Genomic DNA, 130,748 nt, shown 5'->3' with positions numbered 1-130,748 from the left:
GTAGTTCTGAGTTCTCACCTCCTGGTGTAGTTCTGGGTCTCACCTCCTGTGTAGTTCTGGGTCTCACCTCCTGTGTAGTTCTGAGTTCTCACCTCCTGGTGTAGTTCTGGGTCTCACCTCCTGGTGTAGTTCTGGGTTTCACCTCCTGGTGTAATTCTAGGTCTCACTTCTTGGTGTTGTTCTGTGTCTCACTTCCTGGTATCAAAGGCTTCCTGTCTTCCCAGGGAAAACCCTGCCCTCTTGGGGCGAGGCACTGCTCTCACAGGACTTTGAGCTGCTGTGCCGGGATGGCAGCCGGGCCGATGTCACTGAATGGAGGCGATGCCACTTGGCCCGGGTGCCTGCTCACGCCGTGGTGGTCCGGGCCGACGCAGATGGGGGCCTCATCTTCCGGCTGCTCAACGAAGGCCAGGTGAGTTCAGGGCACCCTGTACAGCTTCCTGGGCTGATGCTCGACCATCTTATCTCTCACTGGGGTGGGAGCTCAGGGCAAGAGCCATCCTAGGGCTGGGCCAGCCAGACCAGGAGGGACAGGACCCAGAGACCTTCCCCTGGGACAGCCCCAGCGGGGGATCCAGGCCTCTGTGGTGTCCAAACTCAGGCCAGGTCAGTGTGAAAGAGGGACCAACCGTGCTGCTGGGGGCTGGCCAGAAAGAGGAGACAAGGGGACTCAAGCACCCCTCAGAGAAAGCTCCTTATACTTGTGGTTCTTAAAACCAAAGCCAGAACATATGAACAAATAAACAAAATGACCAAACCAATAAATGTCAAAGTACATCATTAATTAAAGGTGGTGAATAATGTTTTGCTGAAACCGCTGCTTACAAGAGCAAGTTTCTGACTGCTGGGCACACCAGCTTTAGTTAGTTTTGCCCCATCCGTGCTGCCATGGCTCAGCCTCATTGCTTGTCCGCAGTACCATCCCACACCTGGGCCACGAGTCATGTGTTCAATTGGCTGAGTGTGACAAGATGGAATGCACTGGGGGAGCACAGAGGGAGGAGAGAGGCCGTGCCTCACCTTGTCCTCAGAGTAGGCGCCTGGCCTGGGGGCGCAGAAAGAAGGATGTCGTGGCTGAACAGGGAGGAAAGGATGCAGCCCCCCAGCAGCACCTCACCAGCCCCCACCCCTTGACACACAGCGTCTGTTCAGCCACGAGGGCAGCAGCTTCCAGATGTTCAGCTCTGAGGCCTATGGCCAGAAGAACCTGCTGTTCAAAGACGCCACCTCCGAGCTGGTGCCCATTGCCACACAGACCTACGAGGCATGGCTGGGCCGCGAGTACCTGCATGCCATGAAGGGTCTCCTCTGTGACCCCAACCGTAAGTCCACCTGTCTTTTCCCCTACCAGCTCCTGCCTAACCACAGGCATGGCAGGGCTTTCTGGAGAGGTGCCTGGGGGCGGACACTCACCCCAGAGGTGTGCCCCTCGGCCTCAATGGGAACCTGTCACTTCCATCTCCCTGCCTCCCTCTGGGGGTCTGGGGAGGAAACATCTCTGGAGTTGCATGGTCTGCTGTACCCTAGAAGCCCCGCCTGCTCCAGGGGCTGGGGTCCGGGCCCTCAAGGTCTGTCTTGGGAAGGGCCTCCTTAACCCTTCAGCAGAAGTCATCAGGTCCTGTGGTTCTCCCTCCTACTCCTCCCCGCCCTGTGGCCACCGCCCTGGCTCAGGTTTTGTCTCTCGCCTGGACCATTGCAGTAGTCTGCAAATGGGCTGCTTGCCTGCAGCCCCCACCCCATACATCCTCTGCCTACAGCCAGGGAAACAGCGTGCCACTGAGTTGGATCCACGACAGCCATGATCTGCTACAAACCTCCTCACAGCCCCACCAAAGAGCTACAGCTCTCCACTCTGTGTTGGAGGAAACGGGATCAGATGGTTAAATACTGGAACTTATCCCTTACAGCTAACAAGGGAAAGAGCCAGAATTTTCCTTGGGTCTGACTCCAAGCTCTTCCTACTGAGCAACCGGCCCCCACGGCCCCTGTCCCACAGGCCACGCTCGAGCCCGGCCCCTGAAGCAGGCGAGCGTGGCGGTGACCACATGCTCACACCTATTCAGGGCTGCCCCACTACCTGCGCTGGTGTGTGCTGTCCACTCCCGAGATCCAGAAGTGTGGCGACATGGCTGTGGCCTTCAGCCGGCAGAGGCTCAAGCCAGAGATCCAGTGTGTGTCGGCCGAGTCCCCCCAGCACTGCATGGAACGGATCCAGGTGGGGGCCATGCCTGGAGGGGCAGAGCGGTAGGGGTGGTGGTGACAGTGCGTGGGACAGTCCTTACTGTCCCTCCCCGATGGACGACCCAGCCTGTCCATCCCCCTGGTCTGGGGAGGAGAAGACAGTCTCCTGTGACAACCTCGCAGAGAAAGGGGAGGCGGAAGGACCTGCACGGACCAGCCATCCCCAAGTGGGGGACAGGGCAGAGGGGACTGTTTCCAGGGACTGCCCCTCGCTAAGCAGGTGGCCAGGAGCAGAAGGAGCAGGAGACCGGCCCAGCTTGGCGCTGGCCAACCTGTGGTCTTGGGCAAGCCTCTTCCCCTTTCTGAGTCTCAGTTTCCCCTTGTGCGCAATAGGAGTGGGCTTGATCATTGTTTGTTAAACAGCAACCGGCAGTCAGAAATGCATTTTATGGGGGCAGGCCCTGTGGCCGAGTGGTTAAGTTCACCCGCTCTGCTTCAGTGGCCCAGGGTTTCACCGGTTCAGATCCTGGGTGCGGACATGGCACCGCTTGTCAGGTCATGTTGAGGTGGCGTCCCACATGCCACGTCTAGAAGGACCCACAACTAAAAAACATACAACTATGTACCAGGGGGCTTTGGGAAGCAAAAGGAAAAAAATAGAAATGCATCTTACATCAATCACAGTCTAGTACACAAAAATTTTTCTTTTGGATACAAATATGTAAAAAAAAATAGCCCTTATGTAGAGAGATGTGAAACAAAGCAGCACTTTTCTTACTAAGTACAGCATACGCTGATAGTTGCCGTTGTGCTCTATCCTCTTTTTTAAAACATGTCACAGCCCATTAAATTGACTCGGGGTCCACTCACATGCCGGCCGCCTGCAGTCGGAAGCCCGGCCGTGGTCTCTATGCCCGTTCAGCTCTGTCCTGCTTTGCTTCTCCGACTGGAGACTGTGGCCAGGAATCGGAGGTGGCCCCAAGTCCCTGAGGTCAGGGACAAGGTCCTGTGGTGGTCACAGGGGTCCCAGAGGCCTCTGGGCTCCTGAACGCCTCCCCTCCTGGTTTTTAATAGCCAGTAGGTGGGGCCTGATGGTGAGGATCCCTTTTCAGAGTGGTCCCCAAGCACAGGCCAGGCCACGGCCGCTCAGGAGTGTCCCCCTGCCCTGGCCAGGCAGCCGCATTGACTTGAAAAGAGCAGAGAGGACAGGACTGACTCGGCCAGGACCATGATGGCAACAGGCCCGTAAGCACACGCTTCCTGTGTGCCGTGCACTGTGCTAAGCGCTCGCTGCCTCAGCCAGCCCTCACGACAACGCTGGGGGTGGGTGTGATGACTCAGATGTGGGAGCTGGGGCTGGGAGAGGCTGAGGAAGTAACTTGCCCAACGTCACCCAGCCCGAGGGTTGGGGAGCCCCTCTCCCCAGTGACCCATGGGAGGCCGTTTGGATCTTGTGTGGCGCTGAGGGAGGAGGACCCAGCTAAGATTAAGGAGGGGAGACTGAAGGGTAGGCGTCTTCTCGCTTCCTAATGCTGGGCAGGCCGTCCTGTGGAGGGCGGCGGGTCCCACTGCCCCAGAGCAGGGAGAGATGCAGGAGGGAGGGTTTGGCTCCTCCAGACACGAGCCTCTCTCCATCCGAGCTCACAGAGGGCCAAGGGGCTGCCCGGGGCCTGTGGGGAGAGGTGCGGACTTCGGCGGCTCCTCAGAACCCCAGCAGAGAGCTCCGAGATCCTCAGTTCTGACTTGTAAGGTTCTCAGAAATGGCATCCAGTGTACTCCTGCAGTATACCCATTTCCTACCCAGCCACAGTGACCCAGGCAAGGGAGCATCAGCCACGAAGGGCCCTGGGCCCAGGGTCTGAGTTCCTCCCTGACATCACAGTGGAGAGGAAAGGTCTGGGTGGGGGAAGAAAGGACCCCCAGAGATGCACCCTCAGGCTCAAAATATCAACGCCACTGCCTGTCATTGCACCATCGTACTTCATGCCTCTGGGCCTGGACCATGTGGGGCACCTTCCTGGGGTGCAGGTGTCCCCTCTCTCCCCTGGTTCTACCCCCTTCCCTCGGGGTTTGTCCCACGACTGTGGCTTGATTATCAGTTAACCTCTTTGCAGGTCCAAGGGGCTGAGTGTCCAGAGGCTTCAGAATGGACAAGTGGTGCTGGGGTGTGGGTGACCTAAGGGCTCCAGCAGGGTCCAAGGGAGGAGGGTCTCAGGGAGGAGGGTCCCAGGGAGGGAAGGGCCCGGGCCCCTCCTGCTGCCTCCTGAGGCAAGGCTTTATCCCTGAGCACTGGGGCCTCCTCCCACAGACCCTGAGACCAATGTCTTTTAAGACCTGGCTCATTCATCCATTCTCACATGCATTCAACAAATACGTCTTGCACTCATGCTGTGTGCCAGCCTTGGCCAGGTGCTGGGGATACAGCACAGTGCCCCAGGCCTCTGAGGGCTGGTGATCCGGGGGGAGATCCCGCACCAAGCATGAGGGCAGGGATGGTGCTAGGTTCTGCTCAGAAAACATTTGCTGAAAGAATGAAACAGACGCTCATGAAGGGGAGTGCTGGTGGTGGTTGGTTTTAGGGCTCTGGTCCTCCAGGCACCCCTCTTGCCTGCGCATCTTCACAAGGAGAGGAACGGGCAGATGGGGGAAAATGGGCTTCCCAGGGGAAGGGAGCCTCTGATGGCACTTCCATCAGATCCCAACATCCAGAGCCATCCTGGGCCACCCCAGCCCAGCCCAGCAGCTCTTTCTGTCCCCCTGCAGGCTGGGCAAATCGATGCTGTGACCCTGAGGGGTGAGGACATTTACATGGCGGGGAAGACATACGGCCTGGTGCCAGCAGCCGGGGAGCAGTACGCCTGTGAGTTGTGGGTGGGGGGTGGTTGATATTTTTATATATAGAAAAACTGTCCCCCGGGCTGTTTTCAAAAGCTCCAGCCCCGCTCCGTGCCTCTTCCCCTGGGCTGGTTGCTGTCTGCCACAGGTAAGCCCCTCCTGCCCCAGGCCCCAGTGTTCCCATGCCAGCAGTGCAAGTCCACCAGGCATTGGCGAACTTTCTGTAAAGAGTGTAAACGCTTTTGGCCTTGCAGGCCACGTACAGACTCTGCTGCACAGTCTATTTTTTTTTTTTTAACAACCCTTTAAATATATAAAAACATTGTTAGCTTGCAGCCCAGGCCATACAAAAACAGGCTGAGTAGTTTGCTGAGCCGTGGCCTTGAAGCCTCCTCGGCCTCTTCCAGCCTGACCCTGTGGCTCATGGGAGGTGGCCTAGGGACCCTCCCTCCTGTGGGCTCGTGCACACCCTCGGAGGGGCCCCGGCTGGGGCCTTGGTGCTCAGTCCTCTTAAGTGGTGACCTCAGGTCCCTTCCACTTGGTTGTGAAAACTCTCCCGGCTTAGGGAAAAGGCTTCTGCAGCCTCAGCTGAGCCTCTGCCTTGCTCCCAGGAGTGAGAAAAATACCACCTGGGTGCAAGGAAAGAAAGAAACCCCTCTGGGTGAGGACTGTTTGGGAAGCAAAGAGGACAGAACTCTGCATGGGCTGCTTCTCAGCGATGGGGGACAAGCAGGGGTCCCACTGCCAAACACCCACCCGGCCCAGGGCCTGGGCACACCCAAGCCTGTGCAGCCAGGTCCTGGAGGCTGGGGGGCCTCAGCTCTGGGGTGGAGAGCAACGGGAGGGAATGGGTTTGAGGGATGAAGGGTCCTCATGGGGATTTGCCCCTGGCTCTTGCCGGGCTGAGGCCAGAAAGCACAGATGCGGGCCCTCACTGGTGTCCATGTTCCCCCAGCGGAGGACAGGAGCAACTCATACTTCGTGGTGGCCGTGGTGAAGCGGAACAGCTCCTACGCCTTCACTGTGGACGAGCTGCGGGGCAAGCGCTCCTGCCACCCGGGCTTCGGCAGCCCCGCTGGCTGGGACATCCCCGTGGGCGCCCTCGTGCAGAGGGGCTTCATCCGGCCCAAGGACTGCGACGTCCTCTCAGGTACCACCCTCCGCGGGGACACAGACGTGCAAACTCTCCGTTGGGGTTGGCTGGGGTCAGGGGCCCGCTCTGAGGGTCGGGGGGTCCTCTCCCAGCAGAACCCCACAGAAGGCAGCCCCGGAGAGATTTCCTCTTCCTCCTGGACGAGCCCCTTGCTCCTGGGGAGTTGGGAAAATATTCCTGGCAGCACCCGTGACAGTCAGGGGTGTCTAGGGTTCTGTGGAGGGTGCCATGGTGCCCCTACCCACTTACTCACCAGAGTGGATCTAGCTCCAGTGGGCATGGGGAGTGGGGTGCGTGATGGGCTCTGGGCCTGGCTGTGTCACCGTCCAGTGTTGGGGCTGTCCCCATCCTCCAGCAGCCCCTGGGCATCTGGAGGACCTTGTTGGAAAGTGGCCAGCCATCTGTATAAGTGCTGAAGAAGACACGTTCACCAAGCACCCACCATATGCCATACGCGGGCCCTCCTTGTGTGTTAAATCGTGCACATTCATGGTGAAAGGAAGGCAGTGGGAAGCTGGCGAGATGCTGGAGCTGACTGTGCACACACCTCTGTCCTGCCTGGCACCTCAGGAAAAATAGCACGTTTTTTTTTCTAACCACCACACAAGCGCATAGAAGGTGTTAGGGCTGGCTGCTCCCACTCCCAGACAGCTGGGCAGGTGCTCTGACTGGAACAGAATCGCTTATGAGGTAGTGAGTTCCTCGTCCCTGAGGGAGTCCAAGGGAAGGGTGGGTGACCACTTGCCAGAGGTTGTCTCTGGGGTTCCTGTATCTACACAACCTCCGCATTCCCCCCATCCCTGCAATTCTCAAGGAGGAGACGTGCCACCCTGAGCTGGGTGGGCAGTGGGCAGATGGGTGCCCCTGAGCCATGGCCCAGGCAAGGCGGGCAGATCTGTGGGGGAGCGGCCCAGCCACCTCCTCCCTGGCCACCCTTTCTGCCGCCGGCGCCTCAGTACAGCCCTTCCCCTTCCGCCGCAGCGGTGAGCCAGTTCTTCAGCGCCAGCTGCGTGCCGGTGAACAACCCCAAAAGCTACCCGGCCTCGCTGTGCGCGCTCTGCGTGGGGGACGAGCGCGGCCGCAACAAGTGCGTGGGCAACAGCCAGGAGAGGTACTACGGCTACAGCGGCGCCTTCAGGTACCCTGGTGGGCCCGGCGGGTGGGCCTGGGGCCGGCACAGAGGCAGGGACCCTCCTGCCCACACTCACCATGGCCTCTGTGTGGCAGGTGCCTAGTTGAGGATGCTGGGGACGTCGCCTTCGTGAAGCACACGACCATCTTCGACAACACGAATGGTACACTGTGGGGGGCTGGGGCCAGAGCAGGGCCAGATTCTGGGGGCGCTGTTCCCCATCTCCGACATGATCCCGGCACTGGGCGTTGCTGGCATCCGGGGTCGACAGGTAGCGGGGAAAGACTGAGTCTAGAAGGGGCTGCCCCTTGGGGACCCTGGGGGCCCCACGGGCCTCAGGCTAAGAACAGACTTCAGGCCACGTGTCCAGGGTGCAGGACACGTGGCAGTCTTCACTGGCCTGGGATCTAACTCCTCATTCCATGGCAATGGTCGAAACTCAATCTCAATCAATTTGAAGAGACCCCTTCTGGGGTGTTTTATGTAGTCCTAAGCTATGGGGGTGGGGGTGGCAGGGCCTGTCCCCACAGGGTCATCGGTTCACATCAGCATCTGGTCTTTGGTCCTGACAGGTCACCTTGTGCAGGGAAATCACTGCACAGCCCCTAAGCCGGGGGAGGCAGGGCACATCCCTGTTCACATCACACGGGCAGTTCTTCTCTGGAGTCACCATCCTGGGCTCCACCTGGGAAAAAGAGCCTAGCAACTCTGTGCTCCAGGACCCCCTAAGCCCTCACCTGGGGTCCCAGCAGTGCCCAGGGCCCTTTAGTGGGCGTCCATTCCATCCCCCTCCTGCTCTCCCTGGCCAGGGAATCCGTCCGTTTCAAAGACTGCAGGCTGTCTTCCTCCGGCACCTATAGCTGGTACTTTCTGTATCCCCGGCCTACACCCAGGCTCTGACACCCCAAACGCAGGAGGCTCCGTCTTCTCCCCTCTGTGCTAACACATCTCTTCCCAGAAACTCAGTGCGGAAAGGCCTATTAGAGTGTGTGGCCCAAAGCAGAGGAGGGGATTGACAAAGGGAGAGCAAGACAGGCAGGGGTAAAACATCAGTTGGTGTTTCAGAGTTCAGACCTCACCCTGCCTGTGAAGGTCACCGAGGCTGTAGACCCGTTACGCCAACAGAGCTGGGAAGGGTTCCAGGCCTGTTACCACAACCCATCTCCCCTGCCAACCTCCCACCAACACTCAGGATCATCCCCCAGAAGGAGGGAGCTGTGTTCTCCCGCAGGAGCCCAGGAGCCCTGCCTGGTCCCAGCCCCATGCCCTCGGTGGTCCTGCAATGGGGCTGGGGAAGAGGGCAAGGCCCAGGAGGCCCTTCTGAGATTCATCTGCAGTGAGACATGCACCTCCCACAGCCACTCATTTCCCTTTATTTTTATCTCTACTCCTGGGTCCACCTGGAGTTCCTGCTGGAAATGGGAAGAGAGTGGATACTAAGTGAATACATGAAAACAGAAAAATAATGCGGCTCCCAAGGGCTGTGTTTCTCAGGAAGCCCTTGGACCAACTACCTGCTTCAGAACCACTGGGTTGCTGGTTTAAAATGCAGATTCCTGGGCCCCACTCGCACCTACCAAAGGAGATTCTTTGCAAGCAGGGGCCTTTGAAACTGCCTCTTACAGATCAACACGTGCTGTTATACCCCCTCCAGTCTGAGAACTTCACCCGTTAGGAGAGGAGGTCAACCACCACCTTCAGGAGCCCGTCCCACCCCCAGGCCCAAGACCTGTAACACACAGATGGTGTTCTCTGCCTGGGAGTGATTAAGAGCCTCAGTTTCTTCACCTGTAAAATGGGGTTGATCCGTGGGTTACTTTCGTGAGGACTGAGCACGTAGTAGGTGCCCCCTATTCCCTGCTAATGGGAGCTTCTGCCAGCGTTATTAGCCCGGCTGGGTTCTCTCCCTGGTAATAGAGCAGAGCATTGGAAAATGGAGGGGCTGGGGAGCTGGCCAGATCTCACCACCTCTCCCCAGTCAAGAATTCGGGGATCCAGGAGAGCAGCCTCTATTCCTCCCTTCCTCTCCCTCTGCTCTGTCCTCTCAGGCCACAATTCTGAGCCCTGGGCTGCTGAGCTCAGGTCTGAGGACTATGAGCTCCTGTGTCCCAACGGGGCCCGGGCCGAGGTGTCCCAGTTTGCCGCCTGCAACCTGGCACAGATACCATCCCATGCCGTCATGGTCCGGCCAGACACCAACATTTTCACCGTGTACGGACTACTGGACAAGGCCCAGGTGAGCCAGGGCAGGGCTGCATCACTGGGGGGCGGGCGACAGAGGTGAGCCAAGCCCCCCCACCCAGAGATGCCTCAGTCTACCTGCAGCAGACCTCAGGAGACTCTGAGGAAGCCTGGGGGAAAATTCTGTGATTTTCCCTTAGTAAGGACATCCCTCCAACCACTATCCCCTCTGTGTCCTGCATTGTTAACTTTCCCTTCTCAGCTGGACCATTCTCGCCAGCCTACAAACCTGCTATTCTCTCTATCATCTTTTAAAAACAAATGAACCCTTTCTTAGTATCGCACCGTCTGGTAGCCATAATCCCACTCTCATTTATAGCAAAACTCCTTCAAACAGTCGTCTCTACTCTGGAGTCACCAATTCCTCTCCTTCTGGTCTCTCTTAAGGTTGGTGACTACTCTAGACTGGCCCCCACCAGGGCTCTGAAACTTCCCTGGTCAAGGTCACAGTGACCCTTGTTGCTAACTCCAGTGGCTGTTTCTCAGTCCGCATCTACCTGACCTCTCAGCAGCCCTGGCCTCGGCTCTCTCCTCCTGGAAACACTGTCCTCTTTGGGCCCACACCTGCCTGGCTCTCCTACCTCTCTGGCCACTCCTTCCAGCCTCCTTTGCTGGTTCCTCCTCATTTCCCCAGTCTGTAACGGCTGGAGTTACAGGGTTACCGCTGGGTTACCCCAGGGTTCCATCCTAACCCCTCTTGTCAGTCTGCACCTACACTCCACTGGTCTCATCCAGTCCTGTGTCATTAACTACCACCTATGCACTGATGGCTACTCAGTTTACATCTTCAGCCCTGCTTCCATCCATGCTTCAGTCTCCAACTTGCATCTCTAACAACTGGCCACTTTACATATTGACTGGTATGTCTTTTTTTTTTTTCCTGAGGAAGATTGGCCCTGAGCTAACATCTGTTGTCAATCTTCCTCTTTTTGCTGAGGAAGATTCGCCCTGAGATAACATTGTGCCAATCTTCCTCTATTTTGTATGTGGGTTGCCACCACAGCAGGGCTGCTGATGAGTGGTGTAGGTCTGCACCCAGGAACTGAACCCAGGTTGCCGAAGCAGAGTGCACTGAACTTAACCTCGAGGCCACAGGGTGGGCCTCTGGCCTGGAATTTCTGACAGGCATCTCAAACTGAATGAAGCCAAAGCTGGACTCCTCTTCTTCCTTCAGTCTTCCCTACTTCTGTGAATAGCAACTTCAGCCTTTCTATTTCCTCAGGAGTCATCTCTGACTCCTGTCTTCCTCTCATGTGCTACATCCAATCTATCAGCAAATCCTGTTGGCCATGTTTTCAAAAGACGTCTAGAATTTGAACCCAGTCTGTCTGACAAGAGAGCCCCTGGTTCCTAATCCTCTCCCCTGCCCCCCACAGCCCTACTGATTTAGGCTGAAATTGCCCCCCTCCACCTGTAAGCACCACAGAGTTGCAGAGCCAGTCAGCTCTCCAGGCCGGTTCCTAAACTTTGGTATGCCCTATGCTTTCAGCTCCCCCATGGAGTCCCTCCGACTCAGGAGTTGTTTACTCTGGGTTCCTGGGCTTCCCTGGGAAGTTCCTAAACCTTCAGAGGTGACATGAGGGAAGAACCCTGTGTGGATGTGTCCTTTTCTGGAGAGAAGGCTGATAGCTTTCGTCAGATCCTCGTGAGGATTGTGAGTCCCCCAGAAGGACTGATAGCCACTTTACTCCTTCTCTTCCTCTGGATCAGTATTTAAAGCCTGACACAGGCATTTGTCCACGTTCCCCTCATGTCCTTTATTTGTGTCTGTATTTATAATTTCTTGTACCACTTCTGCTCTTTTTACTGGATCTTTCAGGGCTGTGGCCAAACACACTCGGTCTGAGGATTCCCAGCAGGGAAGAGAGTGGCTCCTGCCAGGATCTCTAGGGCGCTAGGAGGGTGGGCTGGTGACGGATATTCAACTCACCTATTGCTTTCTTAGGACCGGTGACACAATGTTAGGACCGGTGACACAATGAAAGGCCCTCTCTTTGCAACCATTTTGGTTTGTGGGAAAGCACACCCATAAGTCAGAGAGAGTAAGCATTGTAGCAAAGGTTGAGAAATGCTGAGCAGGCCTAGCAAAGCACACAGTGCTCTCATCCGCATCCTCTCTCCTTTCTGGGTCTGTCTTCCTGTAAATCTCACGCTTCCGTTCTATATCCAAGAACTGGTTTGGTGTGAGGTTTCTGAGTGACTTTCTTAGGATGGTGGCTATCGTCATATCTTACCCCAAATCCCCCTTGATGACCGAGGTCCATGAGTTGTCAAGCTTACGATTTCAAATCAGAGTCTTGGCACCCTGAAATTCTCGCTCTTCAGTCCACCGTATGTAAAGCAATTAATAGCAAGCGGCACCTGGCGACCATTTGTGAGCCGGGATGAAAAGCAGGTCCGCTGTGGTGCTTTCAGGACCTGTTTGGAGATGACCACAATAAGAATGGGTTCAAAATGTTCGACTCCTCCAACTACCACGGCCAAGACCTGCTTTTCAAGGATGCCACAATCCGGGCGGTGCCTGTCGGGGAGAAGACCACGTACCTCGACTGGCTGGGCCAGGACTACGTGGCGGCTCTGGAAGGGATGCTCTCTCAGCAGTGCTCAAATGCAGGTAGGGCACGTGAGAAAGCCCTGGACAGGCGGGTCCACACCCCCAGAGGAAGAGCGGGCACATTCCCCGGGCATCATTCTGAGCCTTTCACCCAAAAACCTGGAGTGAACTGAAGAGCGGGCGCTCTGGGTCGTTACAAGCCATCAAGGTGAAGCGTCCCGGGAGGGTCTGAGTGGGAAGGCTGCAGACAATTATAGCGGAAACACTGGCTGTGTGAGCCAGACAGACCTGAATAATGCATATAAATGCCGCAAGTAATCGTCCAGAGAGGATTGAGGCAACTACATGAATATACATGTAGTGTAATTTTGAAAGGAATGAATATGTAAAGAAACCAGGGAAAGACAAATTGTAAAAGGGTAGAAAGAGGGAGCCGAGAGTGAGTTAGGGAGGCAAAAATGCACTCCATCAGGTCCTGCACTGAGTGCCACCGGCCACCATCCGGCTCTCGGCTCTCCCTCGGTGCTGTGGTGTTTGGAGCCTTAACTACCTGTGTTTAATCCCTCAGCGGTCCCTGCCTCGGGGGGCTCCCTGCTCCTGCTGCTGCTCCTGCTGTCCCTCAGCACCGGCCTCCTCCGGCCCTCCCTCTGAAGCCGCTCTGGGCAAGCCTCACCCTCCCTTGGAATGGAAACCTATTCAGAAAGCCCTATAAATAAGGCCGTTCTCCTCGGTAAATGGTAAATCCGGTTATCACTGCTCAGAGGGGAATATGTGATGGGAGAGGAGCTGTGAGAAACCACAGAGCTCCTTGGAGCTGCCTTCCAACCCTGAAGCTGCCGTGATTGCTTCAAAGTGGAATAAAGACGAATGTTAAAGAAAAGTCTCCAGTTGGATGCGAGCAGGTCTCTCCTGCTGGAACCCAGCCTCTGCCTCCCAGGCACCACCTGTCCCTCTGTTACCTGAGGCGGTGTGCTGGCCAGCCTCCCAGTCGCGCCCCACCCACAGGCTGGCACGGCCCGCTTCCCTGCAAATCTGCAGGCTCCCACCACATGGATCCTCACCAGGCTTGACTTTGGAAAAGACCGTTACCAAGGAAACCGGCTGCGCCCGGGCTTCCCACACGGACCTCTCTGCTAGAGTTCGCCCTGCCAAGCCACCCAGGGGGGCCTGGTGAGATGACAGGGCCTGCCGGCCCCTCCCTGGCTGGTTCCCACTTCCCCCTCTGAAGAATAGACACTGCACCCAGCACCTCCCATTGGCCCCCGCTCCGTCTGTCCTCTAGGCTCCACGTTCCAGACTCCCTCCTCAGGACACTGTCTCTGCCACCAAGGCGTCATCAGACGAGGCTACAACCAGGCCCTCCAAGGAGGCCTCCAAGGAGGCGAAGCTGCTGGACACATAGCCCTTTTTCCTTGTCTCCTGTGGCTTGGCATGGCCCAGACCCTTGGAGACCTGATTATGCTGGGCTGGGGATGGCAGGGAACCCAAGGCTGGACCATACACATGAAACCCTCAAGGGGGCCTCAGACAAAGGAAACACTGCTCAGCAAGCATTTTTACTAGGTCGGGGGCTTGATGCGGGGTTGGGGGTCTAAAATCCTGCCTGAACCCCTGTCTGCTGTAAGGAGGCCACAGAACTAGACATTCTCTGTGTGCCCTGCCTTGTGGGGGGTTCGGCCGTGCCAGGCTCTGTCCTGGGGTTGAGCCCCATCAGCAGGAGCCCCCACTCGTGAGTTCCCTCCTCTTGGGCTCCATCTCAGATCCTCCCCTTCTCCTACCCCAGGGTGAGGCCCACCGCCTCAGCTCCGCCTCGACATGCAGCAGCAGCACCTGCCTCCAGACTGAGGGGCTCAGCCTCCGGATTTCCCAGGAGCTCCAGGCCCTGGAGCAGGAGGTGGCCCGGGCCTCTGAGGCAGCAGGAGGCCCTCTGAAGAGCTGGGAGGGGCGCGATGCCGTTCTCTGCGTCAGAGGAGCCACAGGCCTGGCTTAGGGACTGAGGGAGCTCCCTGCACTGACTGGGCCCTCAGGCCACTCGCTCCAGAGGAAGGGTCCCTCCCTCCCATGGCTGCAGGTCAGCGGAAAGTGCCTGGAGAAGGTCTTCTCTCTCCCCCATTATTGCCAGGGTTGTCTGAGGAGCCAGAAAAAGTTTCCAGAACTGCCAGCTCTTCCTCTAAATTTTGCTCCCTGAAAAAAAGTAAAAAAGAAAGGGAAGAAATGGGAGCAAGCCACCCTCGGCAGCAGCCTGGGAGCCGCGTGGGCCTGGAGCTATTTGCATCTCAGTCTGCGGGGGCCTCGGGGACACTGATGACAGGCCGGTGCTCGGTGCTTCGCCCCCACCTGTGGGCGTTGGGACGAATCCCTTCCATCTCTCAGCAGCGAAGGAGACCCCTGGCAGCGTGCTGGCTGCAGTCACACCGTCCTGAAGAGTCCTGGTCACCATGCTGGGGCAAGCCCCCAGCCCACTGTGGGGCCGGAAGGAGCCGGCCTCTGCTACCAGAAATGATTCTTTCTCTGACCTGATGATTGTTTGATTTTCTTTTTTAAGGGAGATTTGTGCAGTGAGAAGTGTATTTCTGGGTGACCCTGAGCCAGTGTGCTGCCCAAGGTGTGACACCTGCACTGTGAGCCTACTGAAGGTGTGACCTGCGTGAATGCTGTGTGACATTTGATTGTCAAGTGACAGCAGGGGGCCACCGCTGTCTTAGTGCTAATAAAAGATGTCGGTTTGTTTTTAAATAAAGCCAAACAACCCTGCGTCTTCTGAGGCTTGGATTCTGAGAGAAACTTTCTGCAGCTGATTGGTTTTTTCTCTTCAGGTGGTCAGAGGCCTCCATGCCCCAGGCCATTCCCCCGCCCACCCAGATGGCAGAGTCCACTCAGAGCCCTGTTCCCTGAGAGCAAGAGTCAGGGACAGTCTGGGCCTCCAGCCAGTGAGGCCCCCAACTCCCCTTTCCAGCCTGGACTGGTTGTCTGGCCCCTGCAGGGCGTCGGCCGTGCCATCACGTCCCAGCTGCCTCCATCCCTTTGGCCTCTTGGGTGTCCATTCCTCTGAGGACCGGGTACAGAGGAGGATGCAAACTTCTCCACTGCCCCCTGCCCTGTGTCTCCAAAATAAGCCACCCCCACATGTTTTTTTTGGCAAGTTGGCTGCTAACTCAACAGAGGAAGTAAGGGGAGGGTCAGATCTCAGACAGCTCTCACAGCGGGCGCTCTCTGGCGGTACTGAAGTGTGATGGACTGCGCTGCTCCAGGTCAGAGTCCTGCTCTCGCTCGGGAGTGGAAGTTCTCCATGCTCCCGTCTCCCAGGGCACCTGCCCTTCACTCTGCCCCCAGGCCACCCTCCCTCCCTCCCTCACTGCGGCCATCTCACAGAGCTGGTCTCGCCACTGCACACAGGCCATCAATCACATCAACCACGCAGCCAGTCTGTGAGCCAAGCAGCCCCCCAAACTTGTTTAGGTGACATTTGTTTTAGATATTTGGCATTCGTTGAGCAAGTATTAATTGATACCTACTGTTAGTACCCCTAGACCTGGGCAAGAGGGACCCTCGTCCTGTGTTGGGTTTAGAACAGTGCTTTTCAAACCTCGATGTGCACATGAATCCTCTGGAGATCTTGTCAGAACGCCGATTCCGATTCGGTGGGTCTGGAGCGAGGCTGAGCATCTGCTGTTCTAACCAGCTCCCAGGGGGTGCCCGTGCTGCTGGTCCAGGGACCACATTTTGAGAAGCAAGCCCTCAGAGGCCTCTACTGGAGCCCTCCTCTGCCCACACCCCACCCACAGCCGGAAGAGTCCTGGGGAAAAGGGATGTGTTCACCCAGAGCCCACACCCACTCTTTTAGAACATGTTCCAGATACCCAGGATCCTGGAATTCTTATCCTAAACAGTCCTGAGCCGGCTTCCAGGGTTGGACAGCCCTCTTCAGGTCCTGCTTCCCAAGTGTGGTCGGAGGTGGCTGTTTGCAGGAGGTGTAGGAGGAGCTTGATGAACAGCCTTCAGGGTCCCTCAAAGTATGGGATGGAGCCTGGATGGGAGGAGAAGGGGGTGCTATGAAGTGGGAACCTGTTCTCTCTGCACCTCATTTTCCAGTCTGCCAAGTCTTCATAAAGGCTTATTTGTCAAAGCAGGAGGACAGGACACATTTTAAGTTTTTGAGCTTGATTTGTAATTTAAATTTGCGGCCACATGGTAGGTGGGCTTCCATTGGTACTCTTGTCCTGGGCCCCACAAATGGTTGTGTTGAGCCAGCTGTGTGCACAGCTGTCCAGCTATGACAATCTTCTTCTCAGGGCTCTGGAAGGCACAAAGAAGTAAGTTTAAGGCCCACTGCCCCTGCCCTTGGTCTCATTTGGAGAGGCCACTGAGCTGGTGTGATGGAAGCAGGGACAGAGAGAGGTGAGCGACACCCCAAAAAGGTCATGCAGGTCATCCTGGCCTACACAGCACATCCCAGACCAGGCATCATCCCCAGCTTCAGACTCTTCCCCAGGGCTTTCTTTACATGAGGATAGATTCCTTAGAACCACATTCTTATAAAAGATTCATGCAATAGATATAAATGCTACAATTTTTTTTAAAAGGTATCTTAATTTGGTAAAAAAACTAGATCCCTCGCCTGGGATTCAGGAAACTTGAATTCTAGTTTCACTTTTGCTATTCACCTCGGGCAAATACTTTTTCCCATTCCAGTCTCAATCCCAAAGCTATGAAGTGGAAACTTGGATGGTCCTCAATGGTTTTTAGCTCCAACAGTTATTCTTAGACTCAGAAATCTCAGTCTTCGTGGGGTTATTGCTGGTCTGTGCTGAGCGCAGAGCGGCCAGCTCTTGTGTTGTTGCTGCCTTTCCCAGCTGCCTTTGGGTTGGCACTCACAGCCTAGAAGGTCTTTCACAGCCTGCGAGTCATTATACATCAGTGGTTCTCCAACTTGAGCATGCACCAGAATCACCTGGAGGGCTGGTTAAAACACACAGGGCTGGGCCCCACTCCCAGATTACCGATTCCACAGGGCTGGGGTCGGGGTGGGGGGGGGGGAAGCGGCCTGAGAATTTGCATTTCTGGCAAATTCCCAAGTGATGCTGATGCTGCTGATCAGGCCGCCTCACTTTGAAGACCACTGTTAAAGACAGTGGGAGCTCCCACTCCATGAGAACATGACAGGTGCCTGCCCCAGCAGGGCCAAGGGCTCAGGTGGGAAGGGTGAGTGGTTAGGAGGTCTCTCATGGAGAAAGCTGGGCCCAGCCTGGAAGAAGGGGCAGGCCTGTGACCACAGCCTCCGTGCTCTCCATGGGGAGAGGTGGGATGTGCAGGACGATGCTGAAGCACCAGCCCAGGTGTCTCAGCAAGGCAGCTGAGGGTCTGGGGCGGCTCCTGCCCGGCACATGGCGGTCTCCTCCCTCTAGTCCTGTGCCCCTACATGCCCCACTGCTCGTTTCAGAGTAGGGTTTTCAGGAAGGAGAGAGCTCAAAGATTAGCATGAGGACAATGTGCAGTCAGAATACCCCTCTTCCTCCTCCTAGCTTCTGATGTCTCCAGAAAGCTCCAACTTGGCAGCAAATCCACTTTATATTGTCTACTGTAGCCAACCTTTGGGACAGTGGGGGACAAAGAGAAGGGCCTGACGGCTTGCTGGGCAGGGCATTCTTAGCCAAAATCCCAAACCAGACTCTGCCTGTGGCCATCCAATATCCTTCTCCCTTTCTGCCCTTCAAGCAGACCCCACTTTGGTTCAGGATGGCAATGTGCCCAGCTAAAAACAGTCACTATGGGGCACCAGGCAACCCAGTCCTGGCCAATGACACCTACATGCAAGTCATGGGGTATAGATTTTTGGAAGGCGTTTTAGAAGGAACACGTTGGGCTGGCACAGCCCTGCACCCTTCAGATGCCCAGAAAGCAGAGGTGACAGCGGGAAAGAGGAGCAGCCATCTTGCTACGTGAGGCAACGAACACACGGGAAAGGACCTGGTGAGCAGAGCAGAGCAAAAGATGGAAGCACCGGGGTTGAGCTTCCGCTGTGCCCAGGCCTGGACTGTTATAGTCTGATGCCCTGACAGCTAACCTGGTTTTCTATTGTTTCGGCTGAAAGTATTCCTAACTGATTCAAGTGGTAACAGTGGAAAGAGCACGAGATGGGCCCTTAGGACTCATCCTGGCTTTGTAACAGGCTGTGTGACTCAGGGAAAGTCATGGCTCCTCTCTGAGCCCGTTTCTTCATCTGTGGGGACGAACCAGCAGATCTCCTTCTGTGGCTCCGAATCAAGAACCAAGCTGGTCCCAACCAAAAGTTCCAGGGCTGGGAATAAGCAGGGGTTTCAGCAATGGGGCAGGAAGTCACCTTGGGCATGTGTGACGTCCTGGGGTTGGAGTCTTAACAGTGTTGAACCGAAGGGAGATCCTGAAGCACACAATTAGAGATGTCAGCAATCCATTTGTCTTCAGTCCCTTTGTCATAAACCTTTGAACATCCCCAAAGGGGTTCACATTTGTCCCTGGAAGAATCCTCGGGTAGCTCTGCAACCTGTGTCCCGGACCACAGCCCAAGTAGTTAGGCGAATGGCCAGTTAGAGGTCTCACTGCTCCTGGGAAGGACAGAGCCTGGCGCCACCTCAGGAGAGAGGCCTGAGACGCTTCTGATTGGTGTCAGCTGGGTCACGAGTCACCCTCTGTGATGTGTGGACTGGATTAGGCCTGGATCACATGTTAGACCCCTGGTTCTGGGCATGCAGAGCCATCCGCCCTAGAAGTACAAGGTTTGAGACTGGGGAAGAAGGGAAAATCAGGGTACTATGATTAAAGATTGGGAAATGGATACAGGCTGCCCAAAACCACACAGTCCTCCACCCGAGCTGGGCCCCAGCCCTGTCCTGGGACGGAGTCCTTAAGGCACCTGCGGTTCTGTGAGCTCTCTGAGGAGGCGCAAGGCTGGGGCACTGCTATCTCAGCAGGAGGAAGAATGCACCAAAAGCACTTTTCAAAAGCCACCTCCTGGGTGGAGGCACTAACTGGTGACTGTGACAGCTGATTTCGAGATCAGGCTGGTGGGAGTCAGCTCAGAAACACTCACCTCCATGGAGACGACCTGGGAGCCTCAGTAAAGAAGGTCACTGGCCAGATCCCACCACTAAGACTCTGGAACTCCCCTGTCCGCTCCCTCCTTCCCTTCCCACCACGCTTGGAAGGCCTCCTCCAACCCCAAGCCCAGCTCTTGATGGAATCACTGTCCCCCAGTAAGCCAACCTGTGACTTCGGAACGCCCCACAGGGGCGGAGAGGAAACCTTGCCTTTGAAAATGGTGAAAGAGTCAGGTTCACCTAGGTCTCTTCCCTTGGCAAAAAGCCACAGCTATGCTGGGGGAAGAGGCAGATGAAAGTTACCCTCACTTTGTTTTATAAAAAATAGGCCTTGCCTGGCTAGGATATAGACTAAAGTCTGATAATGAGTGACTACCCCCGGACAACACCCAAGTCTCCTGCCTTCCCCTCCCCCAAGGGCGTGAGAATTGTCTGTCACCCTCTGGTTATCTGACTGTTGGTAGGTTCCCCCGTACCAGCCGTGAGCCTGTAACTTCTGTGGTTCCACATACCCAGCCCGAGCACAGAGCCCGGCTTCTGAATAAAGAATGAATAAATGAGTGAGTCCATGAAGCTCCAAGTCCAGGCTTCCATCCCCGCAGGGATTCCCTCTGGCCCACCAGCAGGCTTTGGCCCGAGTTTCTTTAGCCTCTGCCTGGCCCACTGGCCTCCCGGAAGGCAAAGCCAAGCCCCTCGCCCAGCTGCAGGCCATCCACAAGCCCCACCAGCCCCCGGCAAGACTGATTCATGGGGCTGAGTCGTCTCTTTGGATTTGAACTTAGAAATTTCACAGCTCGAGGTAGGCAAGGGCTTGTCCCCACCCCTCACCCACAACTGCTGCATCCCTGAGCGTGTGTCTCTGCTGACCGGCCACGGCAGTACTCAGGATGGAGGCCACTGGCCTCTCAGGAAGAGCCCCTGGAAAACAAGAATCTGCGACTGGAATGAGGCAGCAGGGTAAGCGCCACTGCTGTGGGAAGTTTGCTTTAAGATCAGCCTGCTAAAACGTGCCCTGAGACAGGAGGTGGACAGGTGGCCAAGACAGAGGTGTAATAATGTTCCCCCTAGAGTTTTTGTGATAGTCAAATCCTGGAGACGATCTAAATGCCCAGCAGTATTGGGTTGGATAAATGAAAGATGATGTGTTTTCATCTGCAGTGGAATAATGGACGGTCTGCAGCCATTAAATGCAGTCTAGAGCTATATTTACTCATGGGGAAAGATTTCCATGCCATATTGTTGAGTAAAAAGAGCAGGTTATGAAACAGTATATGATCCTATTATATCATAAAATCACACACATACACACACGCACACGCACACAGAGCTGTCTGGAAATCTGTTCGCCAAACTGTTAACAGTAACTATCTCCAGTTGGTGGAATTTAAGGGTAATTTTTACTTTGTTCTTTAAACTCTATATTTTGAATCTTAAAGAATTCTAAATAACTCATCATTTTCATTTTGGAATGAATAAATAAAAAAGCAAACAAAAAGTAAAATAAAACTTCCACTGTCCTGACCACAGTCCTGATGTCTCACGTCCTCTTGTCTCTTGCCAAGAAATTGAGTGGCCTCCACGAGCAGGCTGAGCAGGGCTGCGGAAGGAACCATGCTTGGAGCTGCTCAGTCCTGGATGTGGATGTGGCTCTACCATGAGCTGTGGGACCTTCGAGAAGCCACTTAACCCTTCAGAGCCGCCATTTCTTTCCAGAGTGTCTGCCCCATGTGCTGGTTGGGGGGTGTGAATAAGAGGTAGATCAAGTGCCCACATGGTCTTCTGGAAGGGATGGAGTGAGGCCCTCGCCAGCCCAGGCCAATCCAGGAGCTCAAACTCAAGGCCCCACAGACCAGAAGCCAGTGCCTGTGGTTCTGTCCACTCCAACTTCTGCAACTGCCTGTGATCTTGAGCCCATGACTTCCTGCCAGGCTGTGGGTAGACATGAGAAGAAGCAAGGGAAACCTATGAGGCCAAGGTCTTCCTAAAGGAAGGGACAAAAATCCAAGCTCAGTGAGGTCAGCTACAGGTGTCTAGCATCAGAACCCAGTGGCCAGGGAGCGCTGGGGAGAGGAAGGGAAGGGGGCCTGAGCCCAGGATCAAACAGGCTGCTTCAGGCAGTTGGGGACACCGAAAATCCCCTTCAGGCCCCTCCACTCCTCACCCCTCCCTTATTCACACTCTTGGCTCCAGGGTGCTCCCATCCCACTCAAACCCAGTCACTAGTTCACGGGCTCATGTAGGATGCTAGAGCTAGAAGGGACCTCAGTGAACCCGCCCATCCAGTTGGTTCATCCCACCCATCTTTCAGGAAACCAAGGCCCACAGGGGACAGGACTTTCGGCTGATGGGGACTTAGCTGTAGGCTCAAACTCAGTCTGGTTCCCAGCTCTGGGGTAACAGGACACAGTACGCAGTGCACATCCACCAGTGCATTCCCTTCCGCCAGTCTCCCAACCCAGGTCACGACCTGGGAAAGTTTTAACAATTGGGCCACAACTGTGTGCCTGAGTCCTCATTGCCAGCTGGCCTCCGGGTGATCCGGCACCAAATCCTGTTTTGGAGTCTGTTTCTAGGACCTTTCCTGGCATGACCATCATAGGTTGGGTCCCGCAGAAAACACCCTCTGAGACACAGATTCGTGTGCAAACTTATGGGAAGTGCTCTCAGGAACAGTGCCTGCAAGGGGGGAAGGAATCATGGGGCAGAGAGAGGAGCTGAAATGCAATTCGGTAGCAAGGGAGACCCCGATTGATCCCACAGGGAACTCTGCTGTCCCTTCAGGGATATCCCGCCTGAGGCACGAGGGCCTGGCCTTTATACCCCTACCTCAACCTACTGGCAGATACGTTTGGGGGTGGGGGGAGGGCATGTGTGACCTTGAGCCGGGTGGCTCTCTTCAGCTGAGAGCAAATCCCAGAGAGAATTCCAGCTGGGACCCATCAACTGCCAACCTCCCAGCAGGACGGTAATGAGAGCCTCAGTCCTGAAGAGGGCTCTCCCCGCAGCGGACCACGGCGTCCACAACAGAGAGGGGAAGCAACTTGCCTGAGATCACACAGTCAGTAAGTGATGGAGCTGAATTCCAATCCAGATGGCCAAAGCCCACATCTTAGTCCCAATAATCGTACGACTGTCTAATATGTAAAGGGTGTGCTTACTGTGCTGGGCAAGGTACTAGACACTATCTGTAAATGATGTCATTTACCTCTCAAAACAACCCTCAGAAGTAGATATTAATATTATAGCCACATTTTACAGACGAAGAACCGGAGGTTTGAAAATGATAAGTAACTTGCCAAGGTCACTCAGCTAATAACCCAGGCAGTTTGACCCCAGAGCCACCCCATGATAAAGTCATACAGACAAATTGGACCCTTGTCTAGTACCTTACGGATAACGTGCCTTTTTTAAATGTCTTTTGGAGTAAGAGGCGAGCGTGGTGAACGCTGACCTCTGCCAGCTGCCCACTGGTCCGCAGACTGATTCCACCGAGGAGGCCGAGCCCGCCCGGGTCTGCGCTGCCCTGCACGCTCCCTGCTCTAAGCCCTCAGAACGCCCTGTGCTCAGGGAGCAAGCCCAGCTGGAGGAGTCCAAGGCCGCACCCCTGCTCACAGCCCAAGTCTGCGCAGAGCAGCCGGTGCCAGCACCAACCAGGCAGCCTGGGCTTCCGCCCCACGATATCTGCAGAGCTCTCGTCCCTAGGACTCGGGGAGCCTGGGTTTACAGAGCTGTAAGCAGTGGCTCAGCCCTATTATCTCCATTGTCTTGCTCCACCAGGTCTCTTTGAGAGGGCTGCTGGTGAAAAATGATTGCACTACACATTGCAAAACACTGGTGCCGGTTGTGTTCTGCAGCGTCACCAGCCCCAACAGAAGTTGACCTTTGACAGCCAGCCACCCCACATTCCTCGGATATAGTGTGTTGTCTCCCTCTGGGAAGGGTGGGGCGCCCTCCATCAGTGGCAGTCTGTCCTGGGAACCCAGATCCTCATGCCCCAAAGCGGGCAGCTGCATGGGGAAGGCCGACATAGAGCAACAGACCTGAGGTCCCCTTGCCATGCTCTCGCCAGGCTCTTTTCTGTCCCACTCAATGAAGGATCTCCATCTGGGAAGGGCCTGCCTCCCCCACCAGCTCTCTAAAGGCAGAGACTGAGCCTGCCCTCTGCCCACTGCGTTGCCTGGAACATAGCTGGGACCCAATAAGGTGTTAGCCGAATGAGTGAATGCATGAATGAATGAATGAGATAAGATGTTAGTTTTGCATTCTGAAAGTTGGACTGCTCCTGGGGGAGTTCCAGGAGTGCTGAGTGGCCTGGTCCTCCCTGGCAACTCCCAGACTGTGTTGCTGAGGGAGAAAGGGTTACTGTTGGCGTCAGGGCTGGCCAGTGTCTATCTGGTCCCGAGGCTGACCCTTCCCAACATATGCATTCGCTAGGATGCCGTAACAAAGTGCCACAGCCTGGGGGCTTAAACAGCAGAACTGTGTCCCCCAGTGCTGGAGGCTGGAAGTCGGCAGAGCTGGTTGCTGAGCTTGTAGATCAACCCAGTCTCCGCTGTATCTTCACATGGCCTTCTCCACGTGTGCGTGTCTCTGTGACCAATCTCCCCTTTTTTAAGGACACCAGTCATGCTGGATCAGGGCCCACCCCAATGACCTCATCTTAACTAATTCCGTCTGCAGCAACCCTGTGTCCAAACCAGGTCCCATTCTGAGGCACTGGTTGGGGGGGCGGTTAGGACTTGAACGTACGAATTTGGGGGACGCAGTTCAGCCCCTAGCAATTTGCTCTTGTTCCTTTGGTCAGGGTTGGGCATAGAACACCTCACAGTCTCCCTGCCTCACCCCTGCTGATGCTAACCTACGGAGATGGATGATGTTTGGGTGAGATGCTGACACAGAGAGATGGGACCATCTGGGCTGCACCCCCCTAGCCCACGACGTGCCCTGACCCTCCACTCGCCTCCCCTCGGTGAAGAGGCAAAGGAACAAGTACAGACGGGTCTGACCTGCAGGAAGACTGGCTCAGAGGACTTCTCTCTGGCCCCATGGCTTTGGCACACCTGGGAGAGAGAAGCAGCTGCTCTCATTGCAGGATTCTGTGCACCAGACTTAGTGCCACCGGGGTGGGCTCACTCCCAGTCCCAATTCCGTCACCCTCCTTCCTTTCTCTGCTCCAAATCTTTGTCTCTTTCTCAACTCCAGCCATCCTAGGGTATCAGTTGCTGGTTCCTCGAACCCGGCTTCACCCATGGTGAGCTGGAAAGGGAGCAAATGGACAGTGGCATTTTCCAAGGATGTTGCATTTCATATCAATCACCAACATTCGCTGCTACCTCATCTTCTCCCTCCCAAACCTCCATAGGGGAAATATTAGTATTTCCCCCAGTCTATGGACAGGCAAGTGAGGCTATGAGGATAGAGGGACTTGCCAGGATTTGAACACAGGCACAGCCAGCCCCCGAGCATAGTGGTGGCAAGTCTGCACGGGGCCACAATGGGAAGTGAATGGCTGCCTCAGCGCTGGCTGAGCTGCTTGAACTCAGACTCCAGGACACCCCAACCAAAGTCCACGTGCAATTGCCCTTATCTCCTGGGCTCCAGATCTCCATAATCATCTCAAGGCCCTGGTCAGGCAGGCCCCCTGACCCACAGCAGGAGGCCTGGGTCAGCGTTTGTCAGGGCACGGACTCATCTCTGATAACAGAAGTGCTGGCCCTGCGGATGTTAAGGCAGGCTGGGGACTGAGCTGAGCTTTGAGAGGCAGGCATTCCACAGCAAAGCTTTTCAGCTCACTGGCTGAAAGTCCCTTCCTCCTCTTGCAGAGGGTACTAAGAGCCGAGTCTGCCTGCAGATCCACTCTGCCATCAGCCCTCCTGGCTCAGGGGTCTTGCCCCACAGCAGCGAGTGGGTATGGCTAGGGAGGAGGGACGTGCAGGCTGACAAAGGCCACCTGCCTCAGTTACTAAGGCTCAGGTGATGTTTTAACTTCTTTCTTTCAGTAACAGACACCAGCCCTGTGTGAGTGCATGTGTGTGTAACCATTGTATGTGACAGATGTGTGTACACGAGTGTAAGCATGTACAGCTATTTCCAGACCTTTCTTCTGGCAAAAAGACAGAGGAGCGGGCTCCTGATCAGCAGAGGATGACAGGAAATGTCCTCACCCAGAGGTGTCTTAGGACTCCAAACTGTTGAAGCCCTTACTCTATTCTTCCCATTTCCATTTCCATCAGCAGCTGAAGAACTTTTTAAAAGCCAGGCCTCTTCCTCCCACTTCAACCTCGGGTTTCTTCTGAGGTCAAGAAGCAGCCCTAAGGGTTGAGTAGAGGCTGCATCGAAACACATCTCTTCTTCTTCTCCTCCTGCTCCTTCTCCCCAAAGCCCCCAGTACATGGTGGCATATTCTAGTTGTGAGCGCCTCTGGTTGTGCTATGTGGGACACCGCCTCAGCATGGCCTGATGAGTGGTGCCATGTCCGTGCCCAGGATCCGAACCGGCGAAATCCTGGGCCACCGAAGAGGAGCTCCCATTTTAACCATTTTTAAGTGTACAGTTCTGTGGCAATAAGTACATTCACACTGTTCTGGAGCCCTCACCACCTTGCATCTCCTGAACTTCCCCAGAAACTCAGTACTCAGTAAACATGAACTCCTCGTTTCCCTCCCCCCAACCCCTGGCAACCACCATTTTACTTCCTGTCTCTGTGAATCTGACTCCTCTAGGTACCTCATATAAGTGGGATCATACAATATTTGACCTTTTGTGACAGACTTATTTCTTGGCATATTTACTTGGCATAGTGTCTTCAAGGTTCACTCATACTGTCGTATATTGCAGAATTTGCTTCCATTTTAAGGCTGAATAATATTTCGTGGTATGTGCATACCACATTTTCCCATCCATTCATCTGTCAGAGGACACTTGGGTTGTTTCCATGTTTCAGCTATTGTGAATAATGCTGCTATAAACATGAATGTATGAATATCTCTTTGAGATCCTGCTTCCGATTCCTTTGTGCATATACCCAGAAATGGAATTGCTGGTTCATAGGTAATTCCATGTTTAATTTTTTCAGGAACCTCCATACTTTTTTCCACAATGATCACACCATTTTACATTCCCACCAGCATGGGCCGGCCTGGTGGCGCAGCGGTTAAGTTCGCACGTTCCGCTTCTCGGCGGCCCGGGGTCGCTGGTTCGGATCCCAGGTGCGGACATGGCACCGCTTGGCAGCCATGCTGTGGTAGGCGCCCCACATATAAAGTAGAGGAAGATGGGCACGGATGTTAGCTCAGAGCCAGGCTTCCTCAGCAAAAAGAGGAGGACTGGCAGTAGTTAGCTGAGGGCTAATCTTCCTCAAAAAAAAAACAAAAACAGAAAACAAAAATACATTCCCACCAGCAGTGCAGAAGAGTTCCAAATTGTCCACATCCTCACCAACACTTACGTTCTTTTTCCTTTTTGTAATAACCATCACAATGGGTGTGAACTGGTATCTATCTCATTATGGTTTTGATTTGCATTTCCCTGATGCTCAGTGATGTTGAGCATCTTTTCATAAGCGTACTGGCCATTTGGATATCTTCTCTGGAGAAACGTCTATTTAAGTCCTTAGACAACTTTACATTTTTAAAAAACTCCTTTTATTTATTTTTAAAATTTATTTATGTTTTTATTGCAGTAACATCAGTTTATAACATTATATGGATTTCAGGTGTACATTGTTATATACTAGGATTTCTGTGTAGATTACCTCATGTTCACTACCCAAAGACTGATTGCCATCCATCACCACACACATGTGCCTGATCACCCTTTTTGCCCTCCTCCCTCCCCTCTTCCTCTCTGGTAACCACCAGTCCAATCTGTTTCTATGTGTTTGTTTGTCGTTTTTATCTTCTACTTATGAGCGAGATCATTCAGTATTTGACTTTTTCCCTCTGACTTATTTCACTTATCATAACCCTCAAGGTCCATCCATGTTGTTACAAATGGCCGGATTTCATCGTTTCATATGGCTGAGTGTATTCCATTGTGTATATATACCACATCCTCTTTTTGTTTTTGAGCAAGTTTAGCCCTGAGCTAACTACCGCCAATCCTCCTCTTTTTGCTTAGGAACACTGGCCCTGAGCTAACATCCGTGCCCATCTTCCTCTACTTTTATATGTGGGACGCCTACCACAGCATGGCTTTGGCCAAGTGGTGCCATGTCCGCACCTGGGAACCGAACCACGAACCCCAGGCCGCTGAGAAGAGGAACGTGCGAACTTAACCGCTGCACCACCAGGCCAGCCTCAACCACATTTTCCTTATCCATTCATCCCTTGATGGGCACCTAGGTTGCTTCCAAGTCTTGGCTATTGTGAATAATGCTGTGATGAATATATGGGTGCATGTGTCTTTATGCATTCGTGTTTTCAAGTTCTTTGGAAAAATACCCAGCAGTGGAATAGCTGGATCATATGGTAGATCTATTCTTAATTTTTTGAGGAATCTCCATACTATTTTCCATAGTGGTTGCACCAAAACTCTTCTTCTTGATGCTCTGAAGGTTATCATTTGGGACTACTTCTCTCTGAGATTTCTTGTGGCCCATTCCGGGGCTGGACCTGCTCCCAACCCAGACATTCCTATGGGAATAGGAGGTGAGGGGAGAGAAGGAACCACAAAGAAAAGTCTTGTCCACATTGGAATCTGGCCTAGAGAACATTGTTCTTGGGATTTAGCCTATTGCTTATGAAATCCAGCAGCTCGAGTTGAACTGGAACCAGTTTCTGGACGGTCCAGCTCAGTACATGTGGCTCCCCCAAGACAGAGAGATGCCAGTTTTGAGGGGACTTTCCCTGGGCTGGGAGGGCAGCTGACCCGGAGCCTGATGCTGGGAATGGGCGGTGCCATTCTCTGGAGCTGTCTTCGGGCCCCCAGTCACTTGCAATTTTCCGGGGAGAACTGCTGTCCACAGGCCACATGACAGCCAGAGTAACATAGCATACACACAAACCTTTCTGCTGATAGGAAAGACTGCAATCAGGTTTGTATCTGGAAGGTACAGAGCTGAGTTTATCATCCACCTCCATTCAGAGTTTGTCACCATCAGCCCACAAGTCCCTTCTCCTGTTTTATTTGTTTATTGTCCTTCTTTATCCCTGGGCTCAATTCCTGTCCCACCCTTCCCCTACCCCACTACGGGCATCTGCTCTAATGTGTTTGATGCGTATCCTTGCATTCTCGTAAAGCATGCGTGTTTTCATGTGCCTATGTCTTTAACTAATGTACATTGTCCTGTGCTAATAAATCTCATTCTCCTTCTCACTTTATCTTTCACTTAACGCTAGGTTTTAAAAACCAATCCATATTCCATCATGTGGTTCTCATTCATAGAGGATTCCACCCTGTCTTTCACCTCTGGGAAATGGACAACCAAGTGCCTCCATCTCTTAACACACCTTCATTCTTAAGATTATTAACTGAGTCAATCAAATCATCTATATTTTTGCTTTCTTTTTAAATATCTCTTCCTGAGGAGGTGGCTTCCTTAAAATCTCCAACTACAATTGTTGAGCTGTTTCTTCCTGCAGTTCCATCCATTGCTGCTTTGTATATTTTCAGGCTATTGTTAGAGGCATATGTTTTTACCATTTTACCATATATTATATCCCTCTTTGACAGTATGATGGTTTTTACCTTGTTATATTTTGTTAGATGTTAGTATTGCTACTCTAACTTTCTTTGTTTTACATTTACCTGATATATCTTCTTTTCTGTTTCTTTTCAATTTTTCTCTACCATTTTGTTTTAAGTGTGTCCCTTGCAGTCTAGGTATTGTTGATGAAAATAATCCATAACCAATCTATAAATGAAAATTTGGGTGAGTTTATTCTGAGCTTAAATCTGAGGATTATAACCCGGGAGAGTCTTTCCACAAAGGAACAGAGCACTCCCAAGAAGTGGGGGTATACAGGGTGGTTATATACCCTCAAAGAGTATGTTTCACATATGATTGAAATGTCCCTTTTACAATAGTCACGAGGCTGCTCTGTCAGCACAGTGATTGATGGAAACGGCAGATAGGTCTGCTGTCTCAGTGAACGCCGTGGGGTGGCAGGTGTGTTGCCTCGGGCTGGGCGGTCACAGATGAGCACTGCAATCGGTTCCCAGCCTAAAGAAAGATGCTTAATCTTTAAGGAGATGCCAATGTTGGGAGGGGGAGAGAAGTTGCACCTTTATCTCAAGGGCCTTTTGCTCTTGCCATAGGGAATCTCTAAAGCAGATATAAAATGCATGCTCAACGGCCTCGGTCAAGCCCTTTTGGAAAGACAAGGTCAGGCCGAATTAGGTTTACACAAAATGGCTTCCTCATATACTCCAATATATCCTATTACTTGCCGTTTTTATTTGTCAGTATTGACACTAAGGGTTTCTGTCTAGATATCTACTGCCTTTATGTATATCATAATTAGTGATATTTTATTTATAATTATTGTTCATACTGTTATATTAAGACATATTTCTACCTGATTTTATATATTCTATTTACCACACATTTTATTGCTTTTTTTTTCCTTTCCTGCCTTCAATTAAATAGTCCAATTTTCTGCTAGTTTGAAAGTATTTTTTATAACCACGTAAAATACACATCTGGGGATGACTGAATAAATAAATGGGAGGAAAGGGACAAATCTTCCTTACGGAAGAATTTCATATAATAAATGAAGAAGGAATGAGAAATAAAAAATCATCATTGGACTCCTACAGTAATAATTCCTGCAGATAAGATCCACAAATAAGTGCTAAAATTAGTGAGCAAAACTCTAAGGAGAATCAGGAAATTTGCATAGACTCAAAGTATTTCCTCTACAATGTTGTTCCTGCTGCGCTGGTTTTAACATATGTGCACAAACTCTTTGATACTCTTCCCTTTGGGGTAAGGAGTTTAACTGCTCTTCCGTTGCAGGTGGGCTGGACTTAGGGACTGGCTTCTCACAAACAGAACATGGAAAGGGAAAAATGGTAACTTCACAGTGGAGAGGCCTGGCAGACAGCACCGTAACCAAATGAACAAGAGTAATGCTGCTTGTGATAAATCATGCTGTGATCAATGATCTCATGGTCGGTTGATACCAACGCCATGTGATGAGGAGGACATTGCACCTCTGTGGTACTCTTCCCCCAGATCCATAACCCCATTCATGAGAAGCTGTCAGACAAACCCAAACTGAGAGATATTCTATGAAACACCTGAAGTATCCTTCAAAAGTCAAGGTCATGAAAAACAGAAAAGATTGTGATACACTCATAGATTGTAAGAATCTGAGTCATGATGACGGGATCCTGGAACAGAAAGTGAGCCTTAGAGGAAAAACTGGTGAAATCTGAACAAAGTCTGCAGTTTAGTTAGTGTTAGACCGAGGTTAATTTCTTAGTTTTGGTAAATATACTATGGTTATGTAAGACGTTAACGTGAAGACAAACTGTGATACCTCTACTATCTTTAAATTCTGCAAATCTGAAATTATTTCTGAATAAAAGTTTAAAAATACAGGGGTCAGTCTGGTGGTGTAGAGATTGTTTGAGCTCTCTGCTTCAGCGGCCCAGGGTTCACAGGTTCAGATCCCAGGTGCAGACCTATGCACCACTTATCAAGCCAGGCTTTGGCAGGTGTCCCACATATAAAGTAGAGGAAGATGGGCACAGATGTTAGCTCAGGGCCAATCTTCCTCAGCAAAAAAAAGAGGAGGATTGGCAGTGTATGTTAGCTCAGGGCTAATCTTCCTCCAAAAAAAAAATACAGCTATACATGAAAAGTTTAAAGAAATAATAAAGCAATCACAGAGATGAGAAATAATAAAATAACAAGAGATTATCAGGAATGAACAGACAGATTGTAAAAAATTTTTTAATGAAAAATATAATTCTTAAAACAAAATACCAATTAGTCACAAAGAGAGAATTAGGGAATTGGGAGTTAATAAACTACCAAAGGTGAAACACTGAGAGACAAATAGAGGGAAAACATAAAGGAAGCACAAATTAAGGGATATGAAGGTGTAGGGGTCTGAAATTGGCCACCCCAAGATATGTCTCTTTGGCATCAGGATTATTTGAGGCTGATTGCTTTTGATAAACTGGGACAGGGAAGGAGGCTCTGAGGAATGGAACTTGCCCTTTGTTAGGAGACATTTACATTTGTAAGGGAAATCTCTATCTGTAAAAGGTGCCTCCCTCTGTACCAGGAAGAAGAAAGGAGAGGACCTTCTCTCTAGAAACTCTCAATCAATGCCAAAGGCAAGGACTTAAATCTGCATTTTATTGTGCTAGTCTGGTAACCTCCTGTAACTGACTTCCCTCCCCCTCCCAACGTTGGCATTTCTTTAAGGATTAAGCATCTTTCCTTAGGCTAGGAACTGATTGCTGCGCTCACCTGTGACCGCCCAGCTCCAGACGATAGACTTGATAGACTTGCCTCCTGCTGTGTCCATCAAGCGCTGTGCCGACAGGGCAATCTTGTGACTATTGTGGGAGGGACATTTCAATCACATGTGAAACATCCTGTTTGGGGGTATATAACCAGTCTGTGCACCCCACTTCTTCGGTGCCCTTTCTTTCTTCGGGAAGAAAGGCCCCGGGCCATGGTTCCTCATAAATCTTTGTTTAATTTTCTCATGCTATTCTGTCTCATGTGAATTTAATTCCTTCTCCGGCCAGACAAACCCAGATTTGGGAAGAGGAAATGTCTTCCTCCCCTACAAAGGTTAAAATAAAAAACTCTAACGTAAATCGATGTATGCAATCAGATCCTCAAAAATGGAGAACAGAGAGAATGATGGAAAGAAAGTATTTAAAGAGATAATGGCTGTGAAATTTTTAGAACTAGTGAAAAACATATCAGACGTCTAAGAACAAAAACGTATACTTAGCTGGATAAATAAAAATAAATCCACACCCAGACACTGCTCACCAGAACCGAAGACAGACAAGAGAAAAAGAAGATCTTAAGGACATCCAAAGAGAAAGGAAAGATCACCTACAAAGAATCCACAAGTAGAAAGACAGTGGACTTTCACACAACAACAGAAGTCAGAAGATCATGAATGCAATCTTGCAAATGTTGATAGAACATAACTATCAGCCTAGCATTAGGAACCCTGTGAAACTGTCTTCCAAGATTGAGGATGGTAAAAATTGAGAGTTTACCATCAAGAAAGCTGCACTATAGGAAGGAAACTCATCTCAGAAGAGCAGTCTAAGATTTAAGATAAAAAAGGGAAGACTAAGTGGAAATAATGTATATAAACCAAACAAACGTTGTCTTTAAAAATAATAATACAGTGATGCACCACACAATGATGTTTCAGTCAGTGACCAACCGCCTATATGATGGCGGTCCCATAAGATTAGTACCATACAGCCTAGGTGTGTAGGAGGCTATACGATCTAGATTTGTGTAAGTGCACTCTGTGATGTTCGCACAAGGATGAAGTCGTCTAATGAAGCATTTCTCAGAACGTGTCGTTAAGTGATGCTTGACTGTGGTAATTTTTATAGGTATTATCAAGCTGTGCTCCTCAGAGGCTGTACCAGTTTACTTAGCCACCAGCAACGTAAGAAAATACCCATGTCCCATCTCTCTGATAATCTATTATCAGACTTCATGATTTTTACTAAACGGATAGGTAAAAATGGTGTCTCAGTGAGATTAATTTACGTTTCTCCTGGTATGAGTCTGTTGCTATGTTACAGTTATTCTTTCCTCATTTTTTGTCCTTCCTTTGGTTATAATGTCTTTTGCCTTAGTGAGTTTGTTCACTGCTCTGTAGTACCATTTTCTCCTTCTCTTTGAAGATGTCTGTGTTCTATGCCATACTTAGAAGTACTTTCCCACGTCCAAAATTGTTTTCTGATTCTTCCATTGCTTCTTCAGTATTTCATGGGCTCATTATTTTAACATTTACATATTTGGTCCATTTCAGAATTATTTTACTCTGAAGTATGAGATATTGATATCTCTTCCCCCCCCGGCCCCCCCCCAGAAAATTACCCCATTTGCCTAGCAGCTTTATATTGAATGGTTTTCCTCCACTGATTTGGAAATTCTACTCCATCATTTCCTGAGTTCCCTTGTATTTGAATCTATCCCGGTACTTTCTATTCTGTTCCATTGATCTGTCTATTCCTGTGCCGAGACCACACTGATTTAATTATAATAGTTCTATAAGATAAGGCACTTTAAGCTCTGGTAAGGCTAGTCCTGTCTCATTTGTCCTGTGTATTCTTACTCGTTTGGCTACCAAAAAAAAAAAGAGATCCTATTGGTATTTTTATTAGATTCTTGTTAAATTTATACAACCTAGAATAAAAGGACTTTCTAAAAAGGTGGTATGTCTTTCCATTTGTTCAGATCCTCTTCTGTATCCCTTAGTAGAATGTTAAAGTTTTATTCATAAATATAAATCTCATCAAGTTTATTCCCTAGTTGTTGCACTTTATGGTTGTTGTTTTGTTATTGTAGATAGATTTTCTTTCATTAGTTTTTCTAACTAGCTGCTGTTTGTAAACATGCAATCTACAGTTTCTGAATATTAATTTTAAACCTGACATCTTATTGAATTATTTTACTGTTTGTAGTACTTTCTTTTTAATGAATAGATTTTTTAGAGCAGTTTTAGGTCCACAGCAAAATAGACTGGAAAGTATAAAAAGTCCCCACATACCCCATGCTCCTCCCCTCCCCGTTGCGCGTCCCTCACCATCAATATCCTACATGAGAGTGCTCCATTTATTACAATCAATGAATCGACATTGACATATTATCAACCAAGATCCATGGTTTACGCCAGAGTTCACTCTCTGCGTTGTACATTCTATGGGTGTGGACGTATGTATAATGACACGTATCTATCATTACAGTATCATACAGAATAGTTTCCCTGCCCTAAAAATCCTGTGCTCCGCCTATTCACCCCTCCCTCCCCATGAGCCCCTGGCAACCACTGATCTTTTTACTGTCACTATAGATTTGCCTTTTCCAGAAAGCTATACAGTTGGAATCATACAGCATGTAGCCTTTTCAGATTGGCTTCTTTCACTTAGCAATATGGATTTAAGTTTCCTCCATGTCTTTTTGTGGCTTGATAGCTCATTTCTTTTTAGCACTCAATAATATTCCATTGTCTGGATGTACCACAGTTTGTTTATCCACTCACCTACTGAAGGACATCTTGGTTGCTATCAAGTTTTGGCAATTATGAATGAACCTGCTATAAACATCCATGCACAGGTTTTTGTGTGGACGTGCACTTCAACTCCATTGGGTAAATACCAAGGAGCACAGTTGTTGGAGTGTTTGGTAAGAGTATGCTTGGTTGTGTAAGAAATCACCAAACTGTCTTCCCAAATAGCTATTCTATTTTGCATTCCCACCAACAATGAACAAGAGTCCTTGTTACTCCACTTCCTTGTCAGCATTTGAGATTTAATATGTTTTGAGTCAAATCTTTTGAGTTTTCCAGGCATGAAATTGTGGCATCTAGAAGTAATAATAATTTTTCCTCCTTCTTTCTGATTTCTACACCTCTGTGTTGTAGTCTTGTCAAATCACATTGGCTGTTACATTCAGAAAGTGTTAAATAATAGCTGTGAAAATGAACACATCGCTCTTGTTCCTGACTTCGAGTTCAGGAAAGCTTCTGTGTGTCCCCATTAAGCACGTTGCTGCCTTTGATATTGAGATGAATTTTATCATGTTAAGGAAGTATATGACTATTCCTATTTTATTAAGAGTGTTAACCAAGATTAAACTGTTGAATTTTTCAGCCTTTGGAGGTAATCGTAACGATTTTTCTCTTTTGATCTATTAAAGTGATGAATTATATTGATAGATTTCCTCATATTAAACCATTTTTATATTTCTGGAAGATAGATATTTTTTTAAATCCTCTTGAATTCTTCATGCACACAAAAATTTTCTTATCTGAATCCTGGTCTCTGAAAAAAATGTTGAATATATAAGTATGAAAAAGCTCCTCATCCAGTGCTCCTGCTCCTACAGCAGATCCGAGTCATCTTTTTTTTTTTTTTCCTTTTTCTCCCCAAAGCCCCCCGGTACATAGTTGTATACTCTTCGTTGTGGGTCCTTCTAGTTGTGGCATGTGGGATGCTGCCTCAGTGTGGCTTGATGAGCAGTGCCATGTCTGCGCCCAGGATTCGAACTGACGAAGCACTGGGCCACCTGCAGTGGAGCACGCGAACTTAACCACTCAGCCACGGGGCCAGCCACCGCCCCCCCCCCCCCCCCCCCCCCGAGTTCATCTATATATGGAAAACCCCAGACCCCTTTGGTTGGAGGGACACAGACAAATGGCCCAAAGGAACCCCGCATACCAATATGGAGCTTTGCTTAACTTCAGGTCAGACAAGGTGAGCTCTTTGCCTGAGGACTTGCCCAGGCTGGGTGGGAGGGGGCGGGGGAGGGGTCGGGGCAGGGCGGGGGGTGGGTAGCTATGGGGCCTGGAGCCCCACCTGACCTTCAGGTGAGTCACTCCCAATTCTTAGGGTCACCATTCAATTCTGTTAATGATCTGAGATCTTTCTGTTTCCCAACTTCTTTTACAATGTGGGGGCCCCTAGACAGCACCCTTCGTGAGGGAGTGAGGGAACAGGAAGCAAGGAACAGAGGTCAGGGTCTTCTGGGCATGGTGTGTCCTTTGAGTTTCACAGGAAATGGCTTCTGGGGCTCAGCGAGGAAATTTGTAGTCATGTAAAATGGGCGACTACTGCTTCTACAAATTAAATTCCTGTGATCACCAGCCCGCTGTTTCTCTGTCGCTGGCTCTATCCTTAACTCTGATGCTGCCCTTCTAGCTCTCTGCTCCCAGCTTGGATGGGCCCTTGACCCTAAGTCTCTGGCAGCAAGTCATGGCTGGCTACTGGGTGTGCCATAGCAGGCTCAGGCCCTCAGCGTCATAGACATGGCCCAGGCTTCCTAAAGCCTTCAGTCCCTGAATGAGTCAGGGTTTGCTGAGACTCAGCCAAAAGGCACAGCCCAGGGCAGATGGCACTGCAAAATTTAGGTAGAACCATGTGAAACTGCCGATAATCGGCTAGTTTTGCCCTACAAAAAAATTGCACTATTAAATGGTTCAAACACAAAAGCTGCCTTTGAGACCAAAATAGTCACAGAACCAAATCTGTGGTGCCACCCAGTGGTCAGAGCGAGTACACAGAGCTTGTTTCCTTAATCATGATGGTGACAATAGAATAACATTTCAGGAGCTCCCACCACACGCTCGGCTCAGGAGCTTTACCCAAGAGATTACTTAATGCTGTAGTATTTTATGGTAGTAATTACTTATTTTATACTTATATTATACTTATTTTATTACTTTATACACTATAAACAGGTCTTCTGAGTTAGGCAGGTAGGTTTTATTATCCCCATTTTAGAGGTGAGAAAGATGAGGCTCAGAAGATTTAAGTGGGTGGTGCAAGATCACGCAGCTGAGGGAGGCAGACCCAGGTTTGAACTCAGAGACTGACTCAGAGCCACGCTCTCCACATTCAGCGGTTCCCCCTCCTGCTTTAGGGAGAAGATGAGGCTCCCAAGCTGGAGATCCAGACCCTCGGAGGTCCAGCCAAGGCTGATCCAGGTGCACACACCTGATGTCTGGGCACTTCCTGTCATACGGGAACAGCTGATGTTAGAGGAACCATTAAGGCAGGCCATAAAATTAATAGTTTTTAAAAACTGTTAAAAGAAGTTTATTAAAATAAAAAAGAAAACTGTATGCTGAAAAGAGCATTGATCAAGTAATTGTCAGCTTAGTTGAGTTCACTCTGGAAAATTTTCTATCCAAAAATTAATCAGCATTTATGTAACTCAGATTAAATGTTTTAATTCAGATCTTCCTTGGGGGTAGAAGTGTCCTTTGAATCAAATGGCGAATCCAAATGGCGAGGTCCGAATACGCCCTCTCTCGATGCCTCCTCCCATCCTCTGAGACACCGGGGCCCACAGAAGAAGCTGCTTTGTTAGGCAAGCAGAGGAAATGGCAAAGCAGGCAGGACACCCCCCACTGATGAAGGCTTCCGAGTTGGGCACAACCAGTCAGGAGGGTGCCACATGGCCAGTCTCAGGAGCTGTCCCGTGAGCTGACCATGGGACACTGTCAGAGCCATTCTGGCCTGAGAGGCCCAGGGCTATTTCAAGTGACTGACCTTCAAGACATTAGCTCTGTGTGGCTTTCTAGATATCGCAGTGTCGTTTTACAGATGGAGAAGGTGGAGCACAGAGAGAGGAATTAGTCTGCTCAGGGTGGCACCTGTAGCTGGTGGCAGAGCCAGGTCATTACCTGGGTAGTGACCCCCCATCCCATCTCCCTCCAGCCCCTCGATGAGGTGGGAAACACTGCTGTCACAACTGACCTGGAACTTGTGAGTTAGGAAGACCCAGGAGGACCTGATCCAGGACCTCAGGCGTTCCTGAGCCTGTACGACCTGAGACCTTGTCCCCCTCCATGTGGGCCAAGAGCAGAGAAAGGAGGAAACGAAGATGGTTCCAGCATGGGCTCTGCACCAGTTTTCCAGTTTCCTACAGAGTCTAGTCTCGATTACAGATGGTGACAATGAGGAGGTGGAAGATGAAGCGTCGGGGAGGACAAAGGACAAGGAGAGGACCTTGAGGACGGGAAGGAGGAAGGCTGGGCCCTGACCCAGGGAAGAGCAGACCTCTTGGTTATGTGATTACGTCTTCAGGCTTAGGAAAGGAGCTCATACCAGGGTCCTATTTCTCGTTTAAGCTTTGGGTATCTTTCTGAACTTTTTAAACTGTTCATGTATATTACTTTGATTAAAAATGTCAATTAAGGGGCCGGCTCAGTGGTGCAGCGGTTAAGTGCGCATGTTCTGCTTTGGCAGCCCAGGGTTCGCCAGTTCGGATCCTGGGTGTGGACATGGCACCACATACCAAATCATGCTGCAGTAGGTGTCCCACATATAAAGTAGAGGAAGATGGGCATGGATGTTAGCTCAGGGCCAGTCTTCCTCAGCAAAAAGAGGAGGATTAGCAGTGGATGTTAGCTTAGGGCTAATCTTCCTCAAAAAAAAAAAAGTCAAACCCAGAAAGACTTCAATTAGACACAGAAAACCGAAGGATGACAAGACATTGCCCTGGCAGCTGAAGAGGTGAAGATCCCCAGGGGGCAGGGGGCCTGAGGGAGGAGCAGATGGTACCTGCCAGCCCGGCCAGAGTAGGGAAAATGAGCCCTTATCTTTCCTCGAGGTGTTCCCATGGGTCTACTCTGTCTTCACAGTGGTTCTTAGCCTTTGTAGGGTCATGGGCCTTTTTGAAATTAGAAACCCTCATTCACCCCAGCAGAAACAATATACATATATGCATATGCACAAAATTATCCATAGAGTTTCCCGGGTTCACAAGTCCCATGTTAAGAACTCCTGTTCCATGTGCTGATGGCCAACCAGACCATTTCTCCAGTCCAGATCTTTTTTCTGAGCTTCAAACCTAAACATTCAATTTGTTCTGCAAACTTTCATGGAAATCTCTCAAGTGCCAGGTAACCAAAACCAAACTTAAAATCTGCCTCCTAAATCTGCTCCACCTCCCATATTCCCTATCTAGGGACTGGAACCATCGTTCACTCAGTTGCCCAAGTCCAAGACCTGCCATCAACCTGGGCCACTGGTCCTCGATGCTGGCTGCACATCAGAATCCACGGTGGAGGCTTTTAAAACACAGAGGCCTGGACCTCACCTCTGACCTCCTGAATCGGGGCCTCTGGAAGTGGGGTCCGGCCTGGTGAGTCTGAAGGGTGGCTGAGAACCACTATGCCACACAGAACATCTTTCTCCCAGCCTCGCTCCAGTCACCATGTCCTGTGACTTCTAGCTACTGAATTCATTTACTTTGAACACACAATTCTTTAACATGATACAAAAGTCAAAGGTTAAAAATGGATAATCAGAGGAGAGTTCCCCTCCCACCATCATCTCTCAGTTACACTATTTCGACAGCCTGCTTACAGGTCTGCCTGCCTTCATTCTGACCTGCTCCAGTCCTTCCTCTGCCGCCGGAGTGAGCGTTCTGAAAAGCAATCTGACTACGTCATTCCCGCCTAAAGTGGTCCAGCGGCCGCTCATCACTCCCAAGATAAAGTGCACGCTCCTTAGCAAGACAGACAAGGCCCCACCCCACTCCAGTCTGGCTCCCGCCTACTTCTAGTCCTGGGCCCCCTCACTCCCCGCCACCCACACAACTTAATCCACTAAAACACTGCAATTCACTAAACTACTAACAGGTCCTCTGCCTGGATCCCTTTATCACTCCTCTGGGAAGCCTTCCTGGCCCACCCCTTGTTGGATTAGGTGTCCTTCTCCCGGTGCTTTTCTTTAGCACTGGACTAACCACACTTGATTTTCAACAAAGGTATCAATGTAATTCAAAGTGGAAAAGATAGTCTTCTCAAGAAATGGGGCTGGAAAACTAAGTATCCATATGAGTGAAAAAATTGATCCTTACCTCACACCACACATAAAAATTAATTTGAATGTGTCATAGACCTAAAGAAAAAGCTAAAACTATACAATCCTAAGAGAAAATCTTTGTGACTTCACCTGTGAGGTCAAAGATTTCATGCAAAAAGCATGAACCATCAGGCAAAAATCTTCATAAACTCGACATGGTCACAAATAGAAACTTTGAAAGAAGAAAATGAAAAGACAAACCACAGACTACATGTACTTTCCTGCATTGCTGGTGGTAATGAAAGTCGTATAACCACTTTGACAGCTTCCTATAAAGTTAAAAATACTCACCGTACAACCAAGCCACCCCACCCACTTCTAGGTATTCTGTTCTAGAGAAATGGAAACATATGTCCACACAGACTTTTACGGGAATGTTCAAGGCAGTTTTATTCACAATATGTCAAAACAAGAAACAATTTAAATTCCAACAACAACCCAAATGTCCTCTTTTGGGGTCCTGAGAGGATCCCTCCCCACCAGCCCAACTGGGTCACTCCCCAGGCCCCCCACCAATGTCCAAATGGATAAACAGCTTATGGTATAGGCGTACAACGAAATACTACTCACCAACGATAAGGAGGGAGCTACTGATACACAAACACATGGATGACTCTCAAAAGCATTGTGCTAGGGGCGGGCTTGGTGGCGCAGTGGTTAAGTTCCCACCTTCTGCTTGGACGGCCCAGGTTCACCAATTCGGGTCCAGGTGTGGACATGGCACCGTTTGGCAAGCCGTGCTGTGGGGTAAGATGGGCATGGATGTTAGCTCAGGGCCAGTCTTCCTCAGCAAAAAGAGGAGGATTGGCAGCAGATGTTAGCTCAGGGCTAATCTCCCTCAAAGGAAAAAAAAAAGCATCGTGCCAAGTGAAAGAAGGCAGGCACAAAAGAACACATTCTGTATGGTTCTATTTACGAGAAATTCTAGGAAAGACAAAGCATAGCGATAGAAATCAGACGAGTGGTCGTCTGAGGCCAGGGAGAAGAGGGATGATGGGTTGACTGCAAAGGGGCAGAAGGGAATTGGAGGGGGGGCGGTAATGGAAACGTGCTATATTTTGAACTGGGGCGATGGTTAGCCCGGTTCTTCATTTGTCAAAATTTTGTCTGTCACAGAACTGTATACAGTACTTAAAATTTCTGGTATTCACTGTATGTAAATAATATCTCAAGGTAGTTTTGTAAAATGTGAGGGCTGCTGTGAAACATAGAAAAGAATGCACGCGAAGGGAATCTGCTCAGAACCTTCCAAAAAAACACTTGATTTGGAAGGGAGAGACCTAGGCTCTGTGCGCCAGCTCAGCCTCAGCCGAGAGGCTCAGGGAAACGTTCCCCCGCCAGGGGGCAGTGTCGCAGCGGCCGGCCGGCCCCCTCGCTCGCTCCCCAGCCCCCGGGCCTGGGCAGGGACCCTGCGGGACCCGGCAAGCCGCAGCCACGCCGCGGCGCGCCAGCTCCGCCCTGGAGCCCGTGGGCGGTGGACGCTCATCCGCGGAGGGCCCGGGGGTGGGCCCGGCGCCGCGTCCTGCGCCGTGCAGCCTGCGGGGTGCGGCCGGCCGGGGGCGTGGACACCTGCCCCCGCGCGCGTCGCCCCGCCGCCTCCGAGGGCGGCGCGTCGGAGAGGGGAGCCCGGGCTCCCGGGAGCCCAATGACCTCCCTCCAGGCCAGGCTGTCGGGCGCCCTTGGGCAGTCGCCCGTGCGCCCCCCGCGGAGCGCGGCAGGGAAGCAGTGCCCGCCGCTGGCCTGTTTCCAGCATGACAGGCGCCGCGGCCGGCGGCGGCCCGGAGTGAGCGGTGTCCCGGGTGAAACCAGACCTGCTGCTCCGGCGCGGCGGCTCCAACCGGGCCCGCAGACAGCCGCCGCGGCGCCGTGTCCTCCCTGACCTCTTCCCCTTGAGAAAGCAGCCCGTCGTAGCCGCAGCAAATCCCCACCCGCGTAGAACTCAGAAATTTTCGTTTTGAATGACAAAAGAAGTATAGCCTAGAAATGTTTTGCTTAACCGTCCCTCTTGCTGGAAAGGCGGCTCGCCAGGCGTGGCTTGGCACGGAGAGGGCTGCTGGGGGAATGAGCTGGAATGCAGAGAGGGAAGAGATCAGTCACTGCCCGGCGTGCCAAGGCCCAAGGGACACCAGACCCTCCATAATGACCCCACTATGGCCACTGCCCTCCACGGGCCTGGGGGGACGCACTGCTGCGGCCCGATGCGCCCGCCTGCCGGCGCGCTCTCGTCTCCAGCCTTCTCCGCACACCCCGCCCCGCCCGGCGCACTGCGTGGTTTGCCTAATTCCCTGGACCCGGCAGAGAGGCGACCGCGTTGAGGACACGCCGAGCCCGCTCCCGCCCTCCGCCCCCGGCGGCTCAGGGCCACCCGCAGTGCAGGCGGCGCAGGTGCACCCAGAGGCAGCGCGCGGGTGAGTCGGCCCAGCAGCTCCAGGAGAGTTGACGGGGTCGAGCGGGGGGCGAGGAGGGAAGAGCTGGGAGACAGCAGTTGTTTCCATTCCTACCTTTGCTCGCTGCCGAGAGAGCAACAGGTGCTGGAGATTGGGGAGCAGGCAGGGGAACGATGGACCCCCGCGTTCTCGCAGGCAGCTTTCCCCAAACCGAGGTCTGCCATCTCTGAACATTGACCTGCCCCAGCCTAGGGGAGACAGGAGGCTCGTGCTGACGTTTTCTCGAGAAGAGGAAGGGAGGCCATGGGTATATTCCACTTTAGAGCGCTAGCTTTGGACCCGGACAGAGGCCTAGACTTGAATCTTCTGCTACCAGCTGGTGTTGTTGGGTGGTTCCGTAACTTACTGAGCCTCACTTTCCCCATCTATAAAATGGGAATATAATAATGCGACCTCCCAGGGTCCTTGTGAAGATGAAACCAAAAGATGCTGCAAAGTGCTGAGCACGCAGCCTGTGGGCACAGAAAGATACGCGTTATTTTAGCGGAGAAGAATCTCCACTCCGGCCTTGCGAGGTCCACTTAGGACCAGCTCTGCCCTTCCGCAGGGTGAGAGATGGGCCTCCTTGCCCAGGAATCTCATGGGGGCACGGAAAACGGCAAAAGCCCTGTGGACAAGGATGCTCCAGGCGACCCTGCAGGCCAGCACCTACCGCTCTGGTTGGTGGCTGTCCCAGCCTTTGCATGGGATGCACAATCTGGCAAGGACAGCTGCTGCTTTCCTTAAGGAGGATATCCCTCACCTTTCCTCCTGAAACGTCATTCTTCATCCCCAGACACCTCCGCCTCAGAAAACTGGGAACCACTGTCCAAATTGTTAACACCGGGAAACTCTCGGCTGCAGAGCAGAGCGCCCATTTTGCAGATGGGAAGCGGAAGGTCACGATGGTTAAAGGATGTACGCCAGTTAGTGGAGATACCTTGCTCTCCTCCACTCCAGCTTATGTGTGTTTAATGCTGTATTGTTGCATTCTCTGTTATTCATAGCATAAACATGGGTTGGTTCAGGCAACCAGAGGAAGGAAGCAGCCAGGGTCAGACTTTCTAGTGCTTCCAGGGTGGGGCGCCCTGCATGGTTTACCGTGGCCCCCGGGATGGAGGTGAGGTTGAAATGAGACACCAAACAGAAAAATGGACTCGGGAAAGCCACTCTCACCCTCCGGCCCTGCGAGGGACTCCGGAGTTTGGAACAAGATCTTGTCCTTGATCTTGAGTAGGATGGTCCTTGTGCATTTCCAGCCGGAGAAGACGCTTTTTGGCTGTTGCGCAGAGGCCCTCTTTCTCCTCCAACACTCCCGCCCCGCGCTGTCTTTAAAACCTGTTCCAAATGCCGCATCCCGAGAAGGGACCGAAACTTGGGCCCGCCGCCCTCTCCCGTAAGCAACGACCTAGCAGATTTGTCAGGAAGAAGTTTTAAGTTTGAAGATAGGCACACTCCTTGGAACGAGCCACACGCGATGGCTGACACTCTGGACCATGCTCGTTCACAGATGTATCTCCGGCACACAGTGGGTGCCGGAGAATGGTGGGGCACCAAGAGCTGGCCCGGGCCCTCTGACTCAGCGAGAAAGACCAGCGAGTGTCTCTGCCCACCGGCGGCTGGCCGAGGGGTCTCCTTTCCTGTCCTCTCGCCCCACTGATGTGATCCCTTCCCCAGCTTCCCCCCGCGCCCGGCGCAGTGGTTTTCGCTTCGGTGTACCCCTGCCTCCAAGATGGTCTCTCCCTGCTGCCTGCCCTCACACATCCCCCGCACACCAGGATGCCCGTCTGTGGGTATCAGCAGCCGCTCCCTTCCCTGCCCCACAGTCGAATCTCTGCGGCCCTAGTCGCTCTCTCTTTATTCTGAAGCCTACGGCTGCCCAGCCCTTCCAATACCCAGCCGGCCGCGGAATGCGCAGGATTTGGAGCTGGGCGGGGGGAGGGGGGAGGGGGGCGCGGGGGGTGGTGCGGCTGCAGCCCCGTGTGCTTACATGCGTAGATGAGCAGGCTCGCACCCTGATTGGGTTTGGGTGAGTATTTGCCACGCCCCATGGTCTTGGCTCCGCCACCTAGGACACCCGGTTGGGGGCGACCACAGGGACCACTCCTCCAGCCCCGGCCTCCGCAGGACCAGCAGCGGGAGGGTCTCTTTCTGGAGAGCTCCAGCACTTGTTAAGTTCAATACCCCGCTATGTTACCATATCCTCCGGGGACCTTCGACTCTGTTCTTGACCTTGGCCCCGTCCAAGTGGACTCGAGGGACTGAGATGGATCTAAATGGATCCCAAACCTGGGGGACCTGAGCCAGCCAGGGCAGAGAAGCAATCATGGTGCCAGCGGTCCTTGCAGGGCGCAGTGCAAAGCCTGGCACAGGGTCCTGCGGAAAGGGGATTATGGAGGGCTTCCTGGGGGTCAGGGCAGTTGAAGCAAAATGGATAATGAAAGAAACTACTTCTTAAGTTTTTTTTTTTTCATTTTGTCTTCCCAACAGCCCTGAGGTAGGTACTATTGATATCCTCATTTTACAGATAAGATATAAATTGGGGTTCAGAGACATTAAGTGCTCTTTCGCCGTGAGCAAGTGACAGAGCAAGGATTTGAAACTGGGTCTACTCAGTGCCAAAGCTGCTCTTAACATTCATGTTATAAGCATGTCCGGCGAAGGAAAGAATGTGAGCAAAGACGCCGAGGTGAGAAACAACGCAGAATACAGGAGGGGACTATGGAAAAAAGTAGTGTTTCTGGAGCACCAAGTTCTGTGCACAGAGGTGAGAGTGGAGGCTAGAGAGGACAGTAGGGACCGTGTGGGGCCTTGTAAGCCACAGTCAGGAATGTGGACTTGGTCGTGAGAGGCTGGCCCCCGACCCAGAGGTCTTACACAGGAGAGGAACGCACTGCCTCTGGCTGCAGCTCCCAGGGCGGGTGCAGGTAGGGGAGGGAAAGCAGAGAGTGGGCGCCATCCGCTCTAGTGCTCGCTTCTCCGTATTTTTCTCATCATGCACGCGTAGAAAATGATTCTTTTTGTATGACACACTGGGGTAATAGAGGAGGGCGCTGTTTGCAGCCAGAGGCAACCCATCCAGGAACTCCAGCCCTCCGAAATCCCTGCACAGCCACCCCTGGGGCTGAGGAGTCTCACGCAACATGTGCCCCAGTCACTGCAGACCTGAATTCAGAGAGACAGTGGAGGATGAAGGACAAGAGCTGGATTCAAGGAATGATTAGAAAGCAAAGTTAGTATCACATAGTGAAGGGATGAAGAAGGAAGATGACCCCTGGGTTTCTGGACTGACTAACTGGGTAAATGGCATTTCCCTCCCTGCTGCGGGGATCGTGGGGCAGGGCCAGTTCATGGGAAAATGATGAGTTCTCTGACTTCCACCTTCCAGATATCTCCCATCAAATGACCAACTTCTGTGCTCTTTACTCCTACTGTATTATGTAGTTACGTTCTTTTAGCATATGAATATTCTCATCCGTGAGGGCCTATTGCCTATAGCCACCTCTGATACCCAGTGGTCAGAGTTCAGCGCGGGAAGTAGAAGCCAGCAGCGGGAGAATTTATACAGGGAACTAGGTACTAAAAATCGTTAGGCGCGCTGGAAGAATGGGCTGTAGTTTGGGCCTTTCGGAAGGATTCTCTGAACACCCGGAAGTAACACACCAGAGGAGCTGCCATTTGTGTGGCAATCAGGCAAGTGTCAAGGCCACCTCGGAGCTCGGTCGAATTTAGTAACACAGCACTGTTGCCGAGATCCCGGACGCCACCATAACTGCAGTTGTGTCTCGGTACCCACAAAGTTGGGACTGCGCACGGGAAAGCTGCTGCAGGAAAACCCCACGTGTCATAACCTTATTTGCCAGGAGAAAACAATGTAAGCTGCAGAAATATGGCCTGTTTCACATCTGCTTTCTAAATTCTCAAAACCTATTTTGCCTACCCCAACTTCAAGGGAATCTACGAGATGTAGCTTTTTGTTTCCCAGCCTTCTGTAGTCTACAAAGACATGCTAGAAGGAGATAGGAATCGTGGAAGGGATCCCTGTTGTCAAATGGCATGCAGTGGAAGGGCCTGAAGTGGCCATTGGGTTCGACAATTAGAAAACCAAGGAGGCTCTTGAGAGGGCTGTGTCCGTGCAGGGGTGGAGGGGAAAGGCAGACTATTGGGTAGAACAGTAAACCAGACAGGAGGAATGAATTCAGTGAATGTGGATGGTTTGAGGATTCCTCTGGAGGGAAGAGGAGACAGAGGTAGTAGATAAAGGGCACATGCAGTCTCAAGGAGAGTTTTGGTTCGTTGTTTTTCTAAGAATGGTAGAGAACCAGGGGCCGGCCCCAGGACCAAGTGATTCAGTTCGCGTGCTCTGCTTCGGTGGCCCAGGGTTTCGCAGGTTCGGATCCTGGCCGTGGACATGGCACTGCTCATCAGGCCATGCTGAGGTGGCATCCCACATGCCACAACTAGAAGGACTCACAACTAAAAATACACAAATATGTACCGGGGGGCTTTGGGGAGAAAAAGTAAAAACAAAAAAATCTTTAAAAAAAAAAGAATGGTAGGGAATCAAATGTGTTTATGGGTGGAAGAGAAGGTGCCAACTGAAGATAATCGAGGGGACAAGTGGATGCATGATGGATGCAGAGCTTGCAGCTGACGGGAGGAGATGCTCACGGTGTCTGGAAAGATGCTCATGATATTTTGCTAAGTGACAAAAGCTTATTATAAAGCAAACATTGTATGATCCCTTCCTGTTTTAAAAATATGTTGGATACACTGAAAAAATACTCACTGAATTGTCTGCTCTTGTAGAGACAAAACTCAATCCCACTATTGCAAGCCTGCACCACTGAGATGGAGCAGCGCAGGCCAATGGCAGAGGCTTGGGCAGGGTGTGTAACTAGAGGGGCAGGATAAGACTGGGAGAGGGGCGGGGCCAGCCTGGTGGCGCAGCGGTTAAGTTCACACCTTCCACCCGGTTCTGACCCCAGGTGCCGTGTCTGCACCTGGGATCCGAACTACTTCAGGGGCCGGGGTTCGCCGGTTCAGATCCCAGGTGCGGACATGGCACCGCTTGGCAAGCCATGCTGTGGTAGGCGTCCCACATATAAAGTAGAGGAAGATGGGCATGGATGTTAGCTCAGGGCCAGTTTTGCTCAGCGAAAAGAGGAGGATTGGCAGTAGTTAGCTCAGGGCTAATCTTCCTCAAAAAAAAAAAAAGACTGGGAGACAGTGGGATGGAGGACAACAGATGTACACTCTTGCAGGCCCTATGGCCACAGGCTGACTTGCTCCATAGGTCTCATGCTCAAGTCATGATTCCCAACTCACTCACTTCCCATACACTGAGGAGCAGCCTGCCAATGGTTCTGGAACCAGCTTCAGAGGCCTAGGCATAGCATCTACCCATTCCATCCCCCCTCAAACTGTGGAGACGTCTGGGTTCCCCATAGTAGTCTTCAGCCACATCCTGAAAAAACACTAATGTGATTGCAACACTGGCCCCTTGTATTTCCTGTTCCCCTCCAAATCACTGACTCTTAAGTACATAACTTCCTTGAAAATAACTTGACAAGGCTTAAACTAACTTAGCTTTTCTCAACCCCCGTCTTATCTCTCGACATGGTTATTTCTTATACCAACTTAAAAAATACATATCTTGTATTGTTATTGTACATGCATTACAAGTCTGGGACCATTTTTAATCATATTATTGGCTTCAGGTTTTTGGTTTCTTTTCTTTTCCGGGGATTGTTATCTATACAAGATAGATAATAATAAACATAAGAATATGTGGGCTGAACAAAAGGTAAGGAATACTCAGGCACGAAAGCAGGGGCCTAGAGAGGTATGCAAAGGACTCAAGCCAGCTTTGGACTCAAAGAGATATGCAAAACCAGGTGCACCTGAGCATTGAAGATGCTTGAAGATAGAGCCTGTGCCCACCCAAGAAGGATGTCTAACAGGAGACTCCCTCAAAGCTGAGACTCTAGAGGGATACATTTTCTGCATAACAGTGACCTAGAAATGAACTCTTCCATCCGCAGACAGCTGCAAGGAAAAGTGCCTTTCTTGGATCTTTGATGCTCATCGAATTGGCGTGGGGGCTTGGAATCTCCCCTGAGAACTTGTCTCCATGAGCCTGCCCTCATATAGTTTTTCAGCCTGAATTCACATGCTTAGGCACCAACTCCCCCAAAAGAAAAACAAAACCAACAACCTGGAGCTGATAATAGGAGTACAAGTGGTCCCAGACTTGAAATGCCCCCAGATGCCTGAAGAAGCAAGTGTAAATCCTTTCCAGTGGAACTCAGAAATGTGCCTCATCCCTGGCCTCAAAGAATTCCCACAGGTCATGTTCCAAAGAAAGTAATTCCCCCAAATAAAATAATTCAGTAAGTATGCAAGTAAACAAGGCACTTTGAGTGAGAACCAGTAGAAACAAGACAGTAAATTCAGATCCCAAAAAACTTTAGATGTTGGAATATTCAGATTTAGTATTCCAAATAAGTATGCTTAATATAATATAATAAATAAAAGAGCCTTGAAAAATATGACAAAATCACAAGCGGATGTGTAAAAAAATCAAACAACTCCTGGAAATAAAAAATATAGAATTGAAACTTAAAACTCAATAGATAGGTTTAACAGCTGATCAAATACAGCTGAGAGGTTGATTAGGGATGGGAAGACAGAAGAACTTACTTGAAATATAGCCCAGAGAGACAAAGATATGGAAAATAGAAGTTAAGGGGCCAGCCTGTGATATGGTCGTTAAGTTTGGTGCACTCTGCTTTGGTGGACCAGGTTCACGGGTTCAGATCCCAGGTGCAGACCTACACCACTTGTCAGCCATGCTGTGGTAGTGACCCACATATAAAGTGGAGGAACATTGGCACAGATGTTAGCTCAGGGCTAATCTTCCTCAGCAAAAATAAGTAAATAAACAAACAAACAAATAAATAAAATAGAAGTTAAAATGACATGGAAAATAGACCAAGAAGGTCTATCACACATTTAATCATAATTCTAGAGGGAAAGTAAATAAAGAAGAGGTAAAAGGCAATATTTGAAAAAATAATGGAGGATTACTTTCTATAGATGACAAAGGACTCTAATCCATAGAGTCAAGAAGCCAAAAGCTTCCAACTATGATAAAAAGAAATGCACACCCAGAGTCATCATAGTGAAACCACAGAAAATAGCATATTAAATATTAAAATATTAAATAGGGCTGGCCCCATGGCCGAGTGGTTAAGTTCGCGCACTCCGCTGCTGGTGGCCCGGTGTTTCGTTGATTCGAATCCTGGGCACGGACATGGCACTGCTCGTCAAACCACGCTGGGGCAGCGTCCCACATACCACATCTAGAAGGACCCACAATGAAGAATATACAACTATGTACTGGGGGTCTTTGGGGAGAAAAAGGAAAAAAATAAAATCCTAAAAATAAATAAATAAATAAAATGTTAAATAACATACTGAATTTATAACGTAATGGAAATCGAGTACATAACTTCTAAACCGTTAGAGAAAAAGGAACGAGAAAAAAGTCAATCCAAAAGAAGGCAAGAGAGGAGAAACAGAAGACAGAAAAGGCACGAAAAAAAGAGAACACAAAATAAGATGGAAGAAATAAATATATCAACAATTGCACTAAGTTTAAATATTTCAGGGGCCACCCAGTGACACAGCGGTTAAGTTTGCACATTGGTCTTCATGGCTGGGGGTTCGCCAGTTCGGATCCCAGATGTGGACCTAGGCACTGCTTGGCAAGCCATGCTGTGGCAGGCTTCCCACATATAAAGTAGAGGAAGATGGGCACAGATGTTAGCTCAGGGCCAGTCTTCCTCAACAAAAAGAGGAGGATCGGCAGTGGATGTTAGCTCAAGGCTAATTTTAAAAAAAGCAAGGAAAATTAGACAGTTTATTGTCTCATGAGCTATTTCAACACACATTTCTGTGATTTGTAGAATAAGCAGTGGAAAATCATTAAAGATATAAAAGATTTGAGCAACACAATTAACAAGCTTGATCTAATGAACATTTATGGAACACTACATCCAATAACTATAGAATATACAGTGTTTTCAAGCATTTATGGAATGTCTACAAAAATGGACCATTAAAAATTAAGCTGGCCCCGTGGCCGAGTGGCTAAGTTCGCCAGCTCTGCTGCAGGCAGCCCAGTGTTTCGTTGGTTCAAATCCTGGGCGTGGACATGGCACTGCTCATCAAACCACGCTGAGGCAGTGTCCCACATGCCACAACTAGAAGGACCCACAACGAAGAATATATAGCTATGTACTTTGGGGAGAAAAAGGAAAAAATAAAATCTTTCAAAAAATTAAATGCTGGAGAGGTGGGGGAGGGCTGAATAGGTGGAGCCAGAGGATTTTTAGGGCAACGAGAATACTCTATACGATACTGTAATGGTGGATGCATGTCCTTATACATTTGTCCGGACCTATAGAATGTACCTCACCAAGAGTGAACTGTCATGTAAACTATGGAATTTGGGTGATAATGATGTGTCAATGTATGTTCCTCAGTTGTAACAAATGTGTCGCTTTGGTAGGGGATGTTGATACTAGGGGGAAGCTGTGCATATGTGGGGGAAGGGAGTATATGGGAAATCTCTGAACCTTCCTCTTAATTTTGCAGTGAATCTAAAACTGCTATGAGAAATAAAGCCTTAATCAAAAAATGAAATGCTTCGACCATAAAGCATTAGGCAAAAAAGAAATTACAATGGAATTAGAAAATATTTAGAACCAAAAGGTGATGAAAATATTACAAAGCAAAACTTGTGAAATGCAGTTAATACAGCATTTAGAGAAAAATGTGTAATCTTAAATAATTCTCATAGAAAACAGGCTCAAAATTAATGAGCTCAAAAATTAAAGGCTCAAAATTAATGAGCTAAGAGTCTATATCAGAAGGTTTAAAATAAAACAGCAAAATAACCCCCCAAAAAAGTAAAAGGAAGGAAAAAATTAAAATAAGAAAAAGAAATTAATTAAAAGGAGATGAGCAATTGCGTCGTGATGGATGGGAACTAGATTTTGGTAGTGAGCATGCTAGAGTGTATACGGAAGTTGAATTATAATGTTGGACACATGAAACTTCTCAATAAAATAAAAAAGGAGACAAGCAAAGCCAGAACTTGATTTCTTAAAAAGATTCATAAAATTGACAAAATTCTGGTGAAAATTATCAAGAAACAAAAAGAAGGCACAGGTAACCAATATTAGGAATAAAAATGAGTTAAGAATACAAGCCACAAATTCGAGAAGAATATTCGTCATGCAATAAATTATAAAGAATATATACAGGATTCCTACACATAGTAAGAAAAAGATGGACACACAATAAAAATGTCAAAAGGAATTCTACAGAAGAAGAAACAAAAACGTTCCACAAAGCATTTGAAAAGGTGTGCAATGTCATTAGCAAACAGCGAAACGCATGTATTTAATACCCACAAGATTCACCAAATCAAGATGACAATACAAGCATTAATCAGTTTGGACACTATATGAAACAATGGTCACTGTGATATCGTCTGTCTGGCAGGGACCTTTGGAAAGCAATTTGGCATTGTTTAATGAAATTAAAAGTAGACATACCCTATGACTCAGGAATTCCATTTTTAGGTACATACATCAGAGAACTCTTGTATAAGAATATTTATAGCAGCATTGTTGGAATAGAAAAAATTTGTAAACATCTGGAGATAACCTAGCAGATAAGCAACAGCAAGAAGGATAAATAAGTTTAAGGACATTCATCCGAGGCAAGACCAGAGAGCAACGAAAAGGAGCTACAGCTACAGAGAACGACATGGCGCATATCATTAACAGAACGTTGAGTAGAGAAGCTAGTTATTGGTGAGTTACATAGAGAATTATCCCGTTGCTCTAAAATCCAAACACACTTACAAACACTGAATTATTTAGGATGTGATGGTCAGTTTTCTGTGTCAATTTGGCTAGGCGATAGTCCCCAGTTATTCAATCAAACACTAATCTAAGTGTTGCTGTGAAGGTATTTTGTAGATGCAATGAAAGTCCATGATCAGTTGACCTTAAGTAAGGGAGATGATTCTAGATAATCTCTGTGGACCTGAAACAATTGGTTGAGAGGCCTTCAGAGCTGAACCAAAGCTTTCCTGAAAAAGAAGAAACTCTGGCCAGTGGCATAAGCTCTCCCCAAGAGTTGCAGCCTGCCCTTCCTGACAGTCTGCCCTGCAGATTTCAGGCTTACCTAGGCAGCCCCCGCAAACGCATAAGCCATTCCTTACAGTAAACTTCCTCAATATATATCTCCTACTAGTTCTCTTTCTCTGGTTGAACCCTGACTAATAGATTTTGGTACAGGAAGTGGTTCTAGAGGAACAGAATCTTAAGGATGAGTTTTCTGAATAGGTTCTGGGTTTTCTGGAATTGGTTCTCTAGTGTGGTTCAACTTAAAGGCACTAATAACTCTGTTTCAAGTGGTAAAGAGGGCACTGATAGTCCATGGATGGATGTGGCATTAGAAATATGAAAAATATCGTCTTTCAATACCCCAGGCAAAGTTGTGGGTGACCATGTACATGATACCTTTGGACATTTTAGTCAAAATGAGTATGAGATTGGCTTGTGGCTCCTACTTGTGCTGGATAAAGTGGGAAAAGAAAAGGATGAGCTCGGGGCTTCAAATTCCCAGCTCGAGAGCCTCATAAAATGATGCAAAAGCTTCTATGTTTGCCCTAAAAGAGACCCCTATCTCCTGTTGCCTGCAGGGCTGAAATTGCTGAAAACCAAACCCGGAATCTCTTCCTGTGAGTGGCTAAAATACAATGCAAACTGAATTTGCAGCCTCAGAGGGCATCTACTGTTAAAGTGAGGGCATTGATTGGGAAGGAAGGGGATCCTGAAAGTTGGAATGGGGAGATGTGGGAAGATCCTGACAGAGCTGGGGACATTGTGTCTATACATTCTGATGAGTCTTTTTTTACCAGTAGAAGCAGAGCTTCCACTCCCATCTGAAGAGATTAACCCTGCATTTCCGGAGGAAACTGTAATAACCTCCCCTGAGATGATTGTCTTCAAGACAATGCTGATTCTCCTCAGGACCCACACCCACACACCCCCTCCCCGCCCCATGCTTCTAGACCTACAACTAAACTCAGGTCCCAGCAAGTCCCTAAAGGTGAGGTACAAAGTGTGACCCACAAGGAGGTGTGCTATACACTAAAAGGACTACATGATTTTTCCCAATTTATACAGAGAGAAACCCAGGGGATATGAGATTGGAACGCTAGAGTGGAGTTAGTGTCTAAGACCTGTTGGATGTTAGGGTGGAGTTATTGTGTAAGACTGCTCACACACCCCAGGAGGGTGCAGAGGACACGCTTTTCACCAAAACACATAGGAATACCTACAGAGTGGAAAAAACTGTTAATACTAGCAAAGGAATGATGTCCCACACACCCTTGCATCCTCACCCCACCAAGCCTGGCAGAGAAGAGGAAGGCTGTGACCCACCTTGACCAGTACTCTTCCTAGTTCCTCTAATTGGACCAGCTTGTCATGTGCCCAACCCTGAACCAATGAGTGTGGCTAGTGGGATGGGAAATGTTATTTGGCTTAAACCACTCAGGGTCTATACCTGGGTTTGGGGATGTGATAAAACTCCAAACCACACAGCAGAAAATTGTTGTTAGGGGTGAGGGATGCAGTTCTTGATACCAAACCTCTTACTCTTAAGTTTGAACCTCTTAATCTCAAGTTCGTGTGCCTGATGCACATGAAGCCAAACACTGAGACACTGGTGCTTTAAGATGGAGAAAAGTTTATTCAAATTTGCCAAAACGAGAAGGCAGAGCATGGGTTCTCTCAAATCTGCCTTAACAAGAGAAGAAGGCAGGGGGTTTTACAGACCTAATGGATGTGGCAGGAGGATTTTCAGAGAAACAAAGGGGTAATCCGTGTTTCTTTCCCTCCCGATAAGCCCCTGGGCGATCTGACTTGTAGGGTCAACAGCAGCTGGGGGCTGGTTATCTGGTGACCCTTGAAGGTGTTCTCTTTCTTCTGTAAAACAAGCTCATAAATCCCTGTGACCCTTGAGTTACCCCCTGGGTTAAAACAGCAAATTGACAAGATTAACTTCTTTTCATAACAGAATGTCGAAAGGTAATCTTATTGAATATTTACAGTAACCCTCAGGAATGGCTTCACTCACAAAGTGAACACAATGGTTGGTAATTAATCCTTAGTTTCTGGGAAGAAATGCTTATCCTTAAAGAAATGCTGATATGGGGGAGGCAACATCACTATCTTTTTGTTTGTTTGTTTTGTTTTGTTTTGTTTTGTTTTGTTTTTGAGGAAGATTAGCCCTGAGCTAACTGCTGCCAATCCTCCTCTTTTCGCTGAGGAAGACTGGCCCTGAGCTAACATCCATGCCCATCTTCCTCTACTTTATATGTGGGATGCCTACCACAGCATGGTGTGCCAAGCAGTGCCACGTCCACACCCGGGATCCGAACCGGCAAACCCCAGGCCACCGAGAAGTGGAACATGCGCAGTTAACCACTGCGCCACCGGGCCAGCCCCAGCATCACTATCTTTAAGGGCATCATTCTTGGCTTTGGGACATTGTAAATGTTTAAAGCAGATACACAGTGCATGCTCAATAGGCCACATCAGACCCTTCTGGAAAAACAAGGTCAAGGTTGGTTTAGTTTTAAACCAAATGACTTCTTCATATACTCCAGTATATCTTACTGCTTGTCATTTACTCCTCAAGTGTAATGGATTTGGCATTTTATTCTAATCATGGAATAAAAGTTCTGTACTTAGAGAAAAGTTTCAAACACATGCATAAATGTATCTAGCATTTGGGACTAAACCAAATCCTGTTTATTTTTGTAGCCAGGATAAGTGCTGATTTCGAGGATCTCCTAGAGTGTCTGGAGCAGCCTGGATTTTATTATTTGTGCCTCAGAGTCATAATAGCAACCTCACACTGATCACTTACAAATGCAGGCTCTGTACACTAAGTGCCCCCCATGCGTCAGCTCTTTAAATCTCCCTCAAGTCCTTGAGGTTGATGTTAGCGTCTGACTTCCCTGATGAGGAGCCTGAGGTTTAGGGATATAAGCAACTGGCCCAAGGTAACACAGCTACTAATGGCAGAGTCATTTGAACCAGGCCTGCAGGACCCCAAAGTCCGCGTCTCTATGGTGGATACTGTGCTTCCCCTCCACTTCTGTCTCCACCGCCCTCCCCCAACCCTGCAGTATCATTTGCATCATTTGGGCTGTTGATGAAGAAGAATATTCTGATTCCACCTTTGCATCTCAGCACTAAGAAGTTTGGCCTCATCTTCTATCTGAAAACTCTAAAAGTCAGGATATTCACTGGCTCCGGAAGAAGAGTCCGTACGATTCAGTTGGCAAGTTTGAGCAGACTCAGCAAAACTTATCTTTCAAGCTCTACGTACGAGGTTGTAGTGAGCATCAAGAGGCTCCTTGTCAACATCTGCCGGATTCCTGTTCTGTTGCTTCACTTCATCTGGTCTCCTCTGTTATGATGCGCTATCATACCTGGGAACAATAGCTGTTTAAGTCAGGCTTTAAAATATCAAAGTCGGGAAACAGTTACCATATGTATTTCTGGAGGAATGACAAACGTTGTCAGACTTGCTTTTCGGTTCAGCAGAGATGATACACAGGTGCTGGTATATCGGTCCGTCATGGAAGGGCTCAGATTTCCACTGATCTCCGAGTTGAGGGAGTGAGAATCCCCATCAAGAGGCGTTACATAAGTGTCTTATTCCATTAGGGCTGCTATCGCAAAACGCCACAGACTGGGTGGTGTAGGGGAGGACGACATTTCCTCTATCCAAAGTGGGTTCGTCTGGCCGGAGAAGGAATCAAATTCACATGAGACAGAATAGCAAGAGAAAATTAAACAAAGCTTTATGAGGAACCATGGCCCAGGGGCTCTCTTCCCGAAGGAAGAAAGGGCACCGAAGAAGAGGGGTGCACAGAGTGGTTATATACCCCCAAACAGGGTGTTTCACATGTGATTGAAATGGCCCCCCTCACAATAGTCACAAGATTGACCTGTCGGCACAGTGCTTGATGGACACAGCAGGTAGTGGTCTGCTATCTCGGTGGGCGTAGCAGGAGGCAAGTCTATCGTCTGGAGCTGGGCGGTCACAGGTGAGCTCAGCAATCAGTTCCTAGCCTAAGGAAAGATGCTTAATCCTTAAAGAAATGCCAAGGTTGGGAGGGGGAGGGAAGTCAGTTACAGGAGGTTACCAGACAAACACAATAAAATGCAGATTTAAGTCCTTGCCTTCGGCATTGATTAAGAGTTTCTAGAGGGGCTGGCCCGGTGGTGCAGTGGTTAACAGCGGTTAAATTCACACGTTCTGCTTCTCGGAGGCCCGGGGTTCGCTGGTTCGGATCCCAGGTATGGACATGGCACCATTTGGCACGCCATGCTGTGGTAGGCATCCCACATATAAAGTAGAGGAAGATGGGCACGGATGTTAGCTTAGGGCCAGGCTTCCTTAGCAAAGAAAGGAGGACTGGCAGTAGTTAGCTGAGGGCTAATCTTCCTCAAAAAAAAAAAAAAAGAGTTTCTAGAGAGAAGTTCATCTCCTTTCTTCTTCCTGGTACAAAGAGAGAGGCACCTTTTACAGATAGAGATTTACCTTACAAATGTAAATGTCTCCTAACAAAGGGTAAGTAAATTCTACTTTTCAGTTGCTTTCCTGTCTGCAAAGTAACTAGCCTCAAATAATCATCATGCCAAAGAGACATACCTTGGGGTGGCCATTTCCAGGTCCCCACAGTGGCTTATAAACAACAGAATTGGGGCCAGCCCAGTGGCACAGCGGTTAAGTTTGCATGGTCCACTTTGGCAGCCCAGGTTCGCTGGCCTGGATCCCGGGTGTGGACCTACGCACTGCTTATCAAGCCACGCTGTGGCAGGCGTCCCACATATAAAATAGAGAAAGATGGGCATAGATGTTAGCTCAGGGCCAATCTTCCTCAGCAAAAAGAGGAGGATTGGCAGCAGATGTTAGCTTAGGGCTAATCTTCCTCAAAAAAATAAAAAATAAACAACAGAATTTATTTCTCACATTTCTGGAGGCTGGGAAGTCCAAGATCAAGGTGCCAGCATGGTGAGGGCCCTCTTCCTCATTCATACTTCTCACTGTGTCCCCCACACGGTGGAAGGGCTGAGGGAGCTCTGTGGGGTCTAATAAAAGAACGCTGCTCTCATTCATGAGGGTTTCACCCTCATTACCCAAGCAGCCCCCAAAGGCCCCACCTCCTGATACTGTCCCATTAGGCATTAGGATTTCAACATACGAATTTGGGGGAGGGGAGGACACAGAAACATTGGGACCATAGCAGTAAGTTTCCATCAACTTCCAAAAGGGAGGTTCCGGGGTGTGTGAAAGTTGGAGGGAGTGACTGGAGACAACGGAGTGGAATGTCGTTCATTTTGGCAGGGAAATGGATGAAATTCATTGAGCTTCCCAAGTTTTCGGCAGTGCAGGAGACAGGCCGCCAGGCTTGCCTGTGGATCGGAGCTGGTGAACAGGCTGCAGCTGTGAGACCCAGACTTGGAGGCACCCTAATCCTATTTGCAAATGTCATATTTAGGTACCTAGCAAAATGTCATATTAGCAAATACCATATTTAGCAAATGTCATATTTAGACACTTAGCAAATATGGTTAGCAAATAACCAGGTTACTCAACAGAGGCCTCAGTTTCCCCATCTGTAAAATGGAGATAATAAGACCCACTCTCCCAGAGTGTGTGGGAAGGATTAAATGAGATATGCATGTAAAGTTTCTGGCACTTAGTAAATAGCTTCTATTATTATTAACATTTTCATTGTATGTACACCCATTTTGAGTTTGTTCAGAATTGGACATATTATACTTTACATTATAATAACTAACAAATGTTATCCTCAGCAGATGCAGACCTGTGGAACCAGAATTGCATCTGTAGCAGCTGGGAAGTCATTCTAGGCTCTTGGCCCAGTGTCTTGGCCCCGATCTGATATGAAGATGGCAGCCAGGGTGCTGTGGGGCAGCCTCAGCCTGCTGCGCCTGGTGTGGTGTCTCCTTCCGCAGACAGGCTACGTGCACCCGGACGAGTTCTTCCAGTCACCCGAGGTCATGGCAGGTAAAGCTCCCCAAGTATGGTTAAGATAAGTTGCAGCAAAGTCTGGTTGAGGAGCTGATGGGATATTTAGTGAGGAGGGAGAAAAATGTCCGTGCAGATGAGCAGTAAGTCCACGAGCCTCTCTGGAATGAGAACTTGGGAGTGAGGACTTCATCTCCTTCCTGAGGGGTGACATTGACCTTCTAGATGATAGTAATGAAATGCTCTCTGATGTTCTCCTGCTTGGACCAACAGTTACAGGTCATTCGGAATGAAAACTGTTCTGAGCTTCTCAAGGGAAGAATTTTAGAGTTGGGCTTCCCCAGTGGTTAAGGAAGCTCACACGGTCTGTGGTTGAAATAATGAAACTTTTCTTCTGTAGGTTCATGTAAGGGCTGAGGGAATCCAGATCTAGAATGCTCACTTGTTAGAACTTATCTGCTAGGTGGCGTAAGACACATTATCAGGATGGTTGCCAAAGACCTTGAGGCTTTTCAGATGCTTGGGGCACACTGCTTCCTCCTCATGGTTCAAGATGGCTGCTTCAGCCCCACCCATCAAGTCTAAAACCAAATCTTTTCAGCCACCGGAGAAGAAATGGGCATGCCTGCTCTCTTTAAGCGCATATTTTGAAAGTCACATACTTTTTGCCCATTTCCATCCCACTGGTCAGATGTATCACATGACCACACCTAGCTTCAAAGGAAAAATAGAGTCTTGATACCTGACCAAATGCCCAGCTAAAGAGACTAAAGAAGCAGGAGGGAGTGAATATTGAGGAGACATCCAGCTATCTCTGCACAGAGCTCAACAGGGGAATTTTTTTTTAAGTTGAAAGGTCCAGTCTTCTTTCCCACACTTCTTTTTAAACCTGAGCCAGTAAAAAGCAGCCAGATTGATCTGATCTTAGATTTTCTGTTTCCCTTTCACCTTCTGACATAGAGAAAACATCCAAAAGGCTGGAGGAATAAGAAGGGGAAGCAAAGAGCCCTAAACAACCAGCGAGGTTGTCAAGCATGAGATGTTGTGGGGCTTGGAGCTGAGGTGCAGAAATTAAGAGCTCGTTTCCCTCGCCGCCACCCCTCTGAGCTCTGAGACACTGGGGCACAGGGTCACATACCAGCCCCAGGCAGCAAGTATTTCTTTAATTACATAAGTACTGCTTGAATACTTTCTCCTTATAAAAAATTTAAGTATCACAAACTAAAGTTACTTTTGACTCTAACCACAACTGCTTAGTCCCTTCCCCTCTTCTCACACTGCCTATCCTGGGGACACTCATAATCACAGAGATGGGTTTTTGACTGACTTTGGAGACTTAAGGACTCCAAGGAGGGGCCGGCCCGGTGGTGCAGTGGTTAAGTGTGCATGTTCTGCTTCAGCAGCCCGGGGGTCACTGGTTCGGATCCCGGGTGCAGACATGGCACCACTTGTCAAGCCATGCTGTGGTAGGCATCCCACATACAAAGTGGAGGAAGATGGGCACAGATGTTAGCTCAGGGCCAGTCTTCCTCAGCAAAAAGAGGAGGATTGGCAGCAGATGTTAGCTCAGGGCTAATCTTCCTCAAAAAAAAAAAAAAAACCAACTCCAAGGAGAGGAATGGAGCCTCCACCTGCTCCTCCCCTTACACCCTGTCCAGGGCATATTGTCACCTCACTTCCCAGGCCTGGTTCTTCCTGCTCCCTTGACAGGTGGGGCCTCGGACGGGCTGAGCTCCCCTATCATTTCTGTTGCTGCAGGACGATCGTCACAAACCTGGCAGCTTAAAACTGTTGGTCCACAGTTCTTTCAGTCAGAAGTCCGGCACAGGTCCTCTGCTCAGGGTATCACAGGGCTGAAATCAAGATATCGGCAGGGCTGAGTTCTTGTCTGGAAGCCCTGGGGAAAAATCTGCTGCCCAGCTCATTCTTGTTGTTGGACACATTTAGTTTATTGCAACTATGGAACTAAAGTCCCCGTTTCCTTGCTGGCTGTCAGCCAGGGGCTGCTCTCAGCTCCCAGAGGCCACCCACATTCCTTGCCAATGGCCCCCTCCATCTTTAAGCCAGCGATGGTGCATCAAAGCCTCATGGTTTGACTTTCTGACGTCCTCTTCTGCCACCAGCTGGAGAAAACTCTGCTTTTCAAGGGCTCGCGTGATTATGTCAGGCCCACCCGAGTTATCTCCCTGTCTTATAGTCAGCTGTCCCCTGCAACATAACCTAATCCCGCGAGAAAAATCCTTGGTCTTCACAGTCGCAGGGATTCTGCGGGGCTGAAAACTCTTGGGGGCGATCCTAGAATTTGGTCTACCATATTCTCTGAGCGTGGAACTGGCTCCCGTCTGCTTCTCTCTCTGCAGAGGACATCCTGGGCATAGAGGCCTCACGGCCCTGGGAGTTCCACCCCAGCAGCTCCTGCCGCACAGTGGTCTTCCCACTGCTGACCTCTGGCTCTGCCTTCTGGCTGCTCAAGCTCTGGGAAGAGTGGGGGCCGTGGCCTGGCCCAGTGAGTGGCTACGTGCTGCTGGTGGGGCCCCGACTCCTCCTCACTGCCCTCTCCTTTGCCCTGGACGTGGCTGTGTACCACCTGTCCCCACTGTGGGGGGCGGAGCGCTGGAACGCCCTGGTCCTGCTGTCTGGTTCCTATGTCACCCTGGTCTTCTACACAAGGACCTTCTCCAATGCCATCGAAGGACTGCTCTTTGCCTGGCTGCTGGTGCTGGTATCACCCCGTGTAGCTTGGAGCCCTACTTCCAAGAAGCCTGCTCCAGGCCTGTGGTGGCGCCACTGGCTCCTCGGAGGCACCGTGGCTGCTGGCTTCTTCAATCGGCCCACCTTTCTGGCCTTTGCTCTGGTCCCCCTCTTCCTCTGGGGCATTTGTGGAGCCTCGAACCCTGGCTTCAAGTCGCTGACCCAGGAAGCCCTCGTGTTGCTCCCAGGGGCGACCCTCACAGCAGCGGTGTTTGTGGCTGTGGACAGCTGGTATTTCTCCAGTCCATCTAGACCCAGTACCCTTGTCCTTACACCTGCTAACTTCTTGGGCTACAACCTGGATCCTCAAAACCTGGCGAGGCATGGAACACACATGCGGCTCACTCACCTGGCGGTCAATGGCTTCCTGCTCTTCGGCGTGCTGCATGCCCAGGCCCTGCAGGCTGCGTGGCAACAGCTGCAAGCCTGCCTCCGGACCTTTGCCCAAAGGGGCTTCCTGAGGGCGCTGGCTGCCCGGAGCCTGCCTTCCAGGCCCAGGGCTCACCTCCTGCTCATCTACTTCATGCCCATGGCCCTGCTGTCGGCCTTTAGCCACCAGGAAGCTCGCTTCCTGATCCCCCTTCTTGTCCCCCTAGTCCTGCTTTGTAGTTCACAGACCCAACCCGTGCCCTGCAAGGGCACCCTGGTCCTCTTCAATGCCCTGGGTGCCCTCTTCTTCGGCTGCCTGCACCAGGGGGGCCTAGTGCCTGGCCTGGAGCACCTGGAGCGGGTGGTTCATGCACCGGTGCTCCCGAGCGCACCTACCCACTACACGCTGCTCTTCACCCACACCTACATGCCCCCCCGGCACCTCCTACGCCTCCCAGGCCTGGGGTCGCCCGTGGAGGTGGTGGACATGGGTGGGACAAAGGACCAGGTCCTGTGCCAAGCGCTGAACAACTTCACCAGACAAGCAGCCTGCCAGGTGGCCGGTGGGCCGTGGCTCTGCCGCCTTTTTGTGGTGACCCCTGGCACCACCAGGCCTGCCGTGGAGAAGTGCAGCTTCCCCGTCAAGAGTGAGACGCTCCTGTTTCCCCACTTGACCCTGGAGGACCCCCCAGCCCTGTCCTCCCTGCTGAGTGGGGCTTGGAGGGACCACCTCAGCCTTCACGTCTTGGAGCTGGGGGAGAGGCCTGACAATATAACAGAAGAGCCACTGCCCAAGATTCAGCCATAGGTGAAGGTGCCACTCCACCTTCTATGTGGGAAGCTGGGCTGGGACAGAACCCTCATTCTCTTCCTTTCCTGTCCCTTCCAGAACCCCATCACTGCCTCTCCTGTGCACAGCCTCTGGCTGCTCTACCTTGGGGTAAGCTGGCACCCTCTCTCCCGCAAAGACCAAAGATCTGACCGGTCATGGTCCTGATGCCAAGGTCCCCAAAGAACCTGGTGTAACCAATGGCGCCTAATGTCTGTTTCTGCCATATTCCTTCTAGCCACTGTGATGTTTTAAATATACAACAGCACCTGGTTGTGAAGAGACAACGATCTGCTAGTGACATTCCCGAATGACTTCTCCCAAAACTTCCAGGAGGCCTTACCTCTGGCTGTCTTGACAACCCTTTGGCTTCCTAGATCCCTGGGAGAGGCAGGGTGGTGATGTGGAGAGAGTAGGTAGCTCAGATTCAGGGGACCCAAGTTCCAGTCCCTGGTCTGCCACTTACTGGCTGTGTATTCTTAAGAAATCCCCTTCCCCCCACCCAGCCTCAGTTTCCTAATCTGTACGATGGATCAGAGGATCTCTGTGGTGTCTGCAGCACATGGTCCCTGGCTAGACAGGCATGCCTCTCCCCGAGCTCTCTGAGCAGAGAAGCAGGTGTGGTGTGGTATTTAATGGCATGTTGGTGCCTGCTGTCTCAGTGTTCAGTAATTACCAAAACAAGTAATTCTGGAACTTTTCTCCCCACTCTCTTCTACTCCTGTCCCTGGAGAGGTGGTGGGACATTTCTGCATCTCACCCTTTACGGATCATTCTCCAAGATTTCGGAGCTCAGATGTTCTCCCTCCTCAGCCTGCCCCAGAGGGAATGGAGAACACATGATGCTCAGTTAGTATCCAGCGGCACTTGAGGACAACCTGGCGCTCCCACAGGCCTTGTTTCTTAACTGTGGTCTGGTCACTCTCCAAGTTCAAAGCACCTGTCTGGAGCTTCTCTTCACAGGACAGAGAGCAAACCCCATGCCAAACTAACCCCTGCTACTCTGGTGGAAGCCACTACACCCCTGGGCATGTTGCTCCCACAACATAGCGTACCCCTACCCAGCCCACTGGGAACGTGAGGAGCTGTGGCACTCAACTTGTTCTCACTCTCCCTCTTCACACCCCTACCATTTCATGAGAACAAGAGGCACCCAGGGGGCCAGCCCGGTGGCGCAGCGGTTAAGTTCGCACGTTCTGCTTTGGCAGCCAGTGTTCATCAGTTCAGATGCTGGGTGCGGACATGGCACCACTTGTCAAGCCATGCTGTGGCAGGCGTCCCACATAAAATAGAGGAAGATGGGCATGGATGTTAGCTCAGAGCCAGTCTTCCTCAGCGAAAAAGAGGAGGATTGGCGGCAGAGGTTAGCTCAGGGCAAATCTTCCTCAAAAAAAAAAAACAGGAGGCACCCAGGCCACAGAGATCAGTGAGCTGGAGGTCAGTGCAGAGCAGGAGACCAAACCTGTACAAATGACCAAACTGAGTATTTTTCTAGTTCTTCCTTCTGCGGGCTAATGCCTTGGGTCATCTCAAAGCTACACCCTTCACAGGCATGCTGCTTGGTGGCTGCTGCTAGGGTCTTAGTGCCACGTCTTCCTCATGACTCCGACCCAGGGGAAGAGGAAAGTCAGTAGTAAGTTGGTAAATGTTTAGCAACCCATTCTCTGGGGCAAAAAAGTCCCAATTTGTAGCATTTGCCAATTTCTATGGTGTAAGTACTCCCACCGTAGCTGATTTCAAACTACTAAAATGATGTTACTGAACTCCGAGCTGGGAGATGCCAAGGATCTGCTCTCGTGAGCCAGTATAAGCTGCCTCTAGCACACTTCTGGACATTTCCCTCCTGTAAACTCTATATACCCACTCATGACAATTCATTGTTCCTGTGGTCTATGTTTCTGCTACGAACCTGATTGGTCTTCCTACTCTTACTGCTTAGCATCATCTCTGGCACATGATAAGCATGTTATCTGTTTACTTTGCAGCCAAAGACGGCTTTTCTGCCCAACAGATAAAAACCAAGTGCCGCCTTGGAGACATCCCAGACTCTAGGGTCCCAAACTCCTCTGGGCCTCTTGGGATTTCTGTCTCTTCCCTCCCTCAGTTGAGTCCATGACCTCAGAATTCCCTGGAGGAACCGTGGGTATAGCAGTCCACGTGGATTGTGATGATCTGAACTTTAATAAATTTGTCCATAAAGTGTTGGTGTCTAGATCTGTGTGGCATCAAGGTGTAAGTCGGAATTGCCCCGCAGGATAAAGGGGTGAGTTGCTTCCATGCTTCACTTTCTGGCGGAGCTTAGAAGAGTTTGAAAGGCATGCTGGGAGACTGTTGCCGCTGGGGGTGGTGGGAAGAATTTAGTCTGTTTCTTGACTCATAGGGTAGCTGGTGGGATGGCAAGCCACTGACTACAAAGACTGGAAACTTCTCCAGCGAAGGGGCAAGCATCCAAACCAGCTCTAGCTGAAGCAGAAAGGACCCAGTTCTCTCTCTCTGCTCCCAGATTCCTACAAAATGGAGAGAACTTAGTTCTTAAACACTTCTTCCACAAGAAATAAGCAACTGCCCCCTTCTCTAGCTTTCCTTCCTTTCTTACAAAACGGTCAATTTATTGAGAAGCTTCATTGCTTCCTCTACTGCTTCCCTTTCTGTCTCTGGTCTGGAAAAAGACCCAACAGTGAGTGTGCTTGTTTATGCTGAGGGTAGGGGGTTGGGCTGGGACTGCTAACATTCTGCTGCTCTGATATCCAGAGTCATGAGTGGGATTGAGACCAATGAGGCAGACAAGGCAGTAGAATGAACAGACTCCTCAGGCTCCTCACTGCCAGGCTCAAAGGGGAAGCCAGTGAATTGCCTCTGCTCTGGGAGATGGAGGATTTGTCCTCTGATGGGAAGACAGGAAGATAGGACGCAGGCCAAATCAGAACATTGGCCATTAGGAGACTGGGACTCCTGGCTTCAGAGAATATTAACATAGCAGCACCTGTGATGGGAAGCCTGGAGGGTGGGATGTCAAACCAGAAGTCTGACCATTAGGAAAGTGGAGGACAAGCTACTTTAGCTCTCCATCCCCAGGGTAGGTCTACGGCTCTATCTAGCTCCCTCTCTGTGACTAGCAGAAAATCCAGAGTATAAATTCTGCTTGGTCACCAGCCTAAAAGCTTCTCCTGTGGTTTCGAGGTTGCATGATTAACTGTGCAGTCTAATTAGAGGCTATCACAAATTCAGTCAAAAGCCTCAAATGACAGGGCACTTCTGCGTACAATGGATTTCCTAATCATGGGCCCATTAGCTAAAGACCATAGTCTTTAGATTGTAACCCAGACCCTCTACAATGGGGAACAGGAATCTAGGTACTTTGTTCCATATAGGCAGGAGTCCTAATGCCTAGTGGTGACTCTGTAAAGTCATGGGCAACTTAAGAAACGGCCTACACTTCCTCACAAGAAAGTGGTTGTAAAGAGTAAATGAGATAACCACATAGAGTGCATGAGCAAGTGCCAGCACTGATTAAGCACTCGATACGTGTTAGGTAGCGTTACACGGGCCTACGGTCCCCAGGAACCTTAATCCATCTTGCCGGAGAAATACCACGCTCATACCCATTACTCATCACACATTTAATCAGAGGATTTTGGCAGCTGCAGGGTTGTCTTCCATCCACGATCTCCCCTGGAAGTAATGGCCTGCTACATCGGTACAGAGGCAGCGTCAGCCATCGTGAGTTGCAGTCCTGTTTGCAGAGGGCAGACTCTCTTTCGCGCTGAGCTTTGGTCCATGGCTCTCTGTACGCGGTGCATCCGGGCCCAGCCCATCTTCCTTTCCGTCGGGCTTCGGGGGCTTTCTTCGCACACGGCGCCCTGTCGATCACAGGGCTCCCCAGGGCTCTCCGAACGGGACCTCTGCAGGCCGACGGTCTGAGTCAGAACTCGGAGCCGTGCGCAGTGCCCGGGGTGACTCCTAGCGCCGAGGCCTGTGTCGAGCCCAGAAGGGAAAGCAGGCGGCCGAGGCCCGGCGCGGCCCGGGTTTAGGGGTTTGCGCCCGGGCCCCTCTGGCTACCCGGCGGTGGCCCCGGGCGTTCCCGGAGGCCGCGGCGTAGCTCCTGAGTGAAGGTGTCTTTGAAGCGGGCAGCGCGGCGGCCCAGGGAGCCCGCGGGCCCAGCCGCTAGGCGTCGTAGGCGCCGGGCCGCGTCCTGGCCGCGCAGCTGGGCCTGCAGCAGTGCGAAGGCCGTGAGCTGCGCCGCGCGCCGGATGGGCCGCGACTCGGACAGACGCTCCACCAGCTGCGGGCTGTGCAGCAGGGCGGCCAGCAGCCGCCGAAGAACCATCCTCGGAGCGACCCGGAACCCGTAGCACGCCGCTCTTGCTTCTGATCGGCGAGGCCCGACAACGGACCACGTCCGCGCCCGCGCCGCCCGGTGACGACACTGCCACGCGGGGATTGGTGCGCGCGATTCCCACTGTCAGCAGCCGCCTCCGCGCGTTTCCGGTTCCGCCAGCGCCCCGGCGGCCTCGTTGTTCCCGGAGTGGCGGCGCCCCAAACCACCTCTCTGCGCTATGTCCGGCGGCCTCCTGAAGGCGCTGCGCAGCGACTCCTACGTGGAGCTGAGCCAGTACCGGGACCAGCACTTCCGGGTGAGGGAGGCCGGGCCGCGAGAAGGGAAGGCCCTGGGTCGGAACGCTGAGATGGGAATCTGCTCGTGTCTCGTTGTGTCGTCTGCCATTCTCTGGTTTCTCGAAACGCGAAGTGAGGCCCCGGTGCCTGCTGGCGAATGGATGCTGAAAGGGCATTTGGATATCACCGAATCCCCGTCTCTCATAGACAGGGAATTTGCGGCTCGCTTTCCCATTCTCTTGACTTCGCTCCCTGTTCCCGGGCCAATGCCTGGGGGCTCGAGCGGCGGTAGTAGTGGTGGCTCATGTTTTCATGGGCCGTGCCTCGGAAAGGTGACTTTGTGATGAGGGGTACAGGTGTCATTTTGACACTTGGAGTATGTGGAGGTGTCTTCCTGTCCCAGATACCGGGACTTTTTAATTACTTAAAATTTAAATTAGATCAGCCAAACTGCCCTTTGGCGCTTCGAGGCCTTTCCTTGGTCTGGTAGAACGGCCCTACAGAGTTCTACGGAGTGGGTAGGAGACACCAAGTAGAGCCCTGTCTCCACCCTTAGGAAGCCGTTGGAGTGGACACCAGCCAAGCTAGGCACGTTAAGTGTCTGGATGTCAGGATCAGAGAGCTGCTGGGTTTCAGAAGAGGGAAATTATAGTTTGGCCTCTGTTATAGCAGATCATGTGGGAAAAGGGAAGGCTGCAGATATTCAGGGTGGCTCTTCAGTATCAGCAAAGGCGGGAGTTGGGTGGACGACACATTAACCACTGGCTTTTCAGTAAACATTTGAGTGTTGTTGCTGAAGCCTTCTGCCAAACTTTAGAGGGAGAGAAAAGACAGTTTCCGCAGAGTTCATAATCCTCTAGTAGGGATTGTAAATGGAGGCGAGTAACCATAATCCAGAGCAGAAATGATGAGTGGGAAGGGAGGGGCTGTGAGGCTTGGGAAAAGGGAGAACCCTCCTGACTGGGAAAGGAGGGGGGCATATAAAAGAGGGTAGGCTTTGAGAATGTAAAACGTGTTGGTAGGGTAAGGAAAAGGAAATTTTGTTTGAGGGGAAATTGGGGAAGATCTTAAATTCATTCACTCTATCAGCAGCTTATTTATTTATTTTTTGATTTTATTTTTTTCCTTTTTCTCCCCAAAGCCCCCCGGTACCTAGTTGTATATTCTTTGTTGTGGGTCCTTCTAGTTGTGGCACGTGGGACGCTGCCTCAGCGTGGCTTGATGAGCAGTGCCATGTCCGCACCCAGGATTCCAACCAACGAAACACTGGGCCACCTGCAGCGGAGTGCGTGAACTTAACCACTCGGCCACGGGGCCAGCCCCTATCAGTGGTTTTTAAATGCTTACTAGATGCCAGGCATGATTTTCACTTCTATCACTTTTACGGTTCTCATCACTTTAGAAAGTTCCACATCATAACCATCTTGAATTTCAAGCATCCTGCAAGATTAAAACAGTGAAAGGATTCAACTTTTGCTATTCATCTCTGCAGTCTGAAGCCTATAGCTTTATTTAGGTAGTAGGAAGATATTGTCATGCAGAATTTCTGGTGTTCCCTGAATGGAATCCACATTAATATCAGGTACTTATACCACAGTTGTCTTAAGCCATAGGCTGTTTGTTTGGACATTGCTTACATGAGTGAGAAAAGTAGAAAGACAAGAAAATGCCTCCTCACCATAATTTTAACAGCTCAGTAACAGCAGTAATATAAAGTGAATCTATTTTATCTAATGTCTCATTCCAAAGTTTTGAAAACCTGTTTTAATGTAGAATGACTCTTGTCCTATGAACTTTTCAGGGTCGTATGGGATACGTATGGGATAAGACGGTTTGGATACCAGCTACGACTACTGAGTAGCTGTGTGACCTGGAACAGGTTACTTAACTGTTTCCTCAGGTGTAAAACGGGGTAATACATTAGGACCTGCCTCATTCAGTTCTGAGAATGAAATGAGACATCATACATGGAAATTCCTGACCTGCAGTTCCTTGATTCTCCCTAGAGGCAGACATACTTATCTGTTTCTTGTGTATGATATCTATGTGTATTTATACTTTCAAAAAATATGGGGCCGGCCCCGTGGCCGAGTGGTTAAGTTCGCGCGCTCCGCTTCAGCGGCCCGGGGTTTCGCTGGTTTGGATCCTGGGCATGGAGATGGCACCAGTCGTCAGGCCATGTTGAGGCGGTGTCCCACATGCCACAACTAGGACCCACAACTAAAAATATATATACAACTATATACTGGGGGGATTTGGGGATAAAAAGCAGAAAAAAAAAAAAGATTGGCAACAGTTGTTAGCTCAGGTGCCAGTCTTTAAAAAAAAAATAACTTGGAGCATAACCTTCACGTTCTGTACCTTTTTTTTCACTTTGCTCTGTCTGGAGATCCTCCATATCACTGCACGTGGATGCACATTTTCTTGGGGCTGCATAGCTTTATATGTATTGATGTACCATAGTTTATTTCATCATTTTCCTTTTGATTTGAGTTTAGATGGTTTCTCTATTCTACAGCTGAATGTGACCCCATGAGACCTATTACTCAGAGCACTGTGCTGCAAAGCATTCAGAGACGAGTAATGGAAAGTCTTATTCTCTGAGGGAAGGAAACTGAACCAGCATTCTATATGGAATAGTAAATGAAGAAGGGAGGCCTGTTGGCAAATGCTCTGGGGGCCTGAGTATGGATCTACTCAGCTACTTTCCAAGCTGGAATACCACCTTATGGTTGATCTTAGAGCCCTAACCTGGGTCAGAAGGGCCTGCAAGCAGGTCAGTTGGTAGGTCTTCTCTTTAATTAGCATTACTCCTCCCCAGTGTGGAGGCTAGAAGAGAAAGTCCAGGGACGGCCACACAGGTTTCTGTAAAGGCATCTAAATACCATGTCTACCCCATGATGAGCCATCTTGTCCCCAGGGATTGTCAGGTGTTTTGGCTGAAGCCCAGTTGTATTCCTGTCTCTGGCTTCATCCTGTCTTCCAAATTAGGAAGCCCATCAACAAAGTGAGATCTCATTTTTAATGACCACTATATTTTCTTCTAAACTCAGAGAAAAATAGATGAGGCTGTAAACCAGCTAGGCAGTTGTTGCTTTGAATATTCTCTATGGAAGTCTTGTAAGAGGTACCCTATCTCTGAAAATCCATTTCTTTTTCACTACAAAGGATAAAAGGGTCCCTTCTGATATATTGGTTCAAGGTCCAGAAATTAAAGTTGGGCCGTTAGAGAAGGATCCAGTGCTGAGGATATGGAGTGTTCAGGGAAAAGTCATGCCACTCGTGTGGCGGCATGGTGCTGGAGGAGGGTGGCTACGTGCAACGTACTTTCAAGCCGTGACCCTCTACTAAAAGCAGTCTGGGCCTTGCATAGTGCTTCATGGACTGTTTTTCTTTTGGCAAAGGATTTGTGGTGGATTGAGATGATGACAGAAGCTGATTCCCAAATCAGAATTAATGAAAGTTTTTTCTCATACTTAAGAATACTATTTAAGCAAGGCTCTTCTTAGATTGTGTTGCTTAACTTTTTCTGTTTGAAATTCTAGGGTGACAATGAAGAACAGGAAAAATTACTGAAGAAAAGCTGTACATTATATGTTGGAAATCTTTCCTTTTACACAACTGAGGAACAAATCTATGAACTCTTCAGCAAAAGTGGTGACATAAAGAAAATCATTATGGGCCTGGATAAAATGAAAAAAACAGCATGTGGATTCTGCTTTGTGGAGTATCCTTCCTGGGTGTTTTATGACCCTCTTGGATGAGGGTGGGGCCGAGAGTGGCTAGTCACCTGTCTAAAAAATGAGTGAGGATATTTACTAATTAGCAGCCCTGCACTTATCTCTACCTCTCTTTCCTTCATCTACCTTCTGCCTTCTGTCCAGTGTGTCTACACTCTTACGTTATGAAAGCTGGTAACATTTACATTCTGTTCCGAAATCCATGCTTTGTTTATAGTTGATTCTTTATGAAAAACAATCTTTCGAGAATATATGCTCATGGTGTTTTAAAAAGTCCAAAGGGTGTAGTGGAAATAAAATCCCAGTACCATTCTAAACCCAGAATCAATCAATTATCAGTCTCTTGGGTGTCTTTCCAGAGGTATTCCTTTGGATGTGTGGCAGTCTACTGCATGCACTCTTCTTTTTTTGCCTTAGAGATTGTTCCATGTTAGCACATGTAGGTCTGCATGTTTAAAATGGCTGCATAGTTTTTCATTATGTAGATATCTAGAGCTTGATTTTATAGGTATTTACTTATGAACATTTCTCCTCTCCCTGGAAACTCTAAATATTGGAGCTTCTGGTATCCTGTAGTGTTTTTTTTCTTAGTTAATATTTTCTTTTTTGGTCATTTTATTATTCTGAGAAATTTCCCAGAGCTGATCTAACATGTCTTGAATTTTTTTTCTGTGCCCTGAATTAGCTGTTTCTTTTGGTTGTATTTATGCTGTAAATTTTCCTTCTAGTGATCCCTGGGTTACCCACCATATTAGGGAAAAGAAGGCTGACTTTGTGGACGCAGGCAGAGCTTCTCTCTCAAGCCCTTCTTTGGGATATGTGGGTTTCCCAAATGCCAGAATGAAAAGGGGTTTTATTTTGGCCTGCTCACATCAAAGACACTGCCCTCGTTCCTCCAGACAGTTCGTTCAGAACCCTGTCATTTTATTTTTATTTGCTTGGGATTAAACGCCTTCCTGCTAGCAGGTCTTCCCACATAGAGACCTTTAATTAAATTTTATTTGCAGCCTCACTTCTTATTCAGCTGTGAATTAAGAGCCTTCTGGGTTTGCTGTCCCCTTTAAGCCCCTTCAAGAATATTTCACACTGTGACTTTGTTTCATCCCTTAAGCACTCTTCCATCAGCTTTTGTTGAATCTCTTATCTGCTGATGGCCTCTTCTGTTCTGTAGGTGTATGTTTCTTTTCTCTCATTTTAAGGGGGGTCTTGAGAAGGAAAAGAGAAATGTACTCTATCAGCTTGAACCTATTCCCCACTTTTGAGTTTGGAATCTGATTCTGGGCTCTACAAGCTTCTTCCCTTCTCCCTTCAGACGCTAGGGGCCGGAGTGCCCGGGTTTTGCTTTTGCCTTTGGTGGTAACAGCATAAAATAGTTCATGGGCAGGGAGAACAAATGGAAACACGAAAGGCAAAGAAAATCCACCTCGTCGATGATAATCGGTCTCTGAGAACGGGAGAGTTTTTGCATTTGCTTTGTAGGTCAAAGATCAACAATCATAATGGCAAATACTCGAAAGAGAGGCTGCCATTGCCAGTGTTTTTTTTCTCTGCCCTTTTAGCATTCATTTCATTCATTCAACAAAAAATTTCTGAACGCCCACTGTGTGCTGGGTACTGGACACTAGAATTTCAGCAGGGTTTCCCTACCTGTGTAATTAAAGACAAGGAAAAAAGTCTAGATCAGCATTTTCTAAACCCAGCTAATAATCAAAATTGCTTGTAGAGTTTTTTTTTTAATACTCTCCCAAAGATAGATTTAATAGATCCAATTAAATAGGTTTGGGAACTACTAACCTGAGTGATACTGTGAGTCTTTCCTTCTAATGAAATACAGTGACGATTCCATATGCCCTGTGACCTCTTTTTATTAAGGTTGTTCTAGAATATACAGCTCCAAATTTGGATGCTCTTGTTTCCTTGGTTAAGAATTGTGCAGTTTGTGGTCTAAGCCTGCACTGAACATACATTTTGCACACCAAAATGTGGAGACAATGGGACCAAGTGATTATTAATAGGATTATCCAGGAAATCATGATCAATGTAGCCATGGATAAGTGTCCTGTTTGACTCTCTGAGTGCTTCTGGACCAACCTCAAACAGGCCTGTGCAAGCCAGATTATTGCCTTTTAACTCCATTTGGTTGGATTAGTATTTGTACTTTTTCTTAACTCAGCTTCATTTAGATGTTGCTTCCTGTATTTCCAGAAATGTTTGGTGAAATGCTATACAGCGTTCCTTAATACTTATACTTAAGATACTATTCAAGAGCAGATGCAGAAAATGCTATGCGGTACATAAACGGAACTCGTCTGGATGACCGGATCATTCGCACAGACTGGGACGCAGGCTTTAAGGAGGGCAGGCAGTACGGCCGTGGGCGATCTGGGGGCCAGGTATGCAGGAAGGTTCTCTGGGCTCCGCCTTTGCCTAGGATTCTAGTCCTAATAACAAGTGTCTTGTCAATTTGTATTTGCTCTTTTGAAAATTAACTTTGTGTCTATGACCTTGGTTTGAAATGAATCTGAAAACCGCCCACTGGAATTGGTAAATTATTTTTTAAACCATGAGATAGTATATTCCATACATTTCTATAAGCAGCCATTATTGGATATCTGCCAGATATTTTCCACTTGCCAGAGTGTCTAGAACAAAAGTAAAATGCACTGAAATGAGTTTTAAGTTTTTACTTTAAAATAGCATAGTTAAGTACTTGCTGTTTGCAATGTGCTATTTTTGAACGCTGATGAATGATTATGACTGATGTTTGGCAAAAAAACATTGGGTAGTCTTAATTTTGCAAGGCAGTTGAGCTTTATATCAGTTGCTCAAAAAAAGTTATGTCCTGCTTGAATGTTCACATTATGACACTGGAAAAGGCTTAGTTGTTTGTCTGACATATTTGTTACACCAATCTTCTCTATGCTGTAACTTGTGTTCTTTTCAACTAAGGTACGAGATGAGTATCGGCAGGACTATGATGCTGGGAGAGGAGGCTATGGAAAACTGGCCCAAAACCAGTGAGTGGTGAGCGCCCCATCACGAAAAACTCCCTCCTTTGGCCTGCTGCATTTGACATACATTACCCAAGGTCTGCAAACCTGCCCATTTTACCAAGCTTTGATCAATGTCTCTAGTGAGCTGGAAGCCTCTTCATGGTTTTCCTCTGAAAATTATTAAAGGACAGAATCCAAAAGAATGCCTTTAATTCTGTAGTCTTAGAATGCTGGCCATGTGTCAGGTTACCAGAATGATTTTCTGTTACCAGGTCAAAAATCGTGTTCCTTGGCAACACATTTGATCTGTTATGTTGATCTATCTGTCCCAAACACCACACTTCTTTCAGGAAGACTGGAAAAATTAAAAAATTTGTTTACCATGTTTGCATCTAAGAAGGTTCATGGTCTACACTGGGTCCTGGAATTATTTTTTAAATTCTAAGTTTGCATGAGATAAAGTTTAATAAATGGAGTTTTGCTCTGTTGTATAGCTTTGCTCTAAATTAGGAACAGATGTTTGACAACTGAATTTGCTTTCTGTGTTGAATTCTAATCTCTAAAGGCAAACTTAGGAGTCAAGGGAAGTTCCCAAATGGTGCAAAAGTAAGCCTTAGACCCAGGGGAAACCACCTGCTTCCATGCTTTATATATCAGGACATTAGGGACAGGGCTTGAAGGGTATTTACTCAACACATTTTTCAAAAGATGTGTTTTACCTAAAGCTAAAAAAAAGCAAGAGTTGGTATTATGGAGAACCTGAAATGCTTGTAAGGCCGGGGGGGGGGGGGGGGGGTGGCGGGGGTGCAGTACACACTGTCAGTAGGAAATGGGATAAACTATCAGGGGACGTGAGTTAACCGCTTTGACAAGATGAAGGTTGCTGTGAGGGCCATCAGATTTATTCTTTTCATTTTCAGAGTGATCTTGGGAATGGAGTGGGTTTAAAAAAAGAGCTTGAAGATTGAGAGAATGCTTAACAAAAACAATCCGAAATGCCTCCCTCAGGAAATGTGTTTCGGCCAATTCTCATACTGAAGTCTGTCTTGTTTTTTCCCTGATATGCTTACTGAGTTTCAGAGCCTTGATAGTGAGCTGATGGTCTCTACAGAGAAGGGAGTCTAGAGAATTTATTTTGCATTTGTAAGGCAAGAGGTGATTTCTCTCTAATATTCTATGTGAACTACTGCTCATTTAAAACCGCTAGTCTAATTTTCCTTGACATAAGTCAGATTTTTTCATGTAGCAACAGAGTATCCCCCAGGTTCCAGTAGTTTGTGAAAGTTGGGGTTTAAGTATCTCAATGTGAACATCTTTCATGTTACAGTAAGTGTAGGTTTTCTCTTTAAATTCAAACTGCTTATTTGAATTTTTAAAAGAGCTGTTTTGCAAATATTTAATTTAATGAGGACACGCTATTCATTTCTAAAATTTCCTTTTACATTGTGGTTCGAATTAATGTATTTTATATTCTTTTATAGTAAAACATAACTGATTTCTACAGGCCTTAAAACCAGACAGTGGCTCCTATTTGAATTGTCTTCTGTAATAGATTTCAATAAAGTTGGACCAACTTATCATTGTCTATGCCCATTTCCTCACCTATGACGAGGGACATTGGAACTCTCTTACTCTGGAATATATATGAATGTGTTTTGGGGAGAATCTGTGACTAATGTACAGAATTTGCATGTCCATTTTGACTTGACAGTTACCTATTATGGTAGCCACTAGCCACATGTAGCTAATTAAAAAAACATTCAGTTCCTCAGTCGCACTAGCCACATTCACATGCTCAATAGCCACATCTGGCTAGTGGCTGCTGTAGTGGATGCAAATATAGAACATTTCCGTCATTGCAGAAAATTCTACTGGACAGTGCTATGTAAGGGTAGACTGCTTAGAGCCTATACTGGTCACTGTTCATTAATGAACCTTGTCGTGAGTGGAATGTCATTGGTAAAAATGACTACTCACTAAACAGTACACAGTATTCAACACAAGAGAACACACGTTTATAAAGGCATTTAGTTTATTTTTCAAAAAAATATTTTTGCTAGAAGGTTTGAGTAATTTTACATCATCACAATCTTTAAATAAATTCTTTTTCTGACCAAAAGGTACCATTTAAGTGAACAGCTTGTCCAGGTCTGCTTTTGTAACACCCAAATACAGTTAGCAATTCTCTGATGGTATTCCCTGGGTCGTCTTAATTATCTACAGGCCAGGAGGCACAGCCTTGCACATAACAAAGTATGTGCTTTATAGCTGCTGATTAGTTCAGTTTCTTAACAGATTAAACAGAGCAGGCAGTCAGCTTATCTAATTCACACTATTAATACAGTTTCTCGCCTGAAGGATCTGATCCATTCAGAGCTCCCAGTTCTCTCTTCTAACCCAGGGAAGCAGTGAACCACAACCATAGAGAAAAAGGGCAGCTCAACTTAGGCTAGTGCTGGCTGTGTCCCAGTTAGGTCTGTTATTGTTTTGTTCCAACTATGAATTCAAGATGACCAGTGTTACCAGTATTCAGTGATAAGTAGAAAATACAATGCAAAGCCAAAAAAGTGATTTGGGGATTACTGGCAGCAACTGCTTCTTTTCCCTTCCTTATGAGAAGGCTTGTTCTCTACGATTCTTCAGAGACCTTAACTAAAAGTTGAATTAAATCTAGATTCATTGCTACAGATTTAACAAAAGGAAAAGGAAAAGTCACTGGAAAGAAGCAACTACAGACTGGTAAGTTTGCTGATGGAGAGGACTGGGCAGCTTGTTGAAGGCACATCATAAGTAGCTTTTAGTTTGTACAAGGCCTGCACTCAACCCTAAAAAGCATAAGGTCTGCCCATCTTGTGGGCATCAAAACAACTCAGTGCCAAGCTAGTGACAGTGAAACAATGCCTGTCTCTTCTACCAACAGCCTAGAGTATATTTCAAAAATGTCTTCGTTGCAAGGAAGCAATTATTGCAAACATCAGGACAAAGGCCATTCTAACGGAGGACTTGGGCTGAATAGAGGTTTACACCTAATCACAAGAGGAGGGGGAAAATGACCGTGTTAAAACCAAGTGTCATGAGCGACATTTTAACCAAACTTAAAAGTACTTAACATTTAGGGTAAAGCATGCTGGACAGTGCACCTCAAGGTGCCCTGTAATAAAAGAGAAACTAGACTTGGACAGCGCATTTTAGGTTCTCTATGTTCATCCATGCATGCCTCAGTGCTCAGAGGATGACCATTTCTCACATTGGAGGAAATGGCAACTCAAACTTTGGGCATTGAGATTCTTGCCAGAACACGGTTCTTTCAGTCTCGTCCGCATGCCTGGTTCTGTCAGTGAGGAAGTGAGATACGGAGCTCTAAAGTGTAAGACATTTTGAATTGATAGCCTAGTTACTGGCTACTTCATATAGCTACAAAAAAAAAAAAAAAGTTAGGCAAATGTCTCACATACAGATTTGAAAAATCTCATGTTTGCAGAATTATGTCTGAAAACCTCAAGAAGACATCCTCCCCACTTTAAATTGTCATCTTTCCTAATGCTGACACAACCCTACCTGTAGCAGCATAAAGTGCCTCTAATCTCAGTCTTTTTAATAACCTGAAGCACACCAAGAAATACTGACCTGGTTTTATACCAAGGAGTCTGCGTCTGGGGGACTGAGGAAAGTGCTGGGACTGTTTACAACGTAAACACTGGTGTTGGTGCTTGGAATGTCTGGGGATGGGAACCCTGCATGTAAACACATCCTGACTCCACTCTCAACTGCTGGCAGCCAGCCTCACCTTATGGCCAAGTTAAACTGCATACTTTAGCTTTTTATTTCCAACACCCCACACCTAACTAGGCATAAATCCAAATATCTTTTGCCATTTACTTGATATTTTTCTGTACAAGCTTCTGAGTTTCTCATATACACATTTATTGTTTTTCCTGCCCCAGTTCAGAAAAGGTAATTTGGGAGTTTAACATGCATCTTTCCTTATTTCCTTTCCTTTCAAATATCACAAAAAGCTAGATTAAAGATGCAAAATCCATTCTTTTAGTCCTAATGCAGCTAAGTGTAAGGACAGGGCTACTTCTGCCTTTCCCTACAAGATGAGGTCCACAGAAGCAAAAGAAGGACTCCCTGTGCTGGAGTCTCAGGGTTGGTCAAGCAGAAGCCAAATCAGGAGCCCTGTATGTTCCTAGATCACGAAAGAGACAAGAGGAAGCATCTGCTGTACTCACGCAGAATCAACTTTTCTTTATTAACCTTTCCTCTTCTCTCCTCCCCACCCATCTGCAAAAGACCTAAAGTCAGTCTTCAGTTTTGAATGTTTGTATTTTAAATACCCTTGAAATAGAAAGGTATTTGGCAAGTCTTAAATTTCTTCCATATGGAAGACAACACACAGGAAGTGACAACTTGTATATTACTCTTAGAAAGGCCGAATTCTCATTTGTTTGACCACTAGTTTGATGGATATTAATTTTTTAATGGATCAAAAACAGAAAAATCTAGGGAATTCAATGTTCCAGCAATAGCATTTATAAGATTTAGGCATTTATTATAATTATTCTTAAAACCAAGATTGAAATCTCTCGTGTTAAGATAACAAGACCCTCAAGATCATTGTCTTGTTCTCAACCTTAGTCAACTCTTCCCAAAGCAGGCACTGTGCCTACAAGTGTGCCTCCATAAACAGAACACACCAGTCAGTTTATGGCCACTTCCTTCTCAGCCTTCAAAAGGAATGCAGCTCACTCTCCAAGACTCACTTGGAGAGGGAAGTCAGTGAAAGGTGCTGCTGGTAGAAGTAAAACAGGACTGGCTTTGTCAGAACCACCCCAAGCTACCCTTTATGCCCCAGGGAACATCTACTATTCTCAGAGTTATGTTGTATCAAAAACATCTTGTATTTTTAGGTTCTGGGATTAAATTTTAAACCTGCATTCAGTTCACGTCTAACTAAGTTTCAAAAGCTGCACCAAATCTACTAGGCATTTTTTTTAATACTCTGCATTGCATGCTCTGTCTATATGCATGCGTTTGGATAATAAATATTAAATATGGGGGGGGAACACGCGGAATCCATAAAAATAAAAATGAAACCAAAGTGAACATTAAAAAATAGTACATGGTAGCTAGAGAAATGAATAAGGGCAAAAAATAAATTTGAGGTAACAATAGTGGCCCAACACCACTGATGTGAAATATCTGTAAAAATTCAAATAAGTGTTTGGAGATTCAAGTAACAAACCATCTGCTCCAACTTGGTCAGACATCCCAGAGTCCCTGCTGAGTTTCAGTCCATGAGCCGGCACTCACATAGCTCCTTGTAAATCCTCTTCCGCACTCGGGGCATGTCTTCTTGGGAAAACTGGAAAGGCTGCTCTAAGGCGAGGCACTTGCAGTACTGCAAAGGTCCCAGAAACATGTAAGTGGCATGTGGAGTTACATACCAGCCCGATGTATTTTACCAGATGCAGACCTAATAGAATAGGGGCTAAGGCAGCATTTTAAAGTTTTTAAAAACTTGTTGTAAAACATTTACCTCCAAATTACAGTCAACTTTCCAGGCAAGTATATGGCTTGGGATCTCCCCTCCCTCCCCACTCAATACTGTGAAAAGCAGATTAATGAAGAGGCGCCAATTCTTCTCAAGGTGCAACCTGCTGAGAATGCAGCTAGACCTAACATGGCCTTTAAGAGAACTCGAATTTGTTTACAAACCTCAGACGTTCATGAGTCATATGAATGAGCCCATCTTCTAAGATCTTTGCAAATCTCTAAATTTATGAATTATATACTATAATATCCTTCATAAATATAATGTAGAACACATTTTTCAATAGCCCTTTTAGACCACTGAGAGAACCTACAGCATGAGAAAGCACAGTTTTTGAATGTGGCCCTTATTTAAAATCTAATTAGTTTTTACTTAGTGGTTAAGGATCATTTGCCAATGGTAAAAAAAATATACAGTTAACTGCAAATGCCAAGGGTCTATGATATGGACAAATTCAAGAGAGTCTACAGTGTGGCTTACTAATAACCTCTGATAAGACATGGATGATACCAGTTATTCATTCTTGGCCTTAGAAGGTGGTGGTTCCTTATGATAACATCTGAAAATGCAGAAACTACTGCTTCTCAAGAACAAAGGAAGGGAAGGAGGAAAAGTACTCTGTTACCTGTATCTAGTGTGTACACATCACAGGGACTCCCACCTCTCCTCTCTAAACCCAACAAATTTAATTCACACGTCGTAAATTCTGAAAAAACTATTTCTTTACCTGGAGCACAAAGACTCCACAGTCACTGTCATTTTTCTGTTGCGGAATACACTAAGGGGAAAAACAAAATGATCATTAAAACAAGACCAAGTACTCCTCTTCAGATAAGAAAAACTGTCTGTATGGAAAAACGAGCAAGAGACAGGAAACTGGTCTCTATCCAGGACAGCTGATGTATACCTCTGGTATTTGAAGTGTTTGATTTTATGCAGGCATCTGACCACATGGAAAGAGCCACCAATCAACCACAATCTACAGAACATTTTGCCTAAATATGAGAAATAGGAAATCAAACAAAATCCTATATAAAACTTCCATTTGGATAATTAGTTTTGCTATCAATTCAGACAATGGAATCAAAATGGAATTGTGGCTCAGAGAATACATGCCTGGACTATGAATACTTTGACAGTAAGCATCCTGCTTAGTAGTCTTCACTTTTCATCTCCTATTACACAACTCTGTCCTGTTCTTTGAAAGAAATCATAAAGGTAAGCAGTACGTTTCCAAAAGAACTGGTTACTATATTTGGCCTAAAGTGGGAATATGAAAGATCCTTACTAAATTTAGGAGAATACCTGGATATTGTAGTAGGGTAAATTCAGAAAATTTACAAGTTCAATTCTGGTTTGAACTAGTATACCAGGTTATTAAAAACACAAAACTTAAGCTTAAGTTAAAAATTTAGCATTTGGTTGAGTTCAGGGACAAACAAATCAATCTTGTCCCTTTGGGGTTGGGTTAAAGGTTTGTTTCAAGACCCTGCCTCTTTAACATTGTCAATGATCCAGACAGACCTGAGTTCAAGGACCTGATCTATGGATAGTTTTGATGACTTTTGAGCAAGGTCACACCTATGCTTCAGTTTTCTCATCTACAGAATAAAAATGATGCTTATCCCTAAATGACCTGCCTACCTTACAGGCTGTAATGCTCAAATGAGATCATACATGCAAAAACACTTTGGAAACAATGAAGAAGTGACCATGAAACGTAAGACACTGGTATTTGTGACAAGACTGAGAGGCTATGCCTGGGCACTCTGCTCCACATACAGCTTTAATGTCTATGGACCAACCTAGTGCTGCTTCCAGATTGTGTTCAGACTGAAGCACTCAGCCCACTGTCTTCCCCAAATGCCTGGAAAGGAGCTCAATGCACTTGCTCCCTTAGTGAATCCAAATAGTCATTTCAGTAATTTTTTGGATCTATATGGGTCATCCAGAAATAAGAGCCGTGAGGCAAAAGGCAGGGACCACCAAAAATAAAATAAAAATCAATTATATATATACTTTTTTCTTTTTTTCAATAGAGCAACCATTATCATTAGCAGCTGCCCCAGGGATGAAATGACTGAATTTATTTGTTCCCAGCAAGCGCTGGGAGATTGAGCAGCCAGATGATGAATACTAAACTGAGGTTTATTCTGAGCTGCCTTCCTGCAGCCTCCAGGTTCTCCATTGGTACCTTCATCACCAGTCTTCAAATGCTTTTAAACACACCCACCCCTTAGATAATTCCATCCCCTTGACATGCCTGGGTTTTCATCATCATCACATACTTACCTTTGTAACAGCAGTCTGCCAACCCTGAAGAAACTCAGGTCTATTTTTTTCTCTGGCTTCAGTCAGCAAATACTTTCTTATATTCTGGTTAAAAAGAAACCACAACACAGATGCTGTGTTCCATCAGTTGGTGAAAAATGCAACCTGCCCATAGCAGACAGAGCAAAAGAGGGGCTGTGGCCCCACCACTGGGCAAGAGTATGTATTAAAGAGTTTAAAGCTGGAACTTTATTTCAGACCTTTCACTTCATAGTGTTAAGAAGGACTCAGACCTTCTGTACTCAGGTATACGCTTAGAACTCACTGTGGACACTGGTTTATGTTTTAATTTAAACTTTTTATGAGATAGCCTATTCCAGCAGTAAGTCAACTTGCTGAATTTGAAACTTAAAAACTAGCAAGACAAAAAGAAAGTCTTAATTACTGCTTGTGCTCAACAGAGGGAAGGAACCCGTGGCAGAAACCATCAATAACTGAAACTAAGTGAAAAACATTCCGGCCTTAGCTATACTCCTCATTTTTGAGGGCTGCAAGTAAAGGTAGCATTCTGTTTCTAGAAAGTCAACTTAAAACCATTCTGAATATTAAATATAATCAAGTCCACTGCTGAAATCTCTACCAAGATAAAGCCTACTGGAGTTTCAAATTTTCCCTTATGCCCTCAACCTCTTTGTGCATATCTCTTCTAAGGGTAAAGTCAGAGGTTACATGAATTAATCCCCTTGAAGACAAAAGTAGAAGTATGAGTACAAGAAAGTATGTATGTGTATATATACAAGTGTGTGTTTGTATATACATATCTATATATACATATACATGTAAGCATATATGTATTTTCTTTCCATAAACATACTATACCCATTCTGCAACTTGCTCTTTTAAACTCAAAATGTCTTGGAGATCTTTCCGTGTTAGGACACGAAGATCTACTGTACTCTTTTTAACTGCTGTGGTCAATTAATAGTATGAATATACTATAGTATATGTATTTAGCTATTCTGTTGGTAGAGCTAAATTTAGGTTGTTTTGATTTTTCACTATTATCAATAATGCTGCAATGAACATCCTGCTGCATGCCTCATCCTTGTGTGCATATACAAGCTTTTTATGTTTTTTGAGGAAGATTAGCCCTGAGCTAACATCTGCCACGAATCCTCCTCTTTTTGCTGAGGAAGACTGGCCCTGAGCTAACATCCGTGCCCATCTTCCTCTACTTTATATGGTGGGACGCCTACCACAGCATCGCTTACCAAGCGGTGCCATGTTCACACCCGGGATCCGAACCGGCAAACCCCAAGCCGCCGAAGCAGAATGTGCGCACTTAACCGCTGCGCCACCGGGCTAGCCCCTATACAAGCATTTTTATGGAGTAGATAGCAAGAAGTAGAACTGGTATGCAATAGGTACTTAAATTTATAAGGTACTTAGAACTGATTAGAAGTGCAATTGTCCCCTAAGTGACTATATCAATTTATACACTCCACCAGAAAATACGAGAATGCCTGTTTCCTTACACCCATGTAAACACTTAAATAACATCAAACTTTTCCTAATATAATAGGCAAAAAAGGGAACACTGACATAGTTTTAATTTGCATTTTCCTTATTTCTGGTGAGGCTGAGCATCTCTCCAGGTGTATTTGCATTTTTCCTAAAAATTACTTTTTATCCTTTGTCCATTTCTATTAGATCCTTCTTTTTCTTATTCATTTATAGGAGGTTCTTTATATATTCTGGAAGTGACTATTACATATGTCACAAACATTTTCTCTAAGTCTATTTCTTGTCTTTTAAATTTATGGCATACAGAAATTTTAAATTACGATATGGTCCAATGGTTCCTTTATGTCTTTTCCTTTTTTGGTTCTCTGTAAGCAGGGCTTCCCTACTCTGAGAACATACCTTCTATATCTTATTCTAACTTACACAGTTTTCTGTTTTATATTTAGGTCATTATTCCATCTGGAATTTGTTTTATAAATAGTATGAAGTAAGGATCTATATTTTACTTTCCAAATAGACAGCAAACTTTCCCAACAGCATATTCTGAATAGCCTGTCCTTTCCCAACTTTATCTTATACTGAGTTTCCACATACATGAGTTATTTCTAGATTCTCTATGCTGTTCCACCAATCTACTTATCTATCCCTGAGCCAATATAAATATAGTTTTAATTATTAAAACTTTGTGATATGGTTTGACATCTAGTAGGCAGAGTATTCCTTCCTTCACTGTTCTACTTCAAAACTTTTAGCAGTTCATGCACATAAATTCTGCAAGATGAATTCTAGGATGAGCTTATCAGGTTTCACTCAAAATCCTCTTGGGAAATTGGTTAGGACAGAAATTGGCATATGTTAGTTTGGGGAGAATTGATCTCTCTGCCTATCTTTCCATCCATTCAAATTGCCTTTAAATACTTTAGGGTTTTCATCTTAAAGAACTTGCACATTTTCGCTAGGGTATATTCCAGAGTAATTTACGTCTTTGTTGGTTTTGAAAGTGGAAGCTTTTTGTTTTCAGTTACATTTCCTAACTGGTTCTGGCTAGTGCAGGAAAATCAGGAAACCTACTGATTTTTCTTGTTTTTATTTTTTATCTTGTTGTACTCTTGTTAGTTGAACTCTAATATTTTGCCAGTTTATTCTCTTGGTTATAATTCATCTTACAGAAGTTACTTTGAAGATACAAGCCAATCTTAACTGTAAGAGAAACCAAGGAAAATAATTTCTATCCATATTCAAAATGTAGTTTTACGGAAAAGGCAGAAAAAAATCTGACAAAATCCAAATAGAACATGTGTCTCAGAGAGGGATCCAGACCACAGACAGCTACCTCTCCCCATATGGAGATTCCTCTTGCATACCTTTTCTCTGCCAACATTTTAGATGGTTTTCATGGCAGAAACTGACTCTCTATGGTACTGACTTCTGCTGTTTTATCTAAAGCTAAGATACTATCTGGTCAATCACAAGATAAATGAAAAAACAGGCAAGATATTAACTTACCTCTACACAAAACTTAAAATGAATGCCTTGGGAATCATAAAATGAAATAATTCGATTAGAGAGTGTCACAGTAATGAGAGACCAGTGGACTTCCAGGTGAATAGGAATCAACAGAAGACTCTTTTTAAACAAATCCACCTGATTAAGAAAAGAAACAAAATGCAGCCATCACCACAGGCTATCCACATCAATAACAACAAACAGCAGCTTCCATTTACTGACCTGTGACCTGCCCAAGGTCATAAAACTAAGATGTGGTGAAGCCAGAATTTGAACCCAGGTCTTCTCTGAAGCCCATGCTTATAACTACTAAGCTATAGTGTACAACAATAATAAAACTGAAGATACAGAAAGCACTACTTTCCATTTAACCTGCTACACCTGTGCTTACCAACTGCCTAATATAACTTGGTCCCTTATTTTTATGCTTAACCAATTTTCTTGTGCACATCTTTGACCTAGACTCAATTATTTAGGAAGGAATCATGCTATTAGGAAACTGCACAGGATATAAGCCTTCTCTCTTTCTAAAGATTCAGTATAGTAGTTAAGATCACGGGCTCTGAAATAAGTCTGGTCAAGTTCAAATTGTGGCTCTTCCACTTACTGGCCAGATGACTTTAGCAATTTTGGTAGCTTCTTTGTGCCTTGATTTCCTCAACTATAAAATACAGATAACAATAGTATCCACCTTATGACATTGTTGAGAGTGATAATACATATAAAATGTGTAAAACTGTGCTTAGCACATTATATGGAGCCAATAAATCTTAGCTATTAACCTTATTACCACCTCAGGTCTCCCAGATGTCAAAATTCAGGAAAATATCCTTGATAATTCTTTACACATCACTTACAACCTAATTCATCCTTTATAGCGTGATACATATCCTTTACAGTTGAGAAATATTTGCTATTCCATTCAAAATCCCAGTAGTGGGGGCCAGCCCGGTGGCATAGTGGTTAAGTTCTCACACTCCACTTTGGCAGCCCAGGGTTCACCAATTTGGATCCCAGGTGCAGACCTACACATCGCTTATCAAGCCATGCTGTGACAGGCATCCCACATATAAAACATAGGAAGATGGACATAAATGTTAACTGAGGGCCAATCTTCCTCAGCAAAAAGAGGAGGATTGGCAGTGGATGTTAGCTCAGGGCTAATCTTCCTCAAAAAAACAACTCAAAATCCCAGTTGTGGATCTGATGATAAAGTAGTAGGTGCTCCATAAACATATGTGAAAGAGTGAATGAGTTTCTTTCTTCAGGTATTTTTTTGAGAGTATTTTAATGATTCCTTGGGTTAAAACACTTACGAGGCTATCTTAAACTACATCAGATTTTAAGAAACTATTTCTCAAGCTCTTCTTGCTTTCTGATATTCAGATAAAATACTGCTCTAGATGAACCTTCTACTCGTTTACATGACCCTGAAGCAAAGCACTTTAGCACCTCTGCTCCTCAGCGTCTACATCCATAAACCTGGGAGGTGAGGGAGATAGAAGGAAATACTAGACAGGATAGACAACTGATCCTTTCCAGCTCAAAAACTCTGAGTATCTAAAACAAGGATACTTAACATATAGTATTAAATGAGACCAAATTTACATTCTTCTCAGAAAGAAATTTTTCTTAATTATAAAAACAATTTTTAAATAAAAATTAGAAAATACAGATAAAAAGATACCCTTCAGTGTGTATCTGTCCAGATCTTTTTCCTCTTCTTTTTAATATACTAATGTTCACACACACACAACTTTATACATACAATTAAGAATGATGTGTGTGGTGGATTGTATTACTGATCCCAATTATTTGTTGCCCTCCCTATAAGAAGATTCTACAGAACTGCCTACTGCCCTGTGGCTTCACTGCACCTCCCAAGGGGAGAAATGTAGTCCTGTCATGTGATTTGCTTTAACTAATGTACTGTAAACAGAAGTGAAGTTATGTCATGACCAAGCTGAAACTTCGAGGGCCATGATGTGGCCCTGAGACTGGCATGTCTCGATTAAGTGCTGCTCCTTCAGTTTGGGTCTCATTAAAGGAATAAAGATGGAAAACCATAGGACCATCTCCTTAGATGCAGGAAAAGCATGTGATAATACTCAACATCCATTTATGATTACAAACTCTCAGCAAACTAGGAATAGGAGGGAACCTCCTTAACCTGATAAAGAGCATCTACAAAAAAAATCTATGGCTGACATTGTAAATAGTAGCAAAAGACTGAATGCTTTCCTCCTAAGATTGAGAACAAGGCAAAGATGTCCTGTCTCATTACTTCTATTCTACAATGTACTAGAAGTCCTAGCTAGTGCAATAAGGCAAGAAAAAAATGGCATACAGTTTGGAAAGGAAGAAATAAAACAGTCACTACTTACAGGCATGACTGTCTATGAAAATCTCACACAATCTACAAAAAAACCTCCTAGAACCAGTGAGTTTTGCAAGGTCACAGGATACAAAGTCAATATACAGAAATTAATTGTATTTCTATATACTAACAGTAAACAATTGGAAGATAACATTTTTAAAGTTCTATTTATAGCAGTTCCAGAAATATGAAATACTTAGGGATACATTTAAAAAAATGTACAAGACCTGTACACTAAGAATTATAAAATATTGCTGAGAAAAATTAAAGACCCAGATAAATGGAAAATATACCATGTTCATGGACTGGAAGACTATTATTGTTAAGATATCCATTTTCCCCAAACAAACATACAGATTAAATGCAATCCAAATCATAATACAGCAGGTAGGTTTTTTTGTTTGGTTTTTTTTTTTGGTGAGGAAGACTAGCCCTGAGCTAACATCCATTGCCAATCTTCCTCTTTTTGCTTGAGGAAGATTGGAGCTGAGCTAACATTTGTGCCAATCTTCCTCTATTTTGTATGTGGGATGCTGCCACAGCATGGTTTGATAAGTAGTGTGTAGGTCCACACCCAGGATCTGAACCTGTGAACCCCGGGCCGCCAAAGCAGAGCATGCAAACTTAATCAGTACACCACCAGGCCAGCCCCCCAGCAGGTTCTTTTAAAAACAGAGATTAACAAGCTGATTCTAAAATTTATATGAAAATGCAAAAGACCTAGAATTGCCAAACAATCTGGAAAAGGAAGGATAAAGCTGGCCAACTTACAGTGATTTCAAGACATATTATAAAGACACAGTGATCAAGACAATATTGTATTGTATTACCATAAGAACAGACAAAGAGATCAATGTGAGACACAAAGTCCAGAAAGAGACCCACATATATATGGTCAACTGACTTTTTTTAAAGGTGCCAAATCAATTAAACTGGGAGAGAAAACTCTTTTTCAGCAGATGACACTGGAATAACTGGATATTCACAAGGAGGGGAAAAAAAAGAACTTTGATCCCTACCTCATGTCTTACACAAAAATTGAGATGTATCAGAGATGTAAATGTAAAACCTAAAACTATAAAGCTATTAGAAGAAACATATGAAGGCAAATATTTTTTAGACTGGCTACAGAAAGTAAGAACTATAAAAAAAGAAAGCATGGTAAGTCAGATTTCATTAAAATTAAAAATCTCCATTCATCAAGTGACAAAGTTAAGAAAATAAGTAGAAAATCCACAGACTGAGAGAAAACAATCACAAAACACAGATCTAACAAAGGACTTGTATCCAGAACAACTCAATAATAAGCCTTTCTTTGCTACAAACCTTTTCATTCATATCATTCACCCATTTTTCTACTGAGTTGGTAGGGTCTTTTTCTTATTGATTATAGAAGCCCTTTGTATATTAAGAAAATTAGTTCTGTGATATGAACTGCAAATATTTTTCCCAGTTTACTGTTTGTCTTTTTATAGCACTCCTATTTTTAAATGCAAAATTATTTTTCTTTTTATGTAATTGAATTCATTTTTCTTTTATAGCATCTGAATTTTAAGTTGTACACAGACTAGACTTTGCTACCCTGAGATTATTTTTAACAAGTTCTCTTATGGGGGCTGGCCCCGTGGCCGAGTGGTTAAGTTCGCGCGCTCTGCTGCAGGCAGCCCAGTGTTTCGTTGGTTGGAATCCTGGGTGTGGACATGGCACTGCTCATCAGACCACACTGAGGCAGCGTCCCACATGCCACAACTAGAAGGACCCACAACGAAGAATATACAACTATGTACCGGGGGGCTTTGGGAAGAAAAAGGAAAAATAAATAAATAAATAAAATCTTTAAGAAAAAACAAGTTCTCTTATGGATCCTCTTAGTACTTTCATTGTTTCATTTTTGTTGCATTCAAATCTTTGGTCATTCTATAATTTAATCTTAATATACTCTAATCTAGTGAGGACTTAATTCTTCTACTTTTCATTTTTATTTAATAATAAAGGCATTTATGGCCATTAACTTTCTCCTCAAAACAGCTTTCATTACGTTCCATAGTGGTTGGTAAGATGTGTTCTCCATTCCATCCCTTTCTCTAGACAGTTTGCATATGATTTCCTTTTTTATTTTGTTTTAGATCCAAGGATTATATCCAGTAAAATGTGTATCTGTAAAATTTTCAAATTGTTAAGATTTTTTACTCACCTTTTATTATTTTTAATTTGATTGAATTTTGATCAAGGAATAATCTATGTCATAATATTCTTTGTGGCCAAGTATGTGATCAATTTCCTTAGATACAGGAATAAATGTATATTCCCTTTTTGAGGAGTATAAAGATCTAGTATATACCCATTAAACCAAATGTATTGGTTGTATTATTTAATTTTTACTTATGATCTTATGTTTTGTCTACAAGATTTGTCCTATAAGAGGTCTCCCACTATTACTATTTTATCAAGGTCTCCTTGCTTTTGTAATCATTGTTCTATCTTCTATATATTCAAATTTTATCACAGTTTGTTTTCACCTTAAATTCGACCTCACCTGCTGTTAATACTGCTATTCCTTCTTTTTGTTTACCACGCCTTTCTTTTGGTTTGCATTTGCCCAGTACCTCTTTAACTGTTACTTTATTTTCAGTCCTTCTTTTTCACATTATTTTATGTTTTGTTTTTCTTTTTAAATATTGGCACCTGGGCTAACATCTGTTGCCAGTCTTCATTTTTTTTTTCTTTTTCCCCAAAGCCCCCCAGTACTTAGTTGCATACTCTAGCTGTAGGTCCTTCTGGTTGTGCTATGCAGGACGCCACTTCAGCATGGCCTGATGAGCAGTGTTAGGTCCACACCCAGAATCTGAACCAGCGAAACCCTGAGCCACTGAAGTGCAGCATGCAAACTTAACCACTTGGCCACAGGGCTGGCCCCTATTTTATGCTCTTATATACAACATATAGCTGGATTTCATGACTTAACTCGATCAGAGAGGACTGAAAGGATGAAATAATTTAATTCATTCTATTTAATGAAATGACTCACAAACTTTTTTCTTCTTGTTGTTCCTTATACTTTTTATTTAATTTTTTTACAATAAGCATATATTATTTATATAATGAGGCGGGGGGTGAAAACCCACCACATTTTCAAGAGAGGGAGAAAATAATCTAGATTCCTAAAATGGAAACTCTGCCTTCCAGATCTATTCCAGGTTTTAGAATACCAATAGAGATTGGTTAACATCCTGAAACACTGGTCTATTAACTGTTTAACTGTGGGTCAGTTAGCTTTAAACTCAAGACAACCTCTAATCTCATTCACAGAGGAGAATGGATGATAGTAGTTGCTACTGTTTACAGGCTAGGCCTTGGCTTAGCTACTTGTAGCTAGACCGATAGAGTTTACATAACTGATGACTCATCAACTTGATTTTATTCCTTCACCCTCACATTGTTTATTATTCAGATATTTTTCCATGCTATTTATAACCTTTCTCTACCATCTCTATCATCTTTCCTCAACTACATAACTTTTCCTGGTTAAGCAGCATCCTATTATATGGATGTATATTTTTAATTTGACCTATTCCCTACTAATTAGTTGCCCTCAATTTTTCTCATATAAATACCACCACAGCCCATCCAGTGGTACAAGCCATGCACTTCAAGTCGTCTTTCACACTTCCTTCTCCTTCATCCCCATACCCAACCCATCACCAAGTCCTGTTAATTTTACTTCCTGGATCACACTCACATTTTGTGTATATCTTCCATTTCTCCTGTTACCATTCTAATCCAAAGTACCATGAATCTGTAATGGCTTTCTGTTCCATCCACAACAACTTTGCCCTCCTACTCATCCATCTTCTTCAGTGCTGCTAGAGCAAAAACTACAAATTGCATGCTATACATTTAGGATAAAATTCAAAACACAGAACTCAAGGCCCTACATCTCTGGATCAGGTCCATTTCATGCCATTCTCTACTTTGCTCTCTGGATTCCAGCTACACTAGTCTTTTCCCATCATAATATAACACAGTCATGTGCTGCATAACAGCGTTTTGGTCAATGACAGACCACATATACAATGGTAGTCCCATAACATTAGTACCATATAAGCCTAGGTGTGCAGTAGGCCTTACCCATCTAGGTTTCTCTAAGTACTGTAGGGGAGGAAGAAATTTTACTCTACCCTTCTAGGTTCTTCTGGCTGGTCTAAGAATTAAATTGACATGAGACAGATTAACAGTAGAAAAACAAACAAAAGTTTAATAACATGTATACACGACAGAAACCTAGGAAAACTGAGTAACTTGCTAAAATGGGGAAAGCCCTCACCTTAAATACCATCCTCAGCTAAAGACAAAAGATGTTGGGAGTAGGACGAGTCAGGGACTTCAAAAAGAAGGCAGGCAATTCACAAGTAGGTGAAAAGGAGCAAAAGTTTAGAAAACGTGTTTGGCCACACAGACACAGAAGAACACAGCGGGGAGCCCAACAAACAGGCTTTTCTAGGTTCTTCCCTGTCTACCTCCCAGTTCATGTTATGCTAACGTGATGGCTCAGTTCCTGAGACAGGTTTTTTTTTTAATCTGAATTCTTTTAGGCAGTTAAGGGGGAGATAGTAAAGAAACCTTTCTGAGTCTTTCGTTTCTTAAAAATAAACAACCAAAAATAATCCTCATGTTACACAGACACTCTTTGGGGTGTCTCTTTTTGTTCCCCTTCAGTATGCGCTCTGTGATGTTCACACAATGATGAAATCACATGAAAGCATTTCTCAGGACTATCCCTTGTTGTTAAGCAACACAACTGTAATGATTACCACTGTGTGTTTATCATGTGCTTAGTGGTTTATATGCATTATCTCATGTAATCCTCACAACAAGGTAAATACCATTGATGTTCTTATTTTAGAGGTGAGGAAACTGAAGCTTAGAGGCATTAAGTAATTTGCCCAAGGTCTTACAATAGTAGAGTAGCTGAACTAGGATCTGAACCCAGGTCTGATTCCTGAGTTCATTATATCTACCTCCCCAGATTTGCACCCTTCAATCACATTTCACTTATCTTGGCCCTACTGATGATATTTTGCACATATTATCTACATGGCAACAATCAATCAGGTGTTTGTACCTTGCAAAAAGTTATTTCCATCCACAACTACTTAAGACTTACTCTTAATTTCTTTAACCCATCCAATATAAAAAGTGAAAATTTACACTATCTCTAGATCTATGACTGTGGGATTTGAACCTGATGGTAATTTTGTCAAAATATCAAAAATAGAATATAAACGGGCTTTAAAAATAATGTTTCTGACATAGTCAATGAATATAGAGAGGAATTAAGGTTTGAAGGAACCTTAGGGATTACTCTGATTTATCATTTTGTTTTAGAAATAAGCAATCTAAAGGCCAAAATAAATGTCTTGTCTAAGTTGCATAAAAAGCTAACAGCAATGCTGGAACCACTAACTTCCTGCCCAGTGCTTTCAGTTATAGCATATTCCAGTCAACTGGATAGACTCAGAGTTTTACTAGTGTTTTGTCTTTCCAACAATAAGATTTAAAATAAACAATAAAAGAACAACTGTCACATTAAAGAGTGTGTTTCTAATTAACATCATACTGTATTAAAGTTCTTATCCTTCCACTCACAGTGGCTTATCATCTGCATTTCACATTTAGAATAAAAAAGAAAGAGAATACCTTTTTAGTCCATCTTTTTACTCCATTGTATCCTTTGGTTACCAGCTGTCTATGAAAAAAGCTGTTGAAGAAGTGAACCTAGAAGAGACATCAAATACAAGCACCCAGATTATATTAGACTATGTCCAGATTTAACTTCAAAAGAAAATGGAAATTTAAAAATCCTTGAAAGTAAGATAGACAAAAAGATGAGGAAAAGTTTCTTCTTAAAAATGACCAAAATATAGAAAATACATAGTTCACAGAAGATTCTGTTCCAAATTTTCACTAGAATGACCTTATAGCTGTGGTGTGTAGTCAAAACTGGAATGGGGCAGTAGACAGATTACCTGAATCCAATCAAGTAAAGAAGCAACAGGACAAATCTCACCCGATCAGGTGACAGAACTGAAAGAGTACTCAGCTATGAAAGAATGAGGCAACAATTACCTTGAATTCAAGGGATATGGATTACAAGTTTTGTAAACTAACCCCATCTGAAGGATGTGGAATGGGAGACTCCTATTGTCATGACAACGATAAAAAGGCCTTAGCATGACCATTTCTAGCACTGAAAGAATTACCCTGGTCACATGGAGTGTCATGTCCTGCATTCTTGGCTTCAAATTTCTGCTTTATAAATTAGTATCAGCACAGCTGAGATAGAAAACATTGTGGTCTTAAAAGTGTTCACTTTTAAATGTGGTCAAAAGTGTAACTTTGAGTCACTTGAGATGATAAAACTGTTCCTTTGCTTCTGAGATTCTCAGGGTGTAGTCACGGCTCCCAGGGTGTGGTGCGGAAACTCTGAGGGTAGGGCTCAGCAATCTGGTTTTACAAACCTTCCAAAGGATTCTGATGCACAGTTGTTTTGAGAACCATGTGGCTCAAGATATTGATAAAAAGAGCTTGTAGTAGCTATCTTTAGAGCAGTGATTCTCAAACTTTGTGTGCATCAGAATCTGGAGGGCTGTTAAAACAGATTGCTGGACCCCACCTCCAGTTTCTGATTCAGTAGGTATGGGGTGGAATACAAAAACACGCATTTCTAGTTAGTTCCCAGGTGATGCTGATGCTGCTGGTTTGGGAACTAGACTTTGAGAACCACTGCCTTAGTAAGTGTCCTTTTAATCTAATGAAAGTTTAATCAAATGTAGATGTAATGAAGGTAAATTATCCCCTTAAAATTAATACTTTTATGTTAAAAATCATCTGTATGTGTTTATCTTAAAAAAAACCTTTCTGGTAATTAAGAGAATCTGACATAATAGAGAATCTGACAGACGAGCCTCATGGTTCCAATTTAAAATGCGTAAAAGATTTGTGATTTTAAGTGAGAAGTTATAAGACATTTTGTCTATATTCGTAAATAGCATCAGAATCTGATACTCATTATATTTACCTGTTTAAATTACTAGATTTATACAAGTTTATAAAGTACTCGGAAAAGTTTTGCTTGTTGAAATCAAAGGCTGCCCGCCCATCAGATACTTTGAGTACTCAGAAAGAAAAATTAATATATTAAATTCTTAAAAAGCTTTTTTTCCCTAAGAACCACAATCTGAAACTCTATTTTTTTTTTTCTTTTTTTAAAGATTCGCACCTGAGCTAACATCTGCTGCCAATCTTTCTTTTTTCCCCTCCTCCTTCTCCCCAAAACCCTCTGAGTACATAGTTGCATATTCTGGTTGTAAGTGCCTCTGCTTGTGCTATGTGTGACGCCACCTCAGCATGGCCTGATGAGTGATGCCATGTCTGCACCCAGGATCCAAACTGGCAAAACCCTGGGCCACTGAAGCGGAGCACACGAACTTAACCACTCGGCCAAGGGGCCAGCCCCCCTAAAATAGTTTTAATATGTAACTAAGCTCTTAAGGGAATTTTAGAGTTTAAGGGGAGTTACTTTGTATTTGAACTGGGTATCAAATATTAATCCAAGAAAAAGTGAAGATGAGTACTACTTTATTTTTAAAGAGACTAAGACTTTAAGTTAAATTTTAAAGCTTAAAGCAAACAGTCCCTTTTGTGCATCTCCCCATTAAAAAAAAACCCTCTTCAAGATAACAAACACACCCACCTGAAACAAATAAGCAGAAAAACACTCGCATCATCACTTTGTTATGCAGAAATTATTTTACAGAACTTACGCTCAACCCTAGCATATAATCGAGACAAAATCTCGGGCCAGCCCCATGGCCAAGTGGTTAAGCTCACGCCACTTTGGTGGCCCAGGGTTTCGCTGGTTCAGATCCTGGGTGTGGACATGGCACCATTCACCAGGCCATGCTGAGGTGGTGTCACACATAGCACAACCAGAAGGACCTACAACCAGAATATACAACCATGCACTAGAGGGCTTTGGGGAGAAGAAGAAAGAAAAAAAAGATTGGCAACAAATGTTAGTCCAGGTGTCAATCTTAAAAAAAAAAAAAAAGACAAAATCTAACTCTTTTTTAAAAATCTAAGGAATATTAAACAATTACATAAAGTTTAAAAAAAAACTTTAAAAGTTTAAAAAAAACCTTCTTTTAATATATAAGAACTGAAGAAGAAGTTTTCACTTACTTTGTCTGGGACTGCATCCATTATCAGCTCACCATACATATTAATGACCTATAAAAAGTCAACATAAAACCAGCTTACTAACCCTATACAATTCAGAAACCTCACTTAGAATGAATAACATGTTCATCCTGCTAGCAGTAATCAAACGTTTTGGATCCTGGAGTTAGTGAATGAGTCACTTCAGTAAGGAATATAGAATCCTTGATTCCAAAAGATAACAGTGAGGCCAACCCACAGGTTCTTAGTTAAATTTTATTGTTCACAATCCTCTGCAACTTATCCATGTCGAGAACCTACAATACACTAACCTGGTCATTCAGCCAATTCTGACCATCCAGGGTCGCTAGATCATCCATATCCAGCATGTGCTTATTGTAGAAGATTCGGAAGTTGCATTTTTGATGTCTGGCCCGATAGTTTGTTATTTCCCTATTGATAAATGGTTTTCTGAAATGAAAGATTTTGAAAGAAAAGGTAAAAAACATGAGTTCTACTCAATTTATTGCTAAGTATCTTTTTTTAAACTCGACTTATTGCTAAGTATCTTTTTTTTAACCAAGAGAAAAGTCATATATGTCAAGAATTTTATTTTCAAGGGCTTAAGCATCATTGACAAACCTATTAGAAAAGTCTTCATTAAAGACATCTTTTAATCTTCCAAGGACATCTTTTTCACTGAGTGGGACCAAACTGCCATACTTCTTCATAACCTCATCTAAGAATCCTTAAATAAAGGAAGAGAGAAAAATTAAGATGGAAAAACGATTTACAGCAAAGTCATTCTCCCAATACTTATCCTATACACAACACTTAGCACACATTTAACCTATATTACTACATATATTATACTATAAAGAAGTCTTTTAAAAGTTATGCTTTGTAAAAAAAAAAAAAAATTAAATAGATGAGGCCCTCCTCATTCCAATAAAGAGAGAAATACTCTAAGGCATCATGTTACATTGGACTTTTAAGGTACTGATGCATTATTAGAGAGGGAATGGCTAGCTATCACTAAAGATTGACATCTTTCAGTAGCTTAACCTTAGAAAAGAATCTCATCTCCTAAAGAGTGAAATCTGAAGTGTTTAGTCACCTGGTTAAATGTGTTTATCACATTTGGTAACTGAAGGAACCATCCTTTTAAAAATAATTAGAAGGAATTATTGTTGAGATTGCTGGTGCTGTATTATTTGGTAAAGTATGTAATTTCACATCTCATAGCAAGGGACAAATCCTAAAGCATTTTTAGTATCATACAATTTGACAGAGTTATGCTACTCACGATACTGAATAACTCTATGAGGTGACCTTAACTGGATAACAGCTGGCGAGGCATATTTTAAGAGGCAAAACAGAATTGAAGGATGATTTCCTGGCCAGAAAATGGGACAGTTAACTTAAGTATGATGTACATGCACTTTAATGGCTTCCAAGAGGATCCAATGAAAAAACATACCTAAAAAGGCCCTCGGAAATAAAACCAGGACATTATTTCTAAGTAAATACAAAGAAGCTGAGGGATGACTTAAAGGTTCACAAAAGTGCAGACATGACGTCACCTGTTCACTGATGCTGAATGCGGGGAGCAACGCCGGGCTAACCATTAGCCTGACAGTTAAGTCTACTGAGTTACGATGGGAAAAATGAGGACTGTTAGCCACTTATTTTACCCAGCTCCCTTTCTAACTTTGAGAATGGCCTCTGCTATGCATCAATACAAAATGGACAGGAAGGATCAAAAGAGTGACTGTCCTGAGAATGGAATGTTTCGTGTGGGGGAGGGCAAACAAAGGTGTGAAAAACTTATTTTTCCTCCTCTTAGTCTCCCACCAGAGTGGCTCCCAATTTGAAAGGCTTAAGATAAGAGCAAAGGTCAGGGTATAGCAAACAAGAGTTGCTCGCTTATGCCCGCTTCTGGTCTAGGCTTTCGGCATACAGAAGACAGAAAGGGAGTCCCATGTTCCAGCTTAACCAGAGCAGGAGATAAAGATTCAGGGCTTCTAAACTAGGACTACAGCATATATTTGCTTATAGCGTTTACTGTATCATATCTTATAGTTATCTAAGCATAGCCTGGGGTCTACATGGAAGAATGGACCCAAACAGAAGATAAAGAATCCCAACATTTGAGAAACTGCTTTTAAGGGACAATTTTATACAAAAATAATATTTTAACAAAAAATTAAACTTTAGGCCCAGCAACCTTAATTGAAACTCCTTAAATAAGAAAGCAGTCTCCCTTATCAAGAGGATACGGACTCCAATTCCAAACAAATGATACCATGGGAAAGACGTGTTCTTGTTAAAACAATGTTTTCTGGATGGTAATATTTTGGGAGTTTTAAATTGTTATATTTCTTCCTCTTATCTGTATTTTTGTTTTCACTTTTAGATGATAAACATGGATTCCCAATGCAGTAGAAAGGCCCTACCTGGATCTTCAAGGAGAACCCTAGATGACAGTGTCTCACTGATGCACACCTTTATCTCACTGGGACCAGACATAAAACAAGAGTTAAAGAGCACTTACAAGCCAAGAACTAGAATATCTCGGTTCATCCTTATGACTACCCTACGTGTTAGACAGTATCCCTACTTTACAAATGGAGACAGGAAGCTTAGGGAGGTTACGTAACCTCCCCAAGGACCCTTAACTAGCACGTAGCAGAACTAAGAGTCTGACTATAGGTCATGTGACCACAAAAACTGAGCTGTTAAGTATTATGCTATGCCACCTCCAAAGCAGATGTTATCTTTTCTCTACAAACAATTTGGTTCTTCACTTCACCTTTCTCTTTTAATACCCATGGCCAAGAACCACCCAGAAAACAGACTTCTTAAAATGAGAGTTACATTCATTAGTCTTTACCTACTTGCTTCCACCAAACTAATGAAAAAGGAAAACTGCATTTTGGAATATATAATTTCTTTTACTCCAAAAGTACTAAAATTTCAATGTGACCAAGAAATAAAGGATACGTTAGAAAAAAAACAAAAAACAGAGTTCAAATTATAGTCCATACTGCAAGCACGAATGGTAATAATATGAAAAACAAAAAATGAGGTGTTATTTTAGAAGTTAAATTACTCATGATGTTAAAGCAACTGTGTTGTACAGTTTTTTCTTGAAACAACTGCCTTAGGTCACATCCCATGTTGCGTACATAAGAAATACAACCATTTGGTTCTCCAACAAAACAGAATACACATCAGAAAGGTTCCATCAAAAATAAGGCATGAAATATCTAAGAATAAACTTAAAGAATGTATAAAACCTAAGTGAAAAGCACTACAAAATTCTAGTAACGGACACAGGTCAATAAATGGAGTAATTCTCTGTTTTTAGAAATGCAGTTTTCCCTAAATTAATCTATAAACGTAATGCAATGCCAATCAAAAGCCACTGTTTGTTTTAACTGAAAAAACAAATTCATCTTGGGGAAAAAAAGTGTGAGACATTTCTAGAAATTTCTGAAAAAGATTAAAGGGGAGATGAGTCAGAGGCGAGAGAGAAGAGGAGGAGGGCCTAGTCCCATCAAATTCTAAAACTAACTACTACAGTAATTAAAGCAGAACAGTGCTGGCACAGAAACAGAGAAACCAGTGCAGGAAGAGACCCAGGGGCAAGTGTCATCTCACAGCCACAGGGAAAAGATGAATTAATCAATAAACAGGATTCGAACTATTGACTAAATGTTTTATTCACAGGTGGAATTCATTTTGGTGTAAAGAGTGAGGTAGGGATCCATCTTGACTTTTTTCCAAATGGCTAAATATAAAAATAACATATTAACAGTCTAGAAGAAAACAGGGTTGAACATTTTTATAAACTTGAAGTGGGAATAAACTTTAAGTAGAGTTTGGGGTTTTTTTCTAATACATGACCATAAACATGTTAAAATGAGGTGGCAGTCACCTCATAATTCCTTTAGAACTTTTATGCCCTTATAAACATGTGTTTCTTAAACATGTAAGTAGCACATTATACTTGCTCTTTTTGAAGCTCCTTTTTTCCATTTGATACTTTTCCTAAAAGTATGGGTATTTTTTTCCTAAGTCAATTCAAAACGACCTAGTAGTCCATTAAATGGGTATGCCATATTTTAACCAATTCCCTATCGATGACCATTTAAGTTGTTAATTTTTAGCTCTCTAAATAATGTCACAATTTAAACCCTTGATGGGGCTTGCCCAGTAGCATAGTGGTTGGGTTTGTTCACTCCACTTTGGCAGCCAGGGGTTCACAGGTTTGGATCCTGGGCACAGACCTACACACCGCTCATCAAGCCGTGCTGTGGCAGTGTTCCACATACAAAATGGAGGAAGACTGGCACAGATATTAGCACAGGGCCACTCTTCCTCAAGCAAAAAAAAAGAGGTTGATTGGCAACAGATGTTAGCTCAGGGCCAATTTTCCTTACAAAAAACAAAAACAAAATTAAAAAACCATTGATATATCCCGTTCTATTGTTTCCCCAGAACACACCTGCTAAAAGTCAAAGTTCTGGGTCAAAGGACATGCATCTCTAAAACTTCCGAATTTTCTTACGACTTTTGCTGTATACACATACAAGATTTTAATATTTATGGAGTCAAATTGGTATACTTTTATTGCTTCTGAGTTTCCTATATGTTTTAAAATGTCTTATCAATATGAGTTTACAAAAATGGTTTCTTGCATTTCTTTCTTTTTAACAGCTTTGAGCTATGAATCACATACCACAAAATTCACTCCCTTGAAGTGTACAATTTAGTGGGGTTTTTGTATATTCAGAGTTGTGCAATCATTACCACTACCTAATTCCAGAACATGTGCAATACCCCCACAAAGAAACTTTGTACCTATTAGCAGTCAGTCCTCATTCCTCCCTCTCCCCTGCCCCTGGCAACCATTAATCTACCTTCTAGCTCTACATATTTGCCTACTCTGAACATTTCAAATCAACAGAATCATAGGGTATGTGGCCTTTTGTGTCTGACTTCTTTCACTTAGCATGTTTCCAAGGTTCATCCACATTGAAACATCTATCAGTACATTATTCCTTCTTATGGCAGAAAAATATTCCATTGTTTAGACAGAGCAAATTTTATTTATCCTTCATCAGTTGATGGACACAGGCTGTTTCCACTTTTTGGCTATTATGAATAATGATGCTATGAACATTTGTGTATAAGTCTTTGTGTATTTGTTTCTAATTAGTTGAATTTTTAATCCATCTGGAATATACTGTAACATGGAAATCTATTTCTTTTCCTTCCAAAGCAGATAGCTAATCTGAGTACAGAATCGTAGATTTTTATATCCTCCCTCATATCTTTTAAAGTTATCTTGTACAGGCATAACTCAGTATTAATATTTTTTCAGCAACAAACTACTGTCATTGGAAAGCCTTCAACTTGGTTTTGAAGAGATTGACTTTCCTTTTACAGTCATATTTCACCAGTTTATGCAATATTTAATACAATTATGAAACACAGTAAGTAAATTGTAATAAGTACAACTGGCTCTTGATAAATATTTAAATCCCCTGAAATGAGCATAATGTGCAATTACATTAGAGATGAGCCAGTACACAGCATTCCATGGAACTTAATATCAGCTAATGCTACAGAAGTCAGCTAAGAGACCATCTACTATACTGATTGTCCTAAATTGATTCCTTTTCTGATTGCTCTATTAACCTTGATAACTCAGGTTTAGTGCTTTTATTTGTTGAACTTATCTCTTCCACTGTGTTGGCTTTCCTCAGATGTTTAGTGATCGATCGTGGGCTCATCTTTACTTGGGTAACTTGCTGGGTAGGGGGAGGGTTGTGATAGGCAGCAGCTGTTGCTCTGCCTTAAACTATTTACAATGGGAATACAGATACTTAGAACCTCAAACTGTTCTGGAAATGCATGTACCTCCTTCTCACCAGGTGTTACAAGGCATGGGGGGAGGGGGAAGAGGAAATATCCTCTCTCCCCCCACCAATCTCCTGTTCTTAGCATTTCAGTGCTGTATGCCAATGATATCTCACTAAAGCTAGCGGGGGAGGGAGGATTCCAGCTTGAGAGCAAATACCCCCCTTGCTGATATGTGGCACAGGCAGAGAGAGATGCTTTTGTTGAGATTCCCCAACTACTCAGTCGTTTACCATGGGTCTCCCCTTTCCTCCGCACCTCCACCACCTCCAGAAACAGGACACCCTCAGTGCTGCGCCATTGTCCTGCACTAATCTTCCGTCTGCCACTGGGGCTCCCTTCTGGACCTTCCCTCTACTTTCTGCCTTGTGGGAGTTTCTCAGTTTCTGATCCACCAAAACTCCCCTCTTTGTTTCTGAGTATGGAGATACATATGTGTTTTAATATATTTTTCACAATTTCTATGGATTTGATAGGAGGAAGAAGAGATTCCATGTGTTTACTTTATCCCCTTAAACCTGGAACTGCTATTGGTTTCTGACAGATATTCTTTACTAAGTGAAGGAAGTTTTCTTTATTACTAGTTTTCTAAAAGATTTAAACACAAGGGTAACTGAGTTTTAATAGGCTTTTTAGTACTTGCTGAGATGCCATGATTTTTCTCCATTAGCCTATTAAAATAATGAATTACATTACAGATCACTAAGTGTGAATTCTATAAAAATTCCTACTTCCTCACATCATGCTACAGTTGTACTATATGTCATATTCCATTTATCAATTGTTTTTGCAAGTGCTACATCTATATTTAAAATTTAATTGGTATTTGTGGGTAAATGCTAATTTTTTCAGGTTTATGTATCATGATTCTGCTAACATCATAATAGGGAACGTCATTCTAGAACAGTATAAACAAGTGAAAATAGTTTTTTTAAAGGTTGCTAGGACTCTGTACTTTGTGTTTTTGTGGAGAAAAACTTTTTGACATACTTAATGGTTGGCGAAACAAAGTGTCCAGAACTGTTTAAACCACCAAGGAGTAACTCGCCTACCTCCCCAGAAAAGGCCATTTATGACAATTTGACATGTCCAGATACAGGCTATACAAATGCATGTGCACACATAAATACATCTAATCATCCTACGTGTGTGCATATATATCTTTTAACAAAATGGCATTATTCTGTTTTGCAACTTTGCTTTTTACACTTTATACAGCTTTCAGTATCAAAATATAAATCAAATTTATTCTTTAACAGCTTCATAGTATACTACTGCCTGGATGTGCCATAACTTATACTGCCACCGATATTTGTTTTGGTTGTCTTCAGTTTTTTACTACCAAGACAATAAGTAATGTCCTTGTATAAATATATTTGTGCTGTTTTATATCTTGGATAAATTGCAAGAAGGGGAATGGGTCAAAGACTGATACTGTCACACTGTCTTTCAAAAATGTTCATACCAACTTACTTGATGTGGTAGATTTTGACAAGATGACTTTTTAAAGCATGATGTAAAAACTTGAAGCCATAAAGTAAAGACAGGTAAGTTCTACTATGTAAGAATTGAAATTTTCTGTTAAACAAAAATATCATACACAAAGTCAGGGTACTGAAAGTTTTCACCTTTTGGGAGGGAAAAATATAAAACTCTTATGACATTTATAATTCAATTTACATGTTTAAAACTAGACTAATGCTAAGGTCCATGAAGGTAGGAATCAGTGTATCCTGCTCATTGCCACATTCCTAGAACTAGCACCATGCCAAGTATGGAGGAGCTTCTCAGATATTAAATAAATAAAATATAAACAATCCAATAGAAAAATAGGCAAAGAACAATTATATACAAAAAAATGGCGAACAAAGAAAAATATGTTCAAACTTTAAACTTAAAAACACAAATTAAAACAACTCTCCTATGATCTATAAGACTGGCAAAGTTTAACAAGCGCAAACTGGTTCAACTTTTTGGAGGGTAATTTAACAACTCTCTTAAAATTTTAAGTGTGAGTATTCTTTCACTATCAATTCTCCTACTAGGAACTTAACTTACAGAAACAACTCTATAAGTATAAAGAAGTAATCTCATTGCATTACTGTTTATAGAAGGAACCAACTGGAAGCAACATAAGTGTCCATTAATCAAAAATTAAATAAATTATGGAACATCTATATAACACGGCAATATAAAAGGCTTCCAGAAGAATGTCTAATTGCTTAAAGGGAAATCCATGTGTGGAAGGAAAAAATAGGACTAGCCTAGAAAGGACAATAGACAGCAAGTGTGGGCTGGAGGGTGGGGAGAATAAAGGAAGAGTGCGTACCAGAAAGGCAGATTGACAGCTGTTCATCATCCACTGGAGATGCTTTTTGACTGTTCTTCCCACCTCCCATTTGATTCTCTAGTTTGAGTCCACTGCACATCAGAGGAGCCTCCAGTGGACTTTTACAGTAAGGGTGGTCCAGCAACTTAGAACTAAGAATGTTCTGCTTGAGAGATCCATCCTCATCCATGTGGCAGGAGCTCTCATTTGGAACAGTCTCTTCGGATACAGGCCCGTCTACACTACTCACAGACTGATCTGTCCCAGACACGGATAGTTTTACTCTGTCATCATTCACAACACTTGTCCGATTTTCCTGACCCAGAGTCATAAGTTCTCTTTCAGTTTCCGAGATAAACGTGTTACTAGAATGGTTTTCTGGTAAAGGGATGTCATGAATCAGCTCTGTACGCTCCCACTTAGGAGAGGAGCAGGGCGACTGGTCCCAGGAGTATGTGGCACTGCCATTCTGTTGGTCAGGGAATGCTTCATCTAAACTAAGCTCTTTGCCCAAGAAAGGGCTTCCTTTAGTGTGGCCATCAGGCACATGAGAGTTCGTTCCCTTCACCACAGCATTGCTGTCCATATCTGGGAAGTATGGTTGATGCCGACAAGAAGGGTCTTTAGGTTCTGGGGAAGGAAATGGGCTGCAACTGCCACCCTCACCTTTCTCCCTCAGGGTCTCTTGATGGTCCCCAGTGACCTGCACCCAGCTCTGCTGGGCTTTTTTTAGCTTGCAAACTTTGTTTTTTGTTCTGAAGTGCTGGGATCTGAGAATCCTGTACCGAAATCTAATCATGGATAATTTCTCATACATCATAAGAGGAGATACTTTTATTCTTCTATGTTGGCTAAGTTGGAACTTTTTTGGAATCAGGGGTCCCCCATTCCCGTGTTGCTCCAGCCCTTGGTAGCAGCCATAACAAAAGCGCTTTCTCTTATGGTTGCTCAAGGTGACTACAATCGTGCCGCTCTCACCTGGACTTTGGCTCTCCCCATTGAACGTCATGGGAAAGTCAGAAGCTTGTGGCTCTGTCCTAGGTCTGTGACCACTGGCCTGACCTAAAACACTATTTGCTGGCAAGTCAGCAACTGCCTTCAAGAAACTTTTCTCTCCGCAGTATTCATGGTCAGAGTTCTTGGCTGATGACAGCAACTTTTCTGCTTCGAGTTTCAGGAGGGTCCTTGAGGAGGAAATGAAGTGTTTAGCGTCCTTTCTTTTCACTTTAGAGGACAACGTACTAACATTTTGAGCAGCCACACTGGAGTTTGTCTTAGCAAAGAGCGGTTCATCCTGGATCCACGTTTTCTGGATTTGAAGGGCCTTCTTTCTGCACTGGAAATGCCTCAAGTGCCTGCTCCACGTAACTGGCCTTCCCAACTTGGCTTTCAGAATGCACAAGTGTTGGTGAAAGTAGAATTTCTTAAAGCCTCCAAACCCAGTGTTCCATTTCTCAGAAAAGGCTAAGTGGATTCCTTTCCTCCATAGACTTTTCCTCTGTTTTTTCATTTTTCTGATGCATAATGAGATCTGGGTGCAGCTGTAAAGAACACAAACAAAAGTTACATTGCTACCCTAAATATAAGGTCATAAAGATACAGTCACAGCAACATAAGCTAGAAAATTGAAAAAAGAGAGCATATGAAGTTCAATTTAGACTATCAGACAAAATAAAATCCTACTTGATCAAGATTTTCCCCACAATGAAAACTGAGGAGGGAAGACATGAGTATTCTAACATGACCCCATTTGCTATACCTGCTTCTGACAGAAAAACGTTTTAAGAATCATTTTCCAAAATGCAATTTCTGATGGAGCAGACAGGGCAGGGAGTGAAAAGAGAATTTCTAAGTGTTGCTTCTCATTAGCTAAGTGACTCTAAGCAAGTCACCCAAATTCTGTGTTCTCATTTGTAAAATGAAGGATGGAGAAGGGAGAGGGTACCAGACACCTTTATACACTGTTTCCATTTCAAAACAATTTGTTCCATACAGGAAATTTCAGAAAGGAAGAGTACATAATTTTGTTCTATTTAGTCATCCAAAGGCAGATATTCAATAAATGCAAGCAATATCAGTATCTCAATAGGGAGACCGGCCTCCTCTTTGTCAGTCAGTCAAAGACTTTCTGAGTGACTATGTGGGGACAGGACTCTATCAGGTTCTCTCAGTTATTGTTTTGGTTTTCAAGCGAATACAGGAAAAAGATCCCCAACCCCCACCCCACACACATATGAACTTCAGGAACACACATGAGAAATGGTAGATGAAACTATCAGATTTATTAAGATTTCCCCTCACATTTAATAAGATCTAAGATTACTGAAGGCTCTTTAGCTTAGAAAGAAAGGCACTAGCCACTGCAGGTGGAGTAGAAGACATACTACACTACAAATCAGAAATACAACATTCTAATTTCAGCTTGCTAATAACTTACTAAGAAAAGTTCTATTACCTTTCTGTGCAGTTTTCTCTGGGGAAAAAAAAGGACTGAACACATGTTTACCTCAGTTTCTTCTCCAAATCCCATTAAAATGACAAAAATGAGGTTTTATTTATTTATTTTGGGGGGGGGGAGGAAAATTAGCCCTGAACTAACTGCTGCCAATCCTCCTCTTTTCTTTTCTTTCTTTCTTCTTCTTCTTCTTTTTTTTTTTTTGCTGAGGAAGGCTGGCCCAAGCTAACATCTATGCCCATTGTCCTCTACTTTATATGTGGGACGCCTACCACAGCATGGCTTGCCAAGCGGTGCCACGTCCACACCCGGGATCTGAACCAGCAAAACCCGGGCCGCCCAAGCGGAATGTGCACACTTAACCGCTGCACCACTGGGCCAGCCCCAGAATGAGGTTTTAAAGAAAGCAAAAACTCTCAAGGACAAAGAAATTGAAAAAGGAGAAAAGGGCAATAAAACTTCTGAAAGAAGAAAGTAGATGAATGAGTGATAACAGACTTAGCAGGCCAAAAGAACTAAATCTAAGCCAGCAGTGGGGAAGCCAAGAAGCAAGGTACAGGACCCTAGAAAGGCTCAGGAAGTGGAAGCAACAATACCTATGAGGGTCAGGGCATGAGAGGGGCTGAAAAAGGAAGGACTGGTTGAAGTGTGAAAAGCAGCAGCCAGATCTACCCTGGCAGATAACCAGTTTCATTCTCTGGGGAGGATGACCCAGAACAGTCAGGCATGTCATGCACAACTGAGGGCAGGGGTACAACAGGAAGATAAATGAGTTTACACAGTGAACGCCCTCCCTAACCTCTTTCCCCACTCATCTACCAGAAAGGTTTCTACCCACAAGCTGGAGATCAGTCCCAGGGGAATGGCTAATTCAAAGAGAAAAAAACAAAAGATACTGATATCTGGGGATGCTTCAACTAAACAGGCTTGAATAATTACTCTACAGTGTACCCCAAAGTTTAAGAAGCAATGAGACCCCAAATCCCTCCCCAACTCCACATAGCAGGTAATTCCCCCTCCCTTACCCAAGCCTGGAAGTTTATCCTTCAGAAAGGGTAAAATAGAAGCTCTGCAGACAGGGCGATCCTAGGCACAGTTTAAAGATGGAATTATCTATTGAATATAAGACGCCCAACACTTTCCCACTCATCTCCCAGAACCCTGGCAGTCTGTCTTATCCATCTAAGCAGGAGACCGGGAGAATCTTCTCTGGAGAATCTGACTGGTCCACAAGAAAATACATAAATACAGACAGCCCCCTCACCCTCAAATGGCCCAGCATGGCCTGCAGTATACCTCAAAGTTGACAAGTCCCATCACATGCTCAGAATTTCCAAGCAATTTCTTAGTGGTCATTCTTTAAAATGACAGGATAACCAAGAATCACCAGACTTCTACGGATGAAAAACAGACCAAAACAAACAGATAAAACCAAACATTTATATAGCGAAGTCATCTTTAAAAGACCAAGTGGGGGAGGGAAGAGAAATTACTGTTTAATGGGTACAGTTTCAGTATGGGAAGATGAAAAAGGTTCTGGAGATGGATGGTGGTGACGGCCGCACAACAATGTGAATGTATTTAATGCCACTGAACTATACACCTAAAAATGATTAAAATGGTAAATTTTATGTTATGTTTATTTTACCTCAATTAAAAAAAAACAAGAGAGAAGGAAAAAAAACTAACACTATCCTCAAAGAAGTAAAAGAAAATATTACATCCACTGGGGGAAAAAAGAACAAGCTGTTATCTTTTTAAAAAAAGGAACAATCAAAAATAAAGGAGCCTTAGAAATAAAAAATAGCAGATTCTACACAGAAATCAAAATATAATGTACACCTGAAATTCACATAATGTTATAAATCAATGTTACTTCAACAAAAAAATAGCAGAAATGAAAAACTCAATAGAAAGTAAAGAGCTAATATCTCTAGCATAAAGAACTCTTAAGTTGAGGGATAAAGAACAAAAAGCCTGATGGAAAAATAAAAAAAGACATAAGGAAACAATTCACAAGTAAAGATTTTTAAATGGCCCTTAAACATAAGAAAAGATGTTCAATTTCATTCATTAAAAAAACAGGCATGGGGAAGGGGGTGAGCAAAATATGTGAAGGGGGTCAAAAGGTACAAACCTCCAGTTATAAAATAAACAAGTCTTCGGAATGTAATGTACAGGATGACAACTATAGTTAATAGTACTGTATTGCATATTTGAAAGTTGCTAAGTAAATCTTAAAAGTCCTCATCACAAGAAAAAAATTTTTAACTATGTATGGTGATAGATGACAACTAGACTTATTGTGGTGACCATTTCACGATGTATACACATACTAAATCATTATGTTGTACACCTGAAACTAGTATAATGTTACATGTCAAAAATATCTCGATTAAAAAAATGGAAAAAATTATGACAGCACATTTTGTTGGTGGGAGAAAAGGAGCTTTCACACTTTGCTGGTGGGAATACAAACTGATACAATCCTTTTGGAGAGGAATTTGGTAATACCTAACAAAAGTACGAAAGTACTTATCTTAATCCAGCAACTCCACTTTTAAGAATTTACCCTGAAGATACACCTTCAATAATAATGAAAATACACAGTCTTATGTTATTCACTGGCAACATTTTTTGTAATCGCAAAATATTGGAAACAACCTAAATGCCTATACATCGGATAGTGGTTGAATAAACTATGGTCCATCCACACAGTGAATAAGGCTATAAAAGAATAAGGATGAGCTCTATGAACTAACATGGAGTGATTTCCAAGTTGAGTGAAAAAGCAAAGTTCAAATGAGTATAATAATATGCCACCGCTTAGTTTAGCCAAGTGTACAGTTAGAGAGAACAGTCTACACAAGATCATCCTCACTTCTGACACTAACTGCAAGTTCGAGGAGATACCAGAGCCACCCCCAGGTTGGATAATTTGCCAGGACTCACAAAGTCACTGAAAATCGTTAATATTCATAGTTATGATTTCCTACAGCTGAAGAATATGGATTAAAATCAGCCAAGTGAACAAGCACATAGGACAGGGTCCAGGAGAAGCAACAAATGCAGAGCTTCCAGTTGTTCTATTCCCATGGAGTGAGGACAGTGTTACTCTCCCAGCATCGATGTGCGACAATATGCAGAGTTTTGCCAGCCAGAAAAGCTCATCTAAGCCTTGATGCCCTGAGTTTTTATTGGGGTTCGTAGGCATAAGTGATTGCCCACATGACTGCACTCAGTCTTCAGCCCCTCTGGAGATTCACCAATACCAAAGTCATCACCCTAAATCACATCATTGGTCTTCTGGATGGCCAACTCCCATCCTAAACCATAGACTATCTGTGACCGAAGGCCCCCAGGCAAATAAAGACACTCCAATCTGGCATGACATTCCATGGGCTTAGAGATTATCTCCTAGAAGCTAAGGGTACAGGCTTTCTTTTTGGGTAAGGTTAATTTCTTTACTATTCAGCCACCTTTCATAAAAGAAAAAATGAAATATATATGTTATCTGCTTTTTTGTGCCCAAAAAGACAAAATAAAAACCAAAACATGGGGAGCCAGCCCTGCAGCCTAGTGGTTAAGTTTGGCACACTCCACTTCAGCGGCCTGTGTTCAGTTCCTGGGTACAGACCTACACCACTCATCAGCAGCCTTGCTGTGGTGGCAACCTACATACCAAACAGAGGAACATTGGCACAGATGTTAGCTCAGGGCGAATCTTCCTCGGCATAAAAAAAAAAACCTGAGAAGGATAAACGAGAAACTAATGAGAATGGTTACCTACATGACATGGTAAACGGAAGTGGGGTGAAAAGAATGAGGAATAGGTAAATGGTAGAAGGGATCACGGGAGTGACACTTCTCTGAATATGCCTTTATGTAAAGTTCTGACTTTTAGAACCACGTTAATGCTTCATATACTTTAAAAATATACAAATAATTAAAATCAACCAGAATGCAGGAGGAATCCAAAATGAAATAGAGATCTAGAAGTGTGCACACACATATATGTACATCCTAGCGCTGTCTGCTTAGAGGACCTAGAAGAAGTAACATCCTAGAAATAGTGCGCACCCCTAGACCTAGATCTTGGATTCTCAATATTCTTCTCAACTTAATGAAATGGCTGATTCCAGAGCTGGGGCAGAGGAAGGAGAAGACAAGCCTACAATGTCACCGTAGTGCTAGAAAGTAAGTGAGTGCTCAAAAAATAATGACGACATGTCAAAAGGACACAAGAACCAAACTGAAAGGACTCACAATGGCCAAAAAAACTAAGCAATTGAATATATAACGATAGTAATGGATTATAACTCAAGAATAAAACAAACATTCTGAGTCTATAGTGATATAAATAACTGATTAAATAAATAAACAGGGAGAAGGGACAGCTCTTCCTTACATAGAATTTCAAATAAATAAACACAGAAAGAATGATGGAAATAGAAAAGTTAGAATTTGCAACTCCTCTCAGAAATAACTGACTCAGGCAAGAATCATCAATGGATGCTAAAATTAGAGGGGGAAAGTACAATGAGAAACAACATATTTACATAGCCTCAAAGTATCTCCTACAAGACACTTAAAATTATAAGTGGAAAAACTGTGCCTTTCAATGGAAAAATGTGGCAAACACCTTTATCAGGTGATCAAGGTTAATACCACTAGCAATGAGACACATGGACAACATATGCCTCCTAATATGGCACAATGTCATGTGTGTAGTATTCTTGTCAAAAATGTATAACCTGAATTTGATCATAATGAAACAAGAGACAAACCCACACTGAAGGACACTACAGGATAACTGGCCAATACTCTTGAAAAGTGTCAATCAAGGTCATGAAAGACAAAAACAGACTGAGGAAGTGCCTCAGATTAAAGGACTAAAACTAAGGAGATGAGACAACTAATGCAACGTGTAATCCCGGATTGGGTCCTAGTCCAGTAAAACGAAACTGGTGGTACAACTGACAAAATCTGAACAAGGCATATGGATCAGTTAACAGTATTACCAATGTTAACTTCCTGGTTTCGATAATGTACCATAGTTACATAACACTGGGGAAAAGCTGGGTGAAATGTGTATGAAAATTTTTAGTTTTTTTTGTAAGTTTGGAGTTATTTCACAGTAAAAAGTTAAAATTTTTTTCTTAAACATTTAAAATTTTGAAGAAATCTCCCAGAAAGCACAAAATGACAGAGATTGAAAATAACAGAGAAAGACGAATGTTAAAGGATGAGGTCACGAGGTCAAATATCCAAATAAAAGTTTCATGAAGATAAACTAAGAAAGTATAGGAGGAGGGAGTCTCAAATACATAATTCAAGAAAATTCTCAGAGTTAAAGGATATAATTTTGTACATGGAAAGAACCTATCACTGACTGAAAACCATACCAAGGCCTATCAATTATGAAATTTCAGAACACCGGGGGCAAAAACAACCTTCTACAAGCTTTAGGAGGGGGAGGTAAATGACGACATATATATATACACACACACATATATATACACCTATACGTATATATACTATACACATAAAACATATAAAATATAAATATAAAATATATGTTTATATACTATAATAAAAATACATTTGTATAATTTTATATAAATTTACATAGTTTATATAAATATTTATGTATATACAATCAGGAATAAGAATGGCAATGGACTTCTTAATAGCAAGACTGGAAACTAGAAGAAAATGTACTAATGCTTTCAAAGTTCTGACAGAAAATTAATTTCAATGCAGAATTTTAGACCCAGCCAAATTATCAGTCAAAACTGAGGATAGAGGGGCCAGCCCAGTGGCGTTGTGGTTAAGTTCATGTGCTCCACTTCAGCAGCCCAGGGTTCCCGGGTTCAGATCCCAGGCACGGACCTAGCGCTGCTTGTCAAGGCATGCTGTGGTGGCATCCCACATAAAATAGAGGAAGACTGGCACAGATGTTAGCTCAGTGACAATCTTCCTCACACACACAAAAAAACACAACTAAGGATAGAAAAAAGGTTTTCAGAGATGTAAGTTATCAAAATATATACCTCCCATGCATCCTTTTCTCTGTGAGCCACAGGAGGAAGTACTCTGACAAATTGAGGGAATAAATCAAGAAAGACAAAAGAATCAGAAAATAAGATGCAAAACAAGAGACAGGCAAGAGGAATACCAAAGAGACTGGTAAAGAAAGATCACAGAGCGACAACTGTGCCTCAGGCCTAGAGAGCCACCAATCCAGAAGGAAGAGGTCAGAAGTCTCTGGGAGGGATGTCTCCAAAAATGTGAAATCGACAGAATTTCTAAAGCATCTGAATGCAAAGACAGAAGCTATAGACAACTGGAAGAGAGCTTGAAGATAAATTAGTAATAAGTACAAAGACCACTAAACAAAAAAGACAATTATTAGTTTCAGGGACCACAGAAAGTTGTACAAGAAAGGAAAATCAGTTGTTATAAATCACAGTATACTGCACAGCTTAGCTGTGACTACTATTTACATAATCGTAATAAGATAAACACTGATCTAACCCAAAGATTCTCAAACAGATATCCCATACCACACCCCAAGCCAACATTTGGACATGCATGGGAAATTCTTGGTTGTTGCAATGAATTCAGGTTGGTATTGATATTGAGTGCCTGGGGAACACTAAATATCATGTAATGGACAGGATAATGAAGAACTGTCTCATCCAAAATGACAATACTGCCCCTATTGAGAAAAATTCATTCTAGCCAAAATTATGGTATCATTCTACCAGGAGGATTGTTAGGAGGGTAGATAAGAAGTATACATGTATACAGAAGTGAGGAGTAGATGTGGAAGAGAACTAAACTAAACCTTCATCTGCCGTAGTCAACAGACAAAGCCTCAAACTAGGAAACCAAAAGTAACATTACAAAAAGGTAATTTAGAGACGTGCTGTTTATACCACAAGAACAGCTCAAAGACCTGAAAGAGGCTGCCTTTGGGGAATGAAAATGATGGAAAGGGGTGGGATTCTAGGAACTAAGTCGGGAAAGAAGGCTAGAGGTTGCTGCCTTCAATATATAAATTTCCATTTAGTCCCTTTATAAAGCACTGTACCCCACCCTCGACTATGCACGATATCTATCCCCGAGTCCAGAGACGGTTTTACCCTCTCCACTCCAGATACTAAACCTCTAGGTATCCTGTTTACATATATCAGGAGAAGAAAAGGTCAGTTCTAGGAGTACTTTTCTTAAACAGACTTTCAAACAATCACTCATATTTTTTGTCCCATCTTCCCCACCACTTCCACAATACATAACACCACTGATCCTGAAACTTTTAAAAGGTTCTGAAATACGAATATGACTACTTTTTGGCTTTCTCCATCAATCCTCCACTAAATCCTTGGTTTAGGATTCAGCTTTCTCAAGTCTGCTAATCAGTTACCACTAGTCTTTTCTGCTTTCCAGCTTCCAGAATTTTGTTGTTATTCTCACCACTCCTGTTCTTTGTCATTTGGGTTTAAAAAAAAAAACAAAAGACTTCACTGTTTTAATGGAGTTTTCAGGCCAAAGTGGAATGAAATGTGTATGTTCAATCCAGTATCTTTACCATAATATATTGCTGAGTGGAAAAAAAAATCAAGCTGTTAAACAATATGTATAAACCCATTTTTGTTAAAAGGAGAAAAATGTGTGTACATTTTGCATATATATAGGGAAAAAAATGTCTAAAACGATTTACACCAAACTATTAACAATTTAGGCCCACAGTTCCTAAACTGTGCATCGAGGCACCCTGGGGTTCTGCAGTGAATTCAGAGGGATGTCATAAGATATTCTAAATTAGAGAGAAAAGTAATATTCTATATCTGTCAAGCACCCCACAAACTACCAACTCAAAATAGGTCAGTTTCAAATTAGATCATGCTATATTCCTTTTGATGACATCATATCTTTGAAAAGCTGGATTTTTGTTGGTTGCTGTAATAAAAAATAAATAAATACTGTGCAAAAATAAATTTGGAACAAGAATTGTGGGTGGCAGTGTTTAATGATTCGAAGGTTTGACAAGTTTCGTAGTGCCCAACAAGTATATACAGTAATTGTGGTTATTTAAGAATGAAATAAAAATACTATTTTGCCTTTTGATTTACGTGTATTTTTTAAAAACAACTATTAGGTTGCTATTTATTAAGTTGTTTAGACTTAATTACTTAATAAAATAAACTGTCAAGCCTAAGGGGACCATGAAAAAGACATTAAAAGAGCTATGAACAGAGAAAGTTTGGGAACCTCTGGTTTAGGGTATTGTATTTTACCTTATTTCTTTATCAATGGAAAAAGGACTTTAAGATAAACAAACTTCTTAACATGAAGTTCAAGTACACCCTCATTGTGTACTACCAATATAAAAGATTTGGGGGCCAGCCCGGTGGTACAGTGGTTAAGTTTGAGTGCTCTGCTTCAGTAGCCCAGGGTTTGCGAGTCCAGATCCCAGTGTGGACCTGCACACTGCTCATCAAGCCATGCTGTGGTGGCATCCCACATACAAAATAGAGGAAGACTGGCACAGACGTTAGCTCAGTGACAATGTTCCTCAAGCAAAAAGAGGAGGATTAGCAACATATGTTAGCTCAGGGCCAATCTTCCTCAAAAAAAAAAAAAAAATTGCAATTTATTCTTCATAATACTTAAAGGTAACATAACTGCTGAGCAATCTTATCAATAAAATGTTTATTTTATTAAGAATACTACACAAAATGTACACAAAGCTGCATAATTATGAGTCTAATTCTGATTGACAAAGTGGGAAAAAAGCATGTAATTAAGTTCTTAAAAATCCTCCCTAAATTAGAGAAAACTATCTGTACTATGCCTTAAAAAGTTAAACTAATTTCACATATTTCTGGTGGTGGTTGTTATTAACAATGCTAAAATTGTAAAAATATACAAACATCTATCAAATTTCAATTTAATAAATATTGAGTTTCTACAAATATAATGGCACTGAGCTTTCAAAAAATTTATAGTCTAGTGGGAAGTCATTTGAATGAGTACTAACAAATGTGATGCATATAGAAAAGTAAAATTCAGTGTTATGGGAATATCTGGCAAGAGGGTCAGGGAAGACCTCTGAAGAAATTATGTTTGAGCTGAGATAAAGGATGAGAAACAGTTAGTAGACAAAGGGAAAGATAAACAAAAGCCCAGGAGAAGGAATGTAATATTCCAAGGAATTGAAAAAACTTCAGTGCCACTTAAACGAGGTGCTGGAGAGGTAGGCAAGGAATAGAAAAGCTAAATGAACGATCTGCTGTTTACCACTGTGAAGCCACTGAAAGACAAAGAGGGGTACAAGACCTGATGTGTATGCTTGAAAAGATCATTCTACTTGCAATGTGCAGAACCGCTGGGAGAAGCCCACAGCAAAGGAAACGTGATAGGAGGCAGTTACAGGTAAATGGAGGCAAGGTGCAATAGCCGCTTGGATTAAGTAAAACTGGGAGAAGCAGCAAAGTGAATCGACTTTGAGATTCTTCAGGACAGAAATGACAGGACTGTGGGAAAGCCTCTATGTGGAGGATAAGAGTTCTGGTATGAGCTACTGGGCAGATGGTGGTATAATTTACATGAACAAATAGAGAAAGACTGGAGGAAGGTTATACTTGCTATGCCTTTAGTTTTAGACATGTTAGATTTGAGGTAACTGTAAGAAATCCGGGTGGATGCATACTGTTGGATATGCAGGTCAGGAACTCTGAAAGAGGGCACCACAGGAGTCCCAGTTTAAGTCACCAGCTTATAATAACCAAGCCTCAGAAAATGTTAAGCTCACCTAGAGAAAATCTGTAAAAAGAGCATGCACCCTAGGACAGTGTCCTAAGGAACTCTAGGATGTAAGAGCAAGGTAAAGGAAGACTACTTAGCAAAGGCAAGTGAGAAGGAACGAGAAAAGAAAGAAAGCGAAAAATCAGGTAAGTGTGGTGTCAGGACAGCTAGAGAAAGTTTCTAGAAGGGGGGAAATGGTTAGTGAAAGGCTGTTGAGAGGTCAAGCAAGATAAAGTGTCCACCTGATTCTCATCACATTTCCAAGGGACATTTTACTAGAACAAAGAGGGCAAAAACCAAGATGGAGTGAAGAAGTCAAAAATAAAACTGCTCAAGGGCTGGCCCATGGCCTAGCGGTTAAGCTGGGTGCAGGCCACTTTGGTGGCCCACGTTCACAGGTCAAATCCCGGGCTCAGACCCATACCACTCATCAGCCATGCTGTGGCAGTGACCCACATATAAAATAACAGGAAGACTGGCACAGATGTTAGCTCAGGGCTAATCTTCCTTAGCAAAATAAATAAATAAAACTGTTCAAGACACCTGAGTAAATGAGAGAGATGGCAGACTTTTTTTTAGTGGAGACCGTTGTACATGTTTAAATGCTGATAAGAGTATTTCACTTATGGACAAAGATGGCAGACTGAACCGACACATTTTAGTTTCACTCTCTCCTAAAACCTCATAAAGATGAGAATAAAGAATTTTTCTAGCTATTTTTTTAAGATATAATCTATATACAGTGAAATACCTAGATCTTAAGGGTTTGTTGGGTGTTTTTTTAAAGCAGATGTACATAAAATAGAAGAGAGAACAACAAAAGCTTTTGGAAGCTGGAATGCGCACTGTCTTAAAAACCTAGAAAGTTAAATCTCAAGCTCACAATGAGGAAAGCAATCTGATTTATACAACAGTGCCTCAAAACAGGTCAGGAATTGGTGGCAGCAGGTTCTGTAAGTGGGGTGTGAACATGGTGCTACAAACAAGAGGATTGGTCAAATCATTTAAAAGCCTTCCTGCTCTCCACAAAACCAGCCAACTGTCCCTCCCTCATCCCTGCAGAAGCTTGGAGCATTATTTTCTAGATTAGAACAGAGCTGTCCAATAAAACCTTTGCAATGACAGAAATACTCTGTCTAATATGGTAGCCTCTGGACACAGGTGGTTACTGACCACTTGAAATGCATCTACAAGTGGGGAATGAAATCTTTAATTTTATTTAATTTTAATTATTTAAAGTTAAGGTGCTACGTGTGGCTAGTGGCTACCATATTGATCAGTACAGTTCTAGAGAGTAAAACAAAGGATTTCAGGACTGAAAAACATATGGCCCAGTTGAGAATGAGGGTAACATACCGAAAATAGTTGACTTATATGAACATAAGTGAACATTTACATACCGAATGCTAAGACCCCTTCCTTTCCCTCAATTTAGCCACCAGATTGCTGGCAGCCCAGCTAGCTTATAAGCTCCAAGCAGGAGATGTGAAGATTCTTCTTTGGGGAATCTAACTGGCTCAAGAGAAAAGACAAAGATACTGGTGTTGAAGGTTCTCCAATAAACAAGTCCACCCAGCGCACCCTAAAATTGACAAATCCCAAGCATGCACTCAGAGCACATACAAATTAAAATTAAAAGCAACCTCCACATGGGGTTCCTTTACATTCCTGCCCCTGTATTCTCGGCCATGCTGTTGTATGTTCATGGTCACCAAACACCAACATTCCTTCAAAGATAAAACACACATACAAGGGAAAAAGAAATGAGCTTTCAACTCTTATCAGATACTGACTGACCCTAGGACAGCCCAAAGTCTGAACAATCCTTAAGGGACCCAATATTTGGGTAAATGTTTACAGTAGAGCCACTGTACAGGTTAACTCAAGCATCACTAGGAAAAAGTTCTTTCTCCTGGAGGTAATAAGACAGTAATGAGAATAGCTGTTATGTAGCAAATAAACAGGGGTGGGATTATCTACCCCAGAAAAATGAGACAGAATGAATGATTTATACTATGAAACGATTAAAAACAAAGCAAAAAATAAAAAAATACTCCCCATTGGCATCACAGGGCATGAAAAGGTCAAGATTGAGAAGTGGAGATCTATACATTTATGGTACCTACTGCTGATACTTTCATCACATTCGGCCACCAGATATAAAGTGGATTAAGTATCCAATTTTGGTCTCAAGTCCTTATAGATACAGAAAATTGCCTCAAAGACTAGCAAGTGACTTCTAAACTCTGCTTTTCACTGGGTCTCCAAGCTATTACCACCCCCACTCTGCCTTTGTTTCTATGTTAAACCTGTAATACCAGTTTAGATTAAAATTGCGACCCTGGGTTCATATTTATCCTTTCTAAATATCTCTACCTGAAAAGTTTGCACTGTCAGAATCTGAAATTCAACAACAACTTTTAAAACTTCAAAACTGAGGTATGTTAGACACAAAAATAAAAAATCTAGAGACTCAGAGACTTGGTTTTTCATCTCAGACACATACCACATGTCTCTCTAGACTCTGAATTCAGACTAGCTATCTGTTAACATGGCTTTTTCAATTAGTGAATTTAGAATGCCCTTTGTCATCTGGTTGTAGGAAGTTAACACACTATAAACAGGGTCATTTTTAGAAAGAAAATAATTCAGCATCTTCCATTAGAGGATTTGGACGTAGGGTTCATTTCTGGCTCTACTACTAACATAGAACAGGAAATACTGAAGCAATGAGAAGGCTATCAAAGAATAACTTGAGAATGAACATATCTCCCTAAAAGAGAGTGTTCAATTCTGCCTGATGGCCTATTATCTTAATAATTCTGAAAATATTACCAAAAGAAAAGTCATGTGGTTTTCACTATAATGGGTAAAAAAAAAAACACACATGAGGCACTGTTACCACCTCATCATGTGATCCTTTTTAAGTGTCTATCAAATTGTTTAAATCGGTAGCATGTACAATTTAACCAAAAAGAGAAAAACATAGTAAAAATTCACGGATAAGCTTAAAACAAATACAAGAGCCTGTAGTTAAATCAGGTGTTTATAGGGCAATTAGAGATGTATAGAGCCCAATTCTCAAACTGAATCCCACAGGAAGTTGGCTAATAATACAAAGTAAGTGGTCATTCATACCAGGATGGAGGAGGGGGAGTGTACAGAGCGCTGGGTTTATGATAAGCCAGAGCAAACACAAAATATTCTTAAATTGGAATTTTTCTGTGGTTTATGAAGGCTTGGCATAAAAAATCTACTAAAAAAACTGATTTATAAAGTGATATAATCTTTATATAATTCTGCCAACAAACAAACCTAAGCAACATTTAGTAAGAACTTATACTGTAAAATCTAAAACTTTGATCAAAGAGTATAAAGGAGTCTAACTGAATAGGAAACTATAAAAATAGAATTACACAGAGCTACTGACTTAAAGGACCTTTTTTTCCTTCTGGGCTCAAGGCACTACAAAACCTGAAATAGTACTATTGATTCAAGTAAGATCACTTGTTAAAGAAAGGAAAAGAAAAAAATTAAGATGGCAACAAACTAATTGGCCATGACACTTCATCTCTCTGAGCCTGTTTATAAACTAAATTGTGAAACCTGATCTACATGTGTTTTCAAGCCATGAGTATCACCTGAGAAGCTTTTTAAAAGCCACAAATACCCAGTTCCCACTTCGGATCTACTGAGGCAGTGTCCAGGCCTCTGGGTTTTTGTTTTGTTTAATTCCCCAACTGATTCTGATGCCCAGCCAGGTTTTGGAACCACTGGATTAGATGACCCTCAAAGTCCCTTCCATATCCATGACTTAAAATTCCAAATTAATAATTTCTGTGTCAAAGGACTTGCGAAGATTGCACTTGCACAGCAGCCATCATCATGCTCCACTGAGCAAAGGCAAGCATCCTTCATTTGTCTGACCAAGCAACTGTAACGACAGGCACTCCTCACTCAAGTCACTGACTGCATCTCCCTTCCCTCCTCCCCAAACACTTCTCTAACTTGGAGTCTATTAAACTTCAGAGTGTCTGTTCTCTCCAATGCAGAGAAAGGAATCTCCTCAGATTTACTTAGAACTGTAATGTCCAGCACTCAAAGGATTCAAGTTCCTGTTATTTATTCTCTGCACAATTTCAATTAACATGAAATGTTTTAAAGGCAGAGTGAGGGGTCCTGAGAAATACGTGCAAAGAATTCCTTCTAAAGTGGGCCAAGGTGTAAATGAAGCCCCTCCCAGCTTTCTTCTAGAAAGAGCCCACTGTGCAAACTATCTTGAGTAAGGAACACAACTGATTTGGGTCATCCCTCATACACCAATAACGTTTTATCAATAAGCATGAGACATCCGATTTCCTCTTAATGCTGCCCAACTCAAAGCAGAGACTGCAGTTAGGTTCTAACCACCTATCCTAGTGTGGATCCCTGGCACCTTCTCCATATCAAGCTTAGTTACTCTGGGTAAAAAACATAATTAGGAACCTACCATTAAATGTCCTGGATAGTCTTAAGCCGAGTTTAACTTGATTCTCAAAACACTTCATGATTAACGTCTTGCTTTCTTCACTTCATTCAATTCTCCCAATTAATTTACATAGGTATAAGAAAGCTCCACTTCACATGCGGTTAAAAATGTTGAAGTGTCTAGCATGAGTTTAAAACCACTACCAAATGGCAGGTTAGGATTTCAACTCAGTTCTTCTGACTCTAAGTCTAAAACTCTTCCCTCCCACATCCTCTCCGCACCCCTCCTCCCCCAAAAGAGTGGCCATACAGCGAAATGGGGGTTGATACTGCCTAGCATAGACAGAATAGAAAAACAGACTTCCCACCACCCTAACGTTCAATTGTGCCATACCGGTTCACTAGAACAGGGTCCCAAGAGTGTGGGGGAAGGAACCAAAGGCAGAAACGAAGCACAACTGACCGAACAAATAAAAACCCTTGACTTCAAAGACGGCAGGAGCTGGAGGACCTCTATGAGCCGCTCTTCCTCTCAAATCTGTCCCCAGCTTCAAGAGGTGCAGCCGGGGGCGCTAGCTTTCTCGGCTTCTGCGTTGTACAGCTCAGACTGGAGAGAAAGGGAAGAGGACAGCGGTCCCTCGGGACGAGCTCCCTCCCCGCCCCCAGAAAAGCACAGTAGCGCTGGGGAAGAAATCTGCTGCCACCGGTTCGGGCGTGGGGGGAGGGCAGTGCTCGAGGCCTCCAGGCCGGGGTGCTGAGCTGGCGCGCACTGGCGCGGGAATGGCCAGCGAGCCCGGTCCGTAAGCCATTCGGCGGATCTGACACCCAGGCTCCCGCTTACCTACGGTCCTCGCTGCCGGCACCTGCCCCGCTGCGGGTCCAGACACTGCGGCCGCAGGGACAGCGGCCCCGCCTTGGCCAGCACTAAGGGAAGCCCCGTCTGCGAGGCGGTACTCGGCCTGCTCGCAGCAGCCACGGCCGCCCAGCTTCCCTTGGAGCCGCGGCCGCAACGCCGGCGCTCACTTATAACGTCATCTCCTTCCGAGCCCTTCGGCCCCAGCCCCGCCCACGCGGCCGGGGGCGGAAGAGGGAGCGACGGTCGGGCGCTGGGGGCGGGGTTCTACCTTCCCTCCGCTTCCGGCGGCGCGCGTTTCCCCGCCTCCCGTGACGTCAGCCAGACGCGCGGCGCCATGCCGTCAGTACTCGCGCTGCGTCTCCCACCGGGCGCTTCCCTCCGAGTGCGGACGCAGCTGTAGGGACTGTGTCCTGGGAATTGTAGGGACTTTGCAAAGCGTGTTTGAAGCTTCTGTTTGGCTTCCTCTCAAGTTTTTAACCCCGAAAGGACCGCAGCTATTATATAGCCCCTCCCTCCACTGATCCCTTTTCCCTTTTGCCAAAAGCGAAGGACCATTCTTGCTCTGGATGCACTTTTGAGGCCTGGCCTTACTTTTCTTTGGTTTTCCCATGGGGGTGCTCTAAGCCTTTGGTATTGTATTGTGCCTCTCCATTTGTGCCCCGCCTCTCCTCAGCTGGGAACACTTACTTCCTTAGAAGGGCAGAGACGAGTCTTATTTAACTTCGTAGCCCCAGCTCCAAATAGTGACTGGCCTACAAGTGCTTAGTAAGTCTGTGCAGTAGATCTGTTACTATGTTTCTGGTGAGAGAGGAAAGTGACCGCAACCTGATTAATTGAAGTATTAGTCATTCAACAAACATTTTTTAAATGTGAAGGTGAATTAGCCTTGCTCTTGCAAGCCCTCAGTCTAATTCTGGGGAAGGAGTCATAAATAGATAATTATAATACAATATCATGACAGGCAGAAACATAATAATAGCAGATTTATGGTAGAAGGTGAATTCACTTTTAGACATACTGGATTTGGAATAGTGTGGAGATGGATACGATAGAAGATCAAGGGTGGGATGCTGGGAGCCTTGTGCCCCAGGTGCAGGCAATAAGGGTGTGCATTGACTGTAGAGACGATAAAAACAGTAATAAAACCGACTACGAGGTAGTTTGCTTTTAATTATCACGTGTCAGCAAATTCTAAACAATGTCAGTGATAAAGTATTCCTTCTCAAACAAAAGCTCTCGTTAATCTTAGTTCTAAACAATTGCTGTAGTTACCATTGAGTTTTAATAATGTGTGTGTCAGCTTTAGATTGGTGTATTTCCTCAGTTTAAAAGTAAATCCTTTGGGGCTGGCCGGATGCAGTAGTGGTTAATATCGTGGGCTCTGCCTTGCTGGCCAGTTTGCTGGTTAGGATCCCAGGGCAAGCCTACACACTGCTCACCAAGCCATGCTGTGGTTGCATCCCCCATACAGATAGAGGAAGATTGGCACAGATGTTAGCCCAGGACCAATCTTCCTCACCAAAAAAAAAAAAGTAAATTTTTTGAGATTTCCACTTCCAGCCAAGGTGGAATAACAGAGATCAGATTTACCCTCCCAACTGAAACAACTAAAAAAACAGACAAAAAATGTGAAGCAACAGTTTTCAAGACATTTGATATAAGGCAAAGAAGAATGGTGATCCCTGAGAGTTGGGCAATAAATTAGGTGAGTCCCCCAAATGCCCCAGTTTACTGCCTGGAAAGAGTCTCTAGAATATTCCACAGGTAGGGGAAACCAGGAGGAGCCTGTGGCCTCCTTGAGTTGAGGGGAATAAGCTGGGAGACTGGGAAGGCCAAAGCAGCTAAAGTTCACAGGAAGGAGTCCCAGCAAAGAGAGAGCTACACAAAGAGAAAACTCTGGCTGCTTTTTGGTATTTTCTCTGTTGTTGATTTTCAGCCCTTTGACTATTTTGTGCCCTACTGTGGTTTTCTTTTTATTTATCTGGCTTGGGTTTCACTGAGTTTCCCTAATTTGTGTGTTGATATCATTCATCAATTTTGGGAAATTCTCAGCCATTGTCTCTTCATCTATTGTTTTTGCTCCATTCTTTATTTCCTTTCCTCTAGGATTCCAATTACATACGTAAGATTATTTGACCTTTTTCACCATGTGCTTTACACTTTGTACCATCTTTTTTTTCTCTTGATGCTTCAGTTCGAATGTTTTCTATTAACTTGTCTTTGAGTTTACTAATTCTCTCTTCTGTGATCTCCAGCCTGCTGTCAAATCTATGCATTGAGTTCTTAATTTTTAATATTGTATTTTCAGTTTTATGATTTCATTTGTTTTTATAAATTTTTGTACAGATTCTAGTTATCCATTGAAAGCCTCTCTTTTCATCCATTTTGTTCATCTTTTCCTCTATTTTTTAAAATCTTCTTGATAGTAGGTTTTTTTTTTCAGTCGTCATCTGCTAACTTCAACATTTTTTTTTTTAAGATTTTATTTTTCCTTTTTCTCCCCAAAGCCCCTTGGTACATAGTTGTATATTTTTTTTTAGTTGTGGGTCCTTCTAGTTATTGCATGCATGACGCCACCTCAGCACGGCTTGATGAGTGGTGCCATATCCACACCCAGTATCCAAACTGGTGAAACCCTGGGCCACCGAAGTGGAGCGCGAGAACTTAACCCCTCAGCCGGGGGCTGGCCCCTCACTTCAACTTTTGATGATCTATTGGTCTGGTCCAATGGCTCATTTTTCTCTGTTGATTATCAATCACATTTTCTTGCTTCCTCACATGTTTAGTAATGTTTTATTGTGTGCTAGACAGTGTGTATAAAAGAATTGTCACGCCACCACATGATGTAATCTCCCAGTGAGGGTTCCTCCTTCCCTCTTAGGTTGATAGAGTGAGGGGCTGATGATCATAATTTAATCAGAGATTGAGCCGGGTCTTGGCAAGTTTGCCCTTTTACTTAGATTCGTTCCACCTCTGGTTCATCTCATTCCTCAGGTGTAGCCCAGGTTTTTGATAGAAAACCTCTGTCTCCTCACCCCTGAAAGGTTACAGGACTTTCAGTTCCTTCCTTTAGAGACTTTGAAGTGGGCTGCCTCCAGCCTAATAAGCTTCAAAATATGAGGGAGAAATTAGCCATGTGTTTGAGGAGCCCATGTTCCTGTAATGGAATGTGGTTTCCTAAGCACCATGACTTTTTAAAAGTTTTGGCCCGGTCCCACAGACTCCCAAACAGGTCTTGGACTCAGCAAATGCCTCGCACAGAAAACCAGCCATGCACTGGGGCTCTTCTGACTTCCAATCAATCAGTCCCAGTAGCTCCACACGATCACCAAAAGTTCTTCTGGGTTTTCTTTGCCCCAACAGCCTAGGTTAAGGCTGACCCTCAGTCTGCACCCAGAATCAGCAAATGTTGCCAGAAAAGAAAACAGCTGGTGATTCTCACTTCACCCTGGAAAGGCTCTCCCCTCTCTGGAATTTTAGTTCACCTAAAATTGGGTAACAAAGCCTTGTTACTTCACAGCTCTCCAATATATTTCAAAATATATTTTTAACTTACTCTGCATTTTTTTAGGCTGCTGTAGCTGGAGCATTGTCCTGCTGCAACATACAACATCCTATTTGGAGGCAAAAGTCACTTGTAAAATGCAGTTATATCAAGTCTATAATGCCAAAGTGTGTAAATGAAACTTTCTACTTCTAACGATAATTCTCACATTTCTTTAGACCTAAACATTTATATAGATTCATTGCTCACTGCAAAACCTTTTTCCCACGGTTTTCCCAGCTATTATTTGGTTGCTCTAAGTTTTTCCTTGCGTTTTTTTAAAATAAAAAATCATTAATTAAGCTCTTACCATGCACTAAACATTTTATGAGCATCATAGCATTTAACTTTCACCACAAACCACCAAGGGGGGGATTTTTCTATTTTTATAAATGAGAAGACAGAAATTAGATTTAGTCAAATGCCTAGAGCCATACAGCTAGATCCATCCGATTTCTAAGCCCCTAAAAAATATGCTATTTTGCCTTCCTCTCAGTGTGAAATACTCTACCATTGTGCTATAAAAAATATTAGCCACCAGCCACTTGTAGCTATTTTAAATTACTAAAATTAAAAATGCAGGTCCTCAGATGCACTAGCAACATTTCATGTGCTCAATAACTACATGTAGTTGAAAGTTACCATAATGGAGGGCAAGGATATAGATAATTTCCATTGTGAAAGTTAATAAACAGAAACCTCATTTAAAATGGAGTTGGGGGCCAGCCCTGGTGGCCAAGTGGTTAAGTTCAGCACACTCCAATTCAGCGGCCCAGGTTTGATTCCCAGGTGCAGACCTACAGCACTGTTAGTGGCCATGCTGTGCTTGTGGCCCACATACTAAAATAATAGAGGAAGATTAGCACTGATGCTAGCTCAGGGTGAATCTTCCTCAGCAAAAAAAAAAAAAAAAAAAAAAGGAGTTAGGAGGCCAGAAGGGGGAGCTCTCATGCCTTACCACTCCACATCAATTACAGACGTAACAGGAAGAAACCTGTTTTGCTACTCCAGCAAGAAGAAGGAAGATTTTCCCGTTGCAACAGCCCAGCCAGTGAGAGACTATCAGAGCTCAGCCAATGAAAAGCTGCTACACTTCAAACTCCCAGTTTCCTCCAATGGACTTGTTGGAACAGCCCCCCCCCCAAGTCCTCCTTCTCCTCTATAAAAGAATGTTCCTCTCCTTTATTCTCCAGACTTGCCTATGGTTCACCTTAGATTGTGTCTCAAATCACAATTCTTTGCTGTTTCTTGCAGGTAAAATAACTGACTATTTTATTTTTAAGGTCAACAACATTATACTGGACAGTGCTGCTCCTGGAAGATTTTTAAGGAAGGGTCCTTGAGAGCAATATACTCTGAGTTCTTGCATATTTTTAAAATGTTGGTGGCATGCCTGCCTTTATATTCAAACAATGATTTTCCTGGGTGTATACCTGGGTATAGGGTGACATTTTCTTTCACTGAGGATTTCAGAGGCATCAACAAAACCTTCTACTGTTGAATGTTCTTGGGAAGAGGTCCGAATCCAACCTTGTTTTTTTTCCAATAACTTTATTGAAATACATATTCTGGATACAAATACCTTATCAGATATATGATTTGCAAGTATTTTTTCCCATTCTGTGGGTTGTCTTTTCACCTTAATGGTATCGTTTGAGCATAAGAATTTTCAATTTTGAATAGTGAAATTTATCTATTTTTTTCTTTTGTCCCTTTTGCGTTTGGCATCATATCTAAGAAACCATTGCCTCACTGAAGGTCATAAAGATTTGTTCTTATGGGTTCTTCTAAGAGTTTTATAGTTTTATCTCTTATATATACCTGTATGATCCACTTGGAATTAATATTCGCATATGATGTAAGGAAGGATCCAACTTCATTCTTTTGCGTATGGATATTCAGTTGTCCCGGTACCATATATTGAAAGACTATCTTTCCCCCTTTGAATTGTCTTGACACTCCTGTCAAAAATCAATTGACCGTAAATGTGAAGGTTTACTTCTGGCTTCTAAATTTTATCCTGTCTTTCTATTTTTATGCCATTACCACACTCTATTGATTACTGTCACTTTTTATATATTGAGCTTATATCCTGAAACTTTGCTGAACTAATTTATTAGTTTTTTTGTGTGTGTGTGTGAGGAAGATTGGCCCTGAGCTAACATCTGTGCCAATCTTCCTCTATTTTATATGTGGGACACCACCACAGCATGGCTTGATGAATGATGTGTGGGTCTGCACCCAGGATCTGAACCCACGAACCCTGGGCCATCAAAGTGGAGCGTGCAAACTTAACCACTACACCACTGGGCCGGCCCCACATTTATTAGTTCTAATAGTTTTGTATGTATGTGGGTTCCTTAGGATTTTCTTTTTATAAGATCATGTTATCTGTGAATAGATATAGTTTTAGTTCTTTCTCTTCAACATGGACACTTGTTTTTTTTTGAGGAAGATTAGCCCTGAGCTAACATCCGCTGCCAATCCTCCTCTTTTTGCTAAGAAAGACTGGCCCTGAGCTAACATCTGTGCTCATCTTCCTCTACTTTATATGTGGGATGCCTACCACAGCATGGCTTGACAAGCAGTGCATACGTCTGCACATGGGATTTGAACTGGCGAACCCTGGGCCACTGAAGTGGAATGTGCAAACTTAAGCGCTGCACCACCCAATATGGACACTTTTTTGAATTAAAGTAAATTCAAATTTGCTGAATTTACTTTATCAAATAAATCTTTAATTTCAGTTGTTGGGTCCCCCACTCTTTTTTCTTTGTTCTTGGAAGTTATTATACTTTCAACTCCAGAATTTCTATTTGGTTCTTTTTATATTTTCTCTATATTGATATTCTTTATTTGGTGAGACATCCTTCTCATAATTCTCCTTGATTCTCTAACTTTGTCTCTTTTAGCTTTTTGAACATACTTAAAATAGCTGATAGTCTAATGTCTAGACTTCCTCAGGGATAGTTTCTATTATTTGCTTTTTTCCCTGTGTATGGGCCATATTTTCCTGTGGGTTTTTTTTTTTTTTTTTTTCGGCATGTCTTGTAATTTTTTGTTGGAAACTGAACACTTTTTTTTTTTTAAAGATTTTATTTTATCCTTTTTCTCCCCAAAGCCCCCCGGTACATAGTTGTATATTCTTCGTTGTGGGTCCTTCTAGTTGTGGCATGTGGGATGCTACCTCAGCGTGGTCTGATGAGCAGTGCCATGTCCGCGCCCAGGATTCAAACCAACGAAACACTGGGCCGCCTGCAGCGGAGGGCACGAACTTAACCACTCAGCCACGGGGCCAGCCCCGGAAACTGAACACTTTATATAATATAATGTGATAATTCTGGAAATCAAACTTTCTCCTTCACAAGACTTATTGTTACTGTTACTTGGTCTAGCAGTAGTTGTTTGCTTAGAGACTTTTCTGAGCTAATTCTGTAAATCTATGTTCTTTCTTGTGTGTGGCCACTGAAGTCTCTATTCAGTTAGCCTAGAGCGGTGGTCAGCTAATGACTGGACAGAGATTTCCTTAAATGCTTAGAACCAATAAGTCTCCCGGTCTTTACCAAGGGGTATGCCTTCAACTCTCCACCATGCAGTTTACAACTCTGCCTTACCCTTCACTTCCTGCTTGCTCAGAGCCTTGAAGTCAGCAAGAGGAGAAAGCTTAGGGCCTTCTCAGGTCTTTCTTGAGCATGGGCACGCATGCACAGCTCTGGGCATGCAGGTGGATTTCCAGGTTCTCAGGAATATGTCAGAGCTTTTTAAAGCCCTTACAGATACATCATTTCTCAGATTGTCCTTTTAAGCCTTTTGGTTAGTCTGTTGTTCTCCAGCCCTGATCTGCCCCCTCCATTAGCTGCCAAGCTAATTTTCACTACTAACGCAGGCTGTTATTTTTGAAAGCCACTGCAGAGCTGGAGAGTGGAGGATGGAACCAGAGCAAGTTACAACATCACAAAGCAAGCCAGCCCTCATGGCCTAGTGGTTAAAGTTTGGCACACTCTGCTTCAGTGGCCCAGGTTCAGTTCCCAGGTGTGGAACCACAACACTAATCTGTCAGAAGCCGTGCTGTGGCAGCAGCTCACATAGAAGAACTAGAAGGACCTACATCTGGAATATCCAGCTATGTACTGGGGCTTTGGGGAGAAAAAAAAGAGAGAGGAAGATTGGCAACAGATGTTAGCTCAGAGCAAATCTTTGCCAGCAAAACACACACACACACACACACACACACACACACACACACACACAGCTCTCTGTTCTTACCAAGATTCAGCCATTTTTCCTTGAATAAATGCTACCAGCTTGCTGCAAGCCTTTGGTTAATTTTCAGTTCTAAGAAATCGAACCTACTAATTTTTGCTAGTTTTCTCTTTACTTTTATGGAGGAGAAATTTTTCAGAAGTCCTTATCCCACATACCATTGCTAACACCCTGTAACTGCCTTTTCAAAGTGTCTCCATTTTATTCTCAAAGAAATAGGACAGGGAGAGTCTTCAGATGAGTTTTCTTAGTAGGATCAATATACAGAACTCCCTGCCTACCTATCTGTCTATCTGTCTATCTATCTGTCTCTCATCTATGCATCTTTTAATATGCAGATCTGAAATGAACCTCTCTTCTCTGCTGGTGTGAAACTCTGCAAACTCCTTAGTCCCATGAGTATGTATGACAGCACCTATTGCCAACTGATGACCAACATATGCATAATACTTTTCAGCTGGGCTCCTACTCTTAGCCATTCCAAAACTAATCTTTTTTTTTTAAGATTTTTATTATTTCTTTTTTCTCCCCAAAGCCCCCCGGTACCTAGTTGTATATTCTTCGTTGTGGGTCCTTCTAGTTGTGGCATGTGGGACGCTGCCGCAGCGTGGTCTGATGAGCAGTGCCATGTCCGCGCCCAGGATTCGAACCAACGAAACACTGGGCCGCCTGCAGCGGAGCGCGCGAACTTAACCGCTCCGCCACGGGGCCAGCCCCCCAAAACTAATTTTTTTTAAAACAAATTTTCCCTGGAAGCCTCTCCCATTGTTACTTCTCTTAGCTAAATTGGGCAGCTCCAGAATTTGGCCCTGTTCTAGTGCCTTCCCACACTGAGTCCTCACAGTAAACATAATGCAATCAACACTGGAATCTACTTCCTTTCTTCTGCACATCATGAGGCTCCTACAATCCACCTCCTCACCTCCAAGGCCACTTTACCTCTTTTTTAGTTCCCCCTTCACCCTCACCACAGTGAGGCTTCTTGAACCCAACATGTGGGGGATGGCCAGCAGTTTAAGATAGAGTAAAAGAACAATTTTGATTCACACTTCTTTATTGAACTATCCCTGAGATTTTCAGGGTTCTAGGTGCTCCCCTCACTAAAGTGGTTCTCAATGCCTTAGTGAAGAGAATGTCTTCTGGGCCTTCTTGGGAGATATAGTTAGCAGTTGGTCTGCAGGATGTATATAAATCCACTTCACATATCTTCCTAAGCCTTTGGATTCCTTCCCTTCACATAATGCCAGTGAAGCAATGGCGTCTCAGCCTTATTAAATATAGGTCACCACTGAATCCAAGTTTTAGCAAACTAGCTAATTCAGTTGTTAAAGCCACTTCCAGCCGCACAAGCTAACACGTTAAACCTTGAATCTCTAAAAAGTGCATCCATATCAATTACTTTGGGCTGATCTAGTGTTGTTGCCTTCTTCCTTGGGGTCTAACACTCCTAGGATCCACTCCCACACACGTCCCCTAAGGTTTAAGCTGATACATGTTAGCAAAATATTACAGTCCTTTGGTGCATAAGCTCTTTTCTCCTGAGTCATGCTGCGTACCTGAGGCATGCTGAGATTTGACTCTAATTATAGGTCTAGTGGCAACAACTAGTGACTGTAGTGGGTCTTGAGGAAAATGAGCATTTTCCTACTTTTTGCAAGGTCGCTGCTCCATGTGAGATGATTGGAGGATTTTCAAGCAAAGAAAATCTCCTCAGCCATAGGAGAGAAAGCTACTTCCACAGGTAAGGGAGGCTCAGAATGTCATGTGGTGGTGGTGGGGGGGTGGGGGGTGTCTAAGATTGTTTCATCACCTGGGTTCAACAGAATTCTCGCATTCTATGTTTTGGGATGCCATTCTTTCCTAGAGAACGTCCCAACTTTCACATAAGAAACTTAGTGAGATTGTGAATTCAACTGATGTTGTAATTCTGAAATCCACACAATTAAATTTTGCGTTTGATTTTCAGGAGTATCAGTACTGTGGCTATAAGAAAGCAGAAATTCCTTTAGGGCTGCTGTTGAATCTCTGTGATTCTCAGTGAGTTGAGCTGA

The 130,748-nt window shown here is 44.9% G+C and overlaps 5 protein-coding genes across 11 annotated transcripts in view; 3 read left to right on the top strand and 2 right to left on the bottom strand.

Moving 5' to 3' along the window:
• The window catches only part of MELTF (melanotransferrin), a 27,481-nt gene extending 12,631 nt beyond the window's left edge, over positions 1 to 14,850 (top strand). The window contains exons 7-16 of the mRNA XM_046659021.1: positions 225 to 412; positions 1,142 to 1,322; positions 2,064 to 2,215; positions 4,945 to 5,041; positions 5,972 to 6,166; positions 7,151 to 7,307; positions 7,397 to 7,464; positions 9,350 to 9,537; positions 11,958 to 12,156; positions 12,665 to 14,850. Of these exons, the coding sequence (XP_046514977.1) occupies positions 225 to 412; positions 1,142 to 1,322; positions 2,064 to 2,215; positions 4,945 to 5,041; positions 5,972 to 6,166; positions 7,151 to 7,307; positions 7,397 to 7,464; positions 9,350 to 9,537; positions 11,958 to 12,156; positions 12,665 to 12,747 (1,508 nt within the window). The 3' untranslated portion in view covers positions 12,748 to 14,850. The remainder of the gene's footprint in view (positions 1 to 224; positions 413 to 1,141; positions 1,323 to 2,063; positions 2,216 to 4,944; positions 5,042 to 5,971; positions 6,167 to 7,150; positions 7,308 to 7,396; positions 7,465 to 9,349; positions 9,538 to 11,957; positions 12,157 to 12,664) is intronic.
• A 43,206-nt stretch (positions 14,851 to 58,056) lies between these two features.
• Positions 58,057 to 63,471, top strand: PIGZ (phosphatidylinositol glycan anchor biosynthesis class Z). The gene is made up of 2 exons (XM_046658968.1): positions 58,057 to 58,336; positions 60,658 to 63,471. Exons 1-2 carry the CDS (start codon positions 58,213 to 58,215, stop codon positions 62,223 to 62,225), a joined length of 1,692 nt encoding a protein of 563 aa, XP_046514924.1. The 5' UTR covers positions 58,057 to 58,212; the 3' UTR covers positions 62,226 to 63,471.
• Positions 63,472 to 65,851: 2,380 nt separating this feature from the next.
• Positions 65,852 to 66,708, bottom strand: NCBP2AS2 (NCBP2 antisense 2 (head to head)). The gene has a single exon (XM_046659398.1). It carries the CDS (start codon positions 66,571 to 66,573, stop codon positions 66,274 to 66,276), a length of 300 nt encoding a protein of 99 aa, XP_046515354.1. The 5' UTR covers positions 66,574 to 66,708; the 3' UTR covers positions 65,852 to 66,273.
• Positions 66,709 to 66,729: 21 nt separating this feature from the next.
• NCBP2 (nuclear cap binding protein subunit 2) lies at positions 66,730 to 75,171 on the top strand. 2 transcript variants are annotated; one of them, XM_046659396.1, is made up of 5 exons: positions 66,750 to 66,880; positions 69,359 to 69,636; positions 70,406 to 70,587; positions 72,855 to 72,993; positions 73,550 to 75,171. In XM_046659396.1, exons 2-5 carry the CDS (start codon positions 69,529 to 69,531, stop codon positions 73,619 to 73,621), a joined length of 501 nt encoding a protein of 166 aa, XP_046515352.1. In that variant the 5' UTR covers positions 66,750 to 66,880; positions 69,359 to 69,528; the 3' UTR covers positions 73,622 to 75,171. The 2 variants fall into 2 exon arrangements, with proteins under 2 accessions (XP_046515353.1, XP_046515352.1); XM_046659397.1 differs by lacking the exon at positions 69,359 to 69,636 and having other exon boundaries at positions 66,730 to 66,880.
• Positions 75,172 to 75,607: 436 nt separating this feature from the next.
• Positions 75,608 to 121,034, bottom strand: SENP5 (SUMO specific peptidase 5). Of its 6 annotated transcripts, none has more exons than XM_046658534.1 (11): positions 120,876 to 121,034; positions 120,429 to 120,641; positions 103,300 to 104,840; positions 95,685 to 95,790; positions 95,375 to 95,513; positions 95,067 to 95,114; positions 92,523 to 92,600; positions 84,449 to 84,586; positions 81,440 to 81,523; positions 79,875 to 79,925; positions 75,608 to 78,994 (listed from the first exon to the last, which is right to left on the bottom strand). In XM_046658534.1, exons 3-11 carry the CDS (start codon positions 104,807 to 104,809, stop codon positions 78,884 to 78,886), a joined length of 2,265 nt encoding a protein of 754 aa, XP_046514490.1. In that variant the 5' UTR covers positions 104,810 to 104,840; positions 120,429 to 120,641; positions 120,876 to 121,034; the 3' UTR covers positions 75,608 to 78,883. The 6 variants fall into 6 exon arrangements, with proteins under 6 accessions (XP_046514490.1, XP_046514489.1, XP_046514488.1 ...); XM_046658533.1 differs by having other exon boundaries at positions 120,498 to 120,641; XM_046658532.1 differs by lacking the exon at positions 120,429 to 120,641.
• Between the last annotated feature and the right edge of the window lie 9,714 nt (positions 121,035 to 130,748).

The sequence above is a fragment of the Equus quagga genome, chromosome 4, assembly GCF_021613505.1.
Source record: "Equus quagga isolate Etosha38 chromosome 4, UCLA_HA_Equagga_1.0, whole genome shotgun sequence".
In the NCBI taxonomy this organism is placed as follows: Eukaryota; Metazoa; Chordata; class Mammalia; order Perissodactyla; family Equidae; genus Equus; species Equus quagga.
Note: the sequence above shows the minus strand (reverse complement) of the source record. Positions and strands in the feature narration are given on the sequence as shown.

Excerpts from the sequence above, each read along its gene's own strand:
- NCBP2AS2 (XM_046659398.1), bottom strand. The coding sequence starts at position 66,573 with ATGGTTCTTCGGCGGCTGCTGGCCGCCCTGCTGCACAGCCCGCAGCTG.
- SENP5 (XM_046658534.1), bottom strand. The coding sequence starts at position 104,809 with ATGAAAAAACAGAGGAAAAGTCTATGGAGGAAAGGAATCCACTTAGCC. Across the intron at positions 79,926-81,439 it reads GGCAGACTGCTGTTACAAAG|TGTATTCCGCAACAGAAAAA; the intron begins GTAAGTATGTGA and ends TTTTCCCCTTAG. Across the intron at positions 78,995-79,874 it reads GTGGAGTCTTTGTGCTCCAG|TACTGCAAGTGCCTCGCCTT; the intron begins GTAAAGAAATAG and ends GGACCTTTGCAG.
- PIGZ (XM_046658968.1), top strand. The coding sequence starts at position 58,213 with ATGAAGATGGCAGCCAGGGTGCTGTGGGGCAGCCTCAGCCTGCTGCGC. Across the intron at positions 58,337-60,657 it reads GTCACCCGAGGTCATGGCAG|AGGACATCCTGGGCATAGAG; the intron begins GTAAAGCTCCCC and ends CTCTCTCTGCAG.
- NCBP2 (XM_046659396.1), top strand. The coding sequence starts at position 69,529 with ATGCTCTGGGGGCCTGAGTATGGATCTACTCAGCTACTTTCCAAGCTG. Across the intron at positions 69,637-70,405 it reads TCAGAAGGGCCTGCAAGCAG|GGTGACAATGAAGAACAGGA; the intron begins GTCAGTTGGTAG and ends TTGAAATTCTAG. Across the intron at positions 72,994-73,549 it reads GTGGGCGATCTGGGGGCCAG|GTACGAGATGAGTATCGGCA; the intron begins GTATGCAGGAAG and ends TTTTCAACTAAG.